This window comes from Mytilus trossulus, chromosome 11 (assembly GCF_036588685.1).
Source record: "Mytilus trossulus isolate FHL-02 chromosome 11, PNRI_Mtr1.1.1.hap1, whole genome shotgun sequence".
Taxonomy (NCBI): Eukaryota; Metazoa; Mollusca; class Bivalvia; order Mytilida; family Mytilidae; genus Mytilus; species Mytilus trossulus.
The window spans coordinates 45,268,282-45,412,460 of NC_086383.1; the positions used below are offsets into that span (position 1 = coordinate 45,268,282).

The window sequence follows — 144,179 nt, forward strand, 5'->3', positions numbered from 1 at the left end:
AGTATATATAATGACAATTACCGAATGCTCCTTATCACTAGATACAATATTGTCATGATCAACCATTTACAAATTACAACTCGTACAATTTAGAATGAAAGGATTTTCACAACGACTTTCATAAAAGTAAGTCGCTATTGCACTCATTCTGGCTGTTGATTTAAGCCCCAGTCCCACTATACCACGATCGCACCCCGCCATAAAAAATAAATTCAGATCGTGGTGAGGTCGCGGTATGAGCGGCATGAACATTTTACTTTTGTTGTTTTCACGATGATACTACGTCCTGATTACGCTTCTACAACGATCCTGCTACGATAATACCACGTTCTCACCGCGCTTTTTCTACGATTATCATGATCCTACTATGCTCATCACGTTCTCACTACGACCATATTACGAGTTATCCGATTGCAACACGATCTTACCACGCTTCGACTGCGATTATAGCATGTTCTTACAACGATCTTTCTACGTTCTCAGTAATAACGTCAACATCGTGTTCCATATCAGTACTGTTCCATTCCTTCTATTTATGATTAATACGTAGATTTCCAAATAAACGCTTGTCTATTTTGAAAAGAAAATATAATAAACATTGAGTTAACGCAAACTTTTCACGAACAAACAAGATCAGGAATATTAAACTTCATTATTACATAAAAAGGTGTTGTAGGTTAGAAATTTGAAACAAAACGACGAATTAACAAATACATGTATGAGGTTTGCTAATAATTAATTTAGAATATCATCCGGTACATACACTCAGGTAGAACGCTATACAATTTCATGTGGTTGGTACGTTATATTCAATGTGCACTTGTGTTATATATTTGAAAAAAAGAATCATCCACGTTTAAATTAGAGGAATTTGGAATTTTAGACATTGAAATCGTACATAATAGTGTAAATTGGATCAAAGCACGTGAAGACTGCATTAAAAAAGGAGGAAAGCTGTCAACTGAAGAAGAATTTGGTAATTGCAAAGACAAGACAAACAGAAACAAAATATGGATTGGAACCCATCAGATATTGTCACCATGGTTAGGAAAGATAGGTAGGTGCTACTAATAACATGAATTGATAATGTATTAAAATACTTTCATAGCTATGTAATATACAAATACGTTATAAAACAATACCACATAAAAATGGTGTGTACAGTTTTTACTGTAAATATGGAAACATTATACTAATATATGTTTTGACAAGTCTTCCAGTTTGTGTATTTCACTATTAAGGCAGTATTTGAAACGAATTTTAGCAGTCCATTCAAAATGAATGTTATTAATGAACTCCGGAATTTCTCGCTGCTTTGAAGACCTGTTGGTGACCCTCTGCTGTTGTTTGTTCTGTGGTTGTTCTCAATTTTATATAGTATCTATTTTTGTTATGTGCCAGCTGAAGCACGACTCCGGGTGCGGGATTTTCTCGCTGTATTGAAGATTCATTGGAAGCCTTCGGCTGTTTTCTGGTCTTAAGTCGGGTTATTGTCTCTTTGACACATTCCCCCTTTCCAGTCTAAATTTTAGTTGTCATTTGAGAGTGTTCAAACAAAGTTGTTTTTTCTATTTAATGTTTATGTTATATGTTTTGACCGACTTGTTAATGTTGATAGTGGTTGCTGAATATTGAACAAAAAGGTACTGAATATTATAATCTTTAAAGGATTTTATTATGTTTATTGTCTTACTGAAGATTTGTCCTAGACTTTTTTTTATGAATGACCTACCCGACGTCATTGAACGGTGACGTAAGAATATCAGTATTTTTCAGTAATATGTACGATTGAGAAACGGAATAGTTATCAAGGGTACAAGGCTTATGATTTGATTCGCCTGGCGCACGTTTCGTCTAAATATGACTCATTATTTCACATCAGATCATAATAGTTAGAAAGCCAAAACAACTACAAATTTGATAAACATTGAGGACCCAAAATTCCAAAAGGTTGTGCAAAATACGACTAAGGTAAGCTATGTATGGGGTAAGAAAATCCTCCGTATTCCTAATAATTTATACTTTTGAAAACAGTAAATTTATAAATAAATTTACCATATAATTCAAATTCATATCAACACTGATTAGTGCTGACTGTTGGGCTGGTGATACCCTCGGAGACAAAAGAAACGTTCATCAGTAGTGGCATCGACCTAGTGGTCTAAATAGATATCAAAGGTACCAGGCTTATAAAGGAATTAATATTTGTGAAAGGAGACGAAAAAAAATGATTATGATTTTTTTTTACACATACTAGTAAGTAAAATTATCATTTCAATTCATTCAAAACGATATAAATACGCTATAGTAAAAAGTTAAACGCTGACCTCATACAGGAACTATTTAGGGGGAAAGATTAGAATTTAGCAATATCTTTTGTCTTTATGTTCCGCTATATAGATGATGTTCTCTCATCGATCACTAAATAATACAAAATTTGGTGGCTATATTGAACGAATCTATCCAATCGAACTAGAAATAAAGAACACTACAGATACTTTAAAGTCTGCCTCATATCTTGACATAATCTAGAAGTTGAAAATGAGGGTCGTTTAAAAACAAAGTATCAGCTACCCAATTGCGAACTTTTCATTTCAATGAAGCAACATTCCAGCAGCGCCTGCTTACGGAGTATATAGCTCTCAATTGATACGATATTCCCGGGCTTACTACTGGGCCAGTGATACCACCGGAACAGAAACGTTCATGATTTCCTTGATAGAGGATTGCTGCTCACAAGGAATCTATTAAACCAAGAGTTTCTAATGGTGAAGTTGAAATTATTCCATTGTAAATTTTTACGGACGCCATCACGAGTTGGTTGACCGTTATGGAATAACCATTCACAGCCGTCATCGGATATGTTCCTCATGCCGTAACAACTGTACCCTTCCCTTTTTACGAATGTGTCCTACTATATAGATATAGGAAGATGTGGTGTGAGTGCCAATGAGACAACTCTCCATCCAAATAACAATTTAAAAATTAAACCATTATAGGTTAAAGTACGGCCTTCAACACGGAGCCTTGGCTCACACCGAACAACAAGCTATAAAGGGCCCCAAAATTACTAGTGTAAAACCATTCAAACGGGAAAACCAACGGTCTAATCTATATAAACAAAACGAGAAACGAGAAACACGTATATATTACATAAACAAACGACAACTACTGTACATCAGATTCCTGACTTAGGACAGGTGCAAACATTTGCAGCGGGATTAAACGTTTTAATGGGCCCAAACCTTCTCCCTTTTTCTGAAACAATAGCATAACATCACAACATATAAAAACATACGATAAAATATCAATTAGCAGACTTAACTCAATCAAAAAACGTATGATTACACAAAGAACGAATAAATTTGATCTGCGATATCTGAACACAAATGCACAGTTAATTAAATATTAGAGACAAACAGTCATGACCAAAAGGCTATCAAACAAATTCAAACACACTGAGAAATATTTAACCAATCAATGTTCACTTTAGAAAAAAACCGGTTTTTTATAATCTTGAAGTTTATACAAATGTTGTAAGAATAAGTGAAAAATTGAAGATATTACAAATAATCAAAGCTGGTATACAGCCAAGATCCATATAAATAACTATTTACCGGATTTGTAATAACATAAGCAACACGACAGGTACCACATCTGCTTACCCTTCCGGAGCTCCTGAAATCACCCCAGTTTTTGGTGGGGTTCGTGTTGCTTAGTCATTAGTTTCAATGTCGTATCTTCTGTACTTTTATTTGTCTGTTTGTCTTTTAGCCATGTCGTTGTCAGTTTATTTTCAATCTATGAGTTTGACAGTCCCTCTGGTATCTCTCGTTCCTCTTTTAAAGCATATCATTAGTTAATTTGTCTGTTCTATACGTCAATGTAATAGTGTGTATATATATGCGTTTGGCCAACCTTTGTCTTTACCTAGAGCGATTCTATTAAAAAAAATTACCGTATTTGTCCTATTAGAATGAAATGATTTATGAAGGTTTAAACTAATACTGATTTTACTACGGATTTGCCCTTTATGCTGATATTTTGACCCTTGCTGTCGCTCGTTGTAAAACATTTGGCGTAAGGCACCAACCTGTGGTAAAATCAGTTTAAATTCCAGCTCCAATAAATTATTTCTAGATTGAATCACATGTACATGTAGTTATGTGTTTTATTCATTAAATTGCATTGTCATTTTGAGTCCTTGTTGATGTTATATTTGTTATTCTCATCGGATATTGTCTAATGCTTAGTACGTTTCTGTGTGTGTTACATTTTAAAGTTGTGTCGTTGTTCTCCTCTTATATTTAATGCGTTTCCCTCAGTTTTAGTTTGTTACCCCGATTTTGTTTTTTGTTCATAGATTTACGAGCTTTGAACCGCGGTATACTACTGTTGCCTGTATTTATTCAGAGCTGGAAATGCAGATTGTCCGATGTTAAACTAAGGACTCGACAAGCAAAATTAAAGTTAAGTTGACAAAGATTCATAACAATGTGTCTAAACAGAATATCATGTCTTCCTCTGGACTGTTGTGAAGTAGCAATTTGAACGTCAGGTTTTGCGTGTCCATTAAACAAAAAGCAGGCTTCATATTCACATCAAATTGATATGTTGAGGTCCTAATAAAGACACAATTTATGTACTGTTTGCGACTAAGCATAGCAACCCATCTAATTATACGATCACTTTTTTCACTTTATTCATATGTCAAATTATTGTCACCTTATTACTAGGTATTGAAATCCACCAAATTCATCGATCATTTTTGCCACTCCCTTCAGTCATTTGTCAAATCATTATCACTTAATTAACAATGCATTTAATAAACAAAAAGTTTCATTTAATTACTTTTATTAGGTTGCTTCAATTTAAGAAATGCATCAACAAAACAACCTACCACAAAATCAGTTCAAGAGTGCTATTCACTTTGCGGTAACCGTTTTGGATTTATAGTAAGTATAGATATGTCGTGAAGACCACGAAACACTTATTCTAATACAGTAAACATATAGATATTTTATCCGCACAATCCCGAGTCTTTGAACAATATTATTTCAAGTACAATAAAGATAGAAATTGTTAAATAAAATCCTTAAGAAAATGAACTTTGAATCATCATGATCATTAAATTGTAAAAACCTTATAATATCCAAAAGATAGACACAAATCTGTAGCATCCAGAAGGACTACAAATCAAGTATAAATCTTTAAATTTATCTGTAATACAACTGTCCAATCATGGAAAAGAACATATTAAAGTAGTTTAACAAAAAATACCGAACACCGAGGACAAATTTTAACGAAATGTCCCTAAGCAATTGGTAAATCCAAAAGATGAAACACATCAAACAAATGGACAACAATGGTCGTATTCCTGACTTATTCCATTTATTTTCTTATGTAGAAATTAACATCATACTTTTGAAAGAGACAGTAGACTAGATATTCTGTATAAATGAATAAAGCAATATTGTTTTTCAGAATATTTTCTGCTTTTGCAATTTGCGAATGGACATAAAGCCTATTACAAATAGTGGCTGTTTGAGAAGTGATTCCTCTAACAACAGAGAGAGCACTATTGCATGGATTTACGAAGCAAACGGTGAGTAATTTAGCCATGTTTGATAGCATGCCACTTAATGGTAAGAGATTGCTGGACAGTTTGATTGATTGCCAGCATGGACTAAGCCATAGTTAGTTGTCTCCATCCATGCATGCATGGAGTAAGCTTAGTTCCCAAGTTTTCATGTTTACATAGCATGAAAAGGTTTAGTCATACTATCAAGTGTTTGCAATTTATTTCGTAAGGTATATCATAATGCGCAATATGTCTTTAAAAATCATAATAAATAGGCTGAATATGAAAAAATCAACTAAAAAAAAAGAAAAAAAGATAGTTACATCAAATTAAAAATAATAGACCACTTTCGAGTTCATCCGTCACCGGAAAAAACTCTTCAATTATACGCGCCTTTATCACCGTCATTTGTGCGTTTAGGGGCGTCGTCACTTCCTTCCAATGTTGAGCGAGTGGTTGGAAAACTATAATTCTATATTGTACGAATTATTCGGCAAATTGAATTCTCAAAATTGACAATCAACACTGCTGTCATTAGGGAATTGTCAGTAAGTACCTACAGAGCAACCATTATTTCTAGTTTATCCTGCACAAAGACGATCACTAAGACGCTTGATGAACGTAAATAGTGCAGGGATACAGGCGAGCCCCTCTATCTGGTAAATGACGTCATAAAGGCGTGCATAATTGACAAGTTTTTGCCGGTGACGGATAAACTCGAAAGTGGTCTATTTAACTAACATCATGAAACATGTGAAATTAGGTGGTAAAAACAATGGAGGTTTTCTAAACTTGATGTTGATTTCCAGTTTTATTTAATACCTTGTTTTATATGTTATAGGCAAGATAGCAATATACAAATATTTAGGAATGTGGTTTCGCCTTTTGTCATTAGTGAATTGTTCAAATATGAGAGTCCTTGCGCGATAAAGTTTATAATTTAAATAGCTGAAATAAATATCACCTTTGAAATGAGTTTTAAGTTGTTGTTTTTTTGTATGATTCATGGGTCATTTTCTGTTTAACTGTCCGTATTTCATATCAATCATAAGCATACATGTAGGTTCAGAACTAGTGTTTCTTACAATTTCTTTTGGACACTGTTTTATTCGAGGCAGGAAAGTAAGAAAAATACAAGGCTAAAAAAATTTCGAAATGTATATCGATAGATTGCTTAAGCTTTGTTTAGTAAAACATTTAAACAATTAGAGTCCTCAATGCTCTTCAACTTCGTTCTGAATTTGGCCTTTTTTACTTTTTGTTTATTCAAGCGACATAGATAATTCTCTTGAAGACAAAACTCGCGTCTGCCTATCACAATTTTAATCCCTGCACCTATGATGAGTTTGATTTATACCTTAAACCCAAAATAGATATTGAAATTTCAGAAATTTGTCAGAATATTGAGGAATAAATAAATACAGACCAAAACAAGATAAAGCAGGTTGGGTTGGTTTTAGAAGGTATTGACGACCCAGAAATAGATGAAAACAAACTATCGTATATGCAGTATTTTCTTGCTATGAAGAAAAACATTACAATTATACAGAAGGCCCGAAAAGAATTGTTGGCTTCACAAAACTGGTTGCGTGATATTATTTTTCAGTTTTCGCCAAACCAGTCGATTCTAGAAGTTCTATCAAAAGATTCTATTGGTAAAGTGGCAACAACAAAAAACCGGAACACCTTCTCCGTTAAACATTTTAGTTTCAACGAAGCACAGGTTATTTCAAAACAAAATGTAAATAAAGAAAACAAAAGCAATGATAATATTCGACCAAGGATCAGAAAAAAGAAAAAGGAGACAGCATTTGTTACTCACAAAGAATATCTCAATCACAAGACTGTCTCAACATCGAATAAGAGAAAAAATTGTTTTTGACAAAGATAACAAGAATTCAGTTATCTTCGCACAAGATGGAACATTTAATAGATGTGTTAATCTACCAATCAAGCCAAATGCAATTCATTATATTGACGACTCAACAGTTGAAGTATCTTATGGAACACCAAAAGAATATATGACAGTTATACTCCCAGCTGATCCGACAGATGATCAAGATGTTTTCATGTTGGATAAGGCATGTTTTGTATGCATTGTTTTATGTTGTCAAATAATTTTGGTGATAAGTTGTCTTTGGAGTGTTTCATAAAACAGCTTCACTTATAACATGATTCTTTCCCAAATTGATAATCCATTCCATTGCAATAATTGCAATAACAGAATATTGGCTACAATTAAAAACATGAAGCAATTTTGATACAATAATAGATTATTTTTTAAAAAAAAATTCACGTACAATTTTCCTTGAATATTAACTTGGTTATTCGGTATATAAAACTTCTTAAATTCTTTTTAATTTTGAAGTTTCATATGACATGTATGAATCTAAAATATATCTTAATTCTTTTAATGTTTTTAACAGCCTATTAAATTATTTAAATCTATATTTGATATTCTTATTAGTTTTATTGTTTGAATTATATTCATTAGACTGGTAATAATTGTGGCCCTTTATAGCTAACTACTGTTCGATGTGAGCCAAGGTCCTTGTTGAACGACATATTTTGACATATAATGGTTAACTTTTACATATAGTGACTTGGATTGACATTTGTCTCATGTGCAATGCTATCGCATCTTCTTATTTCCATTAACTCAGGAAAAGTCAGATAATTGTAATTGTTCTTCACTTTTAAGGTTAAGGTTATGCTATAATTTACACATTATTTCTGTACCAGATGTGCATTTTGACAATCAATGTCTCTTGAGTGATGCACGAGGCCAATATATTTGAAAATTCAAGGCTTATTAAAAAGATATTGAACAATAAACCAAAAAGGAAAAAAAGATGTAGCCATAGCCGGGCTAGGAATTAGAGCTTCGCTTTAGGGAAGTGCATTAATAATTTAAAAAATCTTTATCTAATTTAAGGGTTAATTTTAACAAATTATGCAACCGTTCATTCAACATTTTCCTGCAGGAGATCCTTAAAATAATAATCAAGTACGCACACTATTTTTTGCTATGATACAATATTTATGCCCAGCAAATTAAAACAATGTTGCAGGTCAATATCCTCCAAATACATGGATTCTAATCAATAAAACATACGATGATATTCAGTGAAACACACATAATTCCTCTTACACATGTATGAGAGATATAACCAGTAACTAAAGTACGAAAAAAGAATCTACTTATGAGATACTATTGTTAATTTTGGAAGAAGAGAGACAGTGCAACTTAGTATAATTGTATGACAACTGTTCATGGTTTTTCAACAATTCTTTCAATTAGTGTTTATTTTATCGGCAAAACAGTCGTTAAGGTATATTTTTTTTTTAACTTTTTCCCAAAAAAATAATATTTTGTTGATGTAAACACCAAAAGAGTGTCCTTCTGTGGTCACTTGAAATATAACCTTAGCTCTCTTATCTTTACAAGAATAAATCTTCTGTAGTTTTACAATATCTTGCTAGATGATAATAACTGATTTCAAAAGATCTTTATTTGAAAATTTAATAAAATGATAGATAAACATGAATAACCAGCTACGGTAACACGTGTTTGAGAAATTCGTATAAATACAAATCTCTATTAAGATTTTAAAGGCTGTCGCAACTCAGTTCTTGATACAAGGACTGTTTGGTATGTGTACACGAACTAAATTATCTTCTATAAAATTACAAATATAGTGTTCATGAAACAGTGTAATCTTTATCAAATAAAACGTTAATCTTGATTGTGCTGATACGCAATTTCAATTCTTAAATTAATTTTATTATGAAAAATCAGATAATCTCATTAATTGAATGAACCTCAAAAGCAACGCTTACGGTTGAGTTACGTACCAACTTACAGATAGGGAATCATCTCATAGGGAAATGCTAAATTGAGTATTGTTTTGGTATTGGATACGTAGTACTACAGGTCGATACTGCAATATTCGAGTATTCATTGACATACTTATTTATAAATATCTTTTGTAAAAACATGTTTGTGAAAATAAAGATTGTTCCTGTTTTAATCAAGTATTTTGAATTTTCAACCTAACCCAACAAAAGTTTATCTGTCCCTTCTTCTCAATGTTGTCTTCTCTTGAATCTGTATAGCTTACAATACATTTCGAGTTTATTGTTGAAGATACTAATGTTGTCGAAATATGATAAAGAAACCGTCATATGTTAAATGGTGGATATTTGTCTCATTTGCTGTCGTACAACTTCTCTTATTTGTTTATATATTAGCATATAGTGCAATGTCTCACAAAAGGGAGCGTGCGATCTCACTCATTTTTTTCTAAAAGACAGTGTTCAGTTCATAAAATTCAACATACATGTATATTAATCCGATTTTCGTCACTTAATATTTACTTCCTTGGTAGTGCAGGTATATATGGGACATGTAGTTAATCATACAGTTAGTATAAAATGTTATCTTATCATGTCAAAATATAAAATAAATTTGAATAATCAAATCAATAAAAATGTATACTGTAACAAGGAAGTAGAAAGTTAGTCAAAAAAATATGGGACTAGGAATTGTATTGCAAAAACTGGTAATCATTTCGTTTGGACTGTTTATAGTAGCGGGTGGTATGTACCAATTATTACAATGCAGTTTAGAAAATAAATACATTTACAACCGTTACGTATAGTACGCCAACAGGACCTTTTGTCTACATTATACATATAGGTGATCTTTATTTGTTGTCTGACTAATTTCCTTTCAACTTTTTATCAATTCAGCTATTACAATATCACTTTTGATATCTCCCTTTGTAACTTATGCATGATTATTTAGAACATATATATTCCGTTCGAAAAACTTTGTTAGGAAGGTGTTGGACTCATTGTGCTACCATGTACTTTTAATCGCATTGTCACGTAAAAAGTGAAGTGTAATGGAGATTCAAAGGTGTCAAGAATAAATCAAAGTTTATTGTGCCTGTCCATGTGTCTTGGCTCTGTGTGTGTGTGGGTGTTGAGGGGTGGGAAAGGGGGATAAGCGTTTTTAAGATTTTGATTATATTTCTCTTTTATCGTCGTCGTGCGTTTTTAATAAATTAGAGTTGACCCTTCAACTGAATTATAACGATGGGTTAAAAGATCAAATATTCAAGGAATGTTGTAAATACCCAGTATGAGGTGGTTTTTACGATAAGTTCAGAAATTAACCTCGTACCCGTGAATTATATCACGTTGTCACAGCTTCTATCTTTTAATAATTAAACCAATTACTACATTATCGAAGACATTTTTAAAGTAATCAGATTTTTTCTCGAAACGTCACTGTACTTCACTGGAGTTTTTTCTTTTAAAATGTCAAGTAACAATCTTAACGATGAACAATATGTCACTGACATCCTGGACATTTCAAGAGTGAAACAATCGTACAAAATATTACGAGTTTGATGATATTTCAATTCTTTTCAGCTTAGTTTATTTCTGTTAACCTAAATGGAAAGACAAATCAAGGGTATTGAACCAAAATAAATATAAATGACATTCAACCTCATACCATCGTATGCACAAACCGATTACTCCATGCACAATAAGTAAACGTTAAACTAATCAAAAAGATATATTTTCCAATGGGCTAAGGCTGTAAATAACTAAGTATATGGTTTTATTGAAAAGCTGAATGATTCATCCCTAATGACTTTTCTTACATTTTTCTATAGCTTGCTATGCTATATCATTTTTATTCGTTTAGAGATAGTCACATGGTAAACCATATTTTCGAAGGTTGATAGAAAACGGCGGATAACAAAAAAATAAATGGAATAACAACTAATAAGTTGTTATTGTTTAGGAGACAATATGATATCTATAACACTCCAACATAATCAAATGACTATTTTGGTACAAATATGATCGGAAAATTAATAATATACCAATTATAGCCTATTTATGAGGTCAATACAGAATATATCGACCCAAAAAAGTATTTCGATCTCGGACCTCGTCCTTCTTTTTGCTTTACACATTTTTTACCTCAATGGCGAAAATCTATTAATGACCTCAATCAAATAGTTCTTTCTAAACATGCATGAACTATTTGCAACTGGACGTTAAAGCAACTAACAATAAATCAATCAATTATATAGTGATTGTGTGTGAAACCCATTTTACATATTACTTGATTAACTTTATAAGTATTTATATTTAACCTAAGACATAAAAGCTTCGTAATTTGCTTCAGAAACGATCTTATTTTCAAATCGTTTGGGGTTTCAACTAGCGTTAAAGAATTTAATCTTCATGTGCTGGATACCCAAAGGCGCTAGTGGCAATATTCATAACTTTTGTTTCAAAAGTATATATTCTCCACAGAAATCTTTCATTTTCTTTTTTGAAACAATTTTAAAATCATCTTTATTGCACTAATTGCAAAAATCTTTCATAGATATTAGCATCTACTCAATCAAGCATTCAGACTTGTTACCTTCTCTTGTTGAGTATTGTGAACTAGATCTGAATTATAATTAAATTGAAAAAAGAAATGGGGAAAGTGTCAAAGCGACAACATCCCGACCATATAGCAGACAACAGCCGAAGGCCACCAATGGGTCTTCAATGTAACGATAAACTCCCGCACCCGTAGGTGTCCTTCAGCTGGCCCCTTAAAAATATGCATACTAGTACAGTGATAATAGACGTCATACTTAAGTTCGAATTATACACAAGAAACTAAAATTAAAAATTATACAAGACTAACAAAGGCCAGAGGCTCCTGACTTGGGACAGGCGCAAAATTGCGGCGGGGTTAAACATGTTTATGAGATCTCAATCCTCCCCCTATACCTCTAGTTAATGTAGAAAAGTAAACGCATAACAATACGCACATTAAAATTCAGTTCAAGAGAAGTTCGAGTCCGATGTCAAAAGATGTAACAAAATAAAATAAATAAAATGACAAAAATACATAAATGACAACGGACTTCTATCAGTTAACAGACATACCAGCTCCAGACCGTAATTAAACTGATTGCAAGTTTATGTTTTCATCATATGAATATCAGGCACAATCCCTCTCGATAGGGGTTTAGTATCATACTTTCATAACATATATGAGAAGAACATAACCCGTGTCATGCCAACAACTGTTCTTTTTTTTAAAATAAATGTGTTTAGATCCGATGCAAAAACCCTAGAAGTGAATCAATATTAAAGCAATCTAATCTTTAGTTACCTGACAACAGTATTGTTACTACATGTATATCCCTTCTTAATAAGTCTGTTTAAACGTTTTGTAAGCTTTTGAGGTGAATACTAAAAGTGTTGTGCTTTGTTAACTACATTTTATAATATGTGTTTGAGAAAGTTCTTCCCTTCATACACCATGGCCAGTTGTTATTGTTTACATGCTTTACACAGAGTTTGACAAATCTTATTATTACTTTACTGATCATTATAGAAAAAATATAACTGTTTCAAAAATGAAAATGAAATATTTATTGTCGGATCAGTTCTCCTGTCTAGTATATATAATGACAATTAACGAATGCTCCTTATCACTAGATACAATATTATCATGATCAACCAGTTCCGTGGAATTACAACTCGGACAATTTAGAGTATGAAAGGATTTTCACAACGACTTTCATAAAAATCAGTCGCTATTGACCTCATTCTAGCTGTTGATTTAGGCCCAAGTTCCACTATACCACGATCACACCCCGCCATAAAAAATAAATTCAGATCGTGGTGAGGTCGCAGTACAGTATGCGCGGCATGAACATTTTACTTATGTTGTTCTCACGATGATACAACGTCCTGATTACGCTTCTACAACGATCCTGCTACGATAATACCACGTTCTCATCGCGCTTATTTTTACGATTATCATGAGCCTACTATGCTCATCACGTTCTCATTACGACCATATTATGAGTTATCCGATTGCAACACGATCTTACCACGCTTCGACTGCGATTATAGCACGTTCTTACAACGATCTTTCTACGTTCTCAGTAATAACGTCAACATCGTGTTCCATATCAAAACTGTCCCATTCCTTCTATGTATGATTAATACGTAGATTTCCAAATAAATGTGAATAGACTTAACGCTTGTCTGTTTTGAAAAGAAAATATAATAAATATTGAGTTAACGCAAACTTTTCACGAACAAACTAGATCAGGAATATTAAACTTCATTATTACATAAAAAAGGTTTTGTAGGTTAGAAATTTGAAAAAAACAAACGACAAAATAACAAATACATGTATGAGGTTTGCTAATAATTAATTTAGAATATCATCCGGTACATACACTCAGGTAGAACGCTATAAAATTTCATGTGGTTGGTACGTTATATTCAATGTGCACTTGTGTAATATATTTGAAAAAAAGAATCACCCACGTTTAAATTAAAGGAATTTGGAATTTCAGACATTGAAATCGTACAAAGTAGTGTAAATTGGATCAAAGCACGTGAAGACTGCATGAAAAAAGGAGGAAAGCTGTCAACTGAAGAAGAATTTGGTAATTGCAAAGACAAGACAAAAGAAAACAAAATATGGATTGGAACCCATCAGATATTGTCACCATGGTTAGGAAAGATAGGTAGGTGCTACTAATAACATGAATTAATAATGTATTAAAATACTTACATAGCTATGAAATATACAAATGCGTTATGTAACAATAACACATAAAAATGGTTCGTACAGTTTTTACTGTAAATATGAAAACATTGTACTAATAGATGTTTTGACAAGTCTTCGAGTTTGTGTATTTCACTATAAAGGCAGTATTTGAAACGAATTTTAGCAGTCCATTCAAAATGAATGTTATTAATGAACTCCGGAATTTCTCGCTGCATTGAAGACCTGTTAGTGACCCTCTGCTGTTGTCTGTTCTGTGGTTGCTCTCAATTTTACATTGTATACATTTTTGTTGTGTGCCAGCTGAAGCACGACTCTGAGTGCTGGATTTTCTCGCTGTATTGAAGATTCATTGGAAGCCTTCGACTGTTTTCTGGTCTTAGGTCGGGTTATTGTCTCTTTGACACATTCCCCATTTCCAGTCTAAATGTTAGTTGTCATTTGAGAATGTTCAAACACAGCTGTTGTTTTTCTATTTAATTTTATGTTATATGTTGATAGTGGTTGCTGAATATTGAACACAAAGGTACTCAATATTATGATTTTAAAGGATTTTAATATGTTTATTGTCTTGCTGAAGATTTGTCCTAGACTTTTTTATGAATGACCTACCCGACGTCATTGAACGGTGACGTAAGAATATTAGTATTTTTCAGTAATATGTACGATTGAGAAACGGAATAGTTATCAAAGGTACAAGGCTTATGATTTGATACGCCTGGCGCAAGTTTCATCTAAATATGACTCATTATTTTACATCAGAACATAATAGTTAGAAAGCCAAAACAACTACAAATTTGAAAAAACATTGAGGACCCAAAATTGCCAAAAGGTTGTGCAAAATACGGCTGATGTAAGCTATGTATGGGGTAAGAAAATCCTCAGTATTCCGAATAATTTATACTTTTGAAAACAGTAAATTTATAAATAAAATTACCATATAATTCAAATTCATGTCAACACTGAAGTGCTGACTGCTGGGCTGGTGATACTCTCGGAGGCGAAATGTTCACCAGAAGTGGCATCGACCTAGTGGTCTAAATAGATATCAAAGGTACCAGGCTTATAAGTGATATCATTGAAAGGAGACGTAAAAAAACGATGATAGAATATGTTATTACACTTTTATTTTTTACATATACTAGTAAGTAAAATAAACATTTCAATTCATTCAAAACTATATTGATTCGCTATAGTAAATAGTCAAATGCTGACCTCATACAGGAACGTTTTAGGAAGAAAGATTAGAATTTAGCAATATCCTTTATCTTTATGTTCCGCTATATAGATGATGTTCTCTCATCGATCACTAAATAATACAAAATTTGGTGGCTATATTGAACGAATCTATCCCATCGAGCTAGAAATAAAGAACACTACAGATACTTTAAAGTCTGACTCATATCTTGACATAATCTAGAAGTTGAAAATGAGGGTCGTTTGAAAACAAAATTTCAGCTTCCCAATTGTGAACTTTCTATTTCAATGAAGCAACATTCCAGCAGCGCCTGCAAACGGTGTATATGTATCCCAATTGATACGATATTCCTGGGCTTACTACAGGGCCAGTGATACCATCGGAGAAGAAACGTTCATGATTTCCTTGATAGAGGATTGCTGCTCACAAGGAATCTATTAAATCAAGAATTTCTAATAGTGAAGTTGAAATTATTCCTTCGTAAATTTTTACGGACGACATCACGAGTTGGTTGACCGTTATGGAATAATCATTCACAGCCGTCATCGGATATGTCCCTCATCCCGTAACTACTGTACCCTTGCCTTTTTACGAATGTGTCCTACTAGACTATTTACCGGATTTGTAATAAAATAAGCAACACGACGGGTGCCACATCTACTTACCTCTCCGGAGCTCCTGAAATCACCCCAGTTTTTGGTGGAGTTCGTGTTGCTTAGTCATTAGTTTTCAATGTCGTATCTTCTGTACTTTTATTTGTCTGTTTGTCTTTTAGCCATGGCGTTGTCAGTTTATTTCCAATCTATGAGTTTGACAGTCCATCTGGTATATCTTGTCCCTCTTTTAAAGCATATCACTAGTTATTTTGTCTGTTCTATACGTCAATGTAACAGTGTGTATATATAAAAATTATGCGTTTGGCCAACATTTGTCTTCACCTAGAGCGATTCTATTACAAAAAATACCATATTTGTCCTTTAAGAATGAAATGATTCATGAAGGTTTAAATTAATACTGATTTTACTACGGATTTGCCCTTTATGCCGATATTTTGATCCTTGCTGTCGCTCGTTGTAAAACATTTGGCGTAAGGCACCAACTTGTGGTAAAATCAGTTTAAATTCCAGCTCCAATAAATTATTTCTAGATTGAATCTCATGTAGTTATGTGTTTTATTCATTAAATTACATTGTCATTTTGAGTCCTTGTTGATGTTATATTTGTTTTTCTCATCGGATATTGTCTAATGCTTAGTCCGTTTCTGTGTATGTTACATTTTAATGTTGTGTCGTTGTTCTCCTCTTATATTTAATGCGTTTCCCAGTTTTAGTTTGTTACCCCGATTTTGTTTTTTGTTCATAGATTTACAAGCTTTGAACCGCGGTATACTACTGTTGCCTTTATTTATTCAGAGCTGAAAATGTAGATTGTCCAATGTTAAACTACGGACTAGACAAGCAAAATTAAAGTTAAGTTGACTAAGATTCATAACAATGTGTCTAGGTAGAATATCATGTCTTTCTCTGGACTGTTGTGAAGAAGCAATTTGAACGTCAGGTTTTGCGTGTCCATTAAACAAAAAGCAGGTTTCATATTCACATCAAATTGATATGTTGAGGTCCTGATAAAGAAACAATGTATGTTCTGTTTGCGGCTAAGCATAGCTACCCATCTAATTATGCGATCACTTTTTTCACTTTATTCATTTGTCAAATTATTGTCACCTTATTACTAGGTATTGAAATCCACCAAATTCAGCGATCATTTTTGCCACTCCCTTCAGTCATTTGTCAAATCATTATCACTTAGTTAACTATGCATTTAATAAACAAAACGTTTCATTTAATTACTTTTCTTAGGTTGCTTCAATTTAGGAAATGGAACAACAAAACAACCTACCGCAAGATCAGTTCAAGAGTGCTATTCACTTTGTGGTAACCGTTTTGGATTTATAGTAAGTATAGATATGTCGTGAAGACCACGAAACACTCATTCTAATACAGTAAAGATATAGATCTTTTATCCGCACAATCCCGAGTCTTTGAGCAATATTATTTCAAGTACAATAAAGATAGAATTTGTTAAATAAAATCCTTCAGAAAATGAACTTTTAATCATCATGATCATTAAATTGTAATAAACTTATAATATCCAAAAGATAGACACAAATCTTTAGCATCAAGAAGGACTACAAATCAAGGATAAATCTTTAAATTTATCTGTAATACAAATGTCCAATCATTGATAAGAACATATTAAAGTATTAAAGTAGCATAACACAAATACCGAGGACAAATCTAAACGAAATGTCCCTGAGCAATTGGGAAATCCAAAAGATGAAACACATCAAACAAATGGACAATAGTCGTATTACTGACTTATTTTATTTATTTTCTTATGTAGAAATTAACATCATACTTTTGAAAGAGACAGTAGACTAGATATTCTGTATAAATGAATAAAGCAATATTGTTTTTCAGAATATTTTCTGCTTTTGCAATTTGCGAATGGACATAAAGCCTATTACAAATAGTGGCTGTTTGAGAAGTGATTCCCCTAACAACAGAGAGAGCACTATTGCATGGATTTACGAAGCAAACGGTGAGTAATTTAGCCATGTTTGATAGCATGCCACTTAATTAATGGTAAGAGATTGCTGGACAGTTTGATTAAAGAGAACTATATTGTCATGAATAAACAAATCGTAAAAAGGATGAAAATTAACTATTAGTGTACCTAATAGAAAAATAACCAGTATCGACCATGCCATGCAAGACAATTATCGAATGAAATATCGAATTTGACATTCCGTATATATAACAAGGTATTATTTGGATCGAGAGTTGTCTCATTGGCACTCACACCACATCTGCCTATATCTATTGAATAAAACTGGAAATCAACATCAAGTTTAGAAAACCTCCATTTCTTTTTACTTCTAATTTCATGATGTTAGTTCAATTATTTTTAATTTGGTGTTACTATCATTTTTTCTTCATAGTTGATATTTTTATATTCGACCTACTTTTTATGATTTAAAGACAATTTGTGCATTATAACTTATCTTAAGAAATATATTGCAAACATTTGATAGTATGACTAAACCTCTTTATATTATGTCCTATAACTTAGGAACTAAGCTTACTCCATGCATGCATGGACGAAGGCAACTAACATTAACTTACTCCATGCTTGCATGGACTAAGTCTGCTTGAATAATTGAATGCTATGTTAGTCCATGCAAGCATTGACGAATTTAAAGTTAGTTGCCATCGTTCATGCATGGATAGACTAAGTCTGTTGTGTTAGTTCATGCAAGCATGGACTAAGTTAACGTTGGTTGTTTTCGTCCATGTATGCATGTACTAAGTCTGTTTTATTAGTCCATGCCAGCATGGGCTAAGCCAACGTTAGTTGTCTTCATCCATGCATGCAAAACATGAAAAGGTTTAGTCATACTGTCAAGTGTTTGCAATTTATTTCGTAAGGTATATAATAATGCGCAATGTCTTTAAAAATCCAAATAAATAGGCTGAATATGAAAAAATCAACTAAAAAGAAAAAAAAAGATAGTTGCATCAAATTAAAAAATAATTTAACTTACATCATGAAATTAGGTGGTAAAAAGAAATGGAGGTTTTCTAAACTTGATGTTGATTTCCAGTTTTATTTAATACCTTGTTTTATATGTTATAGGCAAGATAGCAATATACAAATATTTAGGAATGTGATTTCGCCTTTTGTCATAGGTGAATTGTTCAAATATGAGAGTTATTGCGCAATTAAGTTTATAATTTTAATAGCTGAAATAAATATCCCCTTTGAAATGAGTTTTAAGTTGGGTTTTCTTGTATGATTCATGGGTCATTTTCTGTTTAAGTGTCAGTATTTTATATCAATCATAAGCATACATGTAGGTTCAGGACTAGTGTTTCTTACAATATCTTTTGGACACTGTTTTAATCGAGGCAGGAAAGTAAGAAAAATACAAGGCTAAAAAAAATCGAACTGTATATCGATAGATTGCTTAAGCTTTGTTTAGTAAAACATTTAAACAATTAGAGTCCTCAATGCTCTTCAACTTCGTTCTAAATTTGGCCTTTTTAACCTTTTTTTTTATTTTAGCGTCTGCCGATCACAATTTTAATCCCCGCACCTATGACGGGTCTTAACCAGTAAAGGACAACTAAAGGTTTGAAAATGTTAACTTGGCTCATGGCAGAAGCTCATAAAATTATTATACAAATCGTTGAATCTGTATGTGGGTTGTCTAAGTAGAAAACATAACCTTTTATGTCAAAGTAAAACCTGGAAAATTCCGAGGCTGAGGTCTTCTCCGTAATTTGTTATCAGATGCACAAGGCTTTTAATTTAATACGTCAGATGTGCGTTTGGTCTACATAAGATTGGTCAGTGACTCTCAGATCAAAATAGTTATAAAGCCTAACAAGTACAAAGTTGAAGAAAATTGAGGACCCATAATTCCAAAAAGTTTTGCCAAATACTGCAAAGGTAATCTATTCTTGTAATAAGAATATTCTTAGTATTTCGACTAATTCATTCTTTGAAAACAGTTAGTTTTATGAAAATGATATATAATTGATATTCCTGTCAACACCGAAGTGCTGACTTCTAGGCTAGTGATATCCTCGGGAACGAAACGTTTTCCAACAGTGGTATCAGCCCAGTGATGTTAATTATTATCAAAGGTTCCAGGCTGTTATATTAGATATGTGTATGTCACTAATTTGTATAACCGAATGCTCCAAAAAAGTGTTTTGTTATTTTGAACAAGATCAATATATATGCAGGAAATGTGTTTATTCAAAAAATACAATTGAATATATTTTATCTTATTTTATCTTTCTTTTTGTCTTACTGTTTTACTAGAATAAAAAGAAACACTTATCAATTAATCAAGATGTTGTCCCTCCTATTCATAATAAAATACATCTCATGATTAAAACACCCATTCAATTGTCAACACTGATAGTTCCGTTCAGTGAAATATGAATAGAGGATAGAACCAACTTTTTTTCAGTTAACTTTACTGTAGAGAAATGTAAATGACACCATTCTGAAGAAAAGTTTTGTATCTCGTGGAATAACATGTGTTCATGTTTTGTTGATCATATGCTACCATTGTTTTGTTCCAACTATTATTATGGGAGTAAAGTATTGCACTATATGATTTTACCCTGAGAACATTACTCTTCAGAAACCTTAGGTCATAAGGCTCTCATATTCCGTAGTATTGGTTTTTACCATGCACAAGTAGCCACAATATACTCCGTACTTTTAGTGGTTATCTTTTAACAAGTTTTTACGAAATGTTGTCTCATTGGCAATCTTACCACATCTTCTTATATCTAAATAACGAGTCCAGGGAATTCTATTTAGGAGTAGTATGACAATAACACTTTGTCAACAGTTCTGAGACCGTTTTACAAAACAAAATAAGTAGTCAAAAAATTCAAACATCAAGAACTTTGGAAAACAGAATAATTCTTCGGTTCGTTCAATCCTTTGCTTATTTATTCTGTGATTGTTAGAGTATCTAATATTTGTTTTTACTTTAGAACTGGATATAAGTAATTTTGACAATTTTCAAAACAGTGGGAACTGTGTTGGTTTAATGTGTTCAAACATGAGTTCGGTTCTTGAGGTTTGTAATTGCAGTTCAACGAAACAATCATTTTGTCGTGAGTATTTTTTCACAAACTTATAGTCATATAGAAATCATTATACACAATTAACAATCCACAAATCCAGACGAGTTTCACCATACATAATAGACAAGCAAATAAAACATCTTAAGTATCAAAAACAATATGCATATAAACGAGGTCTTCGATAACAATTGTCATATTCCCGACTTTGTACTTGACATTTTAAGAACAAAATGGTGGGTTGAACCTTATTAATTGGTTAGCCAATTCCGCTTTATATATAAAATCACAACACTACGTGACAGAAATATAGCACAAACTCACGAAGAACATTCATCACAGAGAATCGCACAAACACATATAATAAAAATGACATAACATTCAAACCGCAGAAAAACAACGACCTTATTACAACGACGGCAGACACAAAAGAAAAATGTGACGCACTTACGTACCTAACATGCAATCTAGAATTTTATACAATTGTTTTCACAATACTCGTTCAAACAATTTTCATGACAAAGATGGTATTGAAAGGCGATTTTATAATCATTTGGTCTGTAAACCATTAGACATAACAGATCATTCAACCAAAACCATCACAGAAACATAAAAATAATTGCATGAATGTTGGATGTACGAAATATCGAGACACGTCGTATAGTAATGCAAATTCACACTCTTTTTAACAGTTATATTCGGGAATATCACAATGATGGTTTTGGAATGAAATTTTATAACTATTTTGAAAAATAGGATAAGACATAACACATTATTCAATCGAAACCATAACAGAAACATAAAAAAAATACATGAATGTTGGATGTACAAAATATCGAAACACGTCGTTAAGCAATGTAAATTTACACTTGGCATACCAGTCATATTCGGGAATAGTTCACGTCGGTACTTCGCAGGCAGACGACTTATCGATGTTAAACCACTATCTGAGACATGGTAAAAATGCTATCAGTTAGTTTAGAACAGATCCATCGTATAGACCAACCAATTCGTGATGGTGTGAATAAATGTTTATTTATTTTGGTAATTTTTAATCTATCCTCATAATTCTGTTGGAGCAGGTATTGTGTAAGTAGCACACTTTTGTATATGAAGTCATATTAAAAATACAAAAATATTTACCGAGTATCCCAAATCATGTTTTTTAGCATATGAATTGAAAAAAAATGTTTCAATGTTGGCGGTGTCAATGATGAAATATGTTTTCATTTAAATTAGCTGCGCATTCTGTTTCCACTACATTTTATTTTAAGCAAATACATCTTCAATATTTCTTTCATTTTTGAATCTGTTAAAGTAAACGTAAAATCTTATCATACTTGTTATGTACTTGCCTTATCTAGTGTAATATGTTTCTTATTTTTTGGGTAAAGATTTAATAAATGATATAATTCCCAAGTGGACATCGACCGTATCTTTGAATTCGTTTCATTTCAGCATGAAGACAAGGAAAAATGTAATGATTTAAGTATTCATAAGTCTCCTCGTCTGAAAAGGAATTCTGTGAATTATTGAGAAAACATCTTAAGATAAATTACTGCAACCTGCAAAACTAATAGAAACGTATTACTTTTGTAAATGATAAATTACCCGCACCAGCAATTTAACTCCCTCAAGTTGCTTTTTCAATCTCCTTCACCTTCAATTGAGGTAGTAGACAAACCGATTTCTTAGATCAGTAACTTGTATTTATGATTAAATCAGTCAAGTGAGATATAAGGGTTTGTAAACTTCAATTCCACGATAAACCAAGCGTTTTCAACTGACCTTGTCTGTGACGAGAGATCCATAGAAGAATATATAGCATGCACGAGAAGGTTAACATACTTTTCTGGATTGACCTTCAGTACAACTTGCTATTTAGTCTTCATTTTTCTTTCCTTCCATACATGGTTCTATATATAATTTAATAATTTCAGTTGTCATCAATGATTCTATTTGTTTATTAACATTATTGGACAGTTCTTAGACAGGTTAATATTTTTGAAAATACTACCAGTTACAGTAAAAAAAAACTCGCCGCTTTTCTTGAATATTTATGAGCAGGAATTACATTCTGAATATTTTTGTAGCATATAACGGTTTACCAAAAGTTAGATCTAGCAACATATACTCTTACATCAAATCCTTAAAGAACTAATGTAAAGTTGAGAACTGAAATGACAATGTGAAATTTTATGAGAATGAAGACCAACTACCCTGACTTTACTGTTAATTTTTACATAAATAATGTAGATTTCATTCCTTGAAATTTTATGATAAAAAGGGAAGGTTGAATGTGAAATGAACAAAACATACATGTATAGTCCTTCTAAAATGTAGAGGATTTTCATCATTTGCTTAATCTGAACAGACCATGAGTTTATATTTCTCGAAATTAACAAGTTATACTGTACTAAAAAAAACAAATCTTTGATATTGCTTATAAACAACTGCACCATGGTACGCCCGTCGTCTTGTGTGTGAATTGTTATGCAATAATCATAAATAGTTTCTAACATACTGCGCGACATTTAAAAAAATCAACTGAATAACTCTAAAATAGAACTTTGAGGCAACACCAAAAGGTATACCGATCTTTAGATTAGTACAACTTAGAATTGTTTTAAGCAATAATCATATTTTTTTTTAGATACGACGCGACATGTGAAAACCCCCCTTTTTCTTACTTTTAACTCAATATCTCTAAAATCAAAAATATTTTTGAGTTATTGAGTATTTTGAAAAAAAAAGGGGAGGGGTTTTCACATGTTGCGATGTATCTGCATTTATTATCCACTATTTCTCAAAATGCAATGATACTGTAAATGGTAACTAGTCCAATCGAATCTATTTGTAATGCAACCTACAAACCTTTGAATATTTTGTTGCATCTTAATCCTTTTAAAACGGCGAATTCATGTTTCTGGATATATGTTTATATTGTAACATCCAAAGGATTTTGATTACCATCTCGTCTTTAAGCTTTAAAGATAAGTATTTGTCCGATAAGTCAATTATGTTAATTTACATGGATACACGTTTGTCAAATAAAATTGATAAGTGCCATACAAGTTAACGTTCAAAAAGTATTGCAATTTAAATACTTTTTCAGAGAGTGGAACTCATTCAACACAACTTTTGTCCTGGAAAGGTGCAGAACGGTTTTGCAACATTAATTATACCGATTTGTCAGTCACTAACCATGAACATATATGTAACAATACAGATGATGATCTGCATAATTCGGGTTCCTATTGGACAGGATACAAGCGTTACTGGTATAATAGAAAATCAAAAATGTCTTCAGGTACAGTTACATTAATACATATAACGATGGTACAATTGTCATTTCTTTGAAATTTCTTTTTCTGACTTAGTAAACAATATTATTTTTTTTTTTTAAGTTTGTGTTTCCCCTATGCCTGTGTTAAATCAACTTCATTAAATAAATATGAACTAAAGTTCTCTGAATGAGTTATGTTTATTTAACAAACATGTCAGTTGAACATTTTGGACCCGCCGTTTTACTTGCAATATTTTTAATCGCAAAAAATAAAATCTCCAAAAGAAATTATTCCTAAAGCCTCGGTCACACCTTAATGGATAGCTCGTACTAATGCCTAACAGATAACTTTTGTTTTATTCCGTCATGTCTGTTTGACGTTCGATCTTATCCTTTAGGCGTCCGTCCCTATCCGTTGCATGTCCGTTTAGCGTGCGTTTTATCCGTCGACGTCCGTTTCGTCCGGTGGAAAATTTTGAGCATGTTCAGAATTTTGAACGGACGTCCAACGGATGAAATGTCTGTTGAACGGACGTGTCGTCCGGTGGAAAATTTTGAGCATGTTCAAAATTTTGAACGGACGTCCAACGGATGAAATGTCCGTTGAAAGTCCGATAGGCGTCCGTTTTGTACGGTACTCGTCCGTTTCGTTTCTGTTTTGTATCCGTTACGTGTTCGTTATACATCCCTTGGAGGTCTTGCAGATAAATTCACCAACGGACATCTAACGGACGTCTAAGGGATAAAACGGATGTTGAACGAATGTGAAACGCACTTCTACCGGACGTATAACGGATAAAACGGATGATGAACGGATCTAAAACGGATAAATGCCCATAAAAAATTTCGCGTCAGAAATGCCAATTAGATTTTTTAAGGTTCATGAATTCTAATTATTCATAATCGATCTAAGATTTAAGGCCGCACGTCTTTAAAATCAAGCAGCTCTTATTCAAGCCAGATACTGTCCTTTTGGTGTCATTTTGAAGAACAGTCAAAACCAGTTACACAGAAACATTTTGAATATTAACGCGATTTAAATGTATTATAATCATTGTCGCCTTTAATTTTTCCGTGTATAAATATCTTGATCATCCGTTTTATCTGGTACGCTTCCGTTAGGTGTCCGTTGTATGCGGTACTCGTCCGTTGGATGTACGTTAGACATCTGTGCTGTCCGTTACGTTTCTGTTTATCGTACGTTGCATATCCGGTGTGTGTCCGTTTTGCATTCGTCACGCGTCCGTTTTATTTGGTCAGTACACCAACGGACTCCCAACGGATAACAATTTTGTCAACGGACAACTTACATTTCATGCTTTAGGTATCCGTTCGTGCTATCCGGTCAGGTGTGACCGAGGCTTAATCATGGAACTGTATACATTGTAATCAATATTTCAAATAAAATATGCCAAGGCTCGATGTTTTTAGACATCTCCAAACAAGAAAAGGGGGACCGTAAGTATGTTTGGCCGGCCGGCAGGTATACTGCAAAATATTTCAGGTGAGACATTTAAATATGAAACGTCAAACAAATATTCAGTATCATGTAAGTTTATCTAAATGTATTCCAAAGTTAAGTTGTTGACCAACATTTTACGGTTCATTTTGAATAATGATATACTTTCGGTTAAAGGAAGGAGGAGAATTGTAGTTATAGGCATTTGTTGTCACATTAACGTTGAGCTTCGTTCAAAATGTAACTAATCTGTTAAAATGTTTTGGTTTACTAAGCTGAAGTCACATCAACTTGGAACTTGGTTTGTGTAATTTTTTTAGCATTTTAATCTTTTTCAGCTATGCATCAAATATTGCTAATTTAAGACTTTTTTTAAATGAATAATTTTCTTTAATAAATTATTATTTCAAATTAAAAGTACTTAAAATTTAGACAAGTGCTTAATGTAATTATATCGTTTGTTGCTATTTGTTTCATTATGTGATTATTTTAACAAAAGACATGAGAACAGTTAGAGTGTTTAAATTTAAAGTAGTTTATAATTTCAGAAAGTATTCGTACTTTATCAGAAGTGTTCAACTGTTCTTACATGACATGTGCCAATGATGATGCTACTGCTTTACACCATGAAGGCAATTGTTCCCAAAAATTGAATGGATATGCGTGTTTGCTTAATAATGTACCGCAAACCACATCCAAAGGTAAGGTATCTAATAAAAAATTTCAGATAAAAATCACTCCACTGATTAGATTCACAAGAGAATTGTTAAATTTTGGTCACTGCCTGTATAATTTTAAAGGATTATATAAAAAACGATGATCCCAGTGAAACCTATATTTAAAGAATTACCTTAATATGAATATTAAATGAACTCATCATAACCAATTAATTGAAATTTGAAATACATATAAATATTACTACAGCAGAACAAGAGATATTTGACATGAAAACACCATTTTTCGCTGAATAAAAGTGATCTTTATAGTAAGTTTGTGTGTACTGTGTGTACCTAAAATGGGGGTGATCTCAGGTGCTTCAGAGGGGTAAACAGATCCTGCTCCACATGCTGCATTCATCGTGCTTGTCGTGTTGGTACACACCCGAAAAATAGTATAATTCGGTAAGTCACACTCGTGAAAATTGAACGAGATTGACGTTACGACATGAGCAACATATCTGATATCATGGATACTGTAACCCAACTTATTTTCGCGGATATTTATTTCGAGTTGTACCCTTTGAGACCCCTTCAAGGATATATAGTTTTTTTCTTCTTTTTTACTTGGGTTCAAGTATTCCATAAAGGTCAACCAACTCGTGATGGTGTCCGTAAAATTCATGAAGCCGCATGGCATTTGATAATTAAAATAAGCAAACCCCATACTATAGAGTTAGCTTTAGTATTATGTATACTGCATATGCCTGTACAGAAAACAACACAAACGCAAATATCAATTTGCCGACAGCTCGCCGTATTTGGTGGACGCCGGTTGTAATTTTATTACAACAAATACAATATTGTTTCTAATAGCAAATAACAAACATGTCGTCACTCAATGCTTCTATACATTATAAATGAACATTCTCTCTTATATTTTTCCAAAATATTTTCCTCACGGATAGTCGAGGCCGTCCAGGAAAAACCAAATTTTGTTAAGTGCAAACCTGTATCCGACAACAATGAACAAGTCTATCTACGGAAAAGGGTAGTCAAACCTCACCTTATATGACGAGAGAGATGACTTGCAAACAAATATTGTGAAAAAAATACTTCAATAGGATATATATATACATACATACATATCTATGACTTAAGTTTAAGTCATGCACGTACGAACGGCGGCTAGAAAGTGACAAACAAATCAAATATACTTACATACTCGGATCTAAATCAACCCCTCTGATTTGACCCTAATACGTATATTACCCATAACGTCAATACAATATTTTCCGGCTTTACTTCGAACCGCGAGAAAATATTATTATAATAACAATAAACAAAATGATCATGGTAAGATGCAATCAAAGATAAAGATACTCACTGGATTACAAGTTCCTTGTTTGGGAAAGGCAAACAACGAATGCATCCATATTATCACATTGAATGGATATGCGTGTTTGAATAATATGGTACCGCAAACCACATCGAAAGGTAAAGTATCTAATAAAAAATTTCACATAAAAATCACTCCACTGATTATAGTTAAGCAGCTTACCACACAAAGCATGCACTTCACTGATTAGATTCACAAGAATATTGGTAATTTTTGGACACTGCCTGTATAGTTTTAAAGGATTATAACCTATCAATAATATCCCAGTGAAACCTATCTTTAAAGGATGACCTTAATATGAATAGTAACCAATTAATTGAAATTTGAATACAAGTAAATATTACTACAGAAAAACAAGAGATATTTAATATGGCAACACCATTATTCGCTGAATAAAAGTGATCGGTATATTAAGTTTGTGTGTACAGTGTGTACCGAAATTGGGGGTGATCTCAGGTGCTCCGGAGGGGTAAACAGATCCTGTTCCACATGTTTCATTCGTCGTGTTGCTTGTGTTATTACAAACCCGATAACTAGTCTTATTCGGTTTGTCACACTCGTGAAAATTGAACGAGATTGAAGTTACGACATAAGCAACATATCTGATATCATCTTTGAAATAGATATTGTAACCCAACTTATTTTCGCGGATATTTATTTCGCGTTATACCCTTTCGAGACCCCTTCACGGATATATAGTTTTTTTTCTGATTTACTTGGGTTCAAGTATTAAATAACGGTCAACCAAACCGTGATAGTGTCCGTAAAATTTATGAAGCCACACGTCATAATTAAAATAATCAAACCCCATACTGTAGACTAGGCTTTTCTTTCAATTGACTGGGCGGAGTTAAAACGGTTCGCTTATCATTGACTGGTCAATCTACCGATAGGTGTTTTGGGATAAACTCATCAATGAAGTGTCCAGTTATGGCCATTGTAAATTCGTTTTGTGACACTGATAGGTGATAAGAAATCAATGTTAATTATACGGCAATCTTCCTAATCATACACATCTTCAAATAGCAGATAAAACGTTAGCTCCATCCGATCAGTTAAAATGACATTGATAATACAACCAACGATAATCACTGGATTATAAGTTCCTTGTTTGGGAAAGGCAAATAACGAATGCAGCCGGATTATCACATTAACGCTCAAACACCCCTTAACATTCTGGATAAAAGGCTATTGACACCAAAGGGTGAAAATGGTCAACCATCACAAATATTGACCAGTGGAAAAAACAAACATCATCGGTACCAATTTTACCGCACCAGATGATATGCAAAATATTTGAAAACCCAAAACCAAAATAAAAAGTTAAAGCGTTGTTTCAACCAGAAACACTCAAAGTATAGCCAAATTTATCAAAGTATTAGAGTTTTGCTTGCGGTAGACATATTTCTTTGTTTAATATTATAAGATGGTCTAGAAGAACAAATTGCAATCTAACAGTATCATTATTTTCATGGCAATACCACAGTTTTGGTTTCTGGGCTGGTTCTCCCCCGGGGACTTAGATGATACCAGCAGAGGTATCGACCAAGTGGAAGTCATAACATTTATAGCATACAATTAAGTTTAGCAAATGCAAATTTCGACAACAAATTAAATGTAGCTTGAGTGATACTCGAAGCCGACATTTTTAAAAATTCAAAATTCATAAAAGCGTTGTTAAATTACAAAAAGGATCTAAAGTATAGCCAAATACGGAAAGGAATCAGAGAAATACTAACTTTATTCATAATAATTTCAAAATATTATATTAGCATATTTCAATAAAACAATATCCGTATTTAATGCAAGTATATAGGTACTGGCAACTTGACTTGTGATATTCTGGATTACCAACAGTTCACAAGCAGTGGTACCGGCACTGTTGTTTTAATAACATTATCAGTGACAGTTTACTGCACCTTATTCTAATGTCGACAACTAAAGATGTAATTAAAGTTTGAGGCTTAAATAACCCAAAATGATGAAGAAAAAAAACCCCAGATGATCAGTGTTGTCTATTGAAGGTCATTCTATTTTTTCGCTGCAATGTTATATTTCACTGCGGGTTTGGTATGTTTTCAATTTTTTTGTTACTATTCAACTTGGACAAAGAAATAAAGAAAAGAGACCTTACAAGGTGTTCGCTTACGCAAATTAGCAAAATCAAAAATTGAGGCTTCAATGTTGAAATGTCAAATTGTATCAGTCTAACCGTAGGAGAAATACACAATGCTCTTCAACTTCGTACTTTGTATGGCCTTTTGTACTTTTTTGGATTCGAGCGTCATGCACTGAAGAATAAATATAAATCTATATACTTTTAACATTACCATGATATCATTTCCCCGAGGGTATCACCAGCCCAGTAGAAAGTGCTGACATGAATTATCATTGATATTGTTATTAAAAATTAACTGTTTTCACAGTTTGGAATTTTTGAAATACTAAAGCTTTTCAACCTCGGTAACAGATTACCTTAGCTGTATTTGGCAAAACTTTTAGGAATATTGGTCCTCAATGCTCTTCAGCCTTTTACTTTATTTGGCCTTTTTATTTTACTTTTTTTGGAATCGAGGGACACACATGAGTCTTTTGTGGACGAAACGCGTGTCCTGCGTATATACAAAATTTAATCCTGGTATTTATGATCAGTTTATTTACAGACAAAGATCTAAATCTTCCGAAGCAGTACTGGATATTCAAATTACAAACAATGTTATAATACTGGGTCTCCCATCAAAATTTGAACAAAATTCATAAAAGATACCAGGTTTAAAATTTGGTATGTCAGACACGCATTTCGTTCCAAAACGACTCATCAGGGAATTAAAAAAGCGAAATATAGAACGATGTTAAAGGTCATTAATGACATTAAAATCCGAAATAGTAATTCAAATGCGAAATACTAGTACTACTAATTGCATTTTTAAAAGAAACGTATGTGTTGGCAATTACATTATAGTTAGGAACTCACTAATATCTATTAATGATAGCGACTCTAGTTGTGAACTGTAATGGGGAACATTGCTATATCTACAGGTGAAATCATATAAGGATATATGGGTATATTGTGTTTGAAGATATTTTAGTTTATTGTAAGAAATCACCATATACAAATAAGTGTTTGAATATTGATACATCATTTACGTGAGGATCTCATTTTAAGGTTTCGTCAAACAATACCTCTTTATTGGTTGTGCATTACTGGAAGAAATAAAGTTACTGTCGAACTTTTTCATTTATTAAATATTACAATAAAGTCATTATGGTATTGCTCGTAATATTAAAATGGTTTTAATTCATACGAAATAACATTTGTTCCCTAGCATGAATAATTTGTGTTAAGCATTGTCACAGAAATCTATGCTGTCAGAAGCTTAATTTGTTTTAACAGAATATATTTAAAAAGAAAATACGTCCGAGTTTCATGTCTGCTTGCTTCGATTTATAGTTTTATTTGTCAATGAATACTTAACCAAATGATAAATTATTCATACTAACATAGAAGAAAGCAGTATACCAATGAATTCCACGATTAGAACTGAAAATCAAACAACCAGACAACCAATTACTCACACCTCCAATAATCAGCATAGACATTACGATACGTCAAAGCAGATTGTCAATAGTCGTGAATCAGGGACAACACTAATGAACATTGCGACGTCAGGAACATTGGAAAAGTTAGTGAAGAAACCTTCGTATACTGGTACGTTCGTTTTCTTTTAAAGTGTTTTGCAGCTTTGTACTGATGAAACTCAACGATACCAGACTCATTATATAACATGCCACACGATGTTCCCTTCTACACAAGACTCATCAGCAGCTCTCGAATCTGAACAGTTAAAATACCAAATCTTATGCAAAATTGATGGCAATTCAAAAAAGAAAACACAAAACTGTTCCAATATGACCTGCAGTTTATACCCTGGAATAAAAAAGCACTAGTGCATTCATTAATTTGTAAACAGACATCTAATAGAAAATGAACATCTCATTGATATGTAATGTTATCCCAAAATGCTGTCTACCGGGCAGGTTGTTCTCGGAACGTCCAAAGAAAGGATTGAGCAAATAAACTGCAAAACATGTTTATAAATTATTTCATAAATACTGTTGTTAAAATGATTTAACTTTGGCTTTTGTATCACACCTTTAGTTTAAGAGAAATTAAAACAGTCAATTTAGTTAGTAAGCTTGCTTATTTTGACATGGACATTATCTGTCAAATGATTTTCATCGATTTGACTCATATTTTCATATTTGATTTAACACATACTTAAACATATAAAATTGTTACTTGGATGGAGAGTTGTCTCATTGGCACTCACACCACATCTTCCTATATCTATTCAAAAAATAAAATGCTTAAACAAACGATTCACAATCCATTAACTCAATAACATATATCGGCATTTGGTAAGTATTTTAGTCTAGACGTTTTTTATTTAACATCCAAGTTGACATCCGAAGATTGAGGACAGTCCTATAATCCGATTTAAAAACATAGATAACTAGATATCGAACAAGTGCGATTTTGTTTTTATAAGTCTGTCTGATTTGATTTCAAAGGTTAAAAACATGTTAATCATCGTTAATCCCTAGTTTCTGTTAAACTGACAAAACTCAACGATACCAAACTTATTATCCAATATGCCACACGCGCGTCATGTCTAATCAAGACTCAAAAGCAACTCTCTAATCTAACAGTTGAATTAGTCAACCACATCATTTACCATTGTTTCAATTTAAATATTGACATTCCTATTAATACATGTAATAGCTAATCACTTATTTAAGCTTTACCAATCTCTATATAACGGGTAACATTGAAGTTCAAATGGTACAGATGCTTTCTATGTGTAGTTCAACACGATTGATATACATAAAAATAATATGAACTTTTCTTCCAGTTTTAATATTGGTTTTGACAATTGTTGCAGTTGCAATTATTTCTTGTGGAGTAGTGCTGGCCATTTGTCGAGTAAGGTAAGTTTTCTTCTGTCTTACTTATAGAATAAATAATTATGAATGATTAATTTATATTATATGTTGCATGAACACTTTCACAGTACAATACAACAAAGTGTATAGGGGTGTTTTTATTTTTAGATGTATAAAAGGAGTAGATGTCTCAGCTGCTCATCAATTCCACGAAAAAAAAAAAAAAAAAAAAAAAAAAAAGAAAAAAAAAAATCCTATTCCCCCACCCCAACCCGCCCAGGACATGTTTGGAAACATAGTGAAACATATTGACTATATGAAAAAGCTCAGGTTATTGATATTCGTTTCATGTTTATAAAGTATATCCCAATGTAGTAAAACCTGAAAATTGGAATTACTATAGATTTTTACAACTTTCAAACAAGAAAAGCATTGTGTTAAATTGCTTTTGGTAAAATGTGATTGTTTTCAACTGAAGTGTGTTTTCAACTGAAGTGTGTCATTAGTTTTCGATTTTCGTTCGATTGATATTCACTTTATCCATTTATCATTTATTTTCATATTGCAGACGCCAAGGACCATTTAAGCGTAAGGAACCTGAAACAGGTTCGCAAATGAGAGAAATGCACGATCCAAACTACCATGACTTTGGTATTGCTTTTCATAATGCATCCAGTATGTCGAATAGTAATACGGCATATAATACAAATAATGATGGACGCAATGTACTTTCAGGTCAGACTTCTGATAACATGCAAAGCGGCACAGCGTCAAATAATGAGTACAGTGTCGTTGTGAGAGATAAAAAATCAAGTCTGCGTGCTAACGATGATAATCTTGACCAAAAAGAGGAAAATTCTTCTGACATAATGGACAACGAATATGATAGGCTTAATCAAATTCGAATTCCTAATAATAACTATAATTCCAAAAATATCTATGATAGTTCTTCCGGATTAAGAGATGAATGCGATCCAACATACAACATAAGTTCTCAAATATTTGGTAGAAATAAGGATGACAACACAGTATACGATCATGCTTAAACCTTGGCAAGCGTGCCTTTAAACAATAAACTATTTTTACATAGTAGAGGGATATATTTATAATCTAAGCTATGTATAATAGCTTCGCATCCGTAAACTGGAATTGTTTGCACCATAAAAATCAGTAGCACCTGTAACGTATGAATTATAATTTCAGTTAATATATTGTACGTATATAAGTTTCAGACGTATTCTTCGACTTTTTTTTTCTATATATTTGTATTCTAAATTAATTTTGTTTTAGGGGAGTGGAGGGGTTTGAAAAAAAAGAACTAGCTTCACTTTCAAATACACTTTAATAAATTATTCACATTATGATCCGCATAAAGTATTATAAGATTTATTGTAAATATTTAGTAATTGGTAATTATCTAGTTTTCACTCCAGCTTCATCTTACATTGTACGACAGTGAGGAATAATTTATTATTTTTGAGTTACTGATAGTAGACTATACTTTGTCAATCATGAGAATATTTTTCGTATGTCATTCCAATTCAACAAAAAATACCGGTAATATGAACAAGTTAGTAGTTTACATGTGACATTAAATATCATAAGTAGATATAAGAAGATATAAGAAGATATAAGAAGATATGGTATAAGTGCCAATGCGATAATTCTCCATCAAAGTCAATTTTGTAAAAGTAAACCATCATTGATCAAAGTACGGTCTTTAACACGGAGTCTTGGCTTACACCTAGCAGCTTGCTATAAAAGGCCCCCAACATGCTCGTCTTTTGATTTTTAAAAGATGTACATTTTTTTTACCTAATTGACAGAACTTGGTTTTTCAAACGAAGGAAAACTTGTATTACCTAGACATGGAACTTTGAATAGAAATGTTCACACATTTTTTTCTGATACAATTTGTTTGGTTCTTCTTGTGGTTATGCAAATGACCTATCATCATGACATGCATCACATTTCTCATACTAGTATGTCTAGATTTTCATACCGTTTAATTAAGAATATGATTGCTATAACAAACATCCAGATATTACAACATAATGTGTTGATACATATCCCAAATTTCTTACTTGTTAGAAAAATGAAAGGTACCTTGTGAATACGCGAAAACACTTAAGTTAGAAACTTGTTGAATACTTGTTATGACTGTTATTAGCTAGGCACACTTATAAAGCAAATCATGTCAGTTGGAGGATCGTGCTTTGTGAATTTTAAAGATAAAGGTCATCTGAATTTCAAGAATAGTTGATAATTTGGTCAGCCACTTTTAATGCATATTTTCGAGTGACTCAGTTAACAATACCACCCAAATTTCATTTTTTGTCCAAAAAAAAACTGTACTTAATTTGTATTCAAATATCTTTGTTTTCTTAATTATCGTAATTAGCAATAGTTATCTTGTTGTTAATTTAACAAGAAGATTTGTTTTTCTCCAAACAAACGAATGTCTTTACAAAACTTTCGATGTGAAATATATATTTTAAAATCAGTTTGGTGTGTCCATGTGCCCTTATATAAAATGATGCTCAGTTATTGAACAGCGAACAATGATACCTACTGCATTCTTACTGCTGAAATATAGTTAATGTAGACAAGTATTCAATTTTTGGTATGTTAAGCTGTTACGTGCTTGTAGATTGAAATCATCTAAATATTTAATACATAATCCATGTAATGATGATCAAATTTGATGGTTTAGTCCAGATGTACCATAGATTCAGTGTATACAATTTAACTAGAAGTAAGGTTTCAGACTTTCTTTCAAGTCTTATTTTTTAATGATTTTCGGCAAACAAAATGTCTTTACAAAACTGTAGAATACATAATTCAAAATCGGCTTTGTTTGTCCAATGTCCTCATATAAAATGAAGTCGAGTTAATGTTCAGCGATCAATGACACCCACTTCATTCAAACTGCTGAACTATAATGAATGTGGACAAGTATTCAATTTTTGGTATGTTAAGCTGTTACGTGCTTGTAAATTCAAATCATCTAATTACCTAATACATAATCCATGTAATGATGATCAAACTTGATGGTTTAGTCCAGATGTACCATTGATTCACTGCATTAGACCATTTAATTTGAAATTCAAGTAGATATAATCACAACATTCTAAAAACTAACCTTTATATAGATTTACATCAGGTTCGTACGCTTGTACGATCCTATAAAACTCAGACTTAATACGAATTTTGTTGGTAAATGATTTTTTTTTATTTGATTGATATATATATATATGCTGGCGGTTTTTTTGTTGCTCTTCAGTGATTATGTTGTTACTTTTATTTCCTCCTATAGTTAATGTGTTACCCTCGGTTTTGGTTACGATTTGTTTTTCTGTATTTTAACAAGGCTATCTCTAATTTCTATAGCGTGTTAAAAAAATTGTTTCTTTCGTCAGAGTATTTTCTTTCGTTCAAAGAATTGTTATTAACATAAAGTCAAAGGAAATAATAACATAACTTGATATACTCAAACAATCACATTGTAAGGAACATTCAAATTATTGCCACATCAACAATCTAAATTTGTCGTCATTCATGGCAACTAACAAGTTTACATGTGAAATAACCTGTCGGAGCTATAAAAAATAAAGTTAATGGAAAAAAATGTACTTTCAAAAATAACAATGCTAAACAATTTCAGTTGCTACCCATATTCCATACACAAAACCCGTTCATTTTCACTTACAGTAACTCGTCATTCAAACGTCGGCAACTTGTATTGCAATTATCCAAAGGTTATCTTGTCAAAAACACGTAGAAAAATAATTCATTCATTATCACAATTTAAAATGTTGGTCAAAAACCAAAAATTACAGCATGCGGTGCGCATAGACTGAAAAAAGTAACCTATCATTGATGAGAAACAGTAATTTGACTCTTTAATCAGTGTACATTGGGAACAGTTGGTAAATTAAAATAAAAGCTATTGATGAATTTGAACTGTACAAGATCGAACTTTTTATATTTTTTTTATCATTTATAATTGAATAAATTTAAAGGATCGATACACATAATTAAAACTACGTCGTGTACAGATACTCCGGAAATCAATTGAAACAATATGTCACAAAATGATATCAGATTCTAACAAGATGAAATGAAATGCAGTAGAACTTTGCACTAAGTATAAAATGCTCACGCTATTAAAAGAGTCGTTCGTGTGGATGGTAAAAAACGTAACAGTATTATTTCTTTGTCTGTCTGCTATATTGTTGTTTTCGTATAGCAGTCTTGTTTATGTTAACGTAGACAATGCTATCGCAGTTAAGTTATGCGACGATTTATGTTGTCCTGGAGTGGAATCTAAACCTGAGAATTGCTCTACTGAAGCATTGCGATTTCTCGTGGATACTGAAAACTGTAGAATTCCGAATGTGGATCCTTTCGATAAAAGTATAAAACATCTTCTTAATTTAAAATCGAGACACTATAGTTGCGACGATCATCAAGTTGTTACATATATCAAAGGAAACACATTGTTTCTGAATCAAACGAAACAGTCAAAACGTTTATCTTTTTGTCGATTCCAGGCAATTTATAGGAAAGGAAATTCTTTTAAATTGGGCGAGGAAAGTCAAGCATTCAATAATTCTTTTGAAATCAAAGACGAATTTATCAAAGTTAAGTGCTACAACTTTTCTGGTTCTGTAATTGCTGAAAATTACCATATGCATTTTATGATGAAATATCCAAAAATCAAAAAGAGCAATTATAGCATCTACCAGCATTATGATACAAAAAAATACGAAACTCAAAATTCTTTATTCAAAACTGGTATACAGTCTAATTTAACATCGAATAAAAGTCGACAATTTGAAATAAAAGATCGTTTGAACATTTTACTATTTATGATTGACTCGACCTCACGGATTAATTCTTTGCGATATTTACCAAAGACTCGACAATATCTTATAGAAACTCTAGGAGCAGTGGAAATGATGGGATACAACAAACTTGCAGATAATACAATGGTTAACATGGTACCGTTTCTGACTGGTGATTACTATGAAAACCAACCATGCTTAAAGAGTAAACATGGAGTGGATAATTGTTCCTTTATTTGGCAAAATTATTCACAGTCGGGATATTTAACCCATTTGGGAGAAGATTGGCCATGGGCTGGAACTTTTCATTTCTCTCTTAAAGGATTTAAACGCCAACCAACTGATTATGATGACAGACCATTCCATGTAGCAAATGAGAAAGGTTCTAAGTGGATGACGGACACATGCTTTCATGGTAAGTCGTCATATGAAATACTTCATCAGAGAATATATGACTTGGCGTACAATTTACGGAATAAACATTATTTTTCACTCTCAACTCATTCTAGAATGACTCATAACTATCTAGAAGCTCTCAGAAATGTAGATAACATGACATTAAACACATTCAAAAAACTATATGAGAATAATCTACTCAATAATACATTCCTAGCATTCTTTGGAGATCATGGCATGAGGTTTGGGAAAGTAAGGATGACATTTATTGGTCAATTGGAAGAGAGGCTTCCCATGATGTTTATATATGTCCCAGAATGGTTCAAAACAAAATACAGTGGCTTATTTGATAATCTTAAAACAAACTCGAGACGGCTCACGACACACTTTGATATGTTTTCGACTTTGCAGCATTTGTTAAACCTTAATAACGAAAGAACACATAGATATGGGAAGTCATTATTTCATGAGATACCACGTGAGAGGACATGTGAGGATGCCGGAGTTCGTCCGCACTGGTGCACGTGTAATTATCATTTATCAGCTATGGATAATAGTACAACAAGAAACAATTTAGCCTCCATTTTCATTCAACATTTAAATACATTGCTGAAAAATCACACACATAAATGTTCAAAATTAACCTTAAAGTCAATAATATCCTCCATTAAACTACTGTCCCGCAAAATAGAGTATATAGAACACAGAGTAGTTATTGAAGCGAAACCAGGAGATGGCATTTTTGAAGCAACTCTTAGATGTGACAGAAACTGCTCGACTTATAATGTTATCGGTGATGTCAGTCGAGTAAATAAATATGGAACAAGCACAAACTGCGTGAAAGACAATACGTTGCGCAAAATATGTCACTGTATAAATACCGCCCAGCGATGATAGGTTTGTACTTTCAATAAATACATCAAAAACAACTTGCTCTAATTCAATGCTTACTATCATATGGACAATTAATTCTCTAATGAAACCAGGACTTATATTTAATAAATGAAATATTGTTATTCACAAAATCAAGGTACAAATATTTTCACATTTAGATGAATAAGAAATGTCCTATAATGGGCCAATTTCCATACAAACAATACTTGTTTCTGGAATGGACTTAAAATCAAACGTCTGCAAAGCCAAACAAATTTCAATATAGAAAGTTAATTTCAAGGTTGAAATGATTTAAGTTAATTTCAAGGTTGAAATGATTTAAGTTAATTTCAAGGTTGAAATGATTTAAATTACTTTGTCAATGTTTGTTTGTTGCATTTTGAATTAAAAACAACAGTTTAGATACCTTGAGTGCATCATCCGGGCACGTCTGGAGTGATTTCGAGTGTATATTTAATAGAGAGTAGCAGTAGTATGTAGTTTGAAACTCGATTATTACAGAAATCATTTACCTCTCAAAATAATCAAATTAAATAAGAGAAAAGACAAACAGGAAATTAATCAAACAAGTTTTCATCAGAAGATAATAAAGCTTCCTCGAGAAAATAAGCATAAAAACCGAGGAATTGATTAATCGATTGATTGATTGATTGATTGGTTGATTGATCAACGTCCTTTGGTAAATATAGCATGCAAATTTAGGATGAACACAGTTATAAAAAAAAGGAATAGGGCAATAGACAGTGAAAATGGATTTAATTGGATGAACTGATACAGTTTTTATTCCCACGTTGTCTGCAAAATGTAAGCTGGTACAAATGATTCTTCAGCGTGACTAGAGTATGGTCCACATTCCTTCCGAAGGGTCAGGTTTACGTTCACAATTCCAACCAGACATGGCTACATATTAATACGTCACGCAAAGCCAAACGGACGCAAGGGTTTTACTGACGGACAGGAACAGTCCAATGGATACTCATATTTCTATAACTCTATAGTAAACTCTAGACATGAATATGTGGATCAGGCTGCATGGAGGATTTCCTTTGTATTGCAAAAAATAGTAAAATCCCAAAAATACTGCACTCCGAGGAAAGTTCAAAACAGAAAGTCTCTTATCAAATGGCAATATCAAAAGCTAAAACACATCTAACGAATTGACGACAACTGTCATATTCCTGACTTGGAACAGGCATTTTCCTTTGTAGAAAACGTTATATCTGAGAGCTTATCAAAGTTAAGTTTGAATTGGTCTACATTGTTTTAAGGTTGAAAAACACGCAATATGTCACAATTAAATCAATTATTCAAACCTTCATTAACTCGCTTAGTCAAAAACTATGGTGGAATATATGTAATTCTAAAACTATTGGTGTTGGCTGTTAATAAATTTCAACATTTATACCTATTGACAATTTTCAGTAATTTACTAGGTTACATGTATGAAAATCCGTATTTGTACGTTAAATCGAATTGTTATAATATGACAATACTTTTTTTACAGTCATTATGTTAAAATCACCCCCTAATTGACGATCAAAAATACGTTTCTTTGGAAATTTATTAGAATAGAGAATTGTTAGAGACCGTTTATCGAACCAAATTAACAGTGTCATAGCCAAAATAATAACGACATTCAGTAGACAAAATACAACATTTAAAACTAAAGACTGGGCATCACGATCGCATACAAAACCCGGGGTTGGTATCAAGTTCTTGGTACGCATATCCTATTCCATATGCTGGGTAATTAATTTTAGGTTACACTGTTGATTTCATTGTCCTAAATAACGTTATTGATTTCTTATATTTAAAAAAGAGAGGTCGAAGATACCAAGGGAAAACCAAATTCATTATACTATGAAATACAGACAATAATGTTGCAAAAAATAAAACAACCATAAAAACTCAGTGGCGATCTCAGAGTGATCGATCAAGGCTCATATGAAGTAAACTTTCGACGATAAGTCCTGCATTCGATAAACAGAGGACATGATTGGGTCTACAACAATAGGAACACATATTTGGTCATCAGTAATTCATGGTGGCAAATTCTCTTGTCGAATATGGGAGCTTTCGATTCAAAAGTATATGATGAATTACTCTCACAAGGTAGAAACTGTTGCAATACAACAACATAGCCGTTAGAGTCAAACTGAATACATGTAATTCCAATAGAACATTTTTGGATTAATAAAACTTTTGATAACCTGTTGATGGATAAGTTGAAATCTATTGATGATAAGAGTAAATTAAGTTTTTTATAAAGTACTTGAGCCAAATCTTTTGATCAAACCTTACCTCTCTAACCAAAACTTTGAATTTTGAAAATTAATTACAAAACTTTGTGACCAGTGACCATTCATTATTAATTGAAAAAGGAAGGCATTTTAAAATTCCTCGCGAAGAGAGACTTTGCAAAAAATGCAAAGTACTAGATGATGAGAAACATTTCTTAATAAATTGTTCTCATAATTTAAATATTAGATTAACATATTTTAATTGCATTAACAGAGAAAGAAATTCATTTGCTAATCTCAATGACAATGACAAAGTTATACATAATGTTCCAGACCGTATGAGTATTTGGACCGTATGCGTACTTTTTCAAAATACTCATACGTTCAGACCGTAGGCGTACGGTCTGACTGATATTAGGAAGTTGAGAGTTTATTAGATACAAATGCATATAACAGACCAACATAAAAAAAAATCTCTTAACTCTCAAATTAATTTAAAAAGAGTTCAACGGTACTTTAAATAAAAACTTTATATTTTAACTATTTCAAAAATTCACGATAATTAAATATGTTAATCTATTGTATTTAGCTTGTCGATCGGTAATACTTTAATTGAATTATGATCACTGAAATCGAAGATATTGTAAGTAAACATAATGTGGAAGGACAATTGTTTTAGAATTTTAAGCAACTTTACAAAAAAAAAAGCAAATGCAAAGGAACATGCATGAACTGAAAAACATGTAAACGCTAAAAATATAACGTTACTTGGGGAAGTAAGTGTCACCTTTGGCGAGAGTACCGAAATACGATTCAGATATACAATTATATGATATTTAATTTCAATTGTTCGTTTGTTCATTTTATCCACCTACTTGTAATTGTAATAATAACTTGTAAAACTAAAAGTAAAGATTGTGATAAATGTTTGTTTAAATCTAACCTATATGACCCAATAACATGTATGGTCAGCTCGTACTGGACCATACGCGTATACTCATACGGTCCGACCGTACGCGAATGGTCGGACCGTACGAGTATACGTATACGGTCCGGACCGTACGCATACGGTCCAAATACTCATATGGTCTGGAACATATATACTTAACCCATCAACACCAACACAAGTGAATAAACTAGGATCCTTTATAAAAAAAAAAAGTCAATGGAACTGAGGACAGTCAGGGGACCCTTTAATATTTACCTGAATTTGTGTATATATTTTGAGTTACTTATATTGTCTTTATTTGTTTTTGTTGTTGTTATATGTCACAAACTGTAAAGTTTATATGTCAATAAAACTTTGAATTGAAAAAAAAATGAATTGAATTGATATAATCAACAACACTTTCACGTTTGGCAGCTTTCTGTGAAAACTGCTTTAGTTGTATTCACATGTTGCTATCGTTTTAATACTTCAATAAATAGTCCAAGTTTTATAACTCCCCTACAAATAATCTAATCAAAATGGCGGTATAACACGGTCAACAACACATGATAGCAAACAAAAGTACATAGAATGAAGGCATGTCAAGAAATCTTCGCTCATAACTCCGATGAATCTTCTACGGTACTGTTGCATATATATACCATGTGCACACTATTATAAATCATCCTTGAAATTTGCTCTATGGGATCTTTCCAAAATTTCAACGGAGACAATTTCTTGTTTTGGCTTTCTGTGAGATAGTTTCAGAGGAGGGGCAATCACAATATGTATATACCAACAAATAGTCCCATAACTTCCCAGAAAAGTGGACGGATCAAATTGATTCTACAACGTGGTCATGTTCACAAAAACCCAATCCTTCAAATAAGGAAAACTTTCATTAAAACGGTATCAAATGAGATGCGTTCGAAACTAACGTAAAGGTGTTATCGTTACAACAACCTAAAAGTAGAAGTAAAAGTATAAAATAGTCAAAGCTTCATAACTATTGAATAGGAATAGTCACATGCAGAAGACAAAACACGGCATTCAGTAGACAAAACACAACATTTAAAACTAAAGACTGGGACAAACGATCGCATACAAACCCCGATGTGTAGTTGTGTTGTTGAAAATATTAAAAATAAATTCCAAATGGTGGGAAATTTGGTTTCCTCACATGGTGAAAAACAAGGGCCTATATATGAGAGATTTGTGTGAAATGGTCTCAAATAGTTATCAAAAGGTGTCATGATTATAATTTAATACGCCAGACGCGCAAAGTCGCGTTTACAATATTGCATAAAACAGGAAAGGTCCAATAACTCTCGTCTCGCTCAACAAAACAATACTATGTAATTACTGAATTAAAGAATATTTTTGTTAGTTTCCGAAAGACAGTTCATGGATTTAGATAGATAAGCCACGAGTATGCTCGATCTATTCACATTTGATGTTCCTTTGTACATTTATCAAATGGCACGGTACGTACAAGACTATTTCAAACAGTGTTCTTGACCTGGGTAAACATGAAATGTGAAGTAACTGCACTTGAAGCATTCCCGTGCTTTGTGGAGCGTAGAATTCCAATCATATTTAATTATATATGTACTTTAAATATATGTCATACTTACTACTTTACATTATAGTATAGGTTATGCTTGTAATTGTTTAGGGGGTTTGGTGACACACAATTGCTTAAGTGAATGTGAGTTGACCCTGGTCGATTGTTGTACATGTACCAATGGCCAATTCCTTAATTTGTTTTTGCTAGGGAGCTACCATTTGATTTTTTGCCTTTTTTGTTGTTGTATTAATACTAATCTCATCCTGCCTTTTTCCTTCACTCTAATGCCTTCTTTCGTTGTTATTTTATCCTAACATTTTTACATAAATCATCTTGCCTTATTTTTGCCAAGTTACCGATTCGGCATCTTTATTACTCAAAATTCCTGTCCTGCCTTTTTTCAAAACTCATCTTATAGTTTAAACAGTATTTATTAATGGAAAATCACAAGATAAAATATTACAATGTTACATAAAGTTCAAATATGGGATTCGGAAACAAGTTTGGAAAACTTATATAGATATAAATTCGTCTCCCTCGTCTTAGCCCCGCGCCGCCCCTCCAACCCAACCCCACACTTTTCTCCACTAATAAAATTCAAATGGTAAAGAATATGTAAGCACCAAGTGTGAGGTTTTCCAAATCATACATGCGCAAAAGTCGCAATTGTTTTATAGAAAACGAAATATGCACAGTGTTTTTCTTATGCAAACAAAATCAGTTAATAATGATTTTACACTGTTTGACCCAATAATACAATATTTTTTCACAATGTATAAGAGTTGTTCAAAAGATACAAGGAAGTTCTTTTTAAACTTTAAGATTATTTAATTCAAATGAATATGTAATCTTTTTGATCTGCAGGTTTTACAAACTCATGCCTAAAAAATATAAACGGCCTTATTTATGTAAAAAAATGAACGAAAAACAAATATGTAACACATAAACAAACGACAACAACTGAATTACAGGCTCCTGACTTGGGACAGGCACATACATATAATGTGGCGGTGTTAAACATGTTAGCGGGATCATAACCCTCCCCTTAACCTGGGACAGTGGTATAACAGTACAACATACGAATAATCATTATTATAACAAACTTGTCGATTCAAATGATATTATAATATAATGACTCTAGCCACAGCATCATTTCGGAACATTTTTGAAAATTTGAGGTTATCACCTTTTTGTTTTTGTTTCGTTTTTCTTCTTATCAGTTACATATTTTAGATGTAACAAAGAGATTTTTAGTAATAAGTAAACATCCAGAAGGATGTTTAACTTTAAAGGTCGCAACTAGCCGGCAGATTTCATTTTTTAACAACTAAAACCAAAGGGAAAAAAAATTAATTATTTATGGGCATTATGTTTTCTGGTCTGTGCGTAGTACCGTTCGTCCGTCCGTCCGTTCGTTCGTTTATCCGTCTGTTCGTTCGTCCGTCTGTCCGGCTTCAGGTTAAAGTTTTTGGTCGAGGTAGTTTGTGATGAAGTTGAAGTCTGATCAACTTGAAACTAAGTACACCTGTTCTTTATGATATGATCTTTCTAATTTCAATGCTAAATTAAAGATCGACTTAACCCCATTTTCACGGTTCATTGAACATAGAAAATGATAGTGCGGATGGGGCATCCATGTACTGGGGACACATTCTTGTTTTACTTTAAAACTGCGAAAAAATAACAAGGATTTTATAAGGTTTTGAAATACAACTTTTTGAACTTTATGTCATAAAACTATGGAAAGAAAAGTAGGGGTTAGTGGGCAATTTTTCTTAATGGCAATACATGGATAACACCAGAGGATTCCGAAAATCTGGAAAAAAATTCAAAAAATAGAGGAGCTCAATGAGCAGTCAGTTCTGCAACAGCATTTCAAGTTGAAGTCATCGTTATTTGCGACATTCTAAAAAAAAAAACATTAGCAAGTTGGTTTAAAAAAGTTAAATAAATTTCCAATTGAAATGCACTGTATCTGACTATGCGGTGTTTTTTTCTGTGTCAGTTGATCTCGTCTCATTAGCAATCATACCACATCCTCTTTTTTATATTTAATTGGCAATTACACATTTTCGCAAAAGTGCCAAAAAATAACACACATTTAAAAATTCAATTTCTTTCACCAGGGATGAAAAATATTTCAAACTACTAGTATAAAGCAGTGCTGTTTTCTTGCTGATGAGTATAGATTATACATATATTTTGTAAAGAGTTAACGCATTGCGGTGTTCTATAAATATCTATAAACTTGTTCGCCTTCACAGGTGATACCTAAGTAACCTTTGTACATAAAATGGACATTTTACTATTTATATATTTCCTTGCTCTCTACGTCATCGATATAAGTGAAGCTGCATCTTCAACAGAGCCGCCATGTGTTCCGGATACATCACATAGGGATAGTTGGCGGAAAGAGGATTTTCCAAACCCTCAGATTAACATTGATAAATGTGGGAGGAATTGTAAAAAATCATGGATTTGTGACCCGAGTCATATTTTATCAAGATCGGCAGGTATATAGTATTGTTTTTATTAAACAAAGTGCAAAAACTTGCTTGAAAAAAATATATAATGATATCAAATTTGTTTAATGTGCATTTTTCATATGCATTTTATAATCAATACAAACTTTACTACATGTTTTCTTTAATAAAGAAACTTGACCACTCACATACAATCATAATAAAATTATATGCCGAGAGTGGATCAATTTTTCGAACTTCCAATTGTGGGGTTTTTAAATATTCTTATGCTTTTGATAATGAAATATACCTACTTTTTATATGAATAACCTAAGAAATGTAACTTAACTTTACGTGTATACAACTTTTCAACATTTCATTGTATATAGTATGAACTTAGTGATACGTGTACTAGCCCTAAAGCGTGTAACTCTCCACATTTAATAAGTTATATTGTTATAACACACATTCCTTACTAAATCATCCACATATGAAATTTGTCAATTATGTAAATAATGTAAACGTACAGTACTCGTGTGCATAGCAACCACCTCTTCTAATATATTTACTGATCAATACTGCATTGATAATTATAAAAACATTGATCTTGACTGACGAAAGTCAATACATATGCACCGAGTGAAAGGTCAATAACCTGTGAACACACAGCGGTTAGCTTATGATCATTCAAATCTTAACTAATGATATTTCTTTATATTTACTTATTTTCACTCTAAACATATTGGCATATGATTATCTTATATTTTATCACAACAAAAAGATAAAAATGTGCAATTCATCATAAGTTATTCTTGGTGTGTAGAGTATAGATTTTAGGCACATAAGATTTACTTTAAATCATGCAAAAAATAAAAGGATTATCGATTTGATAGAAATAGACTTACTGTGCCTTACATACAGTAAACTTTTTTTTTTAAATGTGTGTATCAAAGAGTTTACAGCTTGTTGTTCGGTGTGAGCCAAGGCTCCGTGTTGAAGGCCGTACATTGACCTATAATGGTTTACTTTTTTTAAATTGTTATTTGGTTGGAGAGTTGTCTTATCATAATGGAACTCACACCACATATTCCCATATCTATTTATCTCTATTTATATAAAATTGTATTAGCTTACTGTATGTTCGTCCAAAATTGTCAAGTCGCTTCGTTCTGCGGTATATACACCCCGTATAACCCCGATACAAATGAATCCGGACGTTGACGCGTTCGAAGCGATAATCAGGACAACATTTGGGATGACAATAACTTTGAATGCCTCTCTAGAACTTATTTGAGTATAAATAAATATGTCAATGTGATTATGAGCATGTTAGTTTCTTTATTAAATTATACAGTTGTTGTAAGTTTTAGATATTGTATAAAACGTTTGATTAAACTGCAAGATGCAAAACGCACAGACATGGTGCAATTTCATACGGTTTACGATGTAAACAATGCTAAATATCTTTTCGTGCATACACCTTTGAGTATTAATACCTTAAGCAATACTAAATAACTATACATTGAATTACTACGTGCCTTCAAATGTGCCCTAGAACTTAAAATAAACGCAATATCATACAAAATAAATTTTTGCTGACTGTATTGTTCGTTCCACCAAATGTGTCGCGTTCGTTGTGCGTTTTGAAATAATCACTGTACAGTTCGTTGACAAAAACCGTGACAAACACTTTCTTGTCAAGGTTTTCGAGATGGTGTCGGCGACCCTTTTTCTGTATTTTATTGTTTATGTTTATCTGTTAACTTAGTCAAAGAAGTTGAACTTAACATATCTGTCATACAAAGCCAAAATTGAAATATGTAACTCGCGTACATCTGCTTGGAATGTTTTTATTGAAAATTGAGACTTTCAATGTTTTTCCAGATGAAATGAACAGTTAATAAATATATTCCAGAGGAAAGAAAGTTTTAAAAAGTATAGTACAGTCATTAATTTGAGGCTCTTCCAAATGCCGATGTTGGTCCAAATTCGCCTAGACGAAAGCAGACATACATGAAGGAGCTCGTTGAACTTAATTTGCCGAATGCCATAGATGGCATTCCAACTGCTTTAATTTTTTTATTACTTTTTTTTTACATGCGGAGCTTTGTAGATGTGGTGTGATGGCCAGTGAGACAACTGTCCATCAAAGTTTAAATGAAGTTGGCGTATTAACTATTATAGTCCAATGTACAACATTTAACAATGAGGAAAACCTATACCATACAGTCGCCTAAAAAAGGCCCCGATATGAAAAAAAAATATTAAAAAAAAACCCGATTAAACTAACGGTTAATAATTTATAACTTATGAAATGACAGATCTATATAACCAATGTACTGCAGGATTCTGACGTTGGACCGACAAAACAAAGTGCGGCAGGTTTAAATATGTGAGCCTCCAACCCTCTCCTTAACATAGAACACTGGTGTAACAGCACAACATGATAAAAAAGTTCAGTTGCAATTGGCTAAACTCAAAATGTCGGTACAAGGCACAAAGACCATATACATAAAATATCGACAAAGGAGTAATAGTAGTAACTGATAGTTATTTCAAAGCGAATTACAACTAAGAAGTTAATCGTGTATCCAAAGTGTTTTAATCAGTATATCTCCTACGCTTTTAGGTAAAGACGTAATAAAACGCACGAACTTGTGCAATGCCAAATATGAACAGTATCGAGAGGATGTACGGTATTATGAGTCCTTATAAGTGTGCATAAATTGTAATAATGTTAAGTGATGTTTTGATTTAACAGGTAGAGCAAAACTTTCTATATTGTGGCCAATTGTTTTTTTTTTATTTATGAAAGAATTTGGTGAAGGGTGACTGGGAGATATACTATAAGTTATGATCACTTTGGTCTTTTTCCGATCGGCAGTAAAAACTGACTGAAGTTGGCCACCCATTTAGTTGTGTGGGATGTAACAGTACACAGTCACGTCCTGTCCGAATGGGAATATAAAATCCAATGTCTCGTTTAAAGAGAGTACCACGCTAACTACACAGTACGAACCCCTGCAAAAACTTCAAGAGAGGTCTATAAATAGCCTGTTGAAAGGCACCATTTGTGTCCTTATAAAATATACATCATTTTATCCAGTGGCAATCCAAACGTCCCTGGCGTAATTCCGGAGGGTCTCCTCACAGGACTTACATGTATGTGTTGCTACTTTGTGCTTATCCTGAACATGCATGGCATATTTGCAAGTGATCGTGAAGCAACCAACAATCAGCAATTACGTACGCGTGTCATAAACAAATAAAAGGGTCCATATATTGTTAAGTACCAACAGTAAAGAAGAAACACAGCAAATGTCTAAGGTTAGGTTGGTGATTGATGCTTTGCTTACCCATAATTTACCAATGACGCCAAGGGTAACTGGGGAATATAAATATGGTCCCCGTGGTCTTCTGTGAAATAAATCAAAATTTGAATGAAATGCATATGGGTGAGTATAGACTTTAAAGGTGTTTATAATAACCAGAATGACCTGACCAATCATTTAGATTTTTGCACCACAGTAGAAAAACTGTAATGTTCGAGGAATTTAAGCATAATCTTTATACCATAAAAATTAAACAAACACAAAAACATAATTAAAGAAAGCAAACCAGTTAATATTGAGTGTTGTCTCTTCATCTTTATATCTTCACATTAAAGTAACTGTATTACTATTGATGGCTATCAGTTACATGTTCCTTGCATACACCTATTCTTGAGCCTTAATGTAACTCTATTTTAATCTATGACCCCCTTGGACCCGCCTCTGAGATTCAGGCCAAAAGGCTAAACCTAAAATTCATTGATTATATTTGATTACTTTCTATATCAAATAGAAGATGCGGTATTGAAACAGCTCTTCGCAAGAGACCAAACGAAACAAAAATGAACAACTTTAGGTCACCGTACGGTCTTTAACAATGAAAAAGCACACACCGCTATTAAGCACACCGAAATAACAAATGTAGCCAGTGCATACGAGAAAACTAACGGCTCAATTTTTGCACAAAAGTGTGAACAAAAAAATATATACAACCCCTGAATTACAGGCTCCTGGCTTTGGACAGGCACATACAGAATATGGCGGGATTAAACATGTTAGCGGGCACCCAACCCACCACCTAACCGTACACTTACTGTTGTATGGTAAACACTTTCAAATATGCTATCAAATTAGAAATCGGACGTGTGTATCTGTATGCTTTTTCATAGTTGCATCTGTTGAGTTATTGTATTTTCCTTCCAATTTACACTTTTGTATACATGAGGATTTTTTTAAATGTAAAAATTTCCTCCAAATGTTTTTCGACAATACAACTGACATTATGGGTTGCTGTCTGCATGTTATGATGGTAAATTATTATTTTCAAACATGCATATTGGTTATTATCATATCAAAGCATAATCTAATACATGCAAAATTCATTGACAAACGCAATATTTTGTCAACGAAGCGTACAGTATAAAAAGGTGTAATGACAACGAAGCGTACACAACATGAAAATAGAGACATTTTAAAACGTGTATTTTTTTGTTTCTAGATACAACATCAACAAACGATCTTTATAGGTTTGTTAATTTATACTATGAAGTTTTCAAAAATGTATGTTTTAAAAACTATGAGGTACGAGAAACATTAAGTTTTGAATGTTTAAAATACCAAGCACGTTTTATCATTGATATCGTCGTGCGTTTTTTGATGTTTGTATAAAAAATGTCATATTTTTGAAAAACCTTTTAGTAACTCATGAGTATTATGACAAAGAATATATTGGCGCAAAATATACGAAGAATATATATTGGATTGTCTTTAAAAGTATGAATTCCTTACTGTCTGAACTCAGTGCTATACGGTGTGCTCGACTCGAACGCGTCAACGTCCGGTTTCATCTGTATCGGGGTTATACAGGGTGATATATATATATACGTTTAAACAGGTCGAGAACTCTAGATATTCTGACGTCAGAATATATTTGCATAGTAATTTCCAAAACACAAGGCCAATATGGCCTTGAAAAACTGACCAATCGACTCAATGAACTACAATGCATTGTGGGCTACTACGAGTATACTACTACTTAAAACACGTGGAATTAGTGGGAAAACAGTCAACTAATATATTGTCTGGGACTCTCATTACCAATTTTTTTATTCTGCAAATACATTTAATGTAAAATATATATCGTAATCTTCAATTTGAATGCTCAGATTAAAAAAATATTGTTTATTGGCTTCACGATTCGACTTTCTTTTTCGCCTTACAAAAGTAGTTAAACCGGTTTTGTGCATTGTTATGAATTGAACCTGCATTAATTTCACGACATGACACAGTGAAATATCCACTAAAGTGACCACTGTCCAGAAAGAATATCATTTGAGCTCTTTTTAACTTGTTTAATGTAATTCCAAAATCATCTAGAAAAACACCAAAAAAAATCATTGAAACTCTTTCTTTCTGTACTGAATGTGTAATTTTTTTTTTATCAGGACCTGAACTTATAGTAAGAACATCATACTATTCAGTATGCTAAAAAAAAGTGTTATAAAAGCGACATGGGCGGATCCATAAAAAGGGGGTCCTAATCCTAGACAAAAGATGAGGGGGTTCCAACTACATGTCCCCATCCAAATGCACTGATCGTCCCAAAAAAAAGGGGGCCCATCCCCCAACCCCCGCCACTAAGTGGGTACGGTATACAGCTCAATACATTTTTTTTATAGTTTCATCCATCGATAATATCCGTTTGTTGCTAATTTTATCACAAAATATACCTCAGAGGTTTTTTTTATCGTTCGTTCATATCAGATACTATAAATGAGGATACACAAAACTAAAAATTAAGCGAAATTGTGAATCCCGCATTGCACGAAAAAATGTGTTGCAGTTCAGTAAATAACACGTGTTCTTGGTTAATTGTAAACACGTAGTAGTCCATCATGCGCATGCATTGTGACTCATTTAGTGGATTGGTCAAAACCCAAGGTAAAAATTAATTGCGTCACATGTAAATAAACAATTACATGTGCGAGAACATAAGTATGATAATTTATGCATTTCCATATAAGGTAGTGATCCCGACCTGTTAAAGAATTACCCCCTGTTTTTTTTAAATGTTGGATCTGTCCCTTTAAACAGAAAAATAATTAACTAAAAATAAACGAAATATTTTCAATTCATTTTAAGTAAAAAAAAATTATACAAAGTATTTAATAACAAGGAATGGACAATCGAATTCGATATTCGCGTTCACACACTCTTCTTTTTTTTAATTTCAATGCAATGTTTTATATAAATGGTTTAATGCATCTGTAACTACGATAGGATAAGCCGGCATGTTGAATTCCGAATAGTGAAAGAGAATAGCTCCTTGAATGAAATATTCTCTCAATTCGACTAAGATTGAAACAAAAACGTTAGTGAAATGTAAATGTAGATTTTGTCTCACTTCTGGACATTTTAATATTTTTCAGGTGATGAGTTAGACGAGCTTATAGAGAGAGTCTCAAATTCCGGTAAATGTAGATGTTCCCAATGTTCCTATCGAGATGGTTACAACATCGCTGTTGCTATAGTCCCGTCTATGAGTTATTCGGGGTTTGCACTATTTATTTAATTCTTCAAATTAATTCTTATTAAGGATAATGTGAAGGACAATAATTCAATATCAGTAATCAATTTATTCCGCAACCAAAAGAAATTTATTTATAAATATACCACTGTTTATGTCATAGGTACATCATACGCTCGTAATAAATTGTGTGCAATGACAGAACGGAATAACTGCTTTTCAAAATATTTTGATTTACAACGGCCGTCGCTGTCCTTTTCAATGTTTTGGATTTTAGATATATTGCTTCATTGTTCGCTGGCATATTGTTCTCTAGCTTCATCCTGGTTGTGTAACATACATGTGATTCTTCTTGAAACACACATTATCTTTATTTTTTTTCAAGTAAAAATGGCTATGCAGGTGTTGAAAGGTATGGAATCATTGCTTTGTTAACAAAAAAAGAAGATAATATGCAGTTTGAAAACACAAAAAAAAAAACCATTGCGTGCGTCGATAAAAGGTCGACTAAAAATCTCCAGTTATGAAGCCCAAACTCCAGCTGAAATTTTCCAAATCTCCAGTTGTGACTTGACAACTCTGTCACATGTCTGGTGTAATGACAAAAAAATATAACTAAAGAGAGCAACAATAAAAAAAAATCAACAGGACACACATGTATTAGTAACAGCTAAAACTCCTTAAGTGATAAATAAAATTGTACCTCAGAGTTTAGCATAACTTGTATGCAAGGTACTGGCAATTCAAATACAACTTCTGAAAGTGATATCTAATGTCTTGCAAAAATAAAAAGAGAAATGTATAAAGGCCGCTGATAAATTATGGTAACGCTGAAATTTAACTCACGTACCAATATTTGAAAAAAAATACCCAATTACCTAATTTGTAATTTATTTTCTACTTCAAGAAAAGTTACTTTCGTTTGTGATTTAACAGATCTTCCAAAGCTGCAGCACAAAGTTTTGCATATTATCTAAGAGTGAATTGGGACTTTGAGGAATGTGACAACAATGTAGTTATATTTGTATCACGTGACGATAGAAAGGTACGAAAAATATGTTATTTTCCCCGGCTCACTTGGAGACAGGCTATAGTGTGCTTTTGGGTGGCGTCTGTATATTCATCTTGCTCAAAATTTGAATTTAGAAAACCGATAACAAAATTTAGATTTAATGCCCATAATTTATTAATAGAAACGAAAAGATCCCTTAAAATACCAAGAGAAAAAAGATTAGTTAAAAAAACTGCAAACAAAATAAAGATGAATTTAAATCCATTTCTTTTTATATTGTAATAGAAACCATAATAATGGAAAAGTTTCTTTTGATTTTTTTGATAAATGAATATATGCACTTTATGAATTTAAATGACAGAGATAAAATTATATATATACTCAACACAAGATCACATATTCAGGTAAATACATGTAAGTTCGGAACCTTTTTAAAACAGTCTATTGAACTGAGGACACCTGGACTCTTGAAATGCTTACGTCTATTGTATATATTAATGATCTTGTTGTTACTTTTTATTTTCATTTTGTTATGTTGTGTCTAAAATCTATGCGTATATTTATTCAATACTTATCCTTTTACTTGACATGTAGGTATACACAGAATCTGGACCAACAGTGTATAAAATCTGTGCGTATATTTGTTCAATACTTATCCTTTAATTGGCAATTACGTATACACAGAATCTGGACCAACAGTGTATACAATCTGTGCGTATATTTATTCAATACTTATCCTTTACTTGGCAAGTAATTATACACAGAATCTGGACCAACAGTTTATAAAATCTGTGCGTATATTTATTCAATAGTTATCCTTTACTTGTCATGTAGGTATACACAGAATCTGGACCAACAGCGTATAAAATCTTAACAACAGAGTGTGTTGAGGAAGTTTACAATAGAGTAAAACCTAAGTTATCAGAAGGATGGTATAGTAGCGCATTAAATGAAATGATAGATCAGTACAAGTAAGTACAAATACAGTGAAACCTAACTAGTCCGAATCCTGCATATCCAGAAACCCTGATCAAACCAAACATGCCCGTCATATCAAGCGCGTTGTGAAGCTGATTTAACTGAGCATCTGCCAAAACCGAACACAATCTTCAGTCCAGAAGAGGCTCGTTTTAAACAGGTTTTACTGTAAAACATCTAAAGGTGTTGTTATATAAAAATGGACCATACAAATATCAAATATTAAAAGCATAATATGATGTTATAAAACTGACGAAACGTAATTCACATACATATGCTAACAAATACTGGTATTTTTATCTAATTTTCATTCTTTTTGCCTAGATTTGGCCTTGCTTTTGCCTTTAAGTATGGAATATTTCACGATAATGACAGTTTTAACCAATCCGAACGCCCTACTTCTCTATGTTACACAAAGACTGGTTACAAATCAAAAGATAATGAACTATTTTCATATCGCAAACTGAAGAAAATAAATGTTTTTCGATGAATTTATCGTTAAAGAAAATACAAAACAGTTGCTATTTTCCTCAAATTATCTTCACCAATCATAAGCATCATATAACTTCTTTAGATTACCGAGGTTTCTTATTTAGAGATAAACCTAAATCAGTGTACAAGTCCGCAAGAGATGAGTAGTCAAAACAAATGATTAAATTCAAAGAGATCAAAATAGTCACCAACAAAAAGACATGTGTCTAAAAAATATGCCAAGCTTTAAATTAACAAAAGACATGTGTCTAAAAAATATGTCAAGCTGTAAATTAACAAAAGACATGTTTATAAAAAATATGCCAAGCTGTAAATTAACAAAAGACATGTGTCTAAAAAATATGCCAAGCTGTAAATCAACAAAAGACATGTGTCTATACGATTTGTTAAATTTAAGCGAGATTCCTGACTCGGGACAGACATAAGACAACCTTTGACGATATTCGTGACTTTGGACAAACACATGACATAGACAACCATAAACGAGATTTTTTACCCGAGCGCGACAAATTGCATACACAACTTACGATACTCGTGACTTTGAACAGTATGACATAAGGCAATAATTCGCGGTTCTACGGACCCGAAACAGATACTTGGCATAAGACAACCAAACGAGACTCCGGACTTTGGACAGACACATGACATAGAACAAACATTGACGAGATTCCTAATTTGGGACAGACTCATGACATAAGACAACCATTGCCGAAATTCCTGTCTTGGGACACCCCATGACATAGCACAACCACTGACAAGACTCCTGACTTGGAACAGACACATGACATAAGACAAACATTGACGAAATTCCTGACTTGAGACAGACACATGACAAGATTCATGACTTAGGACAGACAAATGACATAAGACAGCCATTGACGAGACATCTGACATGGAACAGACACATGACATAAGACAACCATTGACGAGACTCCTGACTAAGGACAGACACATGACATAAGACAAACATTGACGATACTCCTCCTGACTTGGGACCGACACATGACATAGGATTCCATTGTCGAGACTACTGACTTGGACAGGCACATGACATTAGACAAATATTGACGAGACTCCTGACTTGGGACAGACACATGAAATAGGACAAACATTGATGAGATTTCTTACTTGGGACGGACACATGACATTAGACAAATATTGACGAGGCTTCTTACTTGGGACAGACACATGATATAGGACAACCATTGACGAGATTCCTAACTAAAGACAGACACATAACAAAGGACACCCATTGACGAGATTCCTGACTTGGACAGACAAATGACATTATACAATGCAACCATTGACGAGATTCCTGAATTGGGACAGACACATGACATAAGACAAACATTGACAAGATTCCTGTCTTGGGACCGACACAAGACCTAGGAAAATCATTTGCGAGATTCCTGACTTGGGACCGACACAAGACATAGGGCAACCATTGTCGAGATTCCTGACTTGGGATAGACACATGACATAGGACAATCATTTACGACATTCCTGACTTGGAACAAACACATGACATGAGACAAGCATTGACGAGATTCCTGACTTTGGACAAACACATGACATGAGACAACCATTGACGAGATTCCTTACCTGGGACAGACACATGACATTAGACAAATATTGACGACACTTCTGACTTGGGACAGACACATGAAATAGGACAAACATTGATGAGATTTCTTACTTGGGACAGACACATGATATAGGATAACCATTGACGAGATTCCTAACTAGAGACAGACACATAACAAAGGACAACCATTGACGAGATTCCTGACTTGGACAGACATATGACATTATACAATGCAACCATTGACGAGATTCCTGAATTGGGACAGACACATGACATAAGACAAACATTGACAAGATTCCTGTCTTGGGACCGACACAAGACCTAGGACAATCATTTGCGAGATTCCTGACTTGGGACAGACACATGACATATGACAACCATTGTCGAGATTCCTGACTTGGGATAGACACATGACATAGGACAATCATTTACGACATTCCTGACTTGGAACAAACACATGACATGAGACAAGCATTGACGAGATTCCTGACTTTGGACAAACACATGACATGAGACAACCATTGACGAGATTCCTTACCTGGGACAGACACATGACATTAGACAAATATTGACGACACTTCTGACTTGGGACAGACACATGAAATAGGACAAACATTGATGAGATTTCTTACTTGGGACAGACACATGATATAGGATAACCATTGACGAGATTCCTAACTAGAGACAGACACATAACAAAGGACAACCATTGACGAGATTCCTGACTTGGACAGACATATGACATTATACAATGCAACCATTGACGAGATTCCTGACTTGGGACAGACACATGACATATGACAACCATTGTCGAGATTCCTGACTTGGGATAGACACATGACATAGGACAATCATTTACGACATTCCTGACTTGGAACAAACACATGACATGAGACAAGCATTGACGAGATTCCTGACTTTGGACAAACACATGACATGAGACAACCATTGACGAGATTCCTTACCTGGGACAGACACATGACATTAGACAAATATTGACGACACTTCTGACTTGGGACAGACACATGAAATAGGACAAACATTGATGAGATTTCTTACTTGGGACAGACACATGATATAGGATAACCATTGACGAGATTCCTAACTAGAGACAGACACATAACAAAGGACAACCATTGACGAGATTCCTGACTTGGACAGACATATGACATTATACAATGCAACCATTGACGAGATTCCTGACTTGGGACAGACACATAACATAGGACAATCATTTGCGAGATTCCTGACTTGGGAACGACACACGACATAGGACAACCATTTTCGAGATTCCTGACTTGGGATAGACACATGACATAGGACAATCATTTACGAGATTCCTTACTTGGAACAAACACATGACATGAGACAATCATTGACGAGATTTCTGACTTGGGATAGAAAAATGACATAAGATATCATTGACAAAATTCCTGAATTTGGACAGACACATGACATAAGACAAGCATTGACGAGATTCCTGACTTGGGACCGAAACATGACATAGGATTCCATTGTCGAGACTACTGACTTGGACAGACACATGACATAATACAGCCATTGTCGAGATTCCTGACTTGGACAGACACATGACATAAGACATACATTGTCGAGATTCCTGATTTGGGACAGACACATTACATAAGACAAACATTGAAAATATTTCTGTCCTTAGAACAGAACAACAACTGGCGATAGTCCTTACAGACATTTGTAATGTGTTATCTTGTTTTAACAATTAACGAAATTTTGATCTTAGAACATAACAACAAATGACGAAGGAGGCTCGCGGGTACAAGATTTTCAGAAAAAAAAATATTCATTTTTCATTACAAATTTTAGTAGTTCTCTTTAGTAGTTGTTACTTTATCATAGCGATTCCTGTAATTTAGTTCTCCTTTCATTTCGATATTACCGCTATTTCGCCTATTACTTCCACAGAAAAAAGGACATTAACAAACATGTTAGTCCAAATAATTATGACGTCTTGAAAGGCTATTATATTTTTTTCTTTGACGCCTAACGACGTCTTGAAAGGCTATTGTATCCTTTCAAGTAAGGCGTCAAAGAAAAAAAAATATAATAGCCTTTCAAGACGTCATAATTATTTTGAAGTAAGGCGTCAAAGAAAAAAAATATAATAGCCTTTCAAGACGTCATAATTATTTGGACTACAAAAATGTATGCTTCTTTCTATGCGAAGGCAGATTGTGAGCGTAAATGAACGGTGACCCCATTTTTAGCTCACCTGGCCAAAAGGCCAAGTGAGCTTTTCTCATCACTTGGCGTCCGGCGTCCGTCGTCGTTAACTTTTACAGAAATCTTCTTCTCTGAAACTACTGGGCCAAATTAAACCAAACTTGGCCACAATCATCATTGATGTATCTAGTTTAAAATTTGTGTTTTTTTACCCGGCCAACCAACCAAGATGGCCGCCATGGCTAAAAATAGAACATAGGGGTAAAATGCAGTTTTTGGCTTATAACTCAAAAACCAAAGCATTTAGAGCAAATCTGACTGGGGTAAAATTGTTTATCAGGTGAAGATCTATCTGCCCTGAAATTTTAAGATGAATGGGACAACCCGTTGTAGGGTTGCTGCCCCTAAATTGGTAATTTTGAGGACATTTTACTGTTTTTTGTTATTATCTTGAATATTATTATAGATGGAGATAAACAGTAAACAGCAATAATGTTCAGCAAAGTAAGATTTACAAATAAGTCAACATGACCAAAATGGTCAGTTGACCTCTTTAGGAGTAATTGCCCTTTATAGTCAATTTTTAACCTTTTTTCGTAAATCTCCATGATCTTTTACAAAAATCTTCTCCTTTGAAACTACTGGGCCAAATTAATCCAAACTTGGCCACAATCATCATTGATGTGTTTAGTTTTAAAAAAAATGTGATTGGCCAACCAACCAAGATGGCCGCCACGGCTAAAAATAGAACATGGAGGGTAAATGCAGTTTTTGGTTATTACTCAAAAACCAAAGCATTTAGAGCAAATCTGACGGGGAGGGGGGTAAAATTGTTTATCTGGTCAAGATCTATCTGCCCTGAAATTTTAAGATGAACGGGACAACCTGTTGTCGGGTTGCTGCCCCTGAATTGGTAATTTTAAGGAAATTTTGCTGTTTTTGGATATTATCTTGGATATTATTATGGATAGAGATTAACTGTAAACAACAAAAATGTTCAACAAAGTAAGATTTACAAATAAGTCAACAGGACCAAAATGGTCAGTTGACCCCTTTAGGAGTTACTACACTTTATAGTCAATTTTTAACCATTTTTCGTAAATCCTAGTTAACTTTTACAAAAATCTTCTCCTCTGAAACTACTGGGCCAAATTTTTCCAAACATAGCCAGAATCATTATTAGGCTATCTAGTTTAAAAATTGTGTTTTGTGACCGGGCAAACCAACCAAGATGGCGGCTACGGCTAAACATAGAACATAGGGGTAAAATGCAGTTTTTGGCGTATAACTCAAAAATCAAAGCATTAGAGCAAATCTGACATGGAGTAAAATTGTTTATCTGGTCAAGATCTATCTGCCCTGAAATTTTTAGATGAATCGGTCAACTCGTTGTTAGGTTGCTGCTCCTAAATTGGTAATTTTAAGGAAATTTTGCTTGTTTTGGGTTATTATCTTGAATATTATTATAGATAGAGATAAACTGTAAACAGCAACAATGTACAGCAATTTAAGACTCAGAAATAAGTCAAATGACCAAAATGGTCAATTGATCCCCTAAGAAGTTATTGTCCTTTATAATCAATTTGTAACAATTTTCATACATTTGTAAATTTTTACTAACATTTTCCACTGAAACTACACGGACAAGTTCATTATAGATAGAGATAATTGTAAGCAGCAATAATGTTCAGTAAAGTAAGATGTACAAACACATCACAATCACCTAAACACAATTTTGTCATGAACTGTCTGCTTCCTTTGTTTAATTCACATATACCAAGGTGAGCGACACAGGCTCTTTAGATCCTCTAGTTGTATTTCATATCTATAAAGTATAAGATAAAGTTCATTTGTAGAAAAATATAGCGAAATCCTATATTAAAGGGAAAAAAATGATTTATTCCCGCGAGACCCCGAGACACCTGTAATCAGACAATCAAAATCTCATGACATAAGACAACCATTCACGATATTTCTGACTTGAGACTTACACATGGCATAAGACAACCACGGACACATGTCATAAGACAAATATTGGTTTGATTCCAGATTTGAGAGATAAACAGCTAGGTAATTTACCAGTAAACAGGTAAATCTACTCCCTAGACATTCGAAATATAGACACATGGGTAATTCATCAGTAAACAGCTAAATCTACTCCCTAAACAACGGAGAGGTAGACACATGGGTAATTCATCAGTAAACAGCTAAATCTACTCCGTAAACAACGGAGAGGTAGACACATGGGTAATTCATCAGTAAACAGCTTAATCTACTCCTTAGACAATGGAGAGATAGACACATAGGTAATTAATCAGTTAACAGCTAAATCTACTCCCTAGACAACGAAGAGATAGACACATGGGTAATTCATCAGTAAACAGCTAAATCTACTCCCTAAACAACGGAGAGGTAGACACATGGGTAATTCATCAGTAAACAGCTAAATCTACTCCCTAAACAACGGAGAGGTAGACACATGGGTAATTCATCAGTAAACAGCTTAATCTACTCCTTAAACAATGGAGAGATAGACACATAGGTAATTCATCATTTAACAGCTAAATCTACTCCCTAGACAACGAAGAGATAGACACATGGGTAATTCCTCAGTAAACAGCTAAATCTACTCCTAGATAACGAGAAATAGGCACAGAGTTATTCATCAGAAAACAGCTATATCTACTCCCTAGACAACGGAGAGATAGACACAGGGTAATTCATCAGTAAACAGCTCATGGCATCTTCCCCCTAAACATTGGAGAGATAAACACATGTGTAATTTATTTATATACAGCTAAATCTTCTCCCTAGACAATGGAGAGATAAACACATAGGTATCCAAAAATCAGGTTAACTAAAAAGTTCACTTCTAGAAATGTTTGGCTCCTCAGAGTTGCATATCCTTAAGAAAACCTGAATATTGGTTTGACGTTTACAATTGTAAAAAAGTTGAATCAATATCGAACACATGCTGAGATTAAATATTTTATTGTTTCAGAACTATATTTGAACGTGGTAACTGTGAACACATCAAAGATAACAGCTTAAGTGGGGGTGCTATAGCAGGGATCGTGATAGGTGCTTTATCAGGTGTAGGAATCATAGCTATTATTACTTGTTGTTGCTGTGGATGTTGCTCCGGTGGTTCTGGTTCCGGAGGGGGTCGAAGTGGAGGACATCGCAGTTATTTTCATTCGTCAAGTAGCGGAGGTGGAGGTGGTGGTGGTGGTGGATTTTTCGGAGGAGGCAGTGGAGATGGTGGCGGAGGAGGAGGAGGAGATTTCTAGAAGAAGAAACAGCAGCCATTCATATTCTATTATATAGACTAAAAGTGATGTTTCAAAAGTCTTTCTCTCACGTGGCAAGAAGTAAACTAGAAATGTGAGAGTTTTGTTGGCAGAATGGGAAAACAGGATGTGGCTACTTTTAAATGCAGAGAAAACAACTTAGGATATACACGACCAGATAACTAATAAAGTAGTAGCCTTACTAGTGATTACCAAGTACTAGTAACATGATCATTATGATATATAATATTCGATATACATATAGTTTTAATTTTTATTTGATATACTCTACCGGTTTCATATTTTCATATAAATTATGTTAACCTTTTTTATTACGTTTCACTCCTTAAAGTTTTTTACTTTTCTATTGTGTTATTTTTTTTAAGACCAACACGCCAGAATGCTGTGCTGTACTGCAATCACCTTGTCCGTATGTTCATCTAACAAACATTTTCATTACCTTGTTCTCTGATGATATTGAACAGCAGCTTGACAATGAAGAGTTGTTACCTGCTAGCGTTCTTCAGTTCTGATCTATCAGAAATTATTATTAATATATTGATGTTTTGCATGGGAGGCGACTTTCCTGGTATGTTTCAAAGGCTATGAGGATAGTAATTTAGTACCAATTATTAATGCGTTTTTGGGGGCTATTTTTATGATCTCGCGTCGACCTGAGACTACTTTAACTATAACACATTGTGTTATAGTATATATATATAGTAGTCTCACCGTCGACGAAGAAAAAACGAAACTAAGGGGCTGTTTTAAAATCGTTGGCGGCGGCGTTAACAATGTATACTTATTAGGTCAGTTTATGGGGAATCACTATTGGTAGATCAATGATATTTGGTATGCCGTTGTATTAGAGATTATTTTGCCACTTCCACTCAGTTTGGGTCTATATTGACTTTGTATTTTTACTACTTTTACTTAGTTTACATGTATTAGTTTGTATTTATGTCAGTTTTAAGGGGACAATTAGTGGCAGCTAGTCGTTATTAGTTCGTATTTGATATATAACGATAACCTCAATAGTTTATTAACAATTCAACGAAAACATGTAACATCTTTGTACTATATGATATAAATTGGGTCCGGCTTTGGTTTGTACATTAATATAGGTTAAAAGATCATACCAGAGGCATTTTTGCAGGTCTTCATTAAATGCATTAAGTTAATAAGCTTGTAGCCATATTGAAAGGAATTTGGAAATACCAAAGGACAATCAGTAACCAGCTGAAGTCCAATAAATACAGATTATCCATGGCAAAATGGAAGCGAAAAAAAGAACAGTCTACAATTTCACTACACAAAAAACAAAAGAATGAGAAAAACAAAAACACAGTCAATCAAAATCCGGGGTCAACTCAGGTTTTCTGGAAAGTCAGCAGTTTTGTCATTCAGATGTATAAATACTGATATCTGACACTATCAAGTCTTCTGTGTACTAATATATTAAGAATGGTTTAATTTGATAGTTTGATTATAAAAAAATATGTTATTTTCATATTCAAGGTATCAAAATGTTGTCTTATCAAACCTTCTTTTGAGAAAATTTGCGTATTTTACAATATATTAAATCTTTTGTTTCATGCTTTTTAATGGAATATTTACGGGTTTTTTCGACTGATTTTTATAGTATTTTATTATGTTGTGCTACTACCTTCCTGTAATTCAGTGCTTGGCATAATAGTTTTTCGGTTATTGTTTTCACATAAATTGTTGTTTTTTGTTGTTTGAATTGTTCAACATTTGGTTATGTATATGCACTTTAAAACTAACTATACGGTATGGGTTCTGCTCATTGTCAAAGGCCACACAAAAAATAGTTGCCATGGTGATGGACATTGGTAACAATAGATTATTCAGACCCGTTTTTGAACATTCGGAGGAACTGTAAAAACGTTCATTCTTTAAAATGAAGTTCACAAACAAGGGTATTGATGCTATAAATATAAGTTATATTCTTCACCATAAAAGAGTAAAAAGCAACATTCCTTCTTACTTTAAGGATCACTCTTCTCCAATAGTATCTTATTCCTACATCAACCCTGTTGCATCTAAAATTTTCAATCACAAAAAAGTGCTGCCGAATCTAAATATTGATGACCTCAAAGCTAAACCACCTGATTGTGCCTGTTCACATTCCCATTTCGTGTATAATCCTGCTGGCCATGTAATTTCTGAAGACCTAAACATAGTCAATAACTAGTACTTGAGACAACTTTTGTCCAAGGGTCCGAAATACAGAGAGCCATAGCCAATCAATTGGAAGCAGAACTTCAAACTACTAATGGATTCTGTTGAGGGTTATGCAAAAGACTGGGCAAAAAGAGAAAAGGTTGATGTTGACACTTTTTCGGAGTGGGTAAAATCAGTGAGGTCATTGATTCAGATAAGAGTAAGTAAGCTTAAAGGGTCAATGAGCACCAAAGCTCCTTCCATCTTTAAAGACCCTCAGGTCATAGCGGAGTTGTCTTGCCTCCATGACAAATATGTTGTCGTTACAGCTGACAAAGCCTCAAACAATATTGTTTTTGTTTGCAAGAAACAATACATTGACTGCCTGATTAAGGAACTCGGGATAAATAACACACTTGGAAATCCTACACATACACTAAGTACGCATACGAAGCAGGAGATCCTGGAAAACCACCAATTGGTTCTAATCTCCTTTGGTGTTAATCCATAGGATGAAGACCAGGATCTTCCATCCTTATATTGGATTCCTAAGCTATTAGAGATTATTTTGCCTCTTCCACTCAGTTTTGGTCTATATTGACTTTGTATTTTTACTACTTTTACTTAGTTTACATGTATTAGTTTGTATTTATTTCAGTCTAAAGGGGGCAATTAGTGGCAGCTAGTCGTTATTAGCTCGTATTTTATATATAACGATAACCTCGATAGTTTATTAACAATTCAACGGGAAAATGTAACATCTTTGTACTATATGATATAAATTGGGTCCGACTTTGGTTCGTACATTAATATAGGTTAAAAGATCATACCAGAGGCATTTTTGCAGGTCTTCATTAAATGCATTAAGTTAATAAGCTTGTAGCCATATTGAAAGGAATTTGGAAATACCAAAGGACAATCAGTAACCAGCTGAAGTCCAATAAATACAGATTATCCATGGCAAAATGGAAGCGAAAAAAAGAACAGTCTACAATTTCACTACACAAAAAACAAAAGAATGAGAAAAACAAAACCACAATCAAAATCCGGGGTCAACTCAGGTTTTCTGGAAAGTCAGCAGTTTTGTCATTCAGATGTATAAATACTGATATCTGACACTATCAAGTCTTCTGTGTACTAATATATTAAGAATGGTTTAATTTGATAGTTTGATTATAAAAAAAAATATGTTATTTTCATATTCAAGGTATCAAAATGTTGTCTTAAACCTTCTTTTGAGGAAATTTACGTATTTTGCAATATATTAAATCTTTTGCTTCATGCTTTTTAATGGAATATTTACGGTTTTTTTCGACTGATTTTTATAGTATTTTATTATGTTGTACTGCTTCCTTCCTGTAATTCAGTGCTTGGCATAATAGTTTTTCGGGTATTGTTTTCACATAAATTGTTGTTTTTTGTTGTTTGAATTGTTCAACATTTTGTTATGTATATGCATTTTAAAACTAACTATACGGTATGGGTTCTGCTCATTGTCAAAGGCCACACGGTAACCTATATTATTCGATCTATGAAGTATAAAATAGTTGCCATGGTGATGGACATTGGTAACAATAGATTATTCAGACCCGTTTTTGAACATTCGGAGGAACTGTAAAAACGTTCATTCTTTAAAATGAAGTTCACAAACAAGGGTATTGATGCTATAAATATAAGTTATATTCTTCACCATAAAAGAGTAAAAAGCAACATTCCTTCTTACTTTAAGGATCAATCTTCTCCTATAGTATCTTATTCCTACATCAACCCTGTTGCATCTAAAATTTTCAATCACAAAAAGGTGCTGCCGAATCTAAATATTGATGACCTCAAAGCTAAACAACCTGATTGTGCCTGTTCACATTCCCATTTCGTGTATAATCCTGCTGGCCATGTAATTTCTGGAGACCTAAACATAGTCAATAACTAGTACTTGAGACAACTTTTGTCCAAGGGTCCGAAATATAGAGAGCCATAGCCAATCAATTGGAAGCAGAACTTCAAACTACTAATGGATTCTGTTGAGGGTTATGCAAAAGACTGGGCAAAAAGAGAAAAGGTTGATGTTGACACTTTTTCGGAGTGAGTAAAATCAGTGAGGTCATTGATTCAGATAAGAGTAAGTAAGCTTAAAGGGTCAATGAGCACCAAAGTTCCTTCCATCTTTAAAGACCCTCAGGTCATAGCGGAGTTGTCTTGCCTCCATGACAAATATGTTGTCGTTCCAGCTGACAAAGCCTCAAACAATATTGTTTTTGTTTGCAAGAAACAATACATTGACTGCCTGTTTAAGGAACTCGGGATAAATAACACACTTGGAAATCCTACACATACACTAAGTATGCATACGAAGCAGGAGATCCTTGAAAACCACCAATTGGTTCTAATCTCCTTTGGTGTTAATCCATAGGATGAAGACCAGGATCTTCCATCCTTATATTGGATTCCTAAGCTTCACAAGAATCCTTATAAGGAAAGGTATATTGCAGGTTCTTCCAAGTGTTCCACTAAACCCCTTTCTTAAGCTCTTACTGCCATACTCACTGCAGTCAAAGAAGGACTTCAGAAATATTCCGAAACGACATATTTAAGAATTGGTGTTAATCAGATGTGGATACTAAAAGATTCAAAAGAGTTATTGGTGAATTTACAATCTCAACTTTAAAACATTGTACCAACATTAAAACCTTTTATTTTTCAACTCTTTATACCACTATTCCACATACTAAACTTAAAGCTCGACTGAAAGAACTCGTCAGCTTATGTTTCTTTAACAAAAAGGGCACTAAACGTTTTTAAAAATATCTAGTTTTGGGCAGAAATTCAGCTTACTTTGTGAAAAATCATACAGAGTCAAGGAAACAATACACCGAAGAGGATATCACTACAATGATGGACTTTTTAATTGACAACATATTTGTTGAATTTGGAGGTTTGGTCTTCTCACAGACTATTTGAATCCCAATGGGTACCAATTGCGCTCCTCTACTTGCAGAAGCAGAATGTATCCATGGGCTTATACAGAAAGGAGAAAAGAAATTAGCCCAGTCTTTTAATTTCACCTTTCGGTATTGATGATGTACCTTCTCTTAATAATAATAGATCCAGTGATCACTTACATTTAACATATTCAAGTGAACTTGAAATTAAAGATACTACCGACACAGATAAATCTCCTTCATATTTAGACCTTTTAGCTCACCTGGCCCAAAGGGCCAAGTGAGCTTTTCTCATCACTTGGCGTCCGTCGTCCGTCGTCCGTCGTCGTCCGTCGTCGTTAACTTTTACAAAAATCTTCTCCTCTGAAACTACTGGGCCAAATCAAACCACACTTGGCCACAATCATCATTGGGGTATCTAGTTTAAAAAATGTGTGGCGTGACCCGGTCATCCAACCAAGATGGCCGCCACGGCTAAAAATAGAACATAGGGGTAAAATGCAGTTTTTGTCTTATAACTCAAAAACCAAAGCATTCAGAGGAAATCTGACATGGGGTAAAAATGTTTATCAGGTCAAGATCTATCTGCCCTGAAATTTTCAGATGAATCGGTTAACCTGTTGTTGGGTTGCTGCCCCTGAATTGGTAATTTTGAGGAAATTTTGCTGTTTTTGGTTATTATTTTGAATATTATTATAGATAGAGATAAACTGTAAACAGTGATAATGTTCAGCAAAGTTAGATTTACAAATAAGTAATTTCGGTCAGTTGACCCCTTTAGGAGTTATTGCCCTTTATAGTCAATTTTTAACCATTTTTCATAAATCTAAGTAATCTTTTACAAAAATCTTCTCCTCTGAAACTACTGGGCCAAATTAATCCAAACTTGGCCACAATCATCTTTGGGGTATCTAGTTTAAAAAATGTGTGGCGTGACCCGGTCAACCAACCAAGATGGCCGCCACGGCTAAAAATAGAACATAGGGGTAAAATGCAGTTTTTGGCTTATAACTCAAAAACCAAAGCATTTTGAGGAAATTTGACATGGGATAAAAATGTTTATCAGGTCAATATCTATCTGCCATGAAATTTTTAGATGAATTGGACTATCGGTTGTTGGCTTGCTACCCTCCAATTGGTAATTTTTAAAGAAATTTTGCCGTTTTTGGTTATTATCTTGAATACTATTATAGATAGAAATAAACTGTAAACAGCAATAATGTTCAGCAAAGTAAGATCTACAAATAAGTCAACATGATCTAAATGGTCAATTGACCCCTTAAGGAGTTATTGCCCTCTATAGTCAATTTTTAACAATTTTCATTAACTCGGTAAATTTATGTAAATTTTTACCAAATATTTTTCTCTGTTACTAATGGGCAAGGTTCATTATAGATATAATTGTAAGAAGCAAGAACGTTCAGTAAAGTAAGAACTTCAAACACATCACCATCACCAAAATACAATTTTGTCATGAATCCATTTGTGTCCTTTGTTTAATATGCACATAGACCAAGGTGAGCGACACAGGCTCTTTAGAGCCTCTAGTTTTCGAAATGACTACTGATGGTTGGTTGAATACTTAATGTTATGACAAATGCGATGATTTTAATTTTCCTATAGTCAACTTTCCATGTCTGTGTAGCAACATCCCAGTGGCACCAGAATATGGAGTATATGTGTCTCAATTGATACGTTACTCTAGAGCTAGCTCAAAGCACGTTGATTTTTTTAAACGAGGAATACTGCTTTCTCAAAAGTTGATAAGACAGGACTATGAATCAATCAAATTAAGGTCATCACTCAAGAAATTTTACGGTCGCCATCATGAGCTGATTGGCCATTATGACAAAAGTGTGTCAGAAATCATATCTGATATTCTTCCTCAGTCATAATAACCTTCCATCATTACCGAACTGAACGAAGAAATAAAACGACGGATGCCGTATACGGTGCAGGAAATGCTTACCCTTCTAGAGCACCAAATTTCACTCCCGGTTTTCAGTGGAGTCTTTGTTTACTCCTTGGTTTTGATTATTATTGTCACATCACTTGGTCTCTTGTAAATAGTTGTCTTATTGGCCGAATTCTAGACAGTTCGGTACAATAACGGGTAATAATAGAGAAAATTAGCATAAAAAACTAAAGAATACAGAATTCGGACCCTCATAGAGTGTTGTTCAATTTTGGATATCATAGGGTGACCTGTAGTTGTTCCCATATTTGCGTCTGTATCAATGGGAATCACATCTATTCATTTTTATAATAAGAAGTTTGCTTGTGTTAGAAACCGGAACGGAAAAAGGCACTGAAGCAGATACAAATATTTGATATTTCCTCTACAATGCTCTAGGACAATGAACTCATTCACCTTACAATTGTCAAAAATCAGAACTTCCTGTTCTTAATGATTACAACCGATTTTCTCATGTATGAGCATCTTGAAAATTGCTTAAAGTTAATTAATTCTGGATATGAAATTTTACTTATGGGAGACTTTAACGGAAAATGTATCAAAAAGTGTCAAACCACAAACTTTAACATCATGTGTGAATTAGCCTCCTATAATGGAAAAAGGTTTCCGGACAGTTTATAGATGCGAATGAATTACTTGCTGTAAATTGCCTCCCCGTTTGTGAGGGACTTTATATTCGTATTTTGAATAACCAAAGGTCCGCAATCGATTACGTTCTTCCCTCTGAAACGTAACGTGACACGTGTTATAATAGATGAAAATGGCATTTTCGATCTACTTAGTGAACATGTCATTATACGAACTGAATCAAATTATACGAACTGAATTAAAAACTAACCCGCAAAAAATAAAAAATGAACCTAAGAAACCTGCCTTTATTTGGAAAATTAACGATAAAACTGATTGGAATATTTTTAATAAAAAATAGGGCATCTGAGCACATTCTGAAAATGTCTTCGGGTATATATCAATATAATTTGGGATAACTGGAAAAAGTAGGTTCTTGATCAATAGATATCAAAGGTACCAGGATTACAATTTAGTACGCCAGACGCGCGTTTCGTCTACATAAAACTCATCAGTGACGCTCATATCAAAATAGTTATAAAGCCAAACAAGTACGAAGTTGAAGAGCATTGAGGATCCAAAATTCCCAAAAGTTGTGCCAAATACGGCTAAGGTAATCTATTCCTGGGATTAGAAAATCGGTATCGTAAGCTCTGGGACAACGAGTCGAGCTTGACCTTTTGATTAAAAAGCTATCAAAAGAAAAGCAAACACCCTAAAATTGAAAGAGTTTCATAACAAATGTGCGAACCCGCCTAGTATGGTTAGAGGATTTGAGGGTATTTTAAAAGGTCAAAATAATAGTATTGCCCCTCAACAGATTATGAACCACAAAAATAAGTCCGAACTATTTACGGAAGAGAAAGATATTAGTGCTGTTTTGAGCAGCCATTTTAATTGTTTTGGTAAGGATATCCCAATTAATTGTCATATGTTAGATGAGGTTAATGACTTTCTCTCGAGTATTGATAACGACGAAGTTTATCCTGATTCAAATATTTCAGTAAATATTGGTAGTCCACAAATTGCTATAATTTTAAGTCGCGTAAAGCTAGAGGCATCGATGAAATTTCTAATGAATTCTTAAAATATGGCGGGGATGCGCTAGTGGGTTCACTTGTTGATCTTTTCACAATAATTTCTGACCTCGAAACTGTATACGTACCTGATGATTGACAAAAAGGCATAATCAAACCATTACATAAATCAGGATCCGTTTTCGATATTGATAGTTATAGATGCATCACACTTAATTCTAATGTTTATAAAGTATATGCTAAAATTTTGGAAGAATATGTAATGTCCCATTTGGAAGAAAATAATAAATTTCAGACGAGGTCAAGGGAGCATGTCGAAAAAAACAGAAGAACCGAGGCCATAGTTTTACACTACAAGGTATTTGCTCTATTCGTAAAGCTAAAACACATAAAGCGTTTCTAGCTTTTCTAGACCTGTCCAAGGCCTTTGATAGAGTCTGACGAGATGGCCTTTTCCATCTTTTGTGGAAAAACGGCATTCAAGTAAGTGCTGGAAATTGCTCAAATCTCTTTATATCAATGTATCTAATAAAGTCTTGTTTGGTGCTAGTGAAACAGGTTTCTTCGACCAAGAATTTGGCATTAAACAAGGCTGTGTTTTGTCTCCAACTTTTTTTTCTGTTTTAATGAATGACCTCGCAGAAATGCTTGAAACCAGTAATTAGAGCGTCGAACTCTCCTCACAAATTTTGAACTGTTTAATGTTTGCCTATCATGTAGTCCTTATTGGGAAGTCCGAGAAGGAACTGCAGTGTCTGCTGGATATAACAGCCTAATTTGCATCAAATTGGAATTTAAAGTTTAACCCAAACAAATCCAAAATTTTGATAGTAGGTAAACGCTTAGATAAAACTTAGAAATGGAACCTAGGAAATGAGCATTTGGACGAGATAAAACCGCGAAACTGATTTTCAATACTAAGATGAATATTCCAAAAGCTGCTTTTTCCTAGATTTGGGATTGGAGCCAGTAAACGATTTTCTTGCTGGACAAAGGGTACGTGTCTTACTAGTATTTTGCTAGGATTCAAGGCCTTGACTTAAGTAAATTATGCCGAATTGTATTTGAAGAGCTCAAATCCTTAAAGCTTTAAAGGGGATGTGACTATCCACAATATATGTTCAATTTATTCAATATATATGGTTGGTCTGGATCACTTTTATAACTCGAATGTCAACTCTAATATATTTGAACAGTTTCTTGGAAGGTTTGTCCGGAGCAGGCAATATCAAGAAATAAAAGATAAAAGCAGTCTAGATATTTTCTCAAAATTTAATTTTGCACAAGGAAGGCAACCCTATCTGTCGAACTTGCTGGACTTTAAGTCTGCAAGACTAAAATTGTTAATTCATACACATTGTTTACCTGTGAACAAATTTTTGTATAGGATGAATTTTAGTGAGAGTCCCACTTGGCAAACGTGTTCGTGTAATTCTGACGAGTCCATTGAACATTTCCTATTGGAGTGTCCTGGATTCTCTTCAATCCGAAATAAATATGAATGTGATATAAATGAATATCTCAGTTTTACTTTTCCGTACCTCAGCTTCACTTTTATTCGTCCAACGATAAAATACAAATCCTGATTGGTGATTGTTTTTATCAGGTTGATCCCTATATCAGTAAACATTGGGACAGTTTATGTAAAAAAAATGTTGAGTGAAATGAACTCTAAGAGGCAATTGGTTTTGGAACCTAAAGTTTAAATGTTATTTGTTTTACGTTACTTTTAGTTTAGCTCATATGTTTATACTGTACATAGAGAATATCATATGGCGTTTTCAATATCGCATCCGTATCAACCCGAGACACCAATATAATTTCTTTCATTATGTTCTTTTCTAATATAAATAAGCTTAGTCTTCGGAACTTGCCTCTAATTTTCGGAGGGTTGTATATATGTATATGTCGCACATGGGGGTGTCACTGCAGTCACTTTAGTATCATTTCTCTTCTTATTAGATTGACGAATCATCAAAGCATCCACATAATCATAGGGTATTTTGGAAGCATTGAAGTTATTTTAGAGTTTAGAGTAATTTCAAATGTAAAATAATAAAAAATCGATAGCCTACATACGAAAAATGTTGTTTAAATTTTAATTGTAAAAATAGTTGGTTTTATACCGTTCTTTTATTTGATATTAGATCAACAACGCCGAAAAAATAATGTATAAGACCAAACGGTAAGTGTTTTATGCGGGTTTTATACAATATACAATGGGTTCAACCACTATTGCGTTTGTAATATTTAAAAATTTACCACTCTTTTATTTATCATCAGTGTCGAAAGATGATTGTAAAATTTGTTTTAAGAAAAAATGTTAACTTTATCACAAACACAACTCATTAGCTACATTCAACAAAATAAAAATAGACTAAGGTTTGTAAATATATGTCATATGTCTAAACATTCTGCAATTTGTTATCAAACATCAATTTCGTCACCAGAGAGGTCAGTGATTTCTGTTTGTTATTCACTTGAGACAAAACATGAGTTCATGCAAACTAGACTTTTGAAATTCAGATTAGAATCATCATTTTCTGGTTAGTCGATTTATCAACTGACTTTGGTCATTTCATTTAAACGTTTGGCCTTGTGGATAAAACAACATTTATGACCATTCGTGTAAAATTAACACAAACCAACTTATGTATACGTGAAGTTTAAAAAGAAGACTACTGGATTAGACAATTGGGAACTGCAACACCGTATGGCTACAATGACAAAATTGATGGTATAGGTATTCTATCTAGTCCTTCGTGTAACTCGGTGAATGTGATGAATATTTTCAACTCGACTCCTCGACGTAGACGTAGTCATGGCCATCGTCATTATACATCACCCTCTCTGCATGATGTCTCTATTAATGACTTGCTGCCATGCATACAAAAACCGTTAGGTATGCATCACATTCGCACGAAACTTTATTCATTACCCCTTTCAAAACTTCATTCTCTGTTCAATTTATGTTTGGAATCCACTGTAACAAACCCTCATTCAAACCAATACAAACTACAAGCTATAATTTCGGATATTGCTAGTCACAGACTTTTCAAGCCAGTTCGCATTGGAAAAGATGAAAAAGAGAAAAGATCTTTTCTAAATCTTTCCTTTGCCAACAAAGTTCTCGATGGCGTCAACCTAGGCAATATCCTTCATCATAAATTAGTTCAATCGAAAATACCTCCTTATTTCAAAGACCAGTCTGTACCAATAATTTCTTATACCTTTACCAAACCTATTGCAACTAAAATTTTCAATTACAAACGCGTTTTGCAGGATCTCGATATTGACGACTTCAAGTCTAAACCTCCTGATTGCACTTGTGCTAGTTCCCAATTCACATATAATCCTGCTGGCCACGTTATTACCGGTGACCTTAACATTGTTAATAACACTTCTCTACGAAACGTGTTATCGAAAGGTCCGAAATATCGTGAGCCTAAATCCATCAATTGGAAACACAACTTTAAAATTTTGATGGATTCAGTCGAGGATTATGCCAGGCAATGGGTTAAGCGCGAGAAGGAAGACGTAGACACTCTATCCGAATGGATTAAGGCAGTGAGGTCGTTAATACAAATCAGAATTAAGAAACTGAATGGGTCCATCAATGCCCATGCTACGTCAATCTTCAAAGATCCAAATGTTGCTAAACACCTATCTGACCTCCATGATAAATATGTTGTTGTCCCCGCAGACAAAGCCCCAAATAACATCGTTTTTATCTGTAAAAGTCATTACATTAATTGCTTGATAAACGAATTAGGTATAGACAATTCACTTGGAGACCCAACATATACCCTCACGACACTTACCAAAGAGGAAATCCTGGATAATCATAGGTCTGTTCTTTGTTCCTTTGGTATTTCAACCAAAGATGAAGAACTGGATCTTCCATCACTGTATTGGATACCTAAACTACATAAGTGTCCTTACAAACAACGGTATATTGCTGGGTCTTCCAAGTGCTACACGAAACCCCTTTCTAAATTATTAACATCCATTTTATCAGCAATCAAAGACGGGCTTCAAAGTTATTGTGAAACTGCCTATTCTAGAGGTGGCGTGAATCAGATGTGGATACTTAAAAATTCCAAAGATCTTTTAGAGTACATACAATCTAACTCTCTTTCATCTTGTAACAGTATTAAAACATTTGACTTTTCTACTCTTTACACAAGTATTCCACATTCCAAACTAAAAGACAAATTAAAAGAGTTGGTATTACTTTGCTTCATAAAAAAGAATGGCCAACGTAGATACAAGTATCTTGTCTTAGGGAGGGATAAATCATACTTTGTAAAGAACCATTCTGATTCAAACAAAAAATTCTCTGAAACCGATATTATCAAGATGCTTGATTTCTTGATTGACAACATATTTGTTACGTTCGGAGGACGTGTTTTTCAACAGACTGTCGGCATCCCAATGGGAACAAACTGTGCCCCTCTACTTGCTGACTTGTTTCTTTATTATTATGAGGCTGACTTCATGCAGGAACTTCTTAGGAAGAAAGATAAGAAGTTAGCAATATCCTTTAACTCTACATTCCGCTATATAGATGACGTTCTTTCACTAAACAATTCAAAATTTGGTGACTATGTAGATCGCATCTATCCCATCGAATTGGAGATAAAGGATACTACAGATACAGTTAAGTCGGCTTCATATCTTGACTTACATCTAGAAATTGACAATGAGGGTCGGTTGAAGACAAAACTTTACGACAAAAGAGATGATGTCAGCTTTCCTATTGTGAACTTTCCATTTCTAAGTAGCAACATTCCAGCAGCACCTGCATACGGGGTATATATCTCCCAATTGATACGATATTCCCGTGCTTGCATTTCCTATCATGATTTTCTTGATAGAGGGTTACTGCTCACAAGGAAGCTATTAAACCAAGAGTTCCAAATGGTGAAGTTGAAATCATCCCTTCGTAAAATTTACGGACGCCATCACGAGTTGGTTGACCGTTATGGAATAACCGTTTCACAAATGATATCGGATATGTTCCTTACGTCGTAACTACAATCCCCTTCCCTTTCATGAATTTGACCTACCGAATTAGACTATTTACCGGATTTGTAATCACATAAGCAACACGACGGGTGCCGCATGTGGAGCAGGATCTGCTTACCCTTCCGGAGCACCTGAGATCACCCCTAGTTTTTGGTGGGGTTCGTGTTGTTTATTCTTTAGTTTTCTATGTTGTGTCATGTGTACTATTGTTTTTTCTGTTTGTCTTTTTCATTTTTATAAGTGAGTTTTCCGTGCATTGAGATTTACATGAATCCTACGTTAAATATTCACGTGAATTTTACTTGAACTTGACCAAAACATTTGGTGTTTTAATGATTTTTATTAAGTTTGAAATCTAAGATGTTATTTGAATAACTAAACTTTCACGTGAAAAAAGTTAATGTGATTTTCTCTTGGATATTCACGTAAATCTCAATTCACGTGAAATAGTGAAACTTCCTGTGTATGATGAAATTATCTTATCTGTGTTTTAGACATCGATATTCTGATAATTTGATGTTATTCAATACCGTAGCTGTTAATTACCGTTCACCACTGGTTTAATATACTTCCGTGGTTAAAGCCTTAACTTTCACCACATCAGATAGATTTCACACCTGATCGGAGCACTGAGATCCCCCCAGTTTTTTGTTGGGTTCGTGTTGTTCATTCTTTAGTTTTCAATCTTGTGTTTTTGTACTGTTCTTTGTCTGTTGGTCTTTTCTTTTAAGCCATGGCGTTGTCAGTTTATTTTCGACTTACCAGTTTGAATGATGTCTCATTGGTACTTTTCGCCTCGATTTTACTTTCTAGACTCTTTACTCAAAATTCATCAAAGATACATGACCCCCAAAAGGCTTCCGCGGAAAATTGCTATATAACAGTAGTTTTATGAGAACGAACATTAATTCCTCCGGTGTATGGTTGTGGCTGACATTTTTTAAAACTGTCATATAAAGGGGTATCACCTTTACTGAGTTTACATTAATTAAAAACTGATTTGTCGTTCCCTCTTGAAGGAGGCTAACATTATGCTATGGAATTTCTTCAAATGTTTCATCATATGCAAACCTTTCATTGTTAATTAGGTGGAAAGGTCAAAATGATTGGATTTATTGCATATATATCTAACCTCAGTGGAAATACCATATTGAATAAATAGAGTTCAATTGGTTTGACAAATAGCTGATGCATTTACGACTGAGGTTTAACCGCATCAAAAATAAATACGAACATTTGATTAGTTTCAGATACTTATAATATATATCAAGGAATTGTATATTAAAATATACAATTCCTTGTATATATACAGCATGTGATAATATCAACCCATTGATATATTTAATCTGAATTTCTCACTCTTTTCATATATCATGAAGCATGAAATAGTGACCTATTCCAGCGGCTCATCCCTACCAGTCATTACATAGGAAGTACCCCCCCCCCCCCCGAGTGATAACCTTATTAAAAAATTAAATAATGTTCTATTGAACAACAAATTTCCTTCCTTATCATATAACTTGCTTATATCAATTCTAAATAGTAATTCCCAAACAATATTAAAAATTGTTGTCAACTATTTGAATGAATGCTTGTTGGTGAGAAACTCATTATTAAAAGGTACTTGATTTCTGTAATAATGTATATGCTTCTCATTTTTTTTTATATATATTTCCCTCATAATTATCCACTGTCACCCCTTCATTGTATATATGTTATTGTAGTTAGTCTTTAATTTGTTGCCATGACCATTTATTGTCAATGTGTTAGTGCTAATAAAGTTATCTTATCTTATCTTATACATGCATGACGCAATCAATGGCTTTATTAATCTAGAGAAATTCAAATAAAATATATTTAATATACATCTGTGTATTATATTTTACAAACTAAACAGTAATAACAGAGTTTTAAAAAAAGTTTTTCGTCCAGAAAACCCTTAAAAATATAGATAAAAAAAAATATAAGATGGAATGAAACATAGTGAAATGCTCCCGATCACATTAAACAAAACGGTAAAAAAATGTTCGTGGCTGCTGCTATATTCTGCTTTATTGTTTTGTCAGCACTCAATTTTCAAATGTTTTTGTTCAATTTCTTCATCACTAGTAACAACAAATCGTCTTTTACCAGACTCCATCTTCAGTTAACATAAAAACACATGAACTATGCACTACATGGAAAATCAATAGATCATCAGGTTACACGATACATATTAAGAGTGAGGTCAGTGGGCGGAGTTAACATGTTAATATTGCGTAGTGAAATCTAGGACACTTGTGTATTAAACGTTTAATTAATTATATACCTAGTACGGTTAGCATAACCACACAGTCAAAAATGTTATCGTGCTTTGATCCAACTAGCATGATTATTTAGACCATGTTAGTTGGGTCAAAGCATGATAACTTATATTTTTGCTGTTAATATCCAAAATGGTTATGCTATTTATAGCAAAATAAATTAATTAAGAAATATTAAGCCAATAGATGTCTTCTGCAAGGTCCGCGTCATTTAAAATGAAAGTAAATAAAAAGATTAATTGCCTCAGTACACACAAAACAAAACAATAACGATTCATTAAAATTTTGTTATTATTATATCAATGTAAACTATGGTAATTAAAAAAAAATGATTCAATATTATAGAGGAATTAAAGGGAATTAATTGTAATATTGGCATTCACTATTCTGTTCGTTGTCTACAAATACAAATGTCCAATCCTAAAACTAAAATATACAATACATACGATAGTATAATAAAAAAACAGAGTTAATTGAAGGAATATAAAAACAGAAAAAAAAAAGAAACTGTCAATCATCATTTCAATGATATAATTCTTCAAAATTATAGAAATCAATCAGAGTCTTTAATCTCAACATTACCATTCCATATTATTGCCTCTAAAATGACCCATAACACGTATGCCCTAGACCCGTACGAGTTAGTCAGGAACGGATAAGGGGGGTACCCCGGTATATCACAAATTCGAAAATGAACTATTGCCGGCTGGCCAAACGAAGATATTTTCCACGTGGGCAATGATACCAGAGGAAGAGGTTGTAATTGCCTCTAAAATGGCCTATAGCACTTATACCCTTGACCCGTACGAGTTTGTCAGTAGAGGGTTAAAATGGGGGATATGGTATCCCGGTATACAACGAATTCGAACTAAACTATTGCCGACTGGCCAAACTAAGAGATTCTCCACATCGACCATTATACCAGAGGTAGAGGTTGGTATTGCCTTTAAAATGGCCCATAGCACTTATGCCCTAGACCCGTTCGAGTTAGTAAGGAAAGGATAAGGGGGTACCCTGGTATATCACAAATTCAAAAATGAACTATTGCCGGTTGGCCAAACGAAGAGATTCTCCACGTGGGCAATGATACCAGAGGAAGAGGTACTTATTGCATTTAAAATGGCTCATAACACTTATACCCTAGACCCGTACGAGCTTGTCAGTAGAGGGTTAAAAGGGGGGATATGGTATCCCGGTATACAACGAATTCGAACTTAACTATTGCCGACTGGCCAAACTAAGAGATTCTCAACATCGAACATTATACCAAAGGTAGAGGCTGGTATTGCCTCTAAAATGGTCCTCACTATTACCCTAGACCCGTAGGGGTAAGTCAGCAAATGATTAGAGGGGGGGGGGGGGGGGGCTACCCTGATGAATAACAAATTCGAAAATGAACTATAGCCGGCTGGCCAAACGAAGAGATTCTCCACGTGGGCAATGATACCAGAGGAAGAGGTACTTATTGCATTTAAAATGGCCCATAACATTTATACCCTAGACCCGTACGAGTTTGTCAGTAGAGGGTTAAAATGGGGGATATGGTATCCCGGTATACAACGAATTCGAACTGAACTATTGCCGGCTGGCCAAACTAAGAGATTCTCCACATCGGCCATTATACCAGGGGAAGAGGTTGGTATTGCCTTTAAAATTGCCCATATCACTTATGCCCTAGACCCGTACGAGTTAGTCAGGAAAGAAAAAGGGGGGTACCCCGGTATATCACAAATTCGAAAATGAACTATTGACGGCTGGCTAAACGAAGAGATTATCCACGTGGGCAATGCTACCAGAGGAAGAGGTACGTATTGCCTTTAAAATGGCCCATAACACTTATACCCTAGACCCGTACGAGTTTGTCAGTAGAGGGTTAAAAGGGGGGATATGGTATCCCGGTATACAACGAATTCGAACTTAACTATTGCCGGCTGGCCAAACTAAGAGATTCTCCACATCGAACATTATACCAAAGGTAGAGGTTGGTATTGCCTTTAAAATTGCCATATCACTTATGCCCTAGACCTACACGAGTTCGTCAAGAAAGAATATGGGGGGTACCCCGGTATATCACAAATTCGAAAATAAACAATTGCCGGCTGGCCAAACGAAGAGATTCTCCACGTGGGCAATGATACCAGAGGAAGAGGTACTTATTGCATTTAAAATGGCCCATAACACTTATACCCTAGACCCGTACGAGTTTGTCAGTAGAGGGTTAAAAGGGGTGATATGGTATCCCGGTATACAACGAATTCGAACTGAACTATTGCCGGCTGGCCAAACTAAGAGATTCTCAACATCGACCATTATACCAGAGGTAGAGGCTGGTATTGCCTCTAAAATGGTCCAGATCACTATTACCCTAGACCCGTAGGAGTAAGTCAGCAAATGATTAGAAGGGGGGGGGCTACCCTGGTGAATAACAAATTCGAAAATGAACTATAGCCGGCTAGCCAAACGAAGAGATTCTCCACGTGGGCAATGATACCAGAGGAAGAGGTACTTATTGCCTTTAAAATGGCCCATAACACTTATACCCTAGACCCGTACGATTTTGTCAGTAGAGGGTTAAAATGGGGGATATGGTATCCCGGTATACAACGAATTCGAACTGAACTATTGCCGGCTGGCCAAACTAAGAGATTCTCCACATCGGCCATTATACCAGGGGAAGAGGTTGGTATTGCCTTTGAAATTGCCCATATCACTTATGCCCTAGACCCGTACGAGTTAGTCAGGAAAGAAAAAGGGGGGTACCCCGGTATATCACAAATTCGAAAATGAACTATTGACGGCTGGCTAAACGAAGAGATTCTCCACGTGGGCAATGCTACCAGAGGAAGAGGTACGTATTGCCTTTAAAATGGCCCATAACACTTATACCCTAGACCCGTACGAGTTTGTCAGTAGAGGGTTAAAAGGGGGGATATGGTATCCCGGTATACAACGAATTCGAACTGAACTATTGCCGGCTGGCCAAACTAAGAGATTCTCCACATCGACCATTTTACCAGAGGTAGAGGTTGGTATTGCCTCTAAAATGGCCCATAGCGCTTATGCCCTAGACCCGTACGAGTTAGTCAGGAAAGGATAAGGGGGTACCCTGGTATATCACAAATTCGAAAATGAACTATTGCCGGCTGGCCAAACGAAGAGATTCTCCACGTGGGCAATGATATCAGAGGAAGAGGTACTTATATATTGCATGTTTAACATGCTGAAAAAACTTGACCGAGTCGTTCAAATAGCCCAAAAAGCGTGTGGACAAGTTAGCATAGGAAAAAAAACAAGTTTGTTACTCATCCACACCCGTCATGGTATATTGCACGTTCAAATAGCACCAATAAACATGTTTTCTTGCTTCGTAAACCCCATTTGATAAGTTTTTTCGATCTTACTACAAAACCACGTATCGTTTTATCAATGACATTATCAAATCCATATCTGGTGATATTGGGTGATCAATCATCATTCTAAATCATGATAAAGTCACATCTTCAAACGCCATCCTTGTCAACAACGAAGTTCCCTTTCAAGTAAACGTGCATTTGAAAGGTCATGAATAGATTTTATATAAAGATTTTCTCACTTCCAAATGCAAAGCAAAGTTCGTCGGCCCCTATGTCACGGAATAACGAAACAGCAATGACAGCAGCATCAGTATCGACTGTTCAAGTCATGAATCAGTTAAGTCTGTGTATCACTTTATCAGACACATGTATATTGATTCTATAGTATAAGCCTCTTCATTTTAACATGGGGCTAAACTTGAAACACCATTATGTGGTGAATAACACAGAACATTCTGAGCATTTGTTGCTACAACTAACTCTCCCTTAAAATCTATTGAGAAAGCTCCTGTGAATAAAAACTAAAAAGTTCTTTCTTAATGTCGTCATCTCTCAGATAACTTTAACAATTTTGAGATAAGTTTTGACTCTGGATTCGTCTTTGTACACCCTTACCCCTAAATGTAGCTCTTTTTTTCGTGTGGCAGCCTTCAGACTACCGGTATTGTCTGTGTACGCATTCACCCCCTGTTGCTACAGTTGCAAGTTGTTTTAAAACGAGTTTGCTAATAGGGTATTATGCCCTTACCATAAAAACATGAAACTATTACGATGGAGTCTTGGATGCATGTGACAGTTGTAGCAACACATGTTCAGGATGTTCTATCTTTACCACCACGTGATGCGTTTCAAGTTCAACACCATATTAATATCAAACGGCTGACACAAGAATTATGGTGCATGTGTCTGATGCAGTGAAACACGAAATGAAACAAGTCATTATTCGAACAGTCGTTACTGATACTGCTGTCATTGCTGTTTCGCTATTCCGTGACATAGGGGTAGACCAACTATGGATTGTGTTTAGGAGGAGGAAAAACTTTGGGTAAATATTTTATGACCTTCCAAATGCACCAGCTACCACCTCCCCCTTTAAAGCCTTTGCAGACACACTGGTAAGGGCCTTCCACATAAGTGCTATATGCCATTTTAGAGACAATACCCACCTCTACCTCTGATATAATGATTGATGCGGAGAATATCTTAGTTTGGTCAGTCGGCAATAGTTCAGTTCGAATTCGTTGTATACCAGAATACCATATCCCCCCTTTTAACCCTCTTCTGACAAACTCGTACGAGTCTAGGGTGTAAGTGTTCTGGACAATTTTAAAGTCAATAAGTACCTCTTCCTCTGGTATCCTTGCCCACGTGGAGAATCTCTCCGTTTAGCCAGCCGGCAATAGTTCATTTTCGAATTTGTGATATACCAGGGTACCCCCTTATCCTTTCCTGACTAACTCGTACGGGTCTAGGGCATAAGTGCTATGGGCCATTTTAGAGGCAATACCAACCTCTACCTCTGGTATAATGGTCGATGTGGAAAATCTCTTAGTTTGGCCAGCCGGCAATAGTTTAGTTCGAATTCGTTGTATACCGGGATACCATATCCCCCCTTTTAACCCTTTACTGACAAACTCGTACGGGTCTAGGGTATAATGTAAGTGTTATGGGCCATTTTAAAGGCAATAAGTACCTCTTCCTCTGGTATCATTGCCCACGTGGAGAATCTCTTCGTTTGGCCAGCCGGCAATAGTTCATTTTCAAATTTGTGATATACCAGGGTACCGCCCTTATCCTTTCCTGACTAACTCGTACGGGTCTAGGGCATAAGTGCTATGAACCATTTAAGAGGCAATACCAACCTCTACCTCTGGTATAATGGTCGATGTGGAGAATCTCTTAGTTTGGCCAGCCGGCAATAGTTCAGTTCGAATTCGTTGTATACCGGGATACCATATCGCCCCTTTTAACCCTCTACTGACAAACTCGTACGGGTCTAGGGTATAAGTGTTATGGGCCATTTTAAAGGCAGTAAGTACCTCTTCCTCTGGTATCATTGCCTACGTGGAGAATCTCTTCGTTTGGCCAGCCGGCAATAGTTCATTTTCGAATTTTTGATATACCAGGGTACCCCTTATCCTTTCCTGACTAACTCGTACGGGTCTATAGGGCATAAGTGCTATGGGCCATTTTAGAGGCAATACCAACCTTTACCTCTGGTATAATGGTCGATGTGGAGAATGTCTTAGTTTGGCCAGTCGGCAATAGTTCAGTTCGAATTCGTTGTATACCGGGATACCATATCCCCCCTTTTAACCCTCTACTGACAAACTCGTGTTATAGACCATTTTTAATGCAATAAGTACCTCTTCCTCTGGTATCATTGCCCACGTGGAGAATCTATTCGTATGGCCAGCCGGCAATAGTTCATTTTCAAATTTGTGATATACCAGGGTAGCCCCCCCCCTTATCCTTTCCTGACTAACTCGTACGGGTCTAGGGCATAAGTGCTATGAGCCATTTTAGAGGCAATACCAACTTCTACCTCTGGTATAATGGTCGATGTGGAGAATGTCTTAGTTTGGCCAGCCGGCAATAGTTCAGTTCGAATTCGTTGTATACCGGGATACCATATCCCCCCTTTTAACCCTCTACTGACAAACTCGTACGGGTCTAGGGTATAAGTGTTATGGGCCATTTTAAATGCAATAAGTACCTCTTCCTCTGGTATCATTGTCCACGTGGAGAATCTCTTCGTATGGCCAGCCGGCAATAGTTCATTTTCAAATTTGTGATATACCAGGGTACCCCCTTATCCTTTCCTGACTAACTCGTACGGGTCTAGGGCATAAGTGCTATTGGTCATTTTAGAGGCAATAATGTGAAGTGATGAACTGTTAATGTTGAGATTAATGATTCTGATTGGTTTCCGTAATTTTGAAGAATTATATGTCATTGAAATAGTAATTGACTGTTTTTATTTTTCTGTTTTTTTATTTCTTCAATTAACTATGTTTCTATTTATTCTGATCTGTTTAGATAGACAATATTGTCGTATGTATTGTATCTTTTAGTTTCATGATTGGACTATATTTGTAGTCAACGACCAGACAACGACCAAATTATGGAATGCCCATATGACCATCAAAGACAACGACCAAATTATGAAATGCCGATATGACCATCAAAGACAACGACCAAATTATGGAATGCCCATATGACCATCAATTCTCTCTAATTCCTAAATTTCTATATTTAATCTTTTTTTTATTATTGTAGTTTACATTGATTCGTAATCACAAAAGAACTGTTCTTTACTTTCTTTGTTTGTTGTAATGTCCCGTTAAATTTCTATATTTAACTGTATTTTTTAAACTTGTTATTGCTTCAATCTACATTATTTCTCTTATCACAGAATGTTAAAAGACCATTACTTTGTTTTATATTGATGGAAGCATTTACATTGTTGTTATCACATTTACTTTTTTGTTTAAAGACGCAGACCTTGAAGAAGACCCAAAGTTATTTAATCATAATGATCGTTCATATTTTCGAACAACACTTCTTCGAACGCAAGTCATCTCATGAATATTATTGAAGGCTGGCCTCATGAATATAAACGCCGGCTGCTATCGACGGCTAGATCCACACTAGTCAACATTTTGTTATTATTCTTTTATATCTTTGAAAATAAATATCATTTTAATAACAAAATAAACCACGTCCAACTTTTTTGTTAAACATCGGTTAACTAATCTTGCATCTAATTTAAGTAAACATTTTATGTTAAACATCTATAAAGATATTGTTGAATTGTACATGCCAATATAAAACACTTAAATTGTTCTGTTTGTGAACATAACATATTTACCTTTAATTCTAACGAACGGATCTATTTGCAATTTTTAATACAACAAAATTCAGTTCAAAAAACTTTCCTAAATTCATCGACAAACATCTGTGAAATAGGAGAAAATAACAGAAAAGGCTCCTTCTAAAATGCCAGAATTAATTCCTTGATTTCTTACAGTATCAGAAAGGACTCTTCTTAAAACGCTTATATCAAAATATTCATTGCTTATAATGTCAAAAAAACGAGGGAATATGGAACAATCAATATCATTGAGTAAACTTCCATCAGGTCCATTATAAAGCAAATCGTTCAATGTATAGATGTCTCTTTGACAGCCATTTTGAACATTTCGTTTTATCATTCTTCCGGTCATCTTCATCATCATTATTACATAATCATTAAAAGCTTTCTCAGCTCTTGATCCAATAAAATAAACTTGCTTCATTTTTTCAAATTCCTCCTCACTATGCAGTAAATTTTCTTGTCTTAAATAACAAAGGAATCGTAAATAATGACAATACACCTCAGGATGAATTGGCAAATATGATACATTGTGATCGCTATATGCAGTGGGCATTTTATTTAAAATACAAAATGCAAGATTGGAAAATTCGTTCACGGTTAACTTTGGTCTCGCGTAACAACTTACAGTGTCTGTGTAGTAATAATTTAAATGACTGATTAACTCATAACTCGAATCCATTGTCAAAAAAGGTTCGTTTGTAAATTCTACAATTGTAGTAGGATTAACATGGAGGCATCGCAATTTTGCACATTCTAATGCAAAACTGGTAACTTGCAAGCATTCGTCGAAATTTCCTTCATTATACAACCAGCATGCAAGCATTGTCTTACCACACGCCAAATCTGTTCTACATCCTATATATAAAAAATGGATGTATAGTTTTCGACATGCATATAGTTGCTTACGAGACATTTTGCTACAAGCTGTGTCTAGATAATGACAAATATAACCAAGTAACCTTACTTGGATAATTGGGATATTCATCAAAGCCTTAACAGTTGGCAGGAGGCAATCATGTTTTTGTTGGATCATATTGCTCACTACTGATTTCGAATGTCTTACAAACTCTAGAATAAGCCGAGATATTTCTTTTTTAAATTTTATATTTTGAACGCAATTAAACAATTGCATTGAGACAGGATTTTTCAAAAATGTATCAAATTTACTCATGGTGGAACTTAAAAAAGTCCAATCTAATCCAGACTCTAAGATTTCGTTTAAAAGCATCAACAATTTATGTTTCCCTGTTTTTGTGAATCGTCTAGAAAACATGTTATTGATTCGAACAAAGTAGTTTGGAAAGTTTTCCTCCACAATGAATTGAATAAGACGTTTCACACAGAGATGAAAGGATACAATGAAAAAAGTAAGATTCCACACAGAGAGTGGATTCTCCTCAATTACCCAGAAAACCGTAGTCTTCAAAAAGTAAGAACACAAATATTCCGCAATATTATTATGAACACATATTACTTCCTTTAAAATGATTTTCAGTAATCCATACACTAACAGTTGTGTATGACTAAACGAACGAATCAGTTCCTTTTCTGCAATTGAAAAAGATAGTCTCCATTCATTGTCGTCTGTTGTTCTGGTATCCGTTTTACTACCGATAGGAACTAAGTGACAGCCCTGACTTTGAATGTTTTTGATCATTTCATGTGAAGGCCATCCGTATTGTCTGTTTCTAAGTACCCATTCATTTGCAATTTTTGGCCACGTAATACTTTTGATACATGGAACGACATCCAAATCAGCACCGGAAAAAGAAGAGGTCACTGCTGGTCCATGTAACTGCCATGACATTATTGACATCTGAAATCTATCAGACCTAAGGATATTTGTTTTATATGCCGAACTTGATAGGAGAGACGAATGACCATTTGTCTCCCTAACTTTGACCAGAACGTAGCCTGGTTTCAGGTCAGGTGACATCGAGTTGTATCGATATGATGTTCAGGATATAGACGTGACATCACCATCATAAACTTTTATTCTCGAATCCATCACCATAATATCTGTATCACTTCCTTTGCAGTCCAAACCTTCAGCTTTACTTCCGCTTGCAATTGAGGTGTATACACAGCATGCAGGGTCCAATACCTGCATACCTCTTGTCAATTATGTTCCTGCGAAATCTAACAAGAGACTCACTACCAATGTGATAGGATACATAGCAATGAAAACTTTTGGATTGTAGGTAGAACTTTGTTAGTCGTTGTTTTTTATTGCCTAAAAAACAATTAACAGAAAATAAATCCAAAGGTGTAGAATAAAAGCAAGGTTGTCAATTTGGAAAAAATGCACGTATTTTACAGGTCGCTCTATAACAGTGATTTGTGAAAATGTATGTTTTAAATATTTTGTTGGTATGCTTAAAATCAAGGCTACAATCATGCAAATTTAAGCTAATGGTCATAATTCGCATACCAACATTGGCAGCAATTTGCATTGAATAAAAAAATGAAAAACAACACGTTTAATCATTTCTTGCGTCTGAAGCACTTTTCTGGATTTAACTTCATCAGGAAAGCTCAAAGCAAAACATTATAAATCTGAGGATGTATGAGTACCGAAAATCGCTGAAGAGCTATATGTCCAAAACACATAAAATAAATAGCCAAATTCATCTAAAGTCAACTTTGCCTGAGGGAGTTGAAACCTTAGTTTCATAATAATTTATAAATTTATAAACGGACAATTTTAGTAAAGGTTGTTAACTCGTGTCATGCATGACGACATACAGATTAATACTAGTATTGGAAAGTTCCTATTAAAAACTAAGAAAATATTCATACACAGAATATAAAAGCTTCCGCAGTGAAAAGTTAAAAGTTAGTTTGAAAGTTATCAGAGTAAAAACGCATCGCAAGTTTGATAAAGCATGTTTCTCGTGTCTTGGTACCATGATTTATATGGGCATGCTTTATCAGAAGGGGTAAAACTATTGTGTTCATCTGACAAACGTCATGCAATGTTATATGGATATTTATATGGACTTTGTATTCCTTCACTAGTAACACCGGTCGTATATTAACTACATAACAAGAAATATCGTATGAACATGATGAATGCAGCCTTAAAACGGGAAGCTGAATCTATGAAGTCAAGCACAAAATTGCTACAATAAAACAATGAGATATAATTTTAAGGCGGAGAATATCTCATTGTTGGCCTCTATATATTTTAGTCTTTTCAAGTATAGTTCTTATAATAGACAACAAATAAGGATGTAAACTATTCAAGCAAAGGGGAAATCATAACAAAAAACTGAAACAAGTTGGATTCTTTGAATTTTCTGTACAGTTCTAATACTGAAACATTGTAATTAGTTCAGATGAGACACTTATATCGATCAATGTTTTGTGACATGCAGAGAACAAATGAGAAATGGCAAATGCTAGGTAAGATTTACGAAAAATGGTTAAAACTATCAGGTTTAAGTACATGGTTAGGACAAGCCGTTCTCGTGAAAACTATCGTCAAGTCATTTTTTTTCGAAATAACCGAGACGGTTAAAACAAAATTACACTTACACTAAAAACAAGAGGCTCTCAAGAGCCTGAATCGCCTTAATTCTTTTGGTTAAATCTCTCATCAATGATTATTTTGGCTTTTCAATTTATTTAAATGTTTTTTGGATCGTCCTATTTTCTTCAAAAGCCAAAAAAAATAATCATTTTCTCCTATGTTCTATTTTAGCCATAGGAGCTATGTTTCTTGACATACAAGGAAATAAAATATAAAATTTATACTAGATACTCTGAAACTCATTTAGCCTAAGTGTGGCTGAAATTGATACAGCAGTTTCAAAGGAGAAGATTTTTTAAAGTAAGTCAACATGATGAACAAATTGTGAAAAAAAGTCTTTAAATGTCAATAACTCCTTAAGGGGTCAATTGCCAATTTTGGTCAAATTGACTTAATTGAAGATCTTACTTTGCTGAACATTATTGCTGTTTACAGTTTATTTCTATCTATAATTATATTCAAGATAATAAACAAAAACAGCAAAATTTCCTTAAAATTATCAATTCAGGGGCAGCAACCCAACAACAGGTTGTCTGATTCATCTGAAAATTTCAGGGCAGATAGATCTTGACCTGATAAACAATATTACCCATGTCAGATTTGCTCTAAATGCTTTGGTTTTTGAGTTATAAGCCAAAAACTGCATTTGACCCCTATCTTCTATTTTTAGCAATGGCGACCATGTTTGTTGATAGATCACAACTTCGGATACAATTTACAAACTAGATACCCTAGGAAACATTCAGTTAAAGTTTGGAAGTATTTTGCCCAGTAGTTTCAGAGGAGAAGATTTTTGTAAAAGATTACTAAGATTTACGAAAAATGGTTAAAAATTGACTATAAAGGGCAATAATTCCTAAAGGGGTCAAGTGACCATTTCTGTCATGTTGACTTATTTGTAAATCTTACTTTGCTGAACATTATTCCTGTTTACAGTTTATCTCTATCTATAATAATATTCAAGATAATAACCAAAAACAGCAAAATTTCATTAAAATTACCAATTCAGGGGCAGCAACCCAACAACGGGTTGTCTGATTCATCTGAAAATTTCCGGGCAGATAGATCTTGACCTGATGAACAATTTTACCCCATGTCAGATTTGCTCTAAATGCTTTGGTTTTTGAGTTATAAGCCAAAAACTGCATTTGACCCCTATGTTCTATTTTTAGCAATGGCGACAATGTTTGTTGATAGATCAAAACTTCGGATACAATTTATAAATTAGATACCCTAAGGAACATTCAGTTAAAGTTTGAAAGTATTTGGCCCAGTAGTTTCAGAATAGAAGATTCTTGAAATAGTTTACGACGACAGACGACGACAGACGACGGACGCCAAGTGATGGTATAAGCTCACTTGTCCCTTCGAGACAGATGAGCTAAAAAGATTAACCAAAAATAAACAGGTGTTAAACAAAAAGTAACACATATACAAATAATAAAAAAATAAAATTATAAAAAAAAAGACAATTAAAGGTATATTTATCTAACTAGCATACATAATTTGAAACAACAAGGAAGGATAACTTCTAAGTTTACATTTAAACATAAACCAATCCTGCGATATCTCATCTAAACTTTAAATACAGCAGTTTAAACCGATCGAAAAAAATGCTATCCTAGTACAGTATACATGTACTAGGTAAAATGCAATAAAAATATTAATACAAAAACAGCTAGATTCAATTACAGTTTCTTATCATGACAATTAAAAGTGTTTTTTTCTTCTTTTTTGTCTGATATCAAACGATCATGGTACTTCGTCAATCAATAATACATAGAAATAAACTCATCATAGATACCAGGACTAAATTTTGTATATACGACAGACGCGCGTTTCGTCTACAAGATGCTCGAATCCAAAAAAGTTAATAAAGGCCAAATAAAGTACGAAGTTAAAGACCATTGAGAACAAAAATTCTCAAAAGTTTCGCCAAATTCAGCTAATGTAATCTTTGCCTGAGGTAGAAAAGCCTTTGTATTTTAAAAAAATCAATATTTTGTAAACAGTAAGGGAGCATTGAGCATACCGTTATATGACCGTCAATGACGCTCAGATCAAAATAGTTATATAGCCAAACAAGTACAAAGTTGAAGAGCATTGAGGTGTGCCAAATACGGCTTTCTCAATGTAATCTATTCCGGGATAAGAAAATTCTTAGTTTTTCGAAAAATTTAAAGTTAAGTCAACAGGAAATTTTTTTAAATGACCATATAATTGATGTTCATGTCAACACCGAAGTGCTGACTACTAGGCTGGTGATACCCTCGTGGACTAAATGTCTACATGGGAACTCTCATGGCGTATCGTTAATCTGTCTAATCAATTTGTATGTAAAGGTGTTTCCCAAAAACTAAGTCCAACTATCAGTATTTGAAAAACTTCTGTCATATAGTTTCTTAAGCTTTACGAAGGTTTGACAAAGTGATTGACGTCTAAAACAAAGTTTAAACCAAGATTATTTGTAAATGTTGACTGTCAAAACATTTAAGTCAATTTGCTGGAAAAATACGGAAACAAGTAAAGAAAATATTTTCAAACTTTTGCTGTGAATACTGTGGTTGATCATTTAACAGCTCCTGTCAAATTAAAAAAAAATATTAGGAATGCGTTGTCTTACTTTCGTGTTCGTCACAAGATTGACAAAAAAACACAGAACTTCTAAGCTTTATTCTGATTCGTTAATTTTCATATGTATTTCTTTATAATATTATGCACCATATATGTTTTTAAACCTTACTGCTACTTAATGAAAGTTAATGAGATAGCAACGTTATGCAACCAGCAACAAGGAGATGTAGATATCAACATATGGTCTTCAATAGACATTTGTCTATTTGATATTTCTAGCCCTAAACCTACCAAAATTTAACAAAAAGCTTCAATTGGCAATAATCATCAATAAATACCAAATTCCATCAATGACAAAAATATTCAGGATTAACTAAAGAACTGTCAAGATACCTGACGTCGCAAAGGATCATCAATATGTTACAGGGTTAATAGTACTCATAGTTTATCACGCTGATGCTACATGTAGTTTGTTAGCTTGATTAGTGAACAAACAATTGAGTGTTGTGAAAGATACTTAAACAATCAGCCAAATTTTGCGAACAAATAATTTCAGCAAAAACATGTAACTTTGAGTGCGTTTCTTTCTAACACAATCGATGCAAACGACTAAGCGCGCACATGTTTTGATCATTAGTTTCTAACATACGTTTGCAAAGTTTACACAACCTTGACAAACTATGCACTCGCTAAAAATGCGTCTACAGTTTGTTTCTAACTTCACCCTGATTAAGCGATGTATTTGTTTCTACGTTTGTAAAAAGTCTGTTTACCAACAACATGTGCATACATTATTGAAAGTTCCAACAGGGCAAGTAATCACAATTAAACGCTGTATTTGTTTCTACTTTTGTAGCTTTAAGAAAACAAAAACAAACGCCACACAAAGTTTACCAAATTTTGGTCAGAAAGAAATGCTCTTAGATGACATCACCACCGACGGAAGTGCATGACATATGATACTTAATCATTTGAAGATATCCGTTTCTTTATAAGTTATTGGTACAATTCAATCTGAGATGTATACTTGCTTTTAACATTTAAACAAAATTATTTTTTAAGGTAATAGAGACACACTGTAGCTTAATTAATCATTACCTGGTGGTATTTTCAGTTCATCTAAATACTCATCTGTTAAGTAAATGTTAGGCGTCCATGGGTCGTCGTACATCTTTTTGTTTTTGCTGGAAACTGCCTTACGTAAATGCCCACGAAGACCGCTTCCGATTTCCGGATGTTGTCCGCTTGCTATTTCAATGTTTGGAATGTTTAAACTCCATCGAGGAGGTAAAGAGTTTTCTGAGTTTTGAATATGGATTCTTTGAATTTCTTCATTAGAAAGATCAACACTTCTTGAAAAGGTGTTATTCACAAAGTCGTTAACAAAGCTGTTTGAACGAATCTTGGTGTAGTTTTTACAGAGCTTTCTTCGTACCTGAGTAGTTTTACTTTGATACCATATATTTTTCAGTAAACTTGTATTTGTTGATAAAGTCTTTGTAAAACATTCGGATATGTTTTGGTCGGACATGTTTTATTTGATAGATTCGTCAGTTATACACTACAAAAAAAGTATTGAAATTAAGGAAACTACTTTAGATAATATCCTTTATTTACATCTGTTAGCGTTTGTGTAGTTTAAACATATTTGTTTATGTTCATAGTACATTATCGATGCAGTCAATTAGAACGATTGCTACTGTATATCAATACATTAAGACAAATCGAAAGAGCGACTGCTTTGCTCGTATTCTGCGTTGTATATACGAAAGAGACTGAAAATGTATCGATATTGGACTTTTCGCTCGTTTCTAGACAAAATGTATAAAATGACGTGGTGGTAAATTGTATGAAAAATAATAATAAAGATAACCTAATAGACATGTATGTTCACGTTTAATAATCCAGTTTTTTTTTTTGCAGTTTTGTCAGAAAAATTCAAAGCCGACATCAAATAGGAAACACTAAAATCAATTTATCATTACTGATAGCTAACATGCTTGTATATTAAGTATTATCTGAAGGGTAAAAGTATTACAAAAATACCAAAATTCAAAGAGGGGAAAGTCCGTAAAAACTGACAACATCAAACTACGAAGGGAACGAGTGGGATAAAAACGATCATATTTCTGATCTGGTACAGGCATAAACGTTAAACTCAAATTAGAAATATTTGATATAGTAACGAAATGTACAAACCAAACCTCATTTTACTGTTGATATGTCATTCTATATAATTGTGAAAACATTATCTCCATGTGTAATGCAGTGTAGCTTTGCCTTTTGTATTAAATACACTTTAGTAAATAAACACGTTAATTCCAATAAAAAATAAATTTTAAGTTATAACTATTGTATCAAATTTGTAGTGTTTTGAAAAATATTACCTAGGTGAGTGCAAGAATGTTCTGTTATGATATACCTATAAACTGTGTTGCTTCTTGAAATAAACTAACATCTCGCCATTTTTGTCGCAGTTTGTTCTTCTATGTTATTCTAATCCTCCTTGGTTTCAGATACGGTAAAATGGTTTGAACTCGGCTCTATATTGTTAATTCTCTCAGATTATGGATAATATATAGTCTCTGGCTCCGCCTCCTCTGTATTGTTTATTTTTGAGTGACTAGATCAATATCAATTTTTATTTGTTATGTAAGATATTTTCCCTCACAATACTTGAAAAACAATCAACAAATTTCGTTAAAGTGTAAAGATTTGTTCAATTCAATTGTTAAAACGAGGAAACAGGGATAGGTAAAGTTTAATAAACATTACCGGAGTAAAAATAAGTATGGCTTTTTACACAATTAAAGGATTGAATTTCTTGTGAATACAAGAATCAAGGAAAAAATAAAACTGGAAGGCGTGCAATCATGCTTAGTTATAATATCTATAATTGTTCTCTTGTAGCAACCTTCATTCTGCATTAAAAGAGCTTCACCCGAAATAATAGTTGCATGTACGTGACCCCACGATAATGTTTGATGTTGAAAAACCATGGAAAGGAAATAACAGACATTTATAACATGAAGTATACAAATACTCATAATTAAATTGCAAATGTGTTTCAGCTTTGCATAACCATCGCTTGTGATCAGATGGATAAAATCTGTCTAGAGTTGTCACTGGTTCGGACGTACTTATTATATGATTGTATCTGTGACTGCATCCTACATTACATTTTTGATCCACTACAATTGATAATTAAGCTGATCTGTAATAACTCATCTGCATGCCTTATATAGCATGTACTGTGTTACGACACTACATAACAACTTATCAGGAAAGGTAACACCCGTCCACTGAAAACTGGATTTTGTCGATCCAAGGTGGTCGAGTGGTCTAGCGCGCCAGGCAAAGTTCAAAGCGATTTCGTGCCACAATATCTCAATATTATGAGTTATAATCCAAGCTTTGGAAGAACAAAAATTTGCTTCGGCATTTATTAATTATATATATTAACATACATTTAGCACACAACATGTATTCAAAAAGAAAAAAAAAACGTATAGTATATACTGTCGTTCAGATTCTTTTAATTTTAAAATGTCTCATTCAGAAGAAGGCTTCGAGATATGCAATATGTATAACGCTAGATGTTATTCCGGGAATGTCGTAAACTGTCTTGTACGACAGAGGAAAAATATTAGATTTCTCATTTGTTTCATAAAGCAGGTTTAACAGGTACATAATTGAGACTATTGATAAAAGATTAAAAATGTTAATCGAATATAATTGACCAAACTTCTAAATGTATTTTACGCTGCGGCTATATGTCTTAATCCTAGATGCAAAAAGACAAAATTCCATCTATTAGAGCAAAGCAACAGCGATTGTATTGCTGCTCTTTATCTCAAGACATAATACAATCTTCACCTCTTACATGAGATAAAGAGCAGAAATACAATCGACGATACTGCATGCCAGTTCAAGCTAGACGGCCTCCGGGACCGCAGTTTGGTCGAAACATAACTTGTGTACTGTTTGATTTTCGACTGTTAAATTGATCCGTCCGACTGTTCGAGATAGCAAATGAAGAAGGTATAAATGCATTTTTATTGTTGGAGGTACTTTAATTTAATTTCGTCTGGTATTTTGCTTCACGGCTTGTTAATTACATGGGTTTAGACCTTAAAGTATTGTACGAATACTTGTCTATGAATGTGTATGGAATTGCAAATACTAAGCTGTAGTTGAGTTTTGCATGTGTTTTTTTGGGTTGCTGTCTTGTCTCTTTGAAATTGGGCTCACTGTGTATTATTTTCTATGATATTTATAAGAACGACAATGATAATGTTTTAAAAAAATGGGAATGATAAGAAAATCTTTTCAACTTTTTTCATAACTCCCTGATCATGCCATTAACATTGTGGCTATGTTTCACAGCCAGCTTTTTCTTCATTTAACCTTTTGATATAATTTTAAGCTGAAATCTCATTTCTTGAGATTATGAGTTTGATGAGTTTTTATTAAGATAAATGTCAAGAATTGTAAAAGTAAACGAAGCTCGTAGATTTCAGATGTATCAACGTGTGATAGTTCTGTAACCGTTGACCATTACCAAGAGAACCATTGGTCAAATATGACATTTTTACATTGTTTGGAAATTCATCCAAATTTACTTGCGGCCTTTGAGTAATCGTTAACCTTTACCGAGAGAGCCATTGGTAAAATGGTTACATAGTTCCCGGTATGTCCAAGTAAACCGTTGACCATAACCGAGCGAAGCCTTTCTTTTTGTAAAATATAACATAGAGTTGTTTGATGACCAAAATAATATTCAACATCTAATCCTTACCTATCTTAATTGTATTGCAGATATTAACACTCTCCTTAGTCAAAATGTTAAAATGGTTCTGTATTTATTTGCCTCTGTTATGTACGTTTATCATGTCAAGGGGTTTTATTGCGAATGGATTTGTCTTACATTTTGTTTCTGTGGTAGTATAAAGAACTGAAACCGTCTTTATATAAAAATGTGAAATATGAATTGTTAAATTTGTGTTTAAACGGTTAACGAGTTCAGTGTCTTAATACATTATTGTTATTTGACAACTGACTACACGCTTCAACGGTGTCAATAATGAAATGAAATAATAGAATAATAGAAATCATTGAATTATTTCCATTCGATTTAATTCATGTATCTTACACCTGAAGCACTGAAAAGAAACAGTATTGTTTTATTAAATTAAATTAGCAAAATATACTTGTCACAAAAACATGTCTACTAAACATATAGCTGTGCTTTATCATATAAAAATACTGAGATGAAAGAATACAATATTCATATAGTTTGTTTACTATTCATATTCTGTGGACCAGGTTAGTTAACATGTTTAGTATACATTTTTAGTTATAAACCCTTTAATTGTTTACCATACAAAAGTTGACCTTAAAAACATTATCATATATTTTTCAAACCTTAAAGTCACCTTTATTAGTTTGGCTAAATATGTTGTAAATGATTATATAAAATATAATTGCTTTTTTTTTTGCATAAAATTGTACGCGTATCTTAACTTTATTTTTGGACTAATTTTTCGGAGCCAAAATAATCAAATTGGCTCTAACGGTTATATTTATAAAAAAAAATCATTAATTTATTTAGTTTGTATATTCTAATTCCTATTTCTAAAATTGTATTTGTCCAAATCACATTATAACACTGGTCAGTGTGAAGTGTGTAAGGGGAGAGCAAATGTTATATAATTATCTTAATATATGCTATATTGGCTATGTGTGTGTGTGTATTTATTTATAAAGCCTAGTTGGAATGTGGTATTGGGGCTCTAGACACAGTGCAAGCGTTGTTGCCACGATTTTTCAGATGCAGGGGTTCGAATCGCCGCTGAGAGAAGAATAAACATTGGCTACCGCATATTTGCAGATTTCTAGTATATAGATAAGAAGATGTGGTATATAATTTGTATTAAGTTAAAGTAATTCAGATCAGATTGATATGATTTATTTAACATCATATCTCGATCACACTGATGAAGGATATCTGTTATCCGAAATATTTATAGATACTTATATTATAGATCGATACTTATATTTGTTGTTTTCTTTATTTTTTTGGCTCACTTGGCCCAAAAAGTAAAATCACAAAAATACTGAACTCAGAGGAAAATCAATTAGGAAAGTCCATAATCACATGGCAATATCAAATAACAAAAGATCATAGTGAGCTTTTGTCATCACTTTGCGTCCGTCATCCGTCGTCGTCGTCCATTAACTTTAACAAAAATATTCTTCTCTGTAAAACCGCTCATTAGATGAAGATCTAACTGCAATGAAAGTTTCAGACGCATCAGATAGTCCGTTGTTGGGTTGTGTCCCTGAATTGTAGTTAAGAAATGGTGCATGCAGTGTTTGGTTATCTTGAATATCATAATAGATAGAGATGAACTGTAACAGCAAAATTGTTCTGCAAAGTAAGATGTACAAATAAGTCATCTTCATCAAAATTGTCAATTGACCCTATAAGGAGTCAGTGCCCTTTATAGTAAATTTTTCATAATTTTTGTAAATTTTTGTAAACTTTTACAAAAATCTTTCCCTCTGAAACTTCTGGACCAAATTAAACCAAACTTGGACTAAATTATCCTTAGGGTATTTTGTCCAAAACAAATGATTCGATGACACTGCAAAACACAAAGATTGGTCATCATGGCTAAAAAAAAAACATGAAGTAGAAGTTTGGCTTATATTTCTAAAACTATAGCATAAAGAACAAAGCTTACATGGGTATATATTCATCAAGTCAAAATATATCTGTTCTGAAATTTTCAGACAAATCCGACAACCCGTTAAGTGGTTGATTTCCCTGAATTGGTAATTTTAAGAAAATTTTACAGGGTTTTTTTTTGTGTTAGTATCTTAAATATTATTATAGATAGATGTTAACTATAAACAGCAAAAATGTTCCGCAAAGTACCATCTACAAATACGTCAATACGACCAAAATTGTCAATTGACCCCTTAAGGAGTAATTGCCATTTTTTCGTAAATTTTTGTAATCTATTTCATCCTGGTATCTATGATAAGTTTATTAAAAAAAATCTTCTCCACTTTATCTACTGTGCCAAATAGAATTAAACTTAGCCAAAATTTTCAATAGGGTATCTTGATTGAACAATGTATCCGATGACCCTGTAATCCAACCAACATTGTTGTCATGGCTAAAAATAGAACATAGAGGGTATGCTATAGAAGTTTACTGGAAAATTGTAATAAAAAATAGTATCAAATGGTCACAACTAGAAAACTAAATTTAATAACTCTATTTTTTACATTATTTTCCTCTGACCCCTTGCATGTAAATAACCGTGCCCAATACCTTTTTTTACAAATCAACGAGCTTACTAATAGAAACAAAGAACACTGGTGGTATTTCAACTATTGTAAGACTACATGTACACTGGGATGACCTGATCTAGATTTAACTACTGGCCCAAACTAAACCAAACCTGTCCTCAATCATTATTAGGGTATCTAATACTATTATTATGATTTTTTACCTTGTTTAACAAGATTTCCGAAATAACAGTCGATACAGGTGAGCCTCAAGTTTAATATTTGTGTTGCTTTTATATACACATTGCATGCGAAGATATATATTTTTTATTGACCAAAATTTCAATGTAGGATTAAAATCTATTTTTTACAAATTTAATTTGGAAAATATTGACCTATCTAATGTGCTGAGAGTATGTTTCAGCATGATCAATGGTGTTCATATTCCCTGCCCGATGTATTTCGTGAATTCGCTCTGAGATTACAAATAGTGACGTTAATATTTTTATACATCAAAAATAATACTATGAAAGATTTGATCATAATTTTTATAATCAAACTTTTATTGATACTTAGTGTTACTCTATCCGAACAACATCAACTTCCACACAACAAACTATTCACTCCATCCGAGCAATTTCAACTTCCACACAACATCTTTTAACTTATGACCTTCCGAGCAACATAAACTTCCGCACAACAACTATTAAATTATGACCTTCCGAGCAACATCAACTTCCACACAACAAACTATTCACTCCATCCGAGAAATTTCAACTTCCACACAACATCTTTTAACTTATGACCTTCCGAGCAACATAAACTTCCGCACAACAACTATTAAATTATGACCTTCCGAGCAACATCAACTTCCACACAACAAACTATTCACTCCATCCGAGCAATTTCAACTTCCACACAACATCTTTTAACTTATGACCTTCCGAGCAGCATAAACTTCCGCACAACAACTATTAAATTATGACCTTCCGAGCAACATCAACTTCCACACAACAAACTATTCACTCCATCCGAGAAATTTCAACTTCCACACAACATCTTTTAACTTATGACCTTCCGAGCAACATAAACTTCCATACAACAACTATTAAGTTATGACTTTCCGAGCAACATCAACTTCCGCACAACAACTATTAACTTATGACCTTCCGAGAAACATCAACTTCCACACAACAACTATTAAATTATGACTTTCCGAGCAACATCAACTTCCACACAACAACTATTAACTTATGACCTTCCGAGCAACATCAACTTCCACACAACAACTATTAACTTATGACCTTCCGAGAAACATCAAATTCCACACAACAAACTATTAATTTATGACCTTCCGAGCAACATCAACTTCCGCACAACAAATATTAACTTATGACCTTCCAAGCAACATCAACTTCCACACAAAAACTATTAACTCCATCCGAGCAACATCATGCAACTTCCGCACAACAAACTGTTCGAATAAATGTATTTATTAGACAACAATCTTTTTGATTTTGTCAAGAACCGTTTACCTTTTTTTGACAAATGAATTCATCAGCAAATTCATCTTTGTTAAATAAACCGCAACTGAACTCTTTTTGATTGATTGATACTTAAACTTCAATCTACCACTTTAAACATCCAGCCTATGACTACGTACTGCATCTTCTGCCGAGCATATTCGACAAGGACCCTATTTTTACAACCCAAATAAAACCCAAAATAGAGATTTTTGTGAAAGTTGGTCCAGGAAACAGTGAAAGCAGGTTTTACACTCTAAGTATTTTTAAATGTCAGCTATGTAATTTGATAAACATATTGTCAAAATAGGGGATCATATTTGGGCTTTTCGGACCTACAGCTTACATCATTTTGTGTTTATTAATAGTTAATACAGTTAAATAGTTTTCTATACCAAATTCAGACTTGATTTTTTTAATATTTGAGCCTATCAATTGTTGAAAACTGTATCATAGTAAACCTGTTTTCACATTTTCAGATGCATTGCAATACTTTCCCACAAAATGTAATTCGAAAGCTATATATAAAGTTACCCAAAGTATTTAGGTTATTTTATACCACATACTTTGTCTTCTTCCCTTTTTTATTTGTATGTGAAACTAAAAGAGATTTACATACGGCACTGGTATACGTCAACTAGACAGCAGCCAAATGACATAAATACATAAAATTTATCAAAAGAGGACACAGTATATAACAATGAGCAAGTGTCTATAAAAACGTTAAGCTTTAATGTCACGAGTTTGTAAAACTTCAGAATAAATTTACAGAAGCAATCAAAGATTCGCTGTTTCACCTAAATTTCCAAATGCAAAAAGAAATCATGATATAACATATGAACACTTTGATCGTGGTTTCTGATCATAAGTTGGGTTAGCAACATGAAAATGTGGCAGGCTTTAACTAGATGTTGATTCGGATTGCAGGTCTGTAGTTTTAAAACACAATCATGACGAGTATTTCATGTGTTAACCCTGATAAAATATCAGCTAATTTTTTCATACACTTAAGGATACTGCATTCATAATAATGCCAATATAATTTACCATGTTACAACACAAATAAAGAATATTAAACTGTAAAAATTAGTTGAAAATATCTGAGCTAATCCGATCTGCACAGAGCAAAATAATAAGCAACTTACATAAAGACAAAATACACAGAGTACAGATCTAAGAGTATTCACAGTTACAGATGCTACATCAAAGCTAATATATAACAACTAAAACATCTTCCAAGACTACAATTTATCATATCTATATATTCATGTCCCAGATATATTGTGTGCTACCATCGACTTAAATAAAACAAAGCTTTTAAGAACCATTTTTACTGAGACTCGTAATGAATGTATGATATGCAGTACAAGTTTAATCATAATGAAATTATATTTACAGTTGTCGTCAAACCCTGTGCATGGTATGAAATTACGAGTTATACAAGTTGGACCAGCTGTTCAAGAACTTGTGGTGGAGGAACACGAACAAGAGAAAAATATTGTTGTCTTATTATTTGGAATTGTGGTTCAGATACTCAAACACAAAGTTGTAATACTCAGTGTTGTGCAGGTAAGAGCCGTAGAAGCGAACATCATGCTGTCGTTGTAAGTCAAACTCGATGATGTAGTAATGACAGTTAAGTCAGGTGCTAACAATATTAATGCATTGTTCAAACAGATATATTTTTTTTTAGCCGAGTTGAAATAAGAATTGTCAATTAAATCTATTCATTTCTTATAGAATGTTTACAGCTGTTCGAATAAGGATAAGACTGCTTTTGAAACTACCATTGTAGGCCTGCTACCTTATAACAACAAGAATATATCGGATAATTTAACAGTGTTCAAAGGCTATCGGTGCTTTTAATAACTAGTAGTTTCTTACTATCAAATAATTTATCATTAACTTTTGAAATGACACATACAAAACCAGTGGAATTAACTGTTGTTAGACTCTTAACACTACACTTTCACACAATATAACCAGACAAAAATATTCCTATTTATTTAAATGATTGTTTAAAAAATTTGATTGCGCATCTATTTTGCTGGCAGTCATACAAAAACAAATAAGATGTGGCATGAGTGTCAATGAGACAAGTCCATGTAACAATGCATAAAAAGTTAACAATTATAGTTCAAAGTACGGCCTTCAAAACGGACCCTTGTGTCACATCGAACAGCAAGCTATAAAGGGTCCCAAAGTGACTCGTGTAAAACAATTCAAACAGAAAACCAACGGTCTTATCTATAATACTATGTAAAAAAAAATAACGAGAAACCAGACACACGACAACAACTGATCAACAGGCTTTTGACTTAGGACAGGTGCCAAAAAAACGCAGTCTTCCTTTCTAATTGAGAGAGAGGTAAATATGCCAGATATACCTACCGGACGTATGATGAGATAATTAAAGCTGCAAATTTTCTTTTTGACAATATTTATATGTACATTTCGGAAACAAAGTTTATTTATACTTACATAGAAGTGTAATCATTAATCAACCAAAAAAAGTTCAGATTTTGGCAATTAAACCAGAAAAAGATAAGATAGCACAGAAATTCATATTGTCATACAAAAGCAGAAAAACATAAGCAATTAGGATGTCACTCAAAATCCATAACTACAAAACATGTTCTGGAAGTGTTACTGCATCTGGAAAACTTGAGATAATGACACTTTTTTCAATCCTGGTATCTATGATGAGTTTATTTTTTCAGTTTTATCAAATTTAATTGCTCTTTTCAAAACAAGAGATACGAATACAAATTATGTTTTTAATTGTTTCTTTGAAAATATAAGATATGGGAAGCTTACATCTAATACTTACTGGAGGTATGGTTAGTTGATTAAAGTTGCAAATTTTCTCTTTGTCAACATGTATGTACATTTCGGAAAGAAGGAAATATTCTTTATAAAGCACAAAGGTGTCAGTATTCACCTCAGAAACTTACAAAACCTTTGAATAGACCTATTAGGGATATCATTACGATACTGTTGTCAAGTCATTAAAGATTGCATATTTTGGCGTTAATATTGAGTCACTGATAAGGTCTTTGCGTCGGAACTAAACACATTTATTCTAAAAACAGTTGTTGGCATGACACGGGTTATGTTCTTCTCATATATGTTATAATGGTATGATACTTAACCCCTAACGGGAAGGATTGTGCCTGATGTTCATATGATGAAATCATAATCTTTCAGTCAGTTTAATTGAAGTCTGGAGCTGGCATGTCAGTTAACTGCTAGTAGTCTGTTGTTATTTATGTATTATTGTCATTTTGTTTATCTTCTTTGGTTACATCTTCTGACATCAGACTCGGACTTCTCTTGAACTGAATTTTAATGTGCGTATTGTTATGCGTTTACTTTTCTACATTGGTTAGAGGGGGAGGTTTGAGATCTCACAATCATGTTTAACCCCGCCGCATTTTTGCGCCTGTTCCAAGTCAGAAGCCTCTGGCCTTTGTTAGTCTTGTATTATTTTAATTTTAGTTTCTTGTGTACAATTTGAAAATTAGTATGGCGTTCATTAATCACTGAACTAGTATATATTTGTTTAGGGGCCAGCTGAAGGACGCCTCCGGGTGCGGGAATTTCTCGCTACATTGAAGACCTGTTGGTGACCTTCTGCTGTTGTTTTTTTATTTGGTCGGGTTTTTGTCTCTTTGACACATTCCCCATTTCCATTCTCAATTTTATTTATCGATAGCTAAACTCAGTAAAAGTCCATCTAGGTTCCATTTAATTGATGAATTCAGTAACACTTACCGTTATCTTACTAACATTGTTTCGATACATAATCAAGATTCGAACTCTTTAAATGTACTGCTGAAATTTACCCAAAACAGAACTTACTCTGAATAAATCAAACAAAAACATCAATAACTTCATAGATTAAGATATTTCAGTTTTACACGAGAAACTTAACACGTTAAATTACGAAAACTTTCCGATCCCAATTGTTATTTGTTGGGTTTTTTAACTGTTTTCTATTTGCATCATCTTACGCTATGTCTGTGTCTGCAATGAAGTTTTGAATACCATTGAAAGTAATCGACATGAATGTACTACTAGTAAATTATTTGGGCAAGGAATTCGTTACCTTTATTTACTAAAAGGGAACCCCCTCTCTGTAAATTGTGTGTGTGAGCGACACAGGCTCTTTAGAGTCTCTAGTTTAGCTCACTTGGCCCAATGAGAAACTTGGCAACAGTCGTTAGTCGTCGTCCGTTAACTTTTACCAACATATTCTCCTCTCAAACTAATAGGTCAAATTTTACCAAACTTGGCGACAATCATTGTGAGTATATTTATTTTTTAAAATGTGTCTGCTTACCCCACCAGCCAACTAACATGATCGACATGGCTAAAAATAGGATAAAGGATAAAATGCAGCTTTTTGGCTTATACTCTGAAACAATTTAGCATTTAGAGCAAAAATCTGACATGGGTAAAATAAATTATCAGCCCTGAAACTTCATGATGAATTAGATAACCCGTTGTTGTTTTGCTATCCTTAAATTGGTAAAGGAGTAGGTCCAGTAAGACCCCTTTTGGCCCCAAATTTATAACAATTTTACAAAATTGTTAAATGTAAACTTTTAATCATTTATTGGACAGTAGAATGCTTCTGCTACATAAATATGGGCTGTTTTTTTACAAAACAATGCACATATATCGGTTACTATAGAACCATTAAGTCATGCTAAATTAATGAAATCTTCACATTTTTAGCATTTTAGTTAAATTTTAGACGGTTTTTGAAGGAATTTTGTGCGGTCGTATAAAATATTACAGAGAAAATAATTTCGTTCTTTGCTAGTTAATTGATGTATACCTAATAAAAGTAGTGAGTGAGGACATCGAGTTATTCCTCTTAGTATAAAAAAATGTCAAAGAAAAACTTTGGCTGTTCCCCTGGTATTTTTTTCGTTGTTTATAAACAAACAAAAAATGTTATACTATTTGTTCAGGCGTGCATGAATATACAGTCAAATGTTTTGTTATATTTTGCTCTAATTGTAGATGCAGTGGCGGATCTAGAAATTTTCATAAGTGGGGGCCCACTGACTGACCTAAGAGGGGACCCGCTCCAGTCACGCTTCAGTGATTCCCAATATAAGCAACCAAATTTTTTCTCCAAAAGGGGGGGGGGGCCGGGCCCCCCTCCCCCTAAATCCGCCTCTGAGATGACTGTTTAAAAAAAAATCATTGGTTTATCTTGATATTTACAAAACAGTCAGGATTCTACTTCGTCAAAATTATTTCCCTATTACGCCAGTTCATTTTTACAATCATAGAAATGAAAGCCATTGTAGGGATGACGCGCTGCCAATTTTGCTCTTGGAAACCTATAGATTTATCCACATTGCACCATTACGATCCTTATATGTCAGTTGTATTTTAAAATACAAATGTATCAACTAGCTAATGAGCATCAGTTAATAATCTTGTCTACATTTATTCAACTTAAAACTATTGTCTGATCGGTTGTCGGGTGGAATTTTCGAAAATTCATTGTACATTTAAAAAAAAATTAATTAAGTATTTCGTGGAAGGGCAGACTATTTTTTTTTAGTGGTTGAAGACTATAAACTCCTGTTATCACACACACAAAAATATAATTGTTCCAAGATATGCAATTTCATCATCCAACTTGAAAGACTATCGTCAAATACTTTCAGCAAAAAAAAGTTCAGATTTTGGCAACACACCTACTCTGTTTTTGTGGTTCATTAAATAGGTATTTCACTTGACCCATATATTTCATCTTTTATTTAAGTACTGTGATTGTTTGATGTTATAAAGTAGCTCTGATATAGTAAAATGATAGAATCCGAAGCGAGACGATGTAAGAAATATTCTTGCTTTCTACGAGATCAAGACAAATATTCAACTCAAACACGCCTTAACATAAAAAGGTGCACTCGATTTTCTCTTTTCGATACAATCGTTACCCATTTTTGGGAAATTTTTCTTGAGTCACATAATGGAAGAGAAGACACGAAAAATATTAAACTAACAGATTGATATGTTTTCCGTCCGTGGTAATTTTTTAACAAAAATCGGAGGTTATATGTTTTCTACATCCTACTTAATAGATACCCTTGTCGTCGACTTGATATCTAATTGTTCTGTTTAACTATGTATTAGAAAAAAACTTATGCAAATGTTTTGTTTTTTTAAAAACACTTCGTAATTGAAAAGAAAATTGTAATTTTGTTTGTTTCTATTAACTTTTAACCGAGCTATAAACATCAAAAATACGTAGAAATAACCAAGTGCAAGCTAACATTCTATTTTTCGAAAATTGGAATGTTATTATGTATCAAATTTTGTTTCAATATCTAGACACTTACGATTAGTATTTATGAGACAAGCGGTTGGGCTCAAATGATCCTTTAACTGCACGAAAATCGAAAAAAGAAAAACTGACCAGAGTTGTCTCCCATTTTCGGCTAACCTCAACTTTACGTTACGACCAACCGCTTACCACCAGTGATCCATGAAAAGGTCGTCTCGACTAACCATATACGAAGTAGCCTTTCTAAATAAATAGGCTACCACCAGTGGCGGATCCAGAAATTTTCATAAGTGGGGGCCCATTGACTGACCTAAGAGGGGGCCCGCTCCAGTCACGCTTCCGTGATTCCCTATATAAGCAACCAAATTTTTACCCAAAAAGGGGGGGCCGGGCCCTCCCCCTAAATCCGCCTCTGACCACACATATCTATTATTATTCCATATTGTTATTATTTTGGTAGGTTTCTCTATATGAATTGGATTTTGAATAAAAAAAAGCATATTCACCTGAGAAAGTGTTATTCACCGGGCTAAACGTCACGCGCTTTTACATGTAACGTTATAGTAAAATGTTTCATGTAAAATTTGTTTTGGGATATGTTTGTCATTTAATACATGTTCTTCTCTCGGAATATGAAATAAAACAATTACTGTCTTTTGTTTCGGTAAATATGGGGTTTAATTGACCGTCGGCCTCAGTGAATATCAGTTTTTCAAAAGTCAATAAAACCGCATATTAACCTCATCAAAAGACAGTAATTGTATATTATTCAGCCCGAAAATAAGATATACTGTTTAGCTTACTGCAAGTTCATCAGTTTTCACTGTCACGGTTACATCTAAATTATATTTTACGAAAATTGGAAAGATTTTATGTATCAAATTATGTTTCAATATTAACGCATTCATTTAGTGTGTATAAGCAGGGACTTTCTTTGATGCTTACGTTAGTACAAAATGAACCTTTTAGAGCACGAAAATCGGAAAAGAAAAACTTACCCCTACGGTTGTCTCCCATTTTTGGAGTCTCACTAATTAGCGACAACAAGCGTCAAGAAGCGACAACAAGCGTCAACAAGCGACAAGAAGCGACAACAAGAATTATTTTAGCGACAACAAGCGACAAGAAGACTATTTAGCGACAAGAAAACATTTTTTTTTATCAAATATAAAGAAATTTGAATGTAATGGTTCTTTGTATTTCACAATTTGTGTCAATATTTTCAGGACAATGATGCACAAATAATTCATTTTGCGAGCTTAATATATATTGCACGAAAAGAGTTTTAAAAAACAAATTATAAGATAAATAATATGTTCTAAAATACAAGGAAAAGTAATCTCATAATACAATAATTAAACGTAATACTGGCTGTTATACATAATAGATGATAAAATAAATATGTAAATAATGTTTCATTTTTTTCTATCAATTTTAACTTTCTTGTCGCTAAAATTATTTTCTTTTGCATATTCTTTTAAATTTTATTGCAATAATTAATTTTAATTAAAAAAAAATATGTTTTCTTGTCGCTAAATAGTTTCTTGTCGCTTGTTGTCGCTAAAATCATTCTTGTTGTCGCTTCTTGTCGCTTGTTGACGCTTGTTGTCGCTAAAATTCATGTTGTCGCTAATTAGTGAGACCGCATTTTTGGCTATCCGGAACTACGATCATCAGCTTGCCACCAGTGATGATCATGCAGTGATGGATAGAAACAAGTGTCTGTGCTCTGGAACTTTTATACACGGTGACTGTAAATTATGAACACTGAGGTATTGTAATGAAGACTTTAGTTGTCCTTGTAAGGTTTAGATCTATAAATTAATTTACATAACAAATTATAAACTTAGCGAAAAGAACTTTCTTCTAAAATACTACATTTTTTACCAGAAAGCTCAATCTACTTCCACCACTTTTGGATGCGCATTTAAAATTAAGATAAAAAAAAAATATATTTAATTGATTTGAATTGTACTATACATCATAGAGATTATATACAGGGGCAGATCCAGCCATTTTTAACTTGAAAAAGGGGGAGGGGAGGGGGTGTTCCTAACCTATTAACCTGGATCTTCCACTTTTGTATACAGTGAATTTTTAAAAACATCTTGGCATTCATGATCTAGTTCATCTCATGCAAGTAAGTCTTGAAGCATTCAAGACTACCTGCATTGGTGGCAGTATGTGGTAGGGCCTTCCAGTCCCATATATATTCCTTGGGTAAAAAGATTGCTACCACACTTTGGTCCTACAAGATGGTACATGTACTTGGTATCCATTAGTGTTGATGTTTCTGGATAGCCTACATGTATCTGGTGGAATGAGAGTATAACCTGTGTCCACTTTCACCATCCCGTTGGCAAGTTTATACATTATTGTTGTAAGCCTTAAGCCTTGATGTCTCCTATGATCTTCGAGGGTTTTCACGGAGCAAATGTCAATGATGAAGCCAATGTACTTTGAAGAATTAAGAGATTCGAGGGTGTGGCCATGCAGTACATATTCTTTTATTTCTGTGTCCTTTTTTCCTGTGATTTTTTTTTTCCGTCACTTTTCTTCTTGTGACTTTCTTTCCTACATTCGAAACATTACATGTATCAGGATGAAATTCCATTTGCCATTTTTCCCAAATTGCAAGTTTATTCAGATTGTCCTGTAAATGGTAACAGTCTGTGTCCGATAATATTGTGAGATATTATTAGTTACATAGTGTGCTAGTGACCTAATACGGTATATATCAGTCAAGGGTACTACTTGTACAAGTTATTTTTATTTACTTGAAAGAGTAAAAAAAAATATACACATATAAGTGAATTAATAATGTTTTAAAAAGAATCTCCCTTCAATTTTCTCAGAAATTTACTTGTATAAGTAATTTTTTCATACAATCCTACTAATATTCTCAAGTTTTGAGATGTAAAATCAGGGCTTTTATGATTTTTCTCAGGTTAACTCATTTTTTTTTTTTATTAGAGTTCAATGTTTCATCTCATTAATTCAACAAAGAAACTGATTGCCAAAGATCTTAAGTATTTGTGCAAGGCCTTCAAAAATTGCTCCTTGGGGGTTTGTAAATGAGCAGAGTTCTGAAGATAACAGACAAATGGGATTTTCATTGCCCATGAAATTACACTTAAATGTTTAGTAAAGACATCTGCAAAGGGCAGATAACTTAAAATTATATTAGAGCAAAGAAATCCTAAGAATTCAATAAAAGAAGATAGGATGACTTTTTTACTTATACAAGTAAAAAAATCTGAATGTCTAAGGGACATAATTCAGCCAATATTTTTTTTACCTATACAAGTAAATAAAATTCACTTGTATAAGTAGCCTACAAATTTACTTACATAAGTATATTAATATAACTTCTTCAAGTAATTAAAAATAACTTGTACAAGTAGTACCCCTGACTGTATATGGGGTCAGTAAATTCCATATGGGGTGAGAGTAAAGCTCAAATCCCTACATGGAATTTACTGACCCCATATATGCCGTATTACGTAACTAGCACACTATGTAACAAATTTGTCATGGTGTGTTATTTGGCTTAAATTTGTGTTTATACCAAAAAAAGCTTATTTTGTATATTTAATTAATGTTGATTTATACATAAATAATTGATATTATAATCATCTTAATTGATATTGTATCTATGCTGATTTAAATTTCAGTTAATGGTGGCTGGGGAAACTGGGGATCTTATGGAGAGTGTTCAGTATCTTGTGAAGGAGGGATCCAGTATAGATATAGATCATGTAATAATCCTTCAGTTTATTGTGGTGGTGCTGACTGTCCTTATAGTGATACAGATTCAAGAACCTGTAATGAAGATATTTGTTGTCCTGGTAAGGTTTATAAATAATATTATATTATAAAGGTTTAACTTGAGACTAAAAAAGGTACCTCACAGTTAATAATCATGATAATGTGAAAAGTATGGGTTGTCTGTTTTTGTCGAGCCTGTAACTAAACTTTAGTTGCAGAAAGCTCGACATAGTGACTTGGCGGGGGCAAAGACAGCAGCAGTGTTGTCTAATTTCATAAAAGCTTTATATTTTAGGAGGTGGAAGACCTGGATGATTGATACTTTGTATATAGATGCTTTATGTTAAAAAGTTTCCGTCAGTCATATATGTCCATTGTCCTTGATCTCATTTTCATGCATTGTCATGGTTCAGTTTTGTAATGTTAACTTCTTTCTTATTATAGTAATAGGATAACTATATTAAGTATGTGTGTACCTTGCAAGGTACTCATGCCTTTCAGACAGTTTCATTTGACCTAGACCTCATTTCATGGATCAGTGAACAAGGTTAAATTTCGTGGTCAAGTCCATATATCAGATACTATAAGCAAAAGGTCTTCTATATTTGGAGTATGGAATGATTGTAAGCTGTACATGTCCAACTGGAAGGTTTCAACTGATCTTGACCTCATTTTCATGGTTCAGTGGTCAAAGTATTTTTTTTGAGTTTTGGTCTTTATTTTCCAATACTCCATTCTTTGTATAAGCAATAGGTCAACTTTATTTGGTGTATGGTAATATTTTATTATGTACATGTTTTATTTGACCTTGACCTCATTTTCATGGTTCATTGCTCAGTGTGAATTTTTTGTGTTTTCGTCTGTTTTTCAAAACTTTAAGTAATAGATATATTATTATATGTATGGAAGGATTGTAAGGTGTATATGTCTGCATGGCAGGTAAATCTGACTTTGACCTCATTTTAATGGTTCATTGGTCAATGTTAAGTTTTTAAGGTTAAGTTGGTTTCTAATAGGTTCTACAAGAAATTGGTCAACTATATGCATAGATTTATAAGGTATACATGTCTGTCTAACATTTTTCATCTGACCATGCCATGACCTCATTTTCATGGTTAATTGGTCAAGGTTTAGTTTTCTTGGTAAAGTCTATTTCTTAGAAATTATAACCAATAGGTCAACTATATTTGGTGTTTATTGAACGATTGTAAGGTGTACACATATTTATCATATTATGTTCTCATATAAAGTTCTTTTGTTATTTTCAGATGATGGAGGCTGGGAAACCTGGCGTGAGTGGTATTCTTGTCCAGTTACATGTGGAGGTGGGACCCAGTATAGATACAGACTATGTAATAACCCATTGGTATACTGTAATGGTGCCCTCTGTCCTGATTGTGCAGGAGGTTACTGTGCCAATAATGTACAGGAAAGCACAGATCCTCGGTCATGTAATACTCTAGATTGTAATGGTATGTAATCAAATTGTAAAATTTCATGGTTTTATGCCTAGATTTAAGATTTAAAATCCTCCATTCTACATTGGCTCCAACATTTACTTCCAACACCAATATATTTGTCAGATTTGAATTGTAAAGTGGGGATATACCCATGTCCATCTATGTTTCAGGGAAATATATCCTAATATAACAATGTGTGCAAACTCACAAGAGAAATACACAACTATAATCATGATAATACACTTTAAATCTTAATTTTTAAAATCTGAATAACTATAAGTTCTGTGTAATTTGAAAAAAATATTCAGCCCTGTCTTTTTTTTCTGCATGATATTGTCTAATTGTGAAAGTTAATTATCACAAAACTAGAAAGATATCAACGAAGAAGATATTTGATACCACAGATCATTGCAGATACATGTATATGATTGAATCTTAGAAGTTGAAAAATAACAAACTGTTATATAAATAGTTTATTGCTGGTACAGTACCCTGGTACCCATAAACAATTATTTTGCGTTCAGATCCCCATTGTTATGGAATTTTATCAAAAATTTTTCATTCAAATTCTCATTGGACCTTATTTACGACCTCAAAAATTGAAAACATTTTGGTCGTATATTGGTATTAGTTGGCGTCATTGTCCGTCATCGTCGTTGGAGGACATTTGGTTTTCGCACTCTAACTTTAGTAAAAGTGAATAGAAATCTATGAAATTTCAAGGTTTATGACCATAAAAGGAAGGTTGGGATTGATTTGGGTGTTTTTGGTCCCAACTGTTTAGGAATTAGGGGCCAAAAAGGGCCCAAATAAGCTTTTTTCTTGGTTTACACAATAACTTTAGTATAACTAAACAGAAATCTATGAAATTTTAACATGAGGTCTATGACCACAAAAGGAAGGTTGGGAATGATTTTGGGAGTTTTGGTCCCAACAAATTAGGGGCTAAAAGGTTCCAAAATTAAGATTTGTTTGATTTCATCAAAAAAGGAATTATTGGGGTTCTTTACTATAAATATGCCAAATCTAACCGTGAATTCAGATTCTTAATTTTTGGTCCTGTTTCAAATTGGTCTACATTAAGGTCCAAAGGGTCCAAAATAAAACTTTGCTTGATTTTAACAAAAATTGAATTCTTGGGGTTCTTTGATATGCTGAATCTAAACATATACTTTTATTATATTATATAAAGTAGTGTGCAATAGCAAGAAATTTCCAATTACACAGTATTGCACAATAGCAAGAAATCTTCAATTGCACAGTATTGTGTAATAGCAAGAAATCTTCAATTGCACAGTATTGCGCAATAGCAAGAAATATCTAATTGCACAATAGTGTACAATAGCAAGAAATTTTCAATTGCACAGTTTTATGAAATATTCTTTGAAAATCGGAGTTATCTTTCTTTGTCCAGAATACTAATTGAATCAACTTAAAACATTGTTTTCTACAATATACAATGTATATTCACTTTTACTACCAACTAATAAATTAAAACAATCTTTACCATTCGGTGATTACAAGCACTTTTTTTGCATTTAAATGTCAACTATTTAATCATAATCCAAATTGAGAGCTGAATCCAGTTTGAATGTTGTGTCCATACTTGCCCCAACTGTTAAGGGTTCAACCGCTGGGGTCGTATAAAGCTGCGCCCTGCGGAGCATCTGGTTAGTCAAATGTAGAACATGTTTTTTTGTGGTGTGGAAAACAATATTTCTTGTATAACAGTTTTTATTAATTGGATAATAATAATATGATGTATGTCAGTACATTGTTGTCATAAGAAACTTTAAACTTTTATGCATATTAAAGTAAAATGTTTTTGAAAGTAAGGTTTGGAATGACTTCAACTAGGTTCATTTAATTGGTAAAAGATAAAACATACTTGATATATTTGATAAAAAATGTGCATAATACTTTTGGCAATCTGCTGTTCTAACCTATATTTGGTTTCTTCTAAAAGAAGTTTCTCTGGAAACTTTGTTATAAACAATGCTTTTATTTCTTTTCCTATTTCAGCACATATTTCCATGATTTTATACCATTTATTCCGTTGGGAACAAATACTGTAATGTATTTCCTCAAGCAGAATTAATGTTTTTTTCGATAATATTTCTTACATTGTAAAGGAATATCTATTTCATCATGGCTGAACCTTGTCTTCCCTTGTTATCCTCAATTGAGCAAATGTATTATACTTTATTTCAGTTTGTGGTAACAGGGAGATAGGATACGGGTCTCCATCATCATATACAGCCATTACTGGTGGTAGTACAGGTATGTAGATTACTTTATCTCTCAGGTAACAGGGAGATAGGATACGGGTCTCCATCATCATATACAGCCAATACTGGTGGTAGTACAGGTATGTAGATTACTTTATCTCTCAGGTAACAGGGAGATAGGATACAGGTCTCCATCATCATATACAGCCTATACTGGTGGTAGTACAGGTATGTAGATTACTTTATCTCTCAGGTAACAGGTAGATAGGATACGGGTCTCCATCATCATATACAGCCAATACTGGTGGTAGTACAGGTATGTAGATTACTTTATCTCTCAGGTAACAGGGAGATAGGATACGAGTCTCCATCATCATAAACAGCCATGACTGGTGGTAGTACAGGTATGTAGATTACTTTATCTCTCAGGTAACAGGGAGATAGGATATGAGTCTCCATCATCATAAACAGCCATGACAGCCATTACTGGTGGACGTACAGGTATGTAGATTACATTATCTCTCAGGTAACAGGGAGATAGGATACAGGTCTCCATCATCATAAACAGCCATTACTGGTGGTAGTACAGGTATGTAGATTACTTTATCTCTCAGGTAACAGGGAGATAGGATACAGGTCTCCATCATCATATACAGCCAATACTGGTGGACGTACAGGTATGAAGATTACTTTATCTCTCAGGTAACAGGGAGATAGGATACGGGTCTCCATCATCATATACAGCCATTACTGGTGGTAGTACAGGTATGTAGATTACTTTATCTCTCAGGTAACAGGGAGATAGGATACGGGTCTCCATCATCATATACAGCCATTACTGGTGGTAGTACAGGTATGTAGATTACTTTATCTCTCAGGTAACAGGGAGATAGGATACGGGTCTCCATCATCATATACAGCCAATACTGGTGGTAGTACAGGTATGTAGATTACTTTATCTCTCAGGTAACAGGGAGATAGGATACGGGTCTCCATCATCATATACAGCCAATACTGGTTGTAGTACAGGTATGTAGATTACTTTATCTCTCAGGTAACAGGGAGATAGGATACGGGTCTCCATCATCATATACAGCCATTACTGGTGGTAGTACAGGTATGTAGATTACTTTATCTCTCAGGTAACAGGGAGATAGGATACGGGTCTCCATCATCATATACAGCCTATACTGGTGGACGTACAGGTATGTAGATTACTTTATCTCTCAGGTAACAGGTAGATAGGATACGGGTCTCCATCATCATATACAGCCAATACTGGTGGTAGTACAGGTATGTAGATTACTTTATCTCTCAGGTAACAGGGCGATAGGATACTGGTCTCCATCATCATATACAGCCATTACTGGTGGTAGTACAGGTATGTAGATTACTTTATCTCTCAGGTAACAGGGAGATAGGATACGGGTCTCCATCATCATATACAGCCATTACTGGTGGACGTACAGGTATGTAGATTACTTTATCTCTCAGGTAACAGGGAGATAGGATACAGGTCTCCATCATCATATACAGCCATTACTGGTGGTAGTACAGGTATGTAGATTACTTTATCTCTCAGGTAACAGGGAGATAGGATACGGGTCTCCATCATCATATACAGCCATTACTGGTGGTAGTACAGGTATGTAGATTACTTTATCTCTCAGGTAACAGGGAGATAGGATACAGGTCTCCATCATCATATACAGCCAATACTGGTGGTAGTACAGGTATGTAGATTACTTTATCTCTCAGGTAACAGGGAGATAGGATACGGGTCTCCATCATCATATACAGCCAATACTGGTGGAAGTACAGGTATGTAGATTACTTTATCTCTCAGGTAACAGGGAGATAGGATACAGGTCACCATCATCATATACAGCCATTACTGGGGGTAGTACAGGTATGTAGATTACTTTATCTCTCAGGTAACAGGGAGATAGGATACGGGTCTCCATCATCATATACAGCCATTACTGGTGGTAGTACAGGTATGTAGATTACTTTATCTCTCAGGTAACAGGGAGATAGGATACAGGTCTCCATCATCATATACAGCCAATACTGGTGGTAGTACAGGTATGTAGATTACTTTATCTCTCAGGTAACAGGGAGATAGGATACAGGTCTCCATCATCATATACAGCCTATACTGGTGGTAGTACAGGTATGTAGATTACTTTATCTCTCAGGTAACAGGGAGATAGGATACGGGTCTCCATCATCATATACAGCCATTACTGGTGGTAGTACAGGTATGTAGATTACTTTATCTCTCAGGTAACAGGGAGATAGGATACGGGTCTCCATCATCATATACAGCCATTACTGGTGGTAGTACAGGTATGTAGATTACTTTATCTCTCAGGTAACAGGGAGATAGGATACGGGTCTCCATCATCATATACAGCCAATACTGGTGGAAGTACAGGTATGTAGATTACTTTATCTCTCAGGTAACAGGGAGATAGGATACAGGTCTCCATCATCATATACAGCCAATACTGGTGGTAGTACAGGTATGTAGATTACTTTATCTCTCAGGTAACAGGGAGATAGGATACAGGTCTCCATCATCATATACAGCCAATACTGGTGGTAGTACAGGTATGTAGATTACTTTATCACTCAGGTAACAGGGAGATAGGATACGGGTCTCCATCATCATATACAGCCATTACTGGAGGTAGTACAGGTATGAAGATTACTTTATCTCTCAGGTAACAGGGAGATAGGATACGGGTCTCCATCATCATATACAGCCAATACTGGTGGAAGTACAGGTATGTAGATTACTTTATCTCTCAGGTAACAGGGAGATAGGATACGGGTCTCCATCATCATATAAAGCCTAACCTGGTGGTAGTACATGTACAGGTATGTAGAGTTGTTTCTCTTTTACACTGATTTAATTAAAAAGGCATTTTCACTGTTAGTTTGGTATTTAATAAAACAATTGTGGCCCCTTAGACATGTTAGAAGTGATGAATATCCAAAATTGTCAACCCTTAAAAATTATTTTACTTAAGGGCTGTGCCCTCAGTGAAAGTAAACCTTCTTGTGTTAACAATTTTGGGTATTCACCTTTGTATGGGCTATAATTGTTTATTGTCATATGTATTCAAAGGTCAGACCAGCCATAAATTATGTAAAGTTATGAATGTATAGTTTCTTTATATACTATCTATATGAATCCTCTATTCCATTACCAGGTTATACTTTCCTGAATAGTTGATCAATTTGTCATGTTCATCTGCAAAATTCAATTATTTTTTTAAAATGTATTGATTTCACTAGTATGATGTCACAAGAAGACCATTTCTGAATACTTTTTTAAACAGAGAAATTAACGTTTGACAATGCATAATATTTTGTGAAATTATTTGAGAAACTGCTTCCAGCATCCTAGATCTTGATGTGATTAGATATTTCTTGACTCTTGAAAAGCCTCCTGGAGGTCATTTCTGATCATGATTTCACTTTACAGATCTTTTGAAATGAATGATACAAGTCTGATTAAAAGAGAGGAACAGATTCTACCACATAATTTGGTGCAATATATGATACAATATATATACCTCCTCAACACTTAAATAATAATTATGAATATTGGAAACACCGAGCAAGCCTCAAGATCATATTTTAAATTTAATTATCTAGTGTGGAAAATATCATTTAACACTTATAATGCTAATATGGTACATGTATCTTTTTAAATGGTACATAAATTTCTAACATGTCCTATTAAAAGGATGTAAAACAATTATGACATTGTAGTCATAAATCTCTCATTATTGTCTTTATTGTAAGACTATGAAAATATGATATAATATGGCCCTTGAGGCCCTTGGTTCTCACTGTAATGTAATATAATAAGATTTAGCATTGAGACATAGAAAATATACGTTTAAGAGCACAATTTTTGTCAATCCTGCGACTTTAGTCGCAGTAAGCTCGACATAGGGATAGTGTTCTGGCAGCTTTATATTTTAGAAGGTGGAAGACCTGGATGCTTCATACTTTATATATACATGTAGATGCCTCATGTTACTAAGTTTCTGTCTGAGTCACATGTCCAATGTCCTAGACCTCATTTTCATGAATCATTGACTGCTTGAAAAAAAAGTTAAGATTTTTTGTAATGTTCAATTTTCTCTTATTATAAGTAATAGGATTTGGTATATGCGTACCTTGCAAGGTCCTCATGCCCATCAGACAGTTTTCACTTGACCTGGACCGACCTCATTTCATGGATCAGTGAACAAGGTTAAGTTTGGTGGTCTCATATCTCAGATACTATAATCAATAGGTCTAAAATATTCCGTGTATAGATGGACTGTTATGTGTACATGTCCATCTTGCAGACATCTGACCTTGACCTCATTTTCTTGGTTCAGTTGTTATAGTTGCGTTTTTGTATTTTGGTCTGTTTTTCTTATACTGTATGCAACAGGTCTACTATATTTGGTGTATGGAATGATAGTAAGGTGTACATGTCTAGCTGGCAAGATTCATCTGACCTTGACCTCATTTTTATGTTACAGTGGTCAAAGTTAAGTTTTTGAGTTTTGGTCTTTTTCTAATACTATTTGCAATAGGCCAACTATATTTGTTGTATTGAAATGTTTTAAGATCGAAATGCTGTCGCACAGTTTTATTTGACAGTGACCTCATTTTGATGATTAATTGCTTAATGTTAAGTTTTTGTGTTTTGGTCTGTTTTTCTTAAACAATAACCATAGGTCTACTGTATTTGTTGTATGGAAAAATTGTTAGCTGTACATGCCTGCCTGGCATGGTTCATCTGACATTGACCTCATTTTTCATGGTTCATTCATCAATACTTGATTTTCTTGATTCAAGTTAAGTTTATGTGACAGTTGTAATAAAGCTTTATATTTAGGACTATCAACTTAATATCAATGACATTTCAGTGTGTGCACTCTTGTTATGGTTATCTATTGTAGGTTTTGGGGTTTTAGCAGAAAGTGGATTTTATGAGGCTACTTGTTGTGGTATTATTAAAACCTGGGAGTTCTATGCCTCCAGAGCTGGAGAGCTCCATTTATTGGTGTGGAGGAAATCTGGGACAACATACACATTAGCAGGGGAAAATATATACGTTGTTCCTAGTAAGTACTGTAGAATTTCTGATTTACATGATAGGTCATAGGTTGAAAATCATTTTATTTATGAATTCATTATGTTTAACTGTACTATTTAAGGAATAACAGTACTGTAGTTGAAGAGTTGCCACCGTGAATTGTAGATTTGACGGTCGCAAATGCAGTTTTACTGGTGACGCGTAGCGGAGACAGTAAAACGGAGATTTGCAACCATCAAATCAAAATTGACGGTGGCAACTCTTCAACTACAGTACTGTTATTCCGATTCTAATGCATTACAAAAAGAAAAAAATACGATAAAACTTGAAAAAATGTCTAAATTTGTCAAATAAAAAAAAAATCTGTGAAACTTCATGAATGATTTTGGCTCAAAGACTTCATGGATAAACGTGACGTCATACAAATGAAAACTTACAAACTGGAGGTTATTACATTACCTGTACGCTTCAAATTCGGATAAAATTACATTAAAACGGCGAATTCGAGGTAGGTCTTGTTTTATTTTCTATTTCATAGTAGTAATCGAACATTTGTTGATTCATCAATTCAAAATGGCGGGTCTCTCCTTAGTTACGCCTGGTCAACTGTGGATTTGACGGCAACTTTTAGCCAATGAAAAACATTGTTACATCCAAATTGCATTAGAATTTCTGTTCTTTTACAATGAACATCAATATCAAAGATTATATCACATTTTAAAATTATTGAAGCAGGGATTTGAAATCTTTCTTTTATTTCATTTCTCTTTCTGAAATCTGAACATATTTAAAATATGAAATCTTGATTGTGACAATGAATCCATATGAAGCACAGATTAAATGCCTACAACAAAGGTGCCCAATGAAACACTGAAAATACATTCATTACAGCCCAAATTACGTTTAAAAAAAAAGACTAAATGACTGGTTGTAACAAATGTAATTGTTTTATCTTTATAGGCAATGCTGTAGGTAAAACAATAACCTATACTCTGCGAGAGTTGGATCATCTATCTATAGAGGATGGAGATATCATAGGATGGTAAATTATATAATGAAGTACAAAATTAAAATAATAACAGGGTGATATTAGCATTTTATTCCACTGTTTATACATATTGATAGTTTTATCAATATTTGATTGGTCAAGACTATCCCATGTGTCATTGAACAAATCTTCATATTCCCCTCAGAAATGTCGGGACTAAATCGTGCTACATTGAACAAATCTTCATATTCCCCTCTGAAATGTCGGGACTACATCGTGCTACATTGAACAAATCTTCATATTCCCCTCTGAAATGTTGGGACTACACGGTTAATGTACATAAGATGATGAAAATCTTTTTTTTTAATAGGGAAAGTTAAAATCATTTTCTTGTTAAAATTTATTTCATAAGCATTTAATTAAGTAAAAAGAATAATAATTAACTTTTGAACCGTATTGTTTATTAAAGTACATGTTTTGTTTAGCTAAGAATTGAATGCTTCTTTTTGTAACTTCATTGGGATGTAAAAGTGTTGACCAAAGTACATTTCTGCGCTTCTTTCTAAAAATGTGCGCATGGTCAACGCTTTTACAACCCTATGAAGTTACAAAGAGAAGCATTCAATACTTATGATTACAATTTTAAGCTAGGATCAATACATTCTTGTCTAGAAATTAGTACATGTATTATTAATAAAAGAATATCATAAAATTAAGAATGGAAATGTGGAATGTGTCAAAGAGACAACAACCTGACCAAAGAGCGGAAAACAGAAGAAAATCATTAATGGGTCTTCAACATATTGTTATTTCTATATCATTATTTGTGTCTCTTTAGGTACACATCAGGTCAGGAGATAATCCCGTACAGCAGTTCTGATCCTCAGAATTTCCGTATGACAACTATGACAGCTGTTGAAGAAGGAAACACCTTTGATTGGTCAAGTGTTAGTTATACTCATAATAGGGCTTATGCTATTAGTGTGCACACAGATGATGGTAAGTTTTTTCGGGGAAATCTTTGTCATTTTGTTTTATGTCCCACCTATGATAGTAGAGGGGCAATTTTTTCCTGGTCTGTGAGTCTGCTCGTCTGTTTGTCACTTTGTCTGTCTGACTCCTTCTTCATGTTAAAGTTTTAGGTAAAGGTAGTTTTTGATGAAGTTGAAGTCCAATCAACTTGAAACTTAGTACACATGTTCCTTATGATATGATCTTTCTAATTTAAATGCCAAATTAGAGTTTTGACCTCAATTTCATGGTCCACTGAACATATAGAATTATTGTATTGCCAGTTGGGCATTCATGTACTATGGACACATTCTTTGTTTTTTTAAATTTTATGACACACAATATCTTAAAGTGTAAGGTTCTATTAAGGTTTAAATTGAGATGGTGTAATTTTACTGGTAGTTTATCTAAAATAGACTTAGATTGGTTAAAAGTTTTTAAAAGAATACAATAGTTATCAAAGGTACCAGGATTATAATTTAGTACGCCAGATGCGTGTTTCGTCTACATAAGACTCATTAGTGACACTCATATCAAAATATTTATAAAGCCAAACAAGTACAAAGTTGAAGAGCATTGAGGATCAAAAATTCCAAAAAAATTGTGCCAAATACAGTTAAGGTATTAAAAATCTATGCCTGGGATAAAAAAAAATCTTAGTTTTTTGAAAAATTCAAAGTTTTGTAAACAGGAAATTCATAAAAATGACCACATTATTGATATTCATGTCAACACCGAAGTGTTGACTACTGGGCTGGTGATACCCTCAGGGACGAAACGTCCACCATGTTATATATTTAGATATATATATGTTTTTTATATGTGTAATTCAGTTTTATATGTTTTACGGAATTGTACAAGTGATGTCCGGAAACGCCTTTTTGTTTTACGCTCTCTTTTATTAAATGTCGTCAACGTAAGACGTGTTTTTATTGCTTGAGCTAGTCCCAACCCAAAACCTATAATTACGACGAGGCGATATCGTTACATGGTGGAGTGACCCTAAAAAGATTATTAGGAGACTTTTAACAATTTTATGAGAATATTTGCTGTTTTTAAAAGACGTTTTAATTATTTTTGAAAATGTGACTCCCGTTGATAATACATGTAGACCCCATACACGAGGACGACACACGTGGTTGATTCGTCAATATGGATAAATTATGAGAGCATTTTGACCAGTGACTATAGCATTATACAAATATATATTCATTTATAACACAGTTTTTTTTCAACATATCCAAAGACATTTATTTTTCACATCAATTCGCCATTATAAATGAGTCTTGCCCGTGTGAGTAAACAAGTGCGTAATTTAGAGCAGAGACTTCACCAAGCGCCTCTTTTGCGCACAATACCTGTAATATTGTCTGATAGTAAGGCCAAATATTTAGCCAACACTATTGACTGGTCATCGCATCCTGATAATAAAATATTTTGGTGGTGGAAAAGTGGTGCGGACACTGAAACTCAGTTTACTTGGCTAAAAGACAACTTAGAATCTAAAATTCAGGAACTTTCTTCACAACATTTTACAATTTACATTTGGCTAGGCACTTGTGACCTGACAGAAAAAACTGGAAAATTTATTAAATTAAGATCGAGTGATAACGAGAGAGTAAATTACATATGTGAAACATACAAACAAATTTATAAGTTCCTTTCCGATTATCCGACAATTAAAGTTGTTTTTCTCAAGGTTCCGTATTACTCAATTTATTTGTTGAATTTGTTCCAACAACATCCTGAACCAGAGCAGTTTCGTGTGCAGGATAGACTGTTAGAATGTCAGATTGCCGAGGTCAATAAATTTATAAGGGAAACAAATATTTTGCTTCATGTTCATTCACCAGATTTTGGCTTGGACCTTCTTAAAGTAAGAAAACACCATGGACGCCCGCCTGTTTATTCAAATAACTATGGTCTATATATAGATGGTATTCACCCACATCCATATTTGGCCCGTTTGTGGTTGATTCGAATTTTACTTAGGATAGTTGAAGATTGCCAAAATAAAGATTTATCATAGTATGCATTGCCTGTATTTATTTTCGTTTACGTAGAATGTGAGATTTATCTCATTTCTGCTTGTCTACTTACAGCTGAGCGTACAGTATGTGAGATTTTTCTCATTACTGATTTTTCCGTGTGATATATATAAAACATTGTATTTTATTGGGTAAATGTCGGAATCTGACAACAAGTCTGTATTTACAGACGATTTTCTGTTGTATAATCAAATAACAGACGACATAGAACCTGATATTGGCTATTTATTACAACCTTCTCCACAACAGTTGAATGATTCATTTAGTTTGCCAAATGTAGAGACACCAGCTACCCCTGCCTGGACACTATTTGATAAATTTCAAACCTCAGATATAACAAATTCTAGTACGCCAAATACCGTAGTTTCGTCAATACTTGAAAACGAAGTTCAACCTTCCACATCAAATTTTAAACATAGTTCTTTTCACAAAATGGAAAAGTTAGCCAATTGTCGTAAATTTGGGGGATACCCACATGAAAATGCATTCCAGTTTTTGAGTGAATTTGAGTCTTACGCCGTGTTACATCATATATTACCGGAAGAGGATGCTAGAAAAATCGCCGCTTTTTATTTACACCTTTGTGGCCCAGCTCTTACTTGGTTCAATACTCTTCCAACCGACAATAAGCAATTATGGCAAACTTTTGAACAGGTTTACAAAAAGCAATATATTGATATTGATTTTCGAAGTCCAACTATACTTCTTGAAGGTGAAATATTTGAAACATTAAAACTTTCAAAAGTGCAATCAATTGACGATTTTTATGCTCAACTACTTGAAAAAGCAAAAATTTTGCACAAAAGTGATCAGGAAATATTGATTAAATTTATAAAGGGTTTGCCTGATCAACTCGCCTTTTTTGTTCCGGCAGGTCACCATAGTGATAGCGCAAATTGCCTAGCAGCTGCCAAAATGGGCGAAGCTCACGGTTATTGAAAGGACGATTTACCACTTGTGGCTGCTGTTAGTAAATCTGTCAATAACACCTCTGCTGCGGTGAAAGATGTAAACAAGTATAAAACTGATGTAGTTAGTGAACTGCAAGGACAAATAAACAGTCTTGCTCAAGCTTTCTCAAAACTTGCAACCAACTTTTCTCAGCAAAAAGACAGTACTCGTGATGTACAAGGAAATGATTATTTTTCTCGTTCACGAAATCGAGATCATCAGTCATATCAATCTGACCGTGGTTTGTGCCGTAAATGTCATGCGCCTGGACACTTTGCGCGTGCCTGCAATTGGAATGAACAGGGTAATATAGATTTCTCTTGTGTATGTCATATTTGTGGACAAACGGGCCATAAGAGTCCACAGTGTGTAAACAGTTCGGGAAACCGGATGAACCCGGGGTTCACAGGGCAGGACCCCCGGGGCGGCATGTAGATAAAATTTCTGTACACGAGTCTGCCTATTTTAACATTTCTGATAAATCGGTAAATTATTCAGAATCAACTGAATGTACAAGTGACGACGATTCAACATTTGTTAGTAAATTTTTGTACATGCCTGTGAGAATTGCAAATCTGGAAATTTCAGCATTAATTGATACAGGTAGTTCAATAAATGTCATGTCGTCGCAACTTTTTAATTCAATACCAGATTCAATGAAGTCCGAGTTCAGTGCTACGAGTAACAAAATTAGCGAATAATCAAACAGTGCAAATTTATGGAACTGCTAAGGTTAAGATTACTGTGCCTCAAGGAAAGCACTGGATTCATGTATATATTTTAGTGCAAACATTGCATCCTTTAATTTTAGGAACGAATTATTTATATTCCAAGAATATCGTTCTTGACTTTAGTGATTGTCGCATAAGATCTAAACATTTCAAGTTTTTAACTCAAAGTCCCGCTTCTATACCTCCGAATTCAGAAGTCCTTATTTGGGGACACGTAAATGGAAAAGTGCAATATGGAATGCAAGGTATATGTACTTCCAAAATATCTAAAGACCGAGGAGTCATAATATTAAAAGCTGTAGTGACAGTAAATCGAGAAAAACAAGTCCCGATTAAAATTTTGAATTTTACTAATGAAACTGTACATTTGAATAAAGGACAGATTTTAGCGGAGCTTGAACCATTTTCTAAGGATCATTTATGTATGCCTTTGAGTGAAAATAATGACACTCATTTTGTTCAAAATATTCAATTGTCGACTGAACCGGTGAATAAAGATACTGAGATCGACTCTAAATTTATGTCTTATTTTAATATTCCCGAATACTTAATTGAAGTACAGAAATCGACACTGATTGAATTTTTACATTCTAATAAAGAATTATTTGTAACCGAGGAAAACCCTGACTTAGGCTTTACCAATGTTGTTCAACACCAAATATGTTTGAAGCCCGACTTTAAACTGAAACACCAACGTTCATATCGTTTAACACCGGACAAGAAGGATATTCTAAGACATCATTTAGATGAACTTTTGCGACAAGGTGTAATTGCACCAGTAGAGGAAACAGAAGATGTTCCTATTACAAGTCCGGTGGTACTTGTGTCGAAAAGAACATATCAAAAAGACAAAGCAAACGCTTCACCGAAAGAGACTAGTTTGTCAAAATTTCGTTTCTGTTGTGACTTTCGGTATTTAAATTCCATGACTCAACACTTTTCTTATTCAATTCCTGATTTACAAGATCTCACTGAATTGTTTTCTACAAAAACACCGAATTTTCTAACTTCAATAGACTTATCATCTGGATTTTTTCAGTTACCGATTTCAAAAGACAGTCAACGTTACACCGCCTTTAATACCTGTTTTGGTACTTTCAAATTTTTAAGATTACCGATGGCACTGAGCTCATCTCCAGCATCTTTTCAACTGTTGATGGATACAGTACTTAAAGGATTAACTTTTAAATCATGTTTGTGCTATCTTGATGATATCCTTATTGCATCCGAAACATTCGATCAGCATATTGAAGATTTACGAAACGTTTTTCAGAGACTTTCGAATGCTGGTTTAAAGCTGGGACGCAAAAAGTGTAGCTTTGCTCAGAACTCTTGTATATACTTAGGTCATAAAATTTCAAATAAAGGAATTGAGTCGCCACAGGACCGTGTTCAGGCCATCGTTGATTATCCTATACCAAAAAATGTGAAAGAGTTGCGCTGCCTTGTTGGTTTATTTAATTGGTTTCGGAATTACATAAAAAATTTCAGTGCTGAAATGGAACCTGACGAGACTTTTAAAGAAATATGAACGTTTTAGCTGGACCGATGAACAACAACATGCATTTCAGAATGTTAAATCACTTCTGCTAGATTCTCCTATTCTGGCCTTTCCAAACTTCAATTTACCATTTAGACTTGCTGTAGACTCTTGTTGTAAGGGGTTACGTGCTATATCAGAAAATGAGCGAAACTGATGAAATCCGTGTTATACGATTCGGATCTAAGGCACTTAGTAAATGGCAGAAATCATATGGGCCAACAAAGCTAGAATTACTTGGCATGGTTACCGCTGTTTTAGAATGTTCATCATACCTACGAACAAAGCCTTTTGTTATCGAATGCGACCACCAAGCATTGAATTTGAAACCGCTATTTAGCAACCAACTGAAAGGCGCCATTTATGAGCGATGGATTGCTATTTTGCAGCAATATAATTTTGAAATTCAATACAAACCTGCGAGGGAAATGCAAGTTCCGGATGCTTTGTCACGATGCATGCAAGAGACTAGTAACGCCTTCGAAAGTCCAGACGAGCAAGATCGGTACTTCCCATATGAACCGTAAAACACAGGTCAAATAATTGTTCCAGGAGGTATTCAATTGACCACGTTATTACATGACTCGGATACTAGCGACAGTAAAAATTTACAATTGAACAATATTGGTATCTCTGCGAATAGTGTTCCACCCTAAAATGTATCATTACAGCCACAAAAAATATATGATGCCGACACTGAAGACATTGATCAACAGTTTGCACGTGTAGCAAAGAAACGTAAACCGCGAAAAACGATACAACTTTACCCACGAAAGAAATATAATGCAGTGAAAAAAACAGAACCTTTGAATAAACTGAGAGATTGTGACTCAAAGCATACTCAAATATCGATTTCTGATCAGTTGAACCAGTTTGAAAAAGTTTATCAACAAATCACTCAGTCGACTAATTTACCAAAATCGGATCAAATATTTGATCAAAGTACTGATAGTGCTACTTCTCAATGTGATGCAACATTTTTCAATCAAAGCACTGAAGGTTCTCAAAATGAAGAGCCAGACAAAATATTTAATCAAAGCACTGCAAGTGATAATGTACAGGATTTGGACAAAATATTTGAGCAAACGACTGACGTTAATGAAACGCAGGTCACTTATTTTAGTGAAAATGAAATCACGAACAATTATACCAACAAACGAGACTCTGATACTGGTATTGATAGTGATCAAAATGTAAATATTTTGAAATCGATTGACATTTTTAGGGAAAAAGGATTTAGTATAGAGTCGATACATGAATTGCAGCGGAATGACACAAACTGCAGACTGTTAATTCAGTATCTTGAAAGAAACGAACTACCAAAGCTGAAGAAAGAAGCCCGCAGACTTCTTTTATTAATACCAAATTTTCACTTGATCAATGGAATATTATTTCATACACGAAATAGGAAATCAGTGCGTGCAAAAACAATGAATAATTTTCAGCTAGTTGTCCCGGAAATTTCACTGAAAACAATAATTGCATTACATCATGATTCGACATTAGGTGGTCATTGTGGTATACAAAATACTCTTGATTTAATCCAAGAACAGTACTATTTTCCGAATTTGAGTGAAAAAGTAACTGATTTTATTCGTTCATGTCATGAATGTCAAAGCAGGAAAAATACCACACTAAAAACAAAAGCGTCCATTACATCATTTCCTACGCCGTGTGCACCATTTGAAGTTTGGGAAATGGACCTTCAATATGGACCCGTCCCTGTCTCTCGAAGTGGCAATTCTTACATTTTTACTGCAATTGACTTATTTAGTAAATACATGTTTGCAGAGCATTTACCTAACACTGATCCGTTAACAGTCGGAAATGCTCTTTTTAAATTAGTCACGCAATTTGGAGTTTGTCAAACTATCGTTAGTGATCAAGGATCGGAATTTATTGGTAAATGTTTCCGAGAAGTTTGTCGTTTATTGGATATTATTCAGGAATATACCCCTAGCTTCGCTCATCATTGTTTGGGAGCATGTGAGAGACCTCACAGAACTTTATCGGAAAGACTAACAACGTTTATTGTAAAAGGAAAACCATGGGAGGATGTATTACCGGGAATAATATTTTCGATGAACAATACGCCAAACCAAAGTGTTGGGTTTTCGCCTTTTGAAATAGTGTATGGGAAAAGACCCCAATTTCCATTGTCTTTGCATATTTAAAGGACACAGACTTTTCGTCTGTACCTAAAGGTACGTATCTCAAACAGCAATGTGAAAAGTTGAACCTTATACGTACTGAAGTCGAGAAAAATGCTATTAATTCACAAGTTAAAATGGTTGACCGAGTAAATAAGGACAAAATACCAAATATTTCATTTAATGAAAACGACTATGTTTATTTGTCGAAAGAACCAACCGGGTCAGGACAAAAATTTAAGAATAGATTTGCCGGTCCATATGTGATCTCAAGAGTAAATAGTCCTCATATGTACACCTTAAAGGACCCAAACACGAACAAAATATTATCACAGCCAGTGCATATCAATAGACTGAAATCTGCGTATGTGAGAAAACCAAATTCGTCAAAATATTTTATGGACCCTGTTCATATGAAACTAGAGGATGTTGAAGTGCAAGATTATACATCTATGAATGAGGATAATACGCCTGTTCAGGAAAACCAAAACACCAATTATGACAATTTATTAGATAATACTCCCGATTCTGATAATACAAGCCAATCAGACAATATTTTGAATGTTGAAAATAGTACAACCATGTCTCGCCCAAAGCGCACTAAGAAATTACCCGCTAGGTTCAAAGATAATAATTTCATTCATTTTAGTGAGGTTGACATATCTAGCGATTCAAAGTCTGCAAGTCAGTTAAAAGTGAAAAGATTCCTAGCGCACAAAATAATGAATGGAAAAAGAGTGTATCTTGCTCATATAGTCCGTGAACCAGCCCAACACGCTATGTGGCTTCAAGAACATCAGCTTGGACCGAAAGCCAAGGCCAAATTAAAATCTCGACCTCCGCCAAAAATTTAAACATTTTGATTGTCATAACATCATCTTTATTTAATTAGCGTCCACCATTTATATACTCGTTAGATTTATCTCATGAGTACATGCGCAATACAACTCACGGTAAATTCACAAGTAGACTATTTGTCTGTGAGAGTTTTCTCATGACAACATGCGCAATATAACTGTATATATTCACAAGTAGACTATTTGTTTGTGAGAGTTTTCTCATGACTACATGCGCAATATAACTGTATATATTCACAAGTCACTATTTGTCTGTGAGATTTATCTCATGACAATTTAATTAAGTTGCTATGTACAACGTAACATTTATCAAAATTTGGAACATCGACTCATGATACTAATAATTCGTCAAGGATCTTTGTGATATTGTTAGTGCCGTCTGTATTTTATTCTACCGCAAACTTACTTGTGAGATTTATCTCATAGTAAGATATCCGTACATGAAGACCAAGAGGCAAAAGAGAAAGATTAATATGAACATTTATTGCATGTTCCCTATTATATTTTGTATTATTATGCATTGATGTGTTTATTATATATGATTCCGGCATCACTTACATTTTTGCTACTTGAATATGATTATTGAAATATCGTTTTTTGTATTCATTATTGATAACATGAATAATATTGTTTGATTGATTAACATGTTTTTGTTTTGTATTGAAGCTTTTATTAGACTTTAAGGGCTGCAGTTAGCCAGAATTACTTTTGAAAGGCAAATTCATTGACTCTAGAACATGTAGCTAGAGGATTTACTTGTTGTTTTTCACCCTCCGTTTTGAATTTAGAATTATGACTATCGTATTTGTATGTAATTTTATAAGTTCGAAAGTTGCAAGGATTAGTTAAAGACTTAATCGAATTGTCAAAACTTTATAAAGGAAACTACACTTTATTTTATGAAATGAACATTGTTTTTTCTGTTAAGTGCTGATTGTTAATGAAATAAGTTTAATAACTCCAAAACATGGAAATTGGAATAGTAAGGCATAGATAACCAAATGAGATTGTATGAATATCTGTCAATGACTTTTATATGTTAATCACGAATAACCTGAGTAGTATTGCTGTGAGTAGTATGGTTCACGAGAAATTCAGAGTGCATGAGATTTTATGAGCTGGTCTTGAATTGTATTTTCGTGTGAGACTCTTTGAAAGTGTGCATAATTTATCACGTTTAGCATTTATCTACAAAATAAGAGTAAGGACTCTGGTGATTTCATAGTATTTTATATCATATGATATTTAACTGTCACGTTTATGACAAACAAGATATTTTTATACATGTAGTACTCCACAATTTGTTCCAAGATGCTTATTCCACCAAGTTATCCATACCAGTTACTTGTTCGTTAAGATATATTTTGAAAGATAGAGAATTTTGAATATTTTGAAAGTTAGAAAGATAGTGTTGTAATATTGATCATGTATTTTTATTTGATTGTGAATCTGAATTCCATATATATGCAAAAATTCATTGTGAATTTTCTTTCTGCGGGGGGATGTTATATATTTAGATATATATATGTTTTTTATATGTGTAATTCAGTTTTATATGTTTTAAGGAATTGTACAAGTGATGTCCAGAAACGCCTTTTTGTTTTACGCTCTCTTTTATTAAATGTCGTCAATGTAAGACATGTTTTTATTGCTTGAGCTAGTCCCAACCCAAAACCTATAATTACGACGAGGGGATATCGTTACAACCAGCAGTGGCATTGACCGAGTGGTGTAAATAGTTATCAAAGTTATGCTTAATAACTTGCACTGAAAATAGTTCTATGGAAAAAAAAAAAATTATTTTATATTCTGAAAATACTTTTGGCCTTTCTTTATGAATCTTATGGTGTCCATTTGATATTTGAATATTGAAATAAGGAGATGTCAATGGGACTATTCACCAAAGTTCAAATGAAGTGAATGTATTCAGTTATAGGCCTTCAACAGTCAGAGAAAAACATGTACTGTATAGTCGGCTATCAAATTTTGCTGAGTATAAGTAAAATGTTGATCAAGTTTTGGTTAAACATTTTACAGCATTCTTAAGTTATGTGCTGTAAGTTGTCTCCAAATGGAACAAAGACTTTCATACAGTAACTAACTCATTTTTAACTTCCCTGTAGCTAGAAGCCTTTAAAACCTATTTCACTGTTGAATCATATATATTTATGGTTCAACAGCTCTGCTAATGCTTCTAATTGTGAAATGGATCTTCTCAATATGGTAAAATTAGCTTGATATGTGTCAGGTTTTATCAAATCAGATTTGCTGTCTGTGTTATCAGTTTGAGAAGCATCAGCTGAGTCAACTGACATTTAGTGTAATGCAACTGCTTTAAATATGTGTTTACCATGTTTAATGTTCACACAATATCTGTATTCTCAGACATAGTAAAATAACATCGTTGTAAGCCAAAAAAAGTCAAATATATTGAACTCCGAGGAAAATAAAAAATTGAAAGTCCATAATCAAATGGCAAAATCACATCAAACAGATAGTCAATAACAACTGTCATATTCCTGACTAGGTACAGGTATTTTCTAAACCACTAACTCCAGAATATTGACATTTTTTTGTGTGAACACAACAAACAGACATAACAGGTAGAAATGTCAAAAATAGGGATTTACAACCGTCAACAAGTATACATATACTTTCTATTTCAGACACAGCACCATTCTATACAAATCTTGATAGAGAGGTTGTGATATTTGATGAGGTGCCCAGCGGTACTACTATTTACAGAGTCAAGTATTACAATGGAGACACACGAGACACACTGACTGTGACATATACTTCATCCAGTACTGACTTTGCCTTCAGTACTGTCACTAGTAAGTTGATATAATGTAACAAAGTTGACGTTTCAAAAACTGTTTATCAAATCTTAAGAATTAAGATAATAATAGTTATCAAAAGTACAAGTGGGATAGAATTACTTTGTCATCAGATCATTAATAAGGTCATTTATGATTTTATACAATTTGGTGGATATATCTCCTGGAAAATCTCTTATTTGAATAAAAGTATGAATATTTTGAATATTCAAATATCACATTTTGAAAATGATTTAGAAATTAAAATAAGGTTTACTAATACACTCATTACATAAATAAGGGAAAAAAAACGTTAATCATGACTCATTTGGATTTTGTACTGGCTAATGAAGCAGCCAACAATGGTGTGGTATGACAAAGAAACACTATAATTGAAACTTTTAAGACAGAAATGATAAATTCTCCTTCTTTTGAGTATGTTAAAAAAAATTGGAGATGACTTGTGGCTAAAGGGGGATAGAAGCCCTTGTTTTTGTCTATTATGTTAGTAAAAATATCTTTGACTATTAGTTTGATGTCAGTATAATTTTGTGTTTTTCAGACTTTGTTTACCTGACTACCAGTCCAACAGTAGGAACATATACTATGACATTTAGTCTGGAAGATTCTTGTGGGAATAGAGATGCTTCAAAAACTCTGACAATCAAAGTTCTTAATACAGTGAGTTTTCTTTTAATATTCACTTTTGACACAATTGTTATAATAATTTTCCTCTGACATTAATAATAATTTAATCCTTCATTTGCATCTTAATCAATTTAACCATGCAATTGTAACCGGAGAGCATGATTCATCTTACAAAATCACATGTCTCCACCAGGACTTGAACCTGCGACCTCTGTATTACAAGGCAGTGTGTTAACCAACTGAGCTAAAGAAGTACTTACAGCTGACTAAGTATCTACCATATGTTCTTAGGGAAGCAATCCCCACTTCAAGAATCATCATACAAATATGACTCACACAAACATACCCTAGTTAGACTTCCTCTCTAACCGCTAATTTTAATACAATTATTATAACCACAAAAGGAAGCTTGCGATTGATTTTGGGGGTTATAGTCCCTAAGTTTTAGGAATTAGGGGCCCAAAGGGGCCCAAAACAAGCATTTATCTAGTTTTCTGGCTAATAAGTTGTGTATAAGTATGTCAATTGCTCTGAAATTGCACCACAATGTTTATTATCATAAGTAGAAGGTTGGGATATATTTAAAGGGTTATGGGGCAAACAGTCTAGGAATAAAGGGCCAAAAAGAAGCATTTTTGTAGTTTCGAGACAATAACAATAAAATACAATGTAAAAGTGTATGAATCTTTCTGAAATTATACCACAAGATTTCATACTACCAATGAATAGTTAGGATTGACTTTGGGGGTTATGGCTCAAACCATTCATGAATTAGGGGGGGGGGGGGACAAGGTTTTTTTCTGGTTTAAGGACAGTTAAGACAATTTGAAGGCAGTGTAAGGGAGGGAGTTTATTTCTCATTTCAGATTTCAGAAATTAAAAAGAAAATTTCTTCAAATATTTGTTTTGAGGGGATTAATATTCAACAGCATAGTGTATTGCTCAAAAGCAAAAAAAAATTGTTAAGTTTATTAGACCACATACATTCAGTGTCAGAAACCTATGCTGTGTCAACTATTTCATCACAATCCAAATTCAGAGCTATATCAAGCTTAAATGTAGTGTCCATACTTTCCCCAACTGTTCACAGGTCGACCTCTGCGGTCGTATAAAGGTGCACCCTGCAAAGCATCTGGTTTAGTTGGGTGCCAATGTAACCATGCAGAGAGCATGATTCTTCTTGCATAATTGCATGTCTCCTCCAGGACTCAAACTCTGGATCTCTGTGTGTTACAAGCTAGGTAGCGTGTTAACTGACTGATCAAAAGAATTACTTCTGAAGCTCAACTGCTTATGACTGACTAAGTATCTAACACATGTTCTAAGGGAAGCAATCACGTCACACAATCAATAAATCATCAATGATTTTTTTGTATTGTGAACCTGGTGAAGAGGGTATCAAAAATTTTAATCTCTCATTATGGATATATGTTGTTAATACTATTTAAATTTATTAATGGAATTATAACATAAAACAAATCTGTGTGACTGATCAAGAAAACTAAAAGAAGAAGAAGTAGAATTAAAAACTTCAATGAATTGGGAGTACACAGTTCTATAATTATTGATTGAATGAATGTTTTTGCTTAATGCCACTTTTGCCGGTCTTGTTTAAAATAAAAATCTGTTTCTGATATTTCAGCCACCAAGAATAACAAGTTTGCCCAGTTCTGCAGTCCTACATGAAGATGTAACAGAGAGCCAGTTATTACATACTCTGGATGTCTATGACAGGCAGACGTCAGACTACATTAACTGTGTCCTGACCTCAGAGACACCAAACAATGGAAACTTTCAAGTAGACTTGATTACAGGAACTAACAGTAATAGTTATTTTTTACATAATTCAGACAATAGATAAAAGAAGATGTGGTATGAGTGCTGATGAGACAACTCTCTTTCCAAGTCACAATTTATAAAAGTAAACCATTAAAGGTCAAAGTATGGATTTCAACACAGAGCCTTGGCTCACACTAAACAGCATAGATTTGTTATTATTTGATGAACAGACAAATATTTGTTATTATAATATGTCGGGGAATGGGTAATTTTGTTATTAGTCTACAAGGTCCATGTGTCAATCCCTCTGTCTGTCCTGCATCAGACCAAATTTTGATATTAAGGTTGTTTGTGGTCACATTAACTTACCTTGTTATTTAAAATTTTTATGCAGATCTACCAAAAAATGAAAGGAGCTAATTTATCGATGAAAAATTATACTTAACTGGTTTAATAACTTTTAATATTCAATAGTCAAAAAGAAGACTGTGTTTTACAAATAGTTTTAGGCGTAACATTTTGTGCATAGATTGCTGTGTATAATTTATATTTTATATTTCAGACTATGGAATCTATCTGAAGTCCAAACCTACCTTTGACTATGAGGCTCACACAAAACATACTCTATTGATATCATGTGATGACGGGAAGGGTAATACAGGTACTGGCGACTTCTTTGTACACGTTCTGAAAAATCATCCACCAAGATTTCTCAATCTACCAGGTAATATATTGTATTGTATTTACGACAGATATGTTTTGTAGTATTTTTAATAATTGCAAAAAAGTAGCATTTAAAATCCAATGGTAATATGTAATATATATTGCATTCTGAATTTGATATAAAAAAGAAGATGTGGTATGATTGCCAATGAGACAACTATCCACAAAAGACCAAAATGACACATACATTAACAACTATAAGTCACCGTTGATACATATATACATAGATCTATAAGAAAATGTGGAATGAGTGCCAATGATGTCACAACTCTCCATCCAAGTCACAATTCATAAAAGTAAACCATTATAAGTCAAAGTACATATTTCAACAAGGAGCCTTGGCTCACACCAAACAGCATGCTATAAAGGGCCCCAAAATTGACTTGTGTAAAACCATTTAAACAGGAAAACCAATGGTCTAATCTATTTTTAAAAAAATGACAAATGACAACCACTGAACTTCAGTATAGTCTGAATGACAAAATATAGATTGATAACATGTACAAATATTTTTCTGCATTGCACCTATCCTTAGAAAATTGCTTTGATAATGGCACTGTGCATTTAAGGATTTCTCATTGTAGTATCAAATGAAATACGAGAGACTTGTTACTTTTCATGTTGGTTTTTGGAAAATGACGCAGTCATTGTTCCATAACTGCCGACCTGATTTCTCTGCCTACCGCGCTTGGTTTCGTATTTACTAATTTCAATACAAACTGGAATGTGCTTGTGTTATCATTATGCATGAGCATTGTGAAGTAATCAGCCAGGAACCAGTTTACAAACTAACTGGTTTCTGTTTGTATTCCACTACATTCGAACAAAGTGTTGTAGTTTGACAGGAACCAGTCCAGAATTTTGTAAACTACAAAACGTAATCGGTTATTATCATTCCGTTTTGTTGTTTCATACCGACTTATATGGTTTGAATAAGCTTAAGACCCTTCAAACATTAATGTGATAGGTATATTAAAGACTGTTTTACAAAAGGATGAAACTGTTTTGCTTTAAAAGTCGTACTAAAGTGATATATGTTATGTACGGATTTCCACTCTCACCGGTTAATTTCTTCTTTTACACGTGCTTTTGAAACTTCCTGTTTAAACATCGCAAGTTTTAAAATTGTTTTTTGAGTGAATTAAACTTATTTTAACAATCACGAAGCGTTCGGGAATCATTTCAAGCAGTTTCTTCTTCTCTTTGATGATGGAAAATAGGTTTTCTCAAGAAAATACCGCAAACGATCGCAGAGGAATTGAAACGTACAAGTCAAGTCGGCACCTGGTTAAATTGGCATCTAGTCAAATCGGCACCTATTTGACGTCAATTCGGCTTCCAATAATATTTATTATAATATTTTCTATTCAATTAATTAATAACTGTTACCAAGTACATAGTGAATATTAGGTAAACAACGAAACCAAAGTGAATATGTTGTTGTGTATAAAAGTAAACAACGAAGCTATTGTTTTAACCATTAGACAATTATTAAAATTAAATGGAAAACTATGAGTCCCTTTCAATAAATCAAACTTTCATGCCAAATAATTAGCAAATTTAAGGTTTTTTTTTTTTTTTCAGTAATGTTTAAACAGCATTAAACAAACAATCCTGTAAAAGACTCAACTGGTTAAATAATGCATAAAAATATCCAATATCTCATGTATTAGTCCAAATAATAATGACGTCTGACAAGGCTATTTTATTTTTTTCTGGGACGCCTTCCTAAGACATTCGTAGGAAGGCTTCCTAAGAAGGCGTCCCAGAAAAAAGTTAACATAGCCTTGTGGTCATAGGAAGGTGTCCCAGAATAAAATTTAAAAAGCCTTGCCAGACGTAATAATTATTTGGACTACTCATATATATCATTAAAAATACACCAAAAAATTCATGTAGTTGAGAAAAATAAATACATACAAAATGTACATGAACATCCAAAAAAGTGAAAGTTAGTATTAACTCATTTTGCTTTAAAAATTTACAACTGCATTTAAGTATTGAATGCTTTTTTTTTGTAAATTCATTGAGGTGTAAAAGCGTTGACCGAAGTACTTTTTGTATGAAGCGTGTAAGCGTAAGCGCTTCATTCTAGAAATGTGCACATGGTCAACGCTTTTGCAACCCTATGAGGTTACAAAAAGAAACATTCAATACTTATTATTACTTTTTTTAGCTAGGATCATGAAAACACGAATTTTATAACTTTTTTATTCAATTCATCTGTGCACTTTATTGTGGGACAACGTGTTATCATGAATGAAAAGTTTTATTGAGTGATGCAATTGCTTGAGGAATAACATGTGATGTGCAGTTAGCCAATCAGAATAAAGTATTATAATGAAACATATATCAAATGTAATTATAACAAAATACATTACGTTGTAAGAGTTATCTCCCCAAACACTGTTTTTCTTGTGGCCACCTCTCCTTCGTAACCGTAAAAGATTTTATTTTACCAAATTGCTCGTTACATATTTAGGATAAGAATATTCGTTTGAACCATAGCTCTATGGGGACTCCATATGAGAGTTATTCCCCCTTTTTCATTTGATTCAAGCGATATGCATTTTCAACTGGTAAACCATAACTGATAGAGACCTAGGGTCTTCATGAGGTCATTGGTACTAAAAATGAAAATGAGGTCAATGTCAAAGGTCAAGGTCATATTATAAATTTTGATTTTGGCTTATTTTCACTTCTTTTCAAATACTGTATGACATTTTGACAAATAATTTTTCATAAATTATTAGTTGCGACATGTCCTTACTTGTATATGTCACTATAATAAATAATTTATTAAAATTCTTGTGAAAGTCACATGTCACTATAATAAATAATTTACTTACTTACTTACTTACTTGTATATTTTGGTTGAAAGGCTGCGCATACAATAAAAGGGAGTTTTTGTCCATCTTACATTTAAAATTACGCGTCAAGTGGTAGTACTCATTAACCAAACATATTAAAGACCTAGGATATTTTGATTCAAGGTCCATGGTTTTTGACCTTGAAATTGAGGTCAAGGTCACAGGTTAATAGGACGTCATAAAGCCATAGGAACTAACATTTTAAACTGATTTTTCATATTTCAATATAAAAATAGATCTTTTCTAGTGGAAAGACTTCAATTGTTCTCTGAACAATTTGTTTTTAATTTACTTCATATTTTGTGGGAGAAGGGGGTTCAGACTATGTGGTATCAGGTCTGTTTGCGCCCAATACACTTTCGCACCTCGCACGTTCACACCCAAGGTCCGTTCGCACTCTACTCATTGGCGCCCAATTTTAATTCAAATTCAAGTTGAATAATTGGAAAATCATGATTGTTGTTTTAAATTGCTTTGGTGTAAATTCTGAATGTATTTATAGCTTGGTATGAGTAAAACATTGAAGATTTTAAAGGAAAAACACAAAAGATAATTGTTTTTAAGCCCTTTGATCTGAAACAACGAAACAATAAAATATAGGAACCAAAATATAGCAATCCACTATTATAACCAAAACATGATAAAATTTATTCAACACAAAGAAAAATAAATAGTCAGAATCTCACTTCATTATGAAAGAGGTCAATGAAACAAAGTATAGCAATACACTAACCAAAACATGATTAAGAGTTATTCAACGCTAAATAAAATGTTGACAAAATACCACTTTATTTAGAAAGGATTATTATTATCTTTAACAATACGCTATCCAAAACATGATTAAGATTTATTCAACACAAAAAAAAAATGCTGTCTCACTTTATTTTGAGACAATGACAACAATTATACTTATAAGAAAACACTTGCTTACAGAGTTATTAAACACAAAACCAATTAAGATTAGTTGCGAACATGTAGGGTGTGAAAGTGAAAGGGGGCGAACATGAGTTGGCGCAAACGTGAATGGGCGCGAACGGACCCGGATTCAGCCTATGTACCAGTGAGAAATATAGAAGCCTTTCTACGGTATTTATTTGTACAATTCAGGTAGTCTTGACCTATTCATTTGTCTTAAAAAAAAACCAGCCAGTTGGCACCTTCACTTCACACACACACATATACGAATATCAATTATATGCTTATGAGACATGTTGCATTGTTAAACTAATTACGGTATGTGAAAATCAAGACTTGCATAAAAACTATCCCAATATTAGAGACAGTGGCGTCATTTTTCTTCAGAGCTTTCAGCTCTTTGATTCTTTCTATTTTGCAAAAATATTTGTTGCAAAAGGGATGATCATGATTTGTATTTCAGAAATTTATTTATGTTTTGTATAGACTCAGATTTATATAGTTACATTACATGATGGTATTTTTTTAAGGAACCTGTGTTTACAACTAGATGTCTTTTCTAGTTGTATTAAGTTGTTAAGTGAAAATTTCATTGAAATAAAAAAGGAATATTTATAGAAAACGTTTTAATACCACATGTTTTGGTTCTAATTTTAGCATCAGTTGATTTGAATGTAACAACAACTCTGATTGGTGACCTTGTATACAACATCCAGATGACTGATGATGAAAATGATACGTTGACCTTTACCATGACAACAGACCCCTCTGGTGGACCATTTTCTATACATGGATGTATGTATTAAACACTGAAAAAGAGAGAAAAATATTTATTGATTTATATATGTTATGTTTATTATTAATTGTTTCAAATTTTACTCGTTTCAGGACATGAAATTTTATTGGGGAATTGTTTGAGGAATACCATATAGTTGGTTATTTTTTAATAAAAAAAAATGTAAAATTTCACGATTTTCATTGAAGGTATACGAAATATTTTAGCGGTTATTATTTTGACCGACTCGAAACTTTTAGCAATAGTATACCTTTGCATGTACATATTTAAATTGGCAGAATTTATTTTGGTGATTTTGTTCTATCTGCAAAAATAAGCAAACATTTACACCCTGCGAAAAAAAACCCGCTATATGGTATGTCAGAATTTTTTCTGGTCTTTTTTTTTTGAATTTTCAGAACATAGCATTCTACATTTTTAAGACTTATTCTGTGCGACCATGCCATATGAATCTTTGATTTAATTTATTAAACATTGAAGTACAGAATAACTGAAATGTAGAAAACTTTGGGTGAATGTATTTTTGTAAATCTGAAATAATAAACAATTAGCACAACAATATTTGTAAGAAAAGGTAGCATTTTTCTGGGTCTGTCTGCCATTAACTTCAATTTGGACTGTAATGGAACATTCATTATTTAATTGTTACCCAGCATAAATTAGCCTTATTTTTCTATCAAAAAAGATTTGAACTCGATGAGGTAACAAATATTTATTATTTTGTGATTTTTATAGATGGCTATATAGCAACCACAGCAGACCTAGCCACAATATTTGAACCAGCCTATAACTTAGAAGTATCAGTCAATGATGGGAGAACCACAGTAGGGGCAAGAACTCTGGCTGTACATCTTACCAGTAAGGATCAAGTCATTTACTTTTTTCATTACTTCACTCTCAATAATGGCTTTTTCAAAACTGAAAATTTAGAAATTATTGAGATGTTTTTATCATTGTGAAAAATGCCCGGTTTTGATCGCAATAATTTAAACTTGCATTTTGATTTTTTTTAAAGAATTAAACAGAATTTTTTTCACTATCGCAAAAATAAAAATTGCAATTAGAAATGTATGCAATAATTTCTGAATTTACAATATTACATCTTTATCAAACATAGACACCAATGTAATCCCAAGAGCTCTGCTGGTGTGTGATGCTAAAAAAGACATTTCATATAACACTTTTATTATATACTATATACCGCAAGTAGATGTTTTTTTTTTATGTGACATGACGTTATACAGATTAGGGGGTTGATAAAACCTTTGCAACAGTGACTGATATAGATGAAGTCTTGACAAGCTTTTATCCTATTTTTTAGCAAGTACAGAGTTTCAAAACATGCTTAAAGATATTTTAAAAATATATATATTCTATGAAAACTACTACCACTGAACTACAGCACCTGATTTCACCAAAAAAAATAATGTGGTACATAACACTACAGGGAGATAACTCTGTCAAACTCAACTGATTGTTTTAATCAGAAATATTAAGCTTCTAAATGATCAATAAGTTAGTGTCTGTCAAGCTTCTTATTATCCAATAAAAATCTTCCTATAAAGGTTGACTCAAGTTTTTTGAAATTTTTATATTTTCGTCAAAGGGTAAAAGTATTATTTTGTCAAAATGTTGTGAAAATAAAATAAGCCAAATTAATATAAGTCAAGGTGTTTGGTACCACCTTATGTGAAAAGGTACAAGTCTTGAACATTTTAATATAACTTACAGTCATAAGACTCATCAGTGATGCTCATATCAAAATATTTATAAAGCCAAACTAGTACAAAGTTGAAGAGCATTGAGGATCTAAAATTCCAAAAAGTTGTGCCAAATACGGCTAAGGTTATCTATGCCTGGGATAAGAAAATCCTCAGTTTTTCGAAAAATTAAAAGTTTTGTAAACAGGAAATTTATAAAAATGACCGCATTATTGATTAAACCTGTATGTAAGTAACTTTCACTAACCTGAATAAACTCAATTCAATTAAAATTAAATCTCCGCACTTGCTCCCCGATGGTTCTATGTTGCAGGTGGGCGTGCACGACATATCAACAACAAGGAGCAAGTGTGGAGATTTAATTTTGATTAGATTGGAATAAACTGTAACAAGAAGTAATGGAAAGTGCCATTGCACTAATGTAACTGGCAACATCATAATCAAATATATGTCAACTCATTTTACAGGAGATTTCTAACTATATGTTTTCCTTATCCAGTGTAAGATCATGTTTCACATATTTTCAGATATAAATGATGTACCACAGTTTGGTAATCTTCCGCTGACAGAAACAGATCGTTTCCGTATTGAAGAGAACAGTGTTGTTGGGACCACTTTGTATCATGTTGAGGTCCGTGACCAGGATGACAGTATACCTGATGTTCTGGTATCTGCCCTATTTTCACCCAACACTGGAGCACCTTACTTCAGTATGAGTTCAGGTTTGTTGATACTAATGCAGGTTAAAGTGACTATTTATAAATGTGCTGACACAGTATTAATGCTGTTTGTTAAATGTTAAACATTTATTAATAATAAACGAGTCCTTGCTGTTTTTATGCCCAACCTTGGGGCATTATGTTTTTCAGTCTTGGCGTCAGTTTGTTCGTCAGTCTGTTCTTCAGTCTGTCCTGCTTCTGGTTAAAATTTTTGGTCAATGCATGTAGTTGTTGATGAAGTTGAAATTCAATCAACTTGAAACTTAGTACACATGTTCCCTATGATATTATTTCTTAAATTAAATGCCAAATTAGAGTTTGACCTAAATTTTTAATGGTCCACTGAACATAGAAAATGATAGTCTGTGTACTATGGACACATTCGTATTTCATATTGTAAAAAAGATTTCCTGATCTTGAAATTTTTAATTTGCTTTTTACTAACTATAAAATAAATATTGTTTTACAGATGGTTACCTTACAATATCTGGTGATATTGACTTTGAGTCAGTTCCAAATATATATTTACAAATAATCGTCACGGCAACAGACAGGAAAGACACAGCAACACAAACAATATTTGTGTTGATCACAGACCAGAATGAGGCTCCATCTTTTCACCAGACAGGATATTCTGTTGAACAGTTTGAAGATGTGGTATAGTAGTTTATAATATGAATTGGGAATCAGATCTACTAATTTATAAACGATATATTGCGGTTTATATTTTTTTTTATCGAATATGTAATGAAAAGTATGGATCACTGTAGAGCTATTTTTTCAACTGCAGGTTGTGCAAAATTACAAGATTTTTATATAGAAAAGCGCTTAGAATGCATGAAATTTATAACATTTTGTCTTCAATTTTATACAGAATTGAATGGATACATGTCCTGGTGGACTATCAGTCCCTTAGGGTATCATCTGCTCAGTAGTGCAGTCAGTCACTGACATGATTTATAACAAACTTTCTAAGATTGCCCATTCTAAATTTTGTAGTAATACAGAAACTAAATTTTCAACTCCCTAAGGCAATGTTGGCTTAAGGCCGTGTTCACACTAACTCACACATGAACTAAACACAATTATGTTCCCATTGATAAAACTCAATGGTTACATGTAGTTTAAATCGTGTATTGTCTACATGCAGTCGATAGTCAATGTAGGCCTTGTGTAAGTTAAGTGTACGCAAAACTATAGGCTTTTAGAACATTCATTTTTCCATGTTACATGATGTACATTTTAAGAAGAAAAGATTATTTTAATGAAATTGATATAAATAACAATTATTAATATTTAAGTTCTTTACATACATAATTGTCTAAACTTGATAGATTTATTTGTTATAAAAATTACTTTATGTAGCTTAATTTATTAACCTCTTTTCAAGACTCAAGCATCTTCATTGTCAAACACATAATTCATTTAAAAAAGTCTTCCTGAATCGACTGGACATACACAGAAATATTTGCCACTGGTCTTTACTCAAACAATAATTCACTCATAAATGCATTACTAACAAAAGTGTGATGTAAGCCTCATTTTCTAATGCATAATCCAGACATCTTTAGTATCTT

At 33.6% G+C, this 144,179-nt stretch overlaps 4 protein-coding genes across 4 annotated transcripts in view; all 4 read left to right on the forward strand.

Moving 5' to 3' along the window:
- Positions 1-31,373: 31,373 nt before the first annotated feature.
- On the forward strand, positions 31,374-34,110 carry LOC134690416 (uncharacterized). The gene is made up of 3 exons (XM_063550387.1): positions 31,374-31,571; positions 32,776-32,851; positions 33,375-34,110. The coding sequence occupies exons 1-3, from the start codon at positions 31,385-31,387 to the stop codon at positions 33,850-33,852; spliced, it is 741 nt and encodes a 246-aa protein (XP_063406457.1). The 5' UTR covers positions 31,374-31,384; the 3' UTR covers positions 33,853-34,110.
- Positions 34,111-37,677: 3,567 nt separating this feature from the next.
- On the forward strand, positions 37,678-38,943 carry LOC134690085 (uncharacterized). Its single transcript, XM_063550059.1, has one exon. It carries the CDS (start codon positions 37,678-37,680, stop codon positions 38,941-38,943), a length of 1,266 nt encoding a protein of 421 aa, XP_063406129.1.
- A 6,948-nt stretch (positions 38,944-45,891) lies between these two features.
- Positions 45,892-62,637, forward strand: LOC134691178 (uncharacterized). Its single transcript, XM_063551498.1, has 5 exons — positions 45,892-46,191; positions 52,619-52,742; positions 53,653-53,761; positions 54,563-54,699; positions 61,984-62,637. The coding sequence occupies exons 1-5, from the start codon at positions 45,972-45,974 to the stop codon at positions 62,270-62,272; spliced, it is 879 nt and encodes a 292-aa protein (XP_063407568.1). The 5' UTR covers positions 45,892-45,971; the 3' UTR covers positions 62,273-62,637.
- A 34,208-nt stretch (positions 62,638-96,845) lies between these two features.
- LOC134691179 (cadherin-related tumor suppressor-like) overlaps positions 96,846-144,179 on the forward strand; it is a 55,156-nt gene continuing 7,822 nt past the window's right edge. The window contains exons 1-16 of the mRNA XM_063551499.1: positions 96,846-96,966; positions 101,862-102,032; positions 110,448-110,621; positions 111,810-112,013; positions 114,213-114,281; positions 119,203-119,367; positions 120,300-120,381; positions 121,166-121,326; positions 132,282-132,449; positions 132,994-133,112; positions 134,722-134,902; positions 135,421-135,582; positions 140,024-140,161; positions 140,898-141,020; positions 142,411-142,605; positions 143,072-143,259. Of these exons, the coding sequence (XP_063407569.1) occupies positions 96,912-96,966; positions 101,862-102,032; positions 110,448-110,621; positions 111,810-112,013; positions 114,213-114,281; positions 119,203-119,367; positions 120,300-120,381; positions 121,166-121,326; positions 132,282-132,449; positions 132,994-133,112; positions 134,722-134,902; positions 135,421-135,582; positions 140,024-140,161; positions 140,898-141,020; positions 142,411-142,605; positions 143,072-143,259 (2,355 nt within the window). The 5' untranslated portion in view covers positions 96,846-96,911. The remainder of the gene's footprint in view (positions 96,967-101,861; positions 102,033-110,447; positions 110,622-111,809; positions 112,014-114,212; positions 114,282-119,202; positions 119,368-120,299; positions 120,382-121,165; positions 121,327-132,281; positions 132,450-132,993; positions 133,113-134,721; positions 134,903-135,420; positions 135,583-140,023; positions 140,162-140,897; positions 141,021-142,410; positions 142,606-143,071; positions 143,260-144,179) is intronic.

Excerpts from the sequence above, each read along its gene's own strand:
- LOC134691178 (XM_063551498.1), top strand. The coding sequence starts at position 45,972 with ATGGACATTTTACTATTTATATATTTCCTTGCTCTCTACGTCATCGAT. Across the intron at positions 52,743-53,652 it reads CCGTCTATGAGTTATTCGGG|ATCTTCCAAAGCTGCAGCAC; the intron begins GTTTGCACTATT and ends GTGATTTAACAG. Across the intron at positions 54,700-61,983 it reads GAAATGATAGATCAGTACAA|AACTATATTTGAACGTGGTA; the intron begins GTAAGTACAAAT and ends TTATTGTTTCAG.
- LOC134690416 (XM_063550387.1), top strand. The coding sequence starts at position 31,385 with ATGAATTCCACGATTAGAACTGAAAATCAAACAACCAGACAACCAATT. Across the intron at positions 31,572-32,775 it reads GAAGAAACCTTCGTATACTG|TTTTAATATTGGTTTTGACA; the intron begins GTACGTTCGTTT and ends CTTTTCTTCCAG. Across the intron at positions 32,852-33,374 it reads CTGGCCATTTGTCGAGTAAG|ACGCCAAGGACCATTTAAGC; the intron begins GTAAGTTTTCTT and ends TTCATATTGCAG.
- LOC134690085 (XM_063550059.1), top strand. The coding sequence starts at position 37,678 with ATGATTGACTCGACCTCACGGATTAATTCTTTGCGATATTTACCAAAG.